The sequence below is a fragment of the Condylostylus longicornis genome, unplaced genomic scaffold (genome assembly GCF_029603195.1).
Source record: "Condylostylus longicornis isolate FDR11 unplaced genomic scaffold, ASM2960319v2 ptg000028l, whole genome shotgun sequence".
NCBI classification, from domain to species: domain Eukaryota; kingdom Metazoa; phylum Arthropoda; class Insecta; order Diptera; family Dolichopodidae; genus Condylostylus; species Condylostylus longicornis.
The window spans coordinates 293,850-420,704 of record NW_026577997.1 but is presented as its reverse complement, the minus strand read 5'-3'; the positions used below and the strand labels follow the sequence as shown (position 1 = coordinate 420,704).

Below are 126,855 nucleotides of genomic sequence, written 5' to 3'. Positions count from 1 at the left end.
AATAGAACAAAAGTATCCTATTATAATGCTAAATGAATTGCAAACTTTTAGTCAATTCAAAATATAATAATAAAAATAATTATAACACAAATATTATGTAATAATTGTACAAAAATTTATTATAGGTAATATAGGCATAAATCATATTAAATGAAAAAATACTATTATTACGTAACTACGCTATTGCTTAGGTAATTAAAATACTAAAAAAAAATATATAAAATTAGAAAAAAAATACAAGTAGGAACATTTGAGTTTTTGGATAAATTTTAAAACACTAATTGATGATTTTAAGTAAAGTCGTAACAAAAAATAAAAGTTTTCATTAAATCCCTCTCAATCATCATAACTCCAATTATCTACCACAATTAATAATTTTTTTCGGTTATTTTAACATGATTTAGAAAAAACGTGTTCAATTTCAAAATAAAAATAATAATTATTTCCTTATAAAGATCACATTAAACAGATACAATAGAGAAATTGATTATCCTTTTTGTAATTTTGTTTTCTTTTTTTTTGTTTTTGTTATATTGTTTGTTTTGTATTCTATATACTCATTAAATTTCCGGTAATAAGTATTATAAAGTGCCCAGCAGAGAATAAGGAAATTAATAATTTTAATAAAATTAATATGAAAATTGCATGCATAAAAGTAATTCTTCCCTGCTTTTTATTGTGTACCATATACATACATTAAAAAAAAGCAGAAAAAAAGACAACAAAACATAGTTTATTCTACAAATTATTTTCTTCTTTTACCCTCTCTAACTAACTAATGACTAAAGTTGTTAGTAAGTCGACATTGAAACCCCTTTTTCCCATTTATTGCTCGTTTATTTCAAATGCTCACTCATACCTTTTCACTGTTTTAGTAACACACACACCATAATGATTTCAATTTTATTAAAATTTTTTCAAGCTGCTTTTCATTTTTTACTATTATTATTATAAACGTATAATAAAAATAATAAAAATTAACTTCAATATGAACTTAAAATAAAAGCTAAGAATTAAATTTTGAATGAACGCTTAATGATTTGTGGTTTTGCTATATTTTTATTAAATTTCAATGTAATATTTTACTGAAATTTCAATTTAAAAATTGATTTCTGATTAAGAAATGATTTCTCGATGATATAAAAAACCATTATTTTTTTTTTAAATATAACATATATGTAAGTGCATAGAATTTCTGAAACGAAAATATTTTAAAAAGGAACTGTTACCTATATCACATCAAAATTTATTCTTCAATTCTTAATATTTATTTTTACTACCCCCTTATTCTTATATAACATACTGAACTTAATAATACTGAAAATATTTTATTAATACATATAAAATAGATTTTACAAATTCAATTAATTACTTGTAATGTATTTGCAAATCGCAATATTCTGCACAATTAACTGATTGTCATTAAATTTATTATCATAAGTGCAAAATGATGTCACAAGAGGCTAGGTATGTATATAGTAAATTATGAAATAAATAACTTACTTCGTTATATAACAATTGAAAAAAAAATAAAAAAACTTAGTTACCGTAAAAATATACGCACTTTCCTTATATTTTCTTAAATTATTTACAAAATCGTTTATATTTCATACAAACTCATAAACATATATACATACGTCGTACTGCTGTTTAGATTTTAATATTAACTATGAAACATTTCTCGCAAAAAATATTTAAACCACTAAATTCAATATTGATTTCTTTTCCTCTTCAACCTCTTATCATTTTCCTTAAAAATGTTAATTTTACTGTTATTCTTTTTATACTTTTTTCTGTTTTTATTTTCCGTTTTCTTTACTCCTTTTTCTGTTATTAAACTCTCCTTATCTAAACTTAATTGAAAATTCTTAATTTTTTTTTTCTATGCACCTACACTTAAACATTCATAGAAATACAAAATATATATATACATATATATGTTTATATATATTTTGGGTGTAAGTGTAAAAGTAATTCTATTAGAAAATATTATTTGTTGATTAGGATATATCCAGATAAAGTGACATGTATAAATATCTAAATGTTTTCAAGGATAATATAAAATACGTTTATAAAAACGAAAGGGAGACGTTGTACGTTGGTGCCGAGGGCCACCAAAATAGAAATTTTGTGTGTAATGTGTGTAAAACAAATCCAAATTATTAAAAAGTTTTTCAATAAAATTTGTAAAATTAATTTAATAAATTTTAATTGAGAAAATATAATTATTTAGAGATTTAGGAAATATCAGATTATTGTAATAAATATAACAGTAATAAAGCAGGAACTATAATTGAATTTGATAGATGTAATTTTCAATTATATACATAAATAAATGTTTTATATTATCTTAAGGCGATCAAAATCAAACATTATTATAAGATTTTATTTAATATTAGATTTGAATGGTTTCCATTTTTATTCCATCAAATAAAACTCGCAGACTTCTACCCATTCTTTGAAAAAAATCTTCAAATTTCAATCAAATCAAACGAATTTCAATCATTTGATGGTGAATAGTATTTAATAACATGGTGCTACTTCATAAAATGTTTTGTAAATGTTCCATATCCCTATTTTAACTACTTATATAAATATTTAGAAAAAAAAATAATATACATATATGCATGTATATGTAGTTGTGATTGACTCGATTTTCATGACAGAAAAATATCCTTTTGAATATTTATATCATTTTTACTTTGTTTATAATCATAATTTTCCAATTCTATAAATATGTACATAAATATATACATATTTATCCATTAAATATACTATAAAGTAAAAAAAAAGAGTAAATTTTGTAAGAATATAAAAAAAAAAATATGAAAAAATAGAATAATACCCTAAATATTAATATGGGTATTCAAAAGGACGAAAAATATTTATGTATATTAGTTGGCAATTAGTTTTATATATATATACACATATGTGTGTATATATTGTGTATATATGTACATTCTAAGGTATTTGATAATCATTTTATGGTAAAATAGAAATTTATTTTAGAGGAAAATGTTATTTTCTCCTTTTTTTTTTTTAAATATCATTATTATTTCATTTTTTATAGTTAGAATAATAAATTTTTTTTGTTATATCATGGTTTCAGTATTCTTGTTGTGTGTAAATGCATGTATGTATATAGTTTTATATGTATATGGATTATTAGAGTATATAAAAATGTTAAATGTGTGATAATCTTTTTTGGGTTTAGAATTTTATTTTTTCCCTTGTTGTTTTTGTTTTCTTGTTAATAGATTTACAGGGAAATTAAAATTGATTTAAGGATTAAGGGAGGGAAAAGAAGTATATTATAAATATTAACTTATGCTTGAAATAAAACTTTAAAATTGATGGATATAAAATTAATATAAAGTTATGTATACTTGAGCATAATTGGAATTTGTAGAATAACAAACGTTAATCAAGTAGAAGAAGGCAATGATTGCTTAGCAAAAACGTTTAATTAAGTACGGCAGTTCAACAAAACAGTAGTTTTCAAGTATCTGAATTGAAAATGTGTTAAGTGAATCAAAATATCAACAATATTATCTAATATTTTTAATACAAACATTTAAAATGTCCTTTATTTAATCGATTATTGTAAAACTACCGCTAATTACTAACAATAATTGAGTTATAAAATATTTTTATTATTTTATTGCAACTTTTAATTTTATTATATATTTGTACTTTTAATGTGGCAAGGAGATCACTCAATTAAAATGGACCTGCATTAAAAAAATGTTCATTAAAAAGATATACATTTTAGAAGTGAGAGAATTGAATGAAAATAGAGGCTAGAAAGCAAAAATAGAAAGACTGGAAGAAAAAACGTGAAAACTAATCGTTGTTTAATGTTGTATTCGTTTTTGTTCATTTCAGGTAGAGTAAGGCAATATTAATTGTAGGTTATTTTTTCAAATTGCTATTAAATTTAAATTTAAAGACCAAAAATGATTCTTTTTTTAAATCGCTTAATATATGTACTTTCCAGTTTCGATACATCGAAACATCGATATTTTAGTTCAAATATTAGCAGAACGGACCCCTTCAAGTATTAAATTTTTTCTTATCTCATGTATTTAACAAATATACAATTTCGATGAATCTCTATGTTATATTATGTCCAGCCTATTAATGAAGAAAAATTGTCACTTTACTCGCAAAGTAAAGATAACAATTACTTTCATTTTGAAAATCATCTCTTTTCTAATTTGAAAGTTAAAAAAATGCTAAAAAATAATTTACTAATACAATACTTATTTTCCAATGAACGCTTTAACACACCAACCACTATGAGAACGATATAAACAATATTATATAATCATTTAAACGGGGAAAAAGACAAGATATTTAGGTTGAATCCTTCAAACAAGCAAAAACAAAAAAAAACGACAAATAAAAAAAAGGACAAAATATAATAAAAAAAAGTAAAATTCATTTTGTAAAGTAGTTTTCACTTTGTTTTTTTTCAATATTAAAGTCTACTGAAAATACATATTCTTATATACATATGTAGATAAATATTGCATACATATTAAGATATTGCACCGTATAATTTATATACAAAAATATAAGATATAAATGTGATACATAGATGTGTATAGATTAGAAGAACGTCAAGTAAAGAGAATGGCTATTAAAGAGAAAGCAATGTTTAAGAGGTAAGGAGAATCGAATGGATATAGCGAGCTAATGGAAGCAAAAAGAGAGAGTTCGGGTAGTCGGTAAGAAACGTTTTGTTGTTCTATTTTGCTGTTTTTTTTGTCTTTTTGATCTTTTTATTTACTTTTTTTTTCCTTTGGGTTTGGTGTTTATTTTTTTGTGTTTTTTTTATTGTTATTATTATTATGTTATGGTAAAAGGGAATGAGAGTTTTTAGATATTTTGGCTCCCTTGTTATTTATTTTGAAGGATATGCTTTTTTTTTGTTTTTATTTGTAGGAGAATTTAGTAACGATTTTGTGTTTCTTATAATAAAAATATATAACAATATATATATTGTATGCATACATAAGTATGTACATAGAGGTTTGTAATACAATATGTAATAATGAACCGAAATGAACAGTAAAAACAAAAAAAAAATTATATTTTGTTGCTGCTGAAATTTTGAAATGAACGCCTGGTATTTCGGAACACAATCAAAGGAAATTTTTATTACATTATTTTGTATACATATATACATAGTTCGTTATTTATTTTTTCTTTTTATTTTATTTATATTTTCATAAAATATTTACGGTGTCCTTTAATTTTAGTTGTTGCTTTTTCTCGGCCAAAAAAAATTTTTATTTTTTTTGTTGTTTAGCAATTTTTTTGCTTTTGAGTTTATTGTTATACAGCAAATACATACATATATGTAATACTTTGTCAAGTTATATAATTTTCCAAGCACAATACATACATGCATACATACCTACGATATATGATACGAGTATATGAGTATCATATATGTTTATATAGTTGTATACGAATACTAAGATTTTAATATGTATAGAGGTTTAGGATATTTAAGGTTATTACTTATTCTATAAAAGAATGCACATATAATAATAGGATAAACGTTATACTCTTAAAATATATCGTTTTTATAACATTCAAGTCAGTTATACAGTTCCCATATATGTAATATGGATGGTTAAAATATAAAGACCAAGATGTAAAATACCTACATATGTATGTATATTTAGAGGTAATTCATTGGCAATAACAATAAGCATTTTTTTCGATTTTGAAAAGTTACTATTTTTGCAAAACATTTAAAGTGAGTTTTTCAATAATGTTTGGAACATTAAACGATCTTGTTATATATTAATTACATATAAGGTGGGTGCATTACATTAAATTAGTAGGAAATATGTAAATTGTTCTTATTCTTTGACAATGTTTACATTATTTCATTATGCAATTTTTATATAATCATTAACATTCTAGTAATAGGTAAAATAAAAAAATATGCAATTATTTAAGTAAAATCAAAATGCCTTATAATTTAAGTACGAAAGCTACTTTTCATGAAATAGATTCCACGGAACATCTCTGATATAATCGCAGCACTTCAAGTGTTATTATTTTACTAATATTTTCAATTTAATATAGGATTCAATAAAGCTAAGATATGGTACTACCATAATTCTCAAGTAAAAGGTGACACAAAAAAATTTACAAATAATTTATTGAAACATATAACCGCAAAATTCACATACATACATATAACAAGTATGAATATTAAAATAAAATCAACAAAAGTTTAGAAGTTTTACAATAATTTAAAAAAAAAAGAAAAAAACAGCACCTGCGTAAAATATTCACATACACTTATACATAAAGAATAATAATATATATATATACATTTGCAGACTTTTATGGATCCTAATATTATCCATAAAACACAATGATTTCGAAGAATCAAAATAATAAATTTATTTTTTATAATGTTCGCATAATCAAAATCATTCTCAATATAACGAATATTACATATACGTCTTAAAATGTGCCATAAAAAAAAACATATTCGAAAACCTTGTTATGAAAGAATTAAATTTTTACTTTGAACATAAGGACAAACATACGTATATATGTATATATCTCGTACTACATAATATGTATGTACGTTAAAGTGTAATTTTGTATATTTGAATTAAAGTTATACGAACACCTTATAATTGTTACGTTCAATAATAAAAAGAACAATATTTTTGTTACTCTTTTCTCACATAATTTATATTCCTTAAATATTATACCATTAATACATTAAAATCCCGTTTTATGTATAAACTTATAAATATATTTATGTAGGCATTTATAATAAGTATTAATCGAAATAATTAGAGAGTGAAATTAAAATAAAGATATAAATTAAGAATTTTAAGGGCAATCATAGAATCAAAATATTTCACCACAAAAAAAAATTTAAGACATTTTAGTAATTCGAAAATAATATTTCCAGAGGGGGAATGTTTACAAACAAATAGAATAATTCCAAAAAAATCTGACTTTTAGAGAAGCAAAGAGAAGAATGTTCTACTCACTTCACAGAGTAAGAAACTGATATATGTATATGCATTATTATTTTTGCTTCAAAAATTAATTAAAAATATTCAACACTCACAAATAAAATCCAATCAAATTCATAATTTAGAACTTATGTATATCATAATAAATGATAATTTTTCATTTCACAATATTTGTAATTAAAATTAACATTTTACAAAATATTGTTATTAATGTACTTATGTATATGCTCAGTCAAAGGTAAACACAGGTGTACCGAACAAAATTTGTATATTGATAATTCTATTCACACTCTTAAATACATGCATATGTACATATATTTGCCAAATTTAATAGAGTATTGTGAAAATAAGGGTATTTTTTATTATTTTAAATAGAATTTTCACTTAATTTTTCCCTCTTTTTCAGAAAGTTTTAACATTCAAAAACCACGTTTTTTTTTATTTGCATTGTACTTCAACTATTAAGAGATTAAAATTTTATTAAATCAAATAATTGAAGTGATCATATATGAATGTTTATATAATAAACAAATTTAATATAATTAATAAATACATGTGTGCACATATAATAAAATATTTACAAGTGGTAACATAAATAAATTTAAATAAGGGTAATTTTTTTTTACAAATACAAACAAATACAATTTATAGTGTGGGGTGTCATAAGTTATTAAACTCCTAAAATGAAAACAATAAATTTCAATTTTCGTAATTATATGTATGAATTCATATATACCCTTCTTGCATTTATGTATATCAGAATTTGGTTGAAAACCTCAGCCCGATGCCATAGTTAAATGAAAATTAAAAACAATTTATTTAAAACTTCTTGCATTTTTCGCATGAGAAAATGAGGGGTATATAATGGTAGTTAAAACATAACAGTAGGACTTAAGTCATAATTATGCTTCCGAAGTATCTAAAAAGAAATTTTTAGGTTTATACTATCTAATATTTTTCACTTTTAGTGTTTTATAACCTATTGATAATTGATATTATTTTACCGACCATTCACTCTTCATTCATTCTTTTAAACTACATACTTAAAACCTTTCCCAAATTTATTCATCTAAATATCTTAACCATTATATAAGAAATGAAATCCCAAGAATAAACACAAAAAAAATTAACCACTTTCAAAGGAGCTCTTTATTTATTTTTCCTGTCAATTATGTAAACATTTTGTACATGTAATAATTTAATTGACCCTTGTGTATATTACATTATATACACATACATACATATACCTACAGTGAGAGTATTACCTGTATACATACTATGAATTCGTGAATGTGTGTTTGCATTTCATTCAAAGTTCTTGTATTAATTTTGATTTACTTTTCACTTTACATAAACTTTTACTTTCTTTTTTTCACTTACAATATAATTCATTATCGAAATATTTACCGTTATACAAATCAAAATGTAAGTTAAACGTCGTTCTTTTTTTAAGTTCTATACTTAATGTTTGTCGGTTTAGTTTCTCTTTCTTTTCTGTGTACTTTACCTTGATTAACTGTTCAATTAATTTTTGTTATTTTTTCCTCCTCTTATTACTTTTGTTAATTCTTCTTTAGTGTTGTTGGTTATTCACTTCTTCACTTCAATTTTTTTCTTATTATGTATTAACATATCGATTTCTTATAAAAATTTTTTCGCTTCTTCTTCTGGGAGATTTTCTCCTTTTGTGTGTTGTTATTTTCTCTTGGTTTCTTTTTTCTCAGATTTTAACTTTTATTATTTTCTTTGAAATTTTTTTTTGTGTTGCTTCTTTCTTTTTCGATCATACACCATCATTATTTTATTAAGTATTATATATAGGACAGTGAAATAATTTTTAAATGAACTTTACAATGGTACCTATAGGATTCTATGGTCAGTTTTATCAAAAATAAAATTAATTGTATTATCTTTTATAGAAAGCAATTTAGATACAAGTGTAGAAAATCTCACAATCAAAATTTTCCAATGACACAAACACAGAAGGTAGTACTCTAACAGAAATGCAATTTTTAGTTTTGTAACTCCTTGATGTTTATTTTTTCCCTAGGTCATTGCGAATAAAATAATTTAAATTTCCTTGAATTTTTCTATTTAAAATCTTATCGTATAGGCATCAGTTGAAAATAACATGATTCTTGGTAACATGAAAACTTTAACAAAATTAGTTAAATAATCCTGAATTTCACTACATTTTCAAATGAAAAAAACTAACAAAAAATAAAAAAACATATTCAAAGATTTTCCTTCTCCATAGTTATTTTCTAATCTTTTCTTTCCTTTCATTTGTTATTTTTCTTGTGATTTCTTAAACACACATTAAAAATGTATAACACAAATATATAAATGTAGTATTCATACATCTACCTATTTATTATATAATATCTATTATATTATAGATTTATGTACCCAGTTTCTTCATAAAAACCTTCTTATGGTAAGAGAAAACACAACAAAAGAAACAGAAAAATTTTCGAAAAACTTTTTAGAATAATTTTCTTCCCTCGCATTCAATATAATTTTTTTCCTTTATTCATAATTATACATATATCATGTATATAATTTTGTGTAGTTAAATATATTATATATTATATACATTAAAATATATACCTAATCTTATATATGTAGCACATTTAATATAAAAAAGATGTCAATTATTTGTCCTTATAAGGTGCTCGAACTCTTAAATAGAGCAAATTTACGAAGTCAACTTCCCTCTTCTCTGTTATCCTTACAAAATAAAATAATATTAATAATATATATATATCCATAGGTATAAGGTAATAAATATAATATAATATGTTGATATATGTGTGTTTGAATATTGCTAAATGGATTGATATACATATGAATACATAATATGTGTATATATGCAGAATTATATTACAACATAAAGAAGTTTTATTAAAAAAAAAATCTTGTAAAAAATGAAAAAAAAAAGAAAATTTTGTTTTTCAGTTCACAAAATGAAAAAAGAAAATATTTGCGAATTGTACCAGAGAAAAAGACTATGTAGAAAATAAAATAAAATTGTAACAATATAAAAAATAAATGGAACACAAGTCTAACGCAAAAGAAGATTTATTGTAAATTTTCTATTTTCATAATAAAAAAGAAAAAATTTTTGTAAAAATTTTATTGATAATAAGATTTTTTATGTTTTTTCTCTGTTTTTTTTTACTCTTTGTAGGGGGAAGTTTTAAGGCGTCAATGAAAATCAGAGATCTTACTACCTTAAGGAAACCTTAAAAAGAATATATTTTATAGACTATAGAGTATAAAAAGAGAAACAATCATTTTATCAATTAGTAATAATCAACAAATATTTTACTATTTTAACTATCATCTTTGAAAAAAAATGTATATATCCTTTCTTGTAAAATAATCTTGGAATTCTTGTAGATATAAATTGTACATATAAATTGTATTCTCTTCACAAAAAACACAACTGTTTGAAATTGAACTACTATATTTTCTATAAAACTTAACAAAAGTTATTAAATATCAAATTACTTCAGAATTATTCTTGGAGTTTACAATGAAATTCTACTTTAAACTGAGACTAGCTGCGCTTAAGAATTATTAAGCGTTATTGTCGTTTAAAATATTTTTTTTTTAATTATTATACTAAACAATTAACAAAATTTTTTAGTACTAAAATATAAATATGAAGGTATAATTGAATAAAAGAATAATTTAATGTATTTATTTCATTCTCTATAATACATACATTTTGCTAACTTTCTTAAATCTTACTTAATAAACAAATAGAATCAATATACAATGTATACTAAAATATATTGAGAGAAATTATGCTTAAAGTGGCGAACAAAATGCTATAAATAACATAGAATTCTCATATTTATTCTTTCTTTAAGTTACAATGAGTTTTGTGTTATCATATCGGGTGTACTATTTTATTTCATATAAAATATTCAATTTTTTGCCTGTTAATACGAATCACTATATTGTTATAAGCTTTGCCACATATAATAAAAACAATTTGTAATTAACCAAATAATATACTAAGATAGTAAGTAATTATCAAGGATAAATATTTTCTATCCTTACAAAATACTTGCATATGTTTAGCAAAAATTGTAAAATTTTATGGAAAAATTAGCTGTTCGAATCGATTTTTAAAAATATTCTTGTGGATACTATTTGATATTCGATTTGACACCATTCTTATATATACATCTAAAAGGAATCATGAAAAATTTAATTTTTACATTTTTTATATTAAAAAAAAAACAAATAATACTTACAAAAGTACCCACTTGAAATAATCTATTATAAAGTAAAATAAAAAATATTTATTATATAAAAAAGGAATCAATAATATAAATTGAAAGCAGCAATAAAAACAATATCAATAAGTGATAAAAACATATTCATACTTATAATATATACGTATTTATGAATGTATAATATATCAAACATATTTGCATACCTTTTGCAATTTTATATATGCATAATGGTGTCATAAATATTCAATTCTTACTTCCCTTATTGTTATAATAACCATCATCATAATCATCTTCATCGTCTTCATCATAATCAATATCTTACTTTAAACATATTTCATACTCTTAAGAAAATAACATAAAAAGAGTAATGATAAAAAAATCATAACAATCGATAAAAATCTTATATTCGTATGTGTCGTATAATATAATAATATGTGGCATGTGCTTCCTTTTTTCTTATATAATGTTAAAACTTTACATATGTATGCATATACATATGGACATAATTGTATAACATTTTCGTAGATACACAGTACACCTTTTATAATTTTCTTGTATACCTTTTGTCTCTAAAGACTTCTGTAATATTTTATATGTATGTATGTATATATATTGATTTTTGCAATTTTTTTTGCTTTTTCTTATTTTTTGAATACCAACATATATATATATATATATATATATATGTTAATATATATATATATATATATGTTAATATATATATATATATATATAAGCATATATAACGTACGTCTATGAGCATTTTGTTTAAATGCAACCAATATGCAGCAAATTTTTAAATATGTATCTTCAAAAATAATGTTATATCGGAAGCTCATATAAAAGTTTTTTTTATACATATTTTGCTTATATAATTGAAAATACATACGTGAAAAATATTATTTATATTTCTAAATTTCTGAATAAATCATTAAAAACCGTTGACTACATTTTATTTATTCTCTTAGTTTCTTTTTTATTTAGATTTATTTTAAAGAGAAATTGTTAGGCTTTTACAATCAGAAAATATTGTTCACGCCGACGAGAATACCTTATTTGGAATACCAAAATCTTTCACACTTAAGTAATCCTTAATATACGATTCAGCTTATAATTACTAACTTCTTGAGTAAATTGTATATTCATACATGCATATGTGGATATAAGTAAGTAAAGCTGCAGTTCCTGCAAAACTAAATTACTATAATATGTTTTATTTTTAATTTAACAATTCACGATTATAATGTACTATTTTAAGAGATAAACCCTGTTTTAAGAGTTTCGTTTAAATATGAAATAAGAATGTTGAAAATTTTAATCATAGCTCTCACATAATTACGGTAACCTTAACCACTATAATTTTTTTCTGTATTTTTTTTGTTTGATTTTTGATTCTTTATTCCTTGCTCTTTTCTTATTTTTATTCTTCTTTATTTTATTTTTTTCTCTGTTTGTTTTGCTTTTGTTAAAAATATTTCCGGTCGTTTAGGATTTCGTTTTTGTGAAATCTGTCCTCAATATTTTTTTTTACATTCTTTACTTAATATTTTTTACTTTTTATATACAGATATCATTCTAATCTAATACAAAAAGCCCCTCTCTTTTACAATCATAATTTTTATTGTGTGCATTAATATTGTATGTGTGTGTATGGATCATAAAACGTATCTACTAAAATGTATGTATATTCATGCATTCATATGGAATGATGTATATCTTACTCAGTATATTTTATTGATTTACATGAAAATGAAAAGGATACAATATTTGCTTTTCTCTATATAAGTTTTTCGGGTATTGGATAAAGTTTTTTTATATGAAACATGTGTGTATGTACATATAATATATAATATAATATGTATTTATATTATAGATGTTGCATAGAATTGATTTGAAACATTTTTTCATAAAAGAGTTTTAGATTAGGATAATGTTTACTTGCTCATGATAAAATGATTTTATTTTTCAATTTTTACCTGTAGTTTTTATTTTATTTGAATTTTACATATCTATCTACTTACATATATGTATGTATATACAAATTTTATTCTTTTATGGAAAAAGTTTTTTTCTTGGTCGGAATGCAGCGTATACTGATGGTTTCATAATTTTTTTAAATACGCTATAGATAAAATGTCAAGAATAGTTATTAAATTAATTTAGAAACACGATTATAATTATGGATGTATGTAGATATGAACGTAGGTAAATATGTAGTTATATTGCTTGGGGGTTTTAGGGGAGGGAAAGAACCAGCACATTGAACGCCAATGATGGATGATTTCTGTTGTTAAACCAGAACAACATCGGAACGGCGAAATCAATGGTACAGTGTTTTGCATATAACCAACGGTAAAAAGGAATTTACGCTATTTTACCGCCGGTGGTTAAATTCGCAGTGATAATTTCGCTTGATTTTGGACAGTCCCATTTAAATGTGTGTATTCTATATGAATTCTCACAATTCGCCGCTGAAAATCGCTCTTGGTTTAAATCAATTTTCTAGCTAAATTATTAACTATTTTTTTTAATGAATTTTTAAAAATTTAAAAAAGACTAACAGCCTAATCGTGTATTCCGTTTTTTATTTTACGTGTTCTTCACTTTCAAATCAGAGTTATCCGCTTTTCTTATGGATATCTCATTATTTCAAGCAAAGTAAATAAATTTTTTACACGTTTTAGACAGAGACGAGATCCACTAAAAAAAATAATTCCTCTCACTCGAAAATGATATTATACAGATTACTCACTTTTTTCTCACTTGGCGAGTAAAATAGCATGATACACCATCAGATCCTAAAATTCAGTAAAAAACATACTAAATTAAAATTAATTTTAAAAAATATTACATAATGCCAAAAATATTTAATCCTTTTTGCTGTTTTTTTTAGCTATAACAGAAAAATTTTAAATATATTTAGAATTCAGGCCACTTGAATATAATAAAACTTCCTTGGAAACTTCCCTGGAATTTTGCGGCAATCTTGCATATAACTTTGAAATCACCTTTTAATAAGAATCATAATATTATAATAGCCATGATAAAAGAAAGAAGGAGAGAGAGAAAAATCTTATAAAAAATTTCTCTAACATCGCAAAATAAAAATTGTAAATAAAAAATAGAAGTGAAAATTGTCTTAAATCTTCGTTTGTTTCTTTTTTTATTTCACAAGTTATTAAGGATTCAACAAAAACAAATTTTTATAAAGAGAGAAAAAAAACATTTCATGGCTGACTCAAGAAAAGGGAAATGTTAAATTAAAGAAAACAAATTGACTTACAAAAAAAACGAATAAAGATATTTTATGTAAAAAAAACGTCGTTGTTGCTTAGATCTGTGAAAAAACTAAAGGTGATGTGTATCGCATGTCAACCATAAGTAATGCAAAAATGTACACAAAATAATATGTTATCCTTGTACTTATGTCCTTTCTTTATTTTTCTATTTTATTTCATAAATTATGTTTTCTCTTTTACTCTCTTTGAAAAAAAAAACTTGCTTCGGTTTATCAAAGAAATTCATATTGTTTTAGCGAATTACAAAATTTTGCAATTCATTTATATTATACATATCAAGAAAATTTTACAAATAACTTTAAATTTTAATACGCCAAGCAGAAATGTAATGTCAATTTTCCACCTCATTTACCTATTTTAGTTTAAAACCGAATTTAGATCATCCTTCACCTTTGATGAGATTAATTCATTTAATTAAACGTCAAAAGAAGCGTGGGTATCTCATACAGTTGATAGAGTTAAATTTCCTTCATATCTTTTATTTTCTTATTTAGCAAGAATAATATGAAAAGTTGAGAAATTTTGATATTTAATATTCCTTATATTTTAGGTCTTTATTTCGAGTCACGTAACCAGAAAAAAAAGGAGGTTAAACACAAAAACATAATGTAAAATTATAATAGAGCACATAAATACATAGTCAGATGGAAACAGGGAGGAACATACACGACGAGCAGCAGAAGCAAACACGGTTCGTATTTTATTTTATATTTCGGCAATTATTTTATTGAGAGGAGATAGTCATATCCCCCGTTTCTGAAAACGAATGAAATTGATCTGTCGAAAATTGTATATTAATTATTTTATTTCAATTATTAATAATTATAATAATAATAAAAAAAAAATAATTTCCGTGAATACATTAAATGTTTTAAAATCTAAGCAATATCATAGTGCATGTAAATATGTTGCTAGACATACATATGTATATTCATAAATAAAAATATTATGGCTCTTCAAATAATGTAACTATAATATTTTTGTTTAGAAAATGCATAACTCTTGAGTTTTTGTTTAGAAACTCATAACTATAAGAGCAAAATATTGAGGCATAATAAATTCTATACATATAATTTTGTAATACTATATTTGTATATTACACGTATATACTTTAAAAAAGAGTAGTCGACATACCCTCTTAGACATTTTTTAATATACGAGTATATGTTGTTTGTGTAGTAGCTAGATAAATTTTTATAAAATAAAAAATTAAAGAAGAGAAAAAGTCGGAAAAAGCAATGTATGTAATTATATAGATTATAGATACTTGTTATGTTGAGATGTTGACACAAAAAGAAGAAAATAAGAAATATTAATCTTAAAATGGCATTTTTTAGCCTAACGCCACAAATAACATTCAAAATGTGTGAATAACATACAAAATTAAATAAATTAATTTTGTATGTAATTAATTTTGTACAAACTAATAAACGAATTTCGATAGATCAATTTGATCTGTTTTCAATATCGACTGACCTTAATACAATTTACTATAAAATCATTTTTAATTGAGTATTTTAACCCATTTTTTCGTAATTAAATTAAATAGCAATCTAATAATATTATTTTAAAATTCATTTTGAATATATGCAATATAATATAATTAATATACAAAATGTCAGTATAGAGTATAATTTAGGATTCGAACTAGAATAATTTACGCAAATTATATTATGTACATACGTATTGTGGTCTCTTCAATACGTATTTCAATGAAATAGCTTCATCCTATTATATTTTGTTTCTAATAATTCTAATAATTTTTTAATCCTTTAAAATTTACACTAACTAAGTATGAAACAAACAAAATAAAATGTTAAGTAGACCAGTCCAAAACTTTTTTTTTTATTAAACACATACAAACTGGACATACATTGAATGCTTTCGATTTTAGAGTCTGGAATTTTCAGCAAAAAAAAAGTCAGGCCCTAAAACATAAAAATAAATTTTTACGTCAAAGTAAATACATATACATTTTTTTATTTAATATTTTAATAATTTATAAAAGCATAAACACAGACTCTACTATTATAACCCTCATATAGTACATATACAAACATACAATACAAACCAAAAAGAAAAAAAAGGAAAAGACAAAAGTTAGATTCATTGACCGTCAGCCTTAAAATAATTCTCCGTCCTCTTTTTTTCTTTATTTTACTTTTTATTTCATTCCTTTGTACATTGTTTTTTGCTCGAAAACACAGTTAACAATGTCTAGAGAGCCATAGAGAAGAGGTCATTGTCATATAGGTATTTACTTAATATGGTTGATTCACCAAATCAACATCGTTTTTCTACAAAAAAAAAAATATTCGAATTTTTCACATATTATTATAATCTGTTATACGATATTAAGAACAAAAAGAGACAGAAAAACAAATTTATAAAAAAAGGGCTGGAATTTTGTTGGACATCGATTTGAGAATGAGGTAACAAAAAGAAAAATTAAAAAAGCAACAAATTCAAGTTAAAGAAAGAGGGAATTGAGAAATTAAAATTTATTCATTTTTTCTTTACCTGAATCCTGCCATACTCTTTTGTAAAACTGATAAATAATAATTTTCTTAAAGAGCAAATTATTGATGGAGGCAGTTAATTTGAAACATTGAAATTTTCATGAAGAAAACTAATTAATTTTTTCCAGTGAAAAAGTTTCAAAGAGTTTAGATTTGCAAATACGGTCAATACGGGTAAAAACAAGAATATAAAATTCGTCGTTAGGCACCTTTATTAGAAGGTAACTATTGTCTGTACAAATCTCAAAATTATTACAAAATGAAATAGAAAATTATAATTTGCCACAATTTAATTTCAGATAATTACAATTATAATAATCCACGATGCTATATCAGAAAATTAAGAAAAGAAGTGAGTAAATAATTAGGATGGTGCACATCCTCTTTAAAAATCCAACTACAAAAAATATCGAAAATAATTTTGCGTGAATTACAATTTTTTTTCGTTAATTTGTTATTCTTCTTTATTTTCTCCTGTTTCTATATTATTTTTCTATTCCTTTTCGATCTATTCCTTTCTTCTTTTAAATTAGCCATTACAATTTACATCGTACTACACAAAATTTCACACATACAAGCACACGTTCACACAAATATTTTATTTTCTTCGTATTTGTCCGTATATTTGGTACATCAATATCAATTTAATTTTTTTCGAAAAAAAAAAAACAATATTTCTTTTATCCTGTGTTGAACTTTTATGTATTTTACGTTTTATCAAAAAACAAAATAATAAAATTGAAAGCCTACAATAACAATAAAAATAAAAAAAAACAGTTAAAAAAACTGAACGACTGAAATGAGAAAAAAAAGGAGTCTCAAGTCTCGACTTTTAACTATCGTACAATAAACCCGAACCGACCAAAACCATGTTACCATGATGAGGTTATTAATATTTTTTCTACTCTTCTTTTTTTTTCTCATTTTCTTCTATTTTTGTTCGCTTTTCTTTTGCCGTCTTTTAATTTTTTTTTTGTAAATTAGTAGCTCTCTGTACTTTTACAAACTTACGTAATCATATAGGTACCTACATACTTACGTCCTTTCGTACATAACACTATTATTAAATATGTAGAATGAAACACACAATAAATGAGCGAATAGTACGTACATACACTAACATAATATTAAATTGAGGGTTATAATGTGATGGGATGATACTGTGCTGTGTTGTATGAAAATATTTTTTATTACCTAATATGCATGAAAGTACAAATAAAATATGCACGTTCTACCACCATTAATATGTGGGTATATTAGTTTATGTACAAAAATTTATAAAATTATGTCTATTCAGGCGTAAAAATTCTATACATGTGTATATTGTTGTATATATAAGTGTGTGTATGAACATAAAGAACAAGGATAAAAAAAAATTCGTAAAAAAGGAAAGGATAGGTGGAACATTGTTTCCTTTGAATAAGATTATTGACCGAAAATGCTGTATAAATTTATGTATGCACTTAACAGCTTACAATTTACTCTGATTTTTACTCGCGAAATATATAATTGATTCCAAAACGAATTCGTTTACTTAATTAAAACGTACATTATGCGATCGCAATTACGATACGTTCTTCTTTTGGGATGTCGAATACTTACACAACTTCATATAGTCATAATTCTATCGTAATCTACAGTTTAACAAGATTTATTCAAAAATTTTATACATACTATGGATATATTATTGTACGCCTTTATATGTAACTACTTTAATTAATTTTTAAAAATATACCAGTTTGGCATTAAAATGACATTCTAAAAAAATTTCAAATTAACCTTTTTCTATACAAGTTTATCTCATTAACCTCATTTAGAAAAAAGAAAAAGCAAAGGTATTCATTACTTAATCGCGTACACAAATAAAAACAAACACGAATAAGAAAAAACAAACAAAAGAGAAAAAAAGAGAAACATCTTTTTCAATTGTATGCCCTGGATATATGTATGTATGTACATATTTCTGAAAAAAATTTAGAGCAAATTCTATTAAGGATAAGAATTATATCCCATCATTGAAAATTCAAAAGAATAAAGTTCTCATTCAAATAATAAAAGTAGTAAAGTTTTCTTTAAACGATTAATTAATAAAAATATGCTTGGAATTAATTTAAAACATGAGAGTATTGAATATTCTAAATTTTAAAAAATTTGATATAAAACCAACAAAAATAGTATACATATCTATGTAGAACGGGTGTTTATTTTGAAAGTGACCTCAGTCTATTTCAATTAAGAATGAAATATTGCTCCGTTAGGATTTAGAGTAACCAAAAATAAGGTTAACTGTTTCCTATCCAACAATATAAGTTTGAATTCCAACTATGTACCTGTACCTTGCCATTGCTTTGAATAAAAAAGTTTTAAAAAGTAATGGACTTGGGTCTCTTGCAAAATAAACCATCCATATGCACTTGTATGAAAAAGGTACATATGAATTGTAACTCTTCACCTTGGCTAATTATACACACTTAGTCTCGTCGCCGTTTTTCTTTTTTGTATAACTTCCAAATCGATTTTGCTTTATCTAAAATAAAAAAAATTAGTTATCAAATATAAAATGTGTTATAAAGTGTTGATAAAATAAATGTCAAGCAAAAGGCAATTTATTTTTGCTTTTTCAATTTTTAAATTCAAATTTATATTGTTACAAAATACCTTGCTTTACAAAATACCATGCCTAAAAATTAATTTTTTTTGACATGAATTCTGAAACAAAGAATAAACAAAAAAACATAAACATTAAGCAAGAATTATCGCATTTGTACATACGCACCATATACATACGAGTACATTACATTATAATAAAACACATATTACACCATATACATACATACATTATAATGAAATTTTTATGAATTTGCCGACTTCAACTAGTGAAGAGCACAGAATGTCAACAAAAAACGGCGATAAAATATATTGGTGTGCGTATCCTTTGTGTAAATTTTTTTTTTGTTTTCTAAATAGATTTAAATGTGTGAGTAACAAAATATTTAAGGTAATCTCATTTTCTGCATATTTAGATTATGTGTGTGTGTATTTATGTATGTGTGCCTAAGTTCATCCTAATAAAAATTTTCTATCGCACTGAATTTTCTCTCTTGATAAAAAACAGAGTTCAAAAGACGAATAAATGATTTTTATCGCAGTTATTTTTTTCGATGCGTATAAATATAAATATATGTATAGCAGTGCAAAAGAATTACAATAGCATTGCTAAATGATTTTTTTCTTGGTTTCAATTTCGTTTATTTTATCTACAAAAAATCATGATAAGCCTATTGTATACATCATCATCGGCAAAGTTTAATGTCCATTTTATGTCCAAAGTAAAGAAGATGTTTGAAAAAAAAACTAACAGTATTGTAAGATATTCCAAAAAATGTTAAGGTAAACAAATTTGGATAAGTCTTAACCATTAATCAACGAGTTGGTAGCATATTTTACATTCCGCTTTTTCTTTTGTAATTACTCCCTTATACTATTTTATACTCAATTTAAAAGTGAACAGGACTCACATTATTCAAATTCATCCTATATAGTAGAAGTTGTTAACAATATGGCGATTTATGTTAGTATTTTGATATTTAAATACTTTTTAAAAACTGTTTAAGGTCATTTTTCAGAAACCCCTGTTCAGTAACATGGAACAACTTTTCATGGATATCTCAATTTTATTTATTTTTGCCTCTATTATGTTCGAAAAGTTAAAATTTATATACGTGAGAAGAATTTTATAGGGATAATTTTAATATACATTTCAAAAGTAAAATATTGAATACATTCTTGAATATTGTACATAAGTATATTGTCCTTTTTATTATATAAAAATGTGAATGTTCTTAGATATCCTTGGAAAGATTTTTAAGAAACAAATAAGATTTTGTTTCATTACTTTATTTACTTTTTTTGTTTTTTTTTTTCGTCTGTCTTTTGTCTGGCTTTTTTAGTACTTAACATCAAAATTTTTAGGGCCTTACATCAGTAATTTTTCGAAATAACTTCATAACATTGGTTAACTAACAATTTATTTAGAAGTTAGCGATTTGTTTGGATTCATATTTTCTGTAATTCGTCCAAATTCATTGTCTCGAGAGAAGGCCACGGGACAATTAAAAAATGGAATAAGCAAAATATTGAACATAACATTGAAAAAATTAAGAAAATTCCAGGAACACATGAACACTTTAGCTAAATGCACAATTTTTTCGTATTTAATATTGGTTAATATAACTCGATTAATTTCAGTCACAAACGTTCGTTACAACGTCGAAAATTTTTGTTGGATGAATTTTTTTACTAAACATTTTTTTGTTCAAAAACTACTTTGAAAGTTTTTCATGTCAAAATTTCAAAGCGGAGATAGTTCAACATTAAATTAACGTTAATCAATAAATGCATTAAAAAATATAGTTACTTTTTCTGTCAACTGTTAAAGTTTATGTTAATTGTAGAAAGTATAACATTAAATTTTATATTTTTTTTAATTTTAGCTAATAAAACTTTATCATAGTTCATGGTCGTCTCTCTCTAAGTGACCTAATTTTCTGCTAATCCTTCAGTAATTTTCTTTTGTTTCATTATACGAGTATGATGTAGAACAGTTTCATGATTTGCTGTATTTTTAATTTGCTTTAAAAATATGTACTTAATCATAAACATAAGATATAAAGACAATAAATGTAACTATATAGAAAAATTTCTTGCAATTAATCAAGTGAAGAATAGTTAAAAAGATAAAATTGTTATTCAAAGAAATAGCGAAAAAAATATGTAACTATATTAAATATAAACAAAAGTGCTCATGAACAGATCCAAAATTTTAAAAAGTTTGTGACCTTTTATTGAACATATTTTTACGGCAGGTAAAAGTAGAAAAAGAAAACACATAAAACTAATCAATTGTTAAACTCAACCAAACTTTAAAAGTATATAACGCTTCATATACACCTATACTGAATCCAAAGAAAAAGGATATCGAAAATTGCACACAAAAGAGGATACAAGGAAAATTACGGTGTCTTTTTCTTTATCGTATTTGTATTTATACTTATTTAAAATTTGATTATTAGTAAATTATTTCTGTTATACCAATGTAACTTTACAAGCAACATTTATTTACTCAATAGACAATTGTGTTTTATTTTTTTCGATTTTTCATTAATATTTGATAACTCAAATAAAATTACGTGCCACTAAACATATGATTAAATCATTTTTTTTTAAAGAGACGTGATAAATAAAACGCAGCTTTATTTTACAATATGCATAATGAAGGAAAGTTGATTAAAGTGTTAGTAAATCAGTGAAAAATTTAAAATATGTTAAAAACTTTTTATTTTTTTTAAGATTGTTTTGTAATCTATTTATTTTGTAGTGCTGGAACTGAAGTTATTAAAATTACTTATACATACTTCACTGTTACTCTCTCATAATTTCAAAATTGTAGAAGTCGAACTATACGGTCTTTTATATAAATTTGTCAAATTCAAAATGGAATTTTATTTTAAAAACGAAAAGAGTGCAAATCAAGAGAAAGGCCATTCCATCATAAAAGCAAAAAAAAAAATCTTAATATTCAGAAAATTATATTTTGTAACCTTGATGCAAAACTTTGAAAACGAAAAGGCTATTAACCTGAATTCATAACTGTTTTGTTAACACCTGGTTTTACCATCCCATATTGTGAATTAAATTTTTTTTCTTTCTTTTTTGTGTTTGGTTTATTTTTTCATTTTTTTTCTTCCTTTTTTTTATAAATTGTGTTTTGTTGTTCTTTTAGTAATTTTGTACTTTTAAAAAAAATGATTAACAGCAGAAGAAAAACGAAAAAAAGGAAAACAGTTCAGCAATAGAATGACTACATAATAGTTAATCGTGGTATGATGTTGTGAAGAATGATTTTAAATTCGGATGTGGAGACGACATAGAAGTATTGATATGTAAATAAAACAAAGAAAAACAAAAAAACGGCGACTTTACTCATCATCGTCGGGTCGGCAAAGCCAGCGGTGTATAATCGACATGAAGAAGAGACGTCTACTCGTATATGAATGATGTCATGTAAATTCAAAAGGTAAAAAGGCGTCTCGGTCGCACTAGAATTATTATTATGTTAAATTTAAGTTTTTTTTCTTCTTTTTCTAAATTATCCTACCTTATCTCAAATGTAATGTCGAATGAGAGAAATAAAAGGAGAGAAACAGAAAACAAAACCAAATAGCTGAATGAACCGAAAATTCTTGTAAAGTTTTGTTTTTTCTATTGAGCCAATGTGAATGTTTATTGGAAACTAATATTTTTGTTAGGGCTCTTTTTTTATGCATTCAAAGAAATATGTTAGTATGTATGTATAATAATTATTATTTATTGAAAGAAAAAAGGATTTATAGTTTAGTGGGCGATCAAATTTTCAAATTGCTGTGTTGTGATATAACAATAACAATGATAAAAAGGTTTCGATTTCGTGCGTTGAACCCTAGTACTCGTAAATGAATCTAAAAATTTGGAAAATATAAAAACAATAATATACTGAAATGAAAAATTAAAAAAACTTTGTTATTGATTAGTTTAAAACATCAAATATGTATGTCTACGAGAACGGAGAGTGTTTTGTAGTATTTAAGGTTCTATTAGACAAGTGTACTGTGCACCTAAAAATTCATATTTATATATGTATGTATGTATGTACTTATAAGTGAGCTAATTCTAAATTTTCAATTTTATTTGCTTAACTACTGTAATTATTAAAAGCATTTGAGCTATAATTCGGAAAATATTTAGAATTTATATAAAATTTACTTAAGTAATATTAAAAAATAATAAAACAAATCAGAAGGAAATCTAAGTGAAATGTAATAGGAAAGTGTAATTGCACAAATTTAGGTACTCATCGTCGCAAAAAAGTTGTGATTGAAACAGATTCAAAAAAATCAATGAAATGTGCGTTAAGTCAATCATAGATTTATTAAAAATAAGAAATATTTAATTCGAAAATCAAAAAAAGTGCCACTACTAAAACTAAACCACTTTCACATATACACATACACCTACGTACAACATGTACATATTCATTTATACATACATATATTAGTTTAACAAATTCCTTTCATTTATCTCCCCACCAATTCCCTTTTATGGCTATTCACAAATATGTCTTTATATCTGATTCTGTTTAAAGATGAAATATCATAACTACAAAAAAAGGTCAATCTACTGTATTATTTTTCAAAATTCATCTGTAAAACTCAGCAGGTCATCATAAAATAAATATTTTAAAAATTAAAAAGCAGTTCTCACATAAAAATGCACATGAATTAAAGAAATTTTCAAAATAAAATCCAAAATGCAATTGCATAAGTATTGAAAAATCAAAGCCAATTACACATTCCTTATACAATAACGAATTGTCGAAAAAAAACCTAATATTTTAGTTTGGTTAGTAGCAAAGAATACAGACAGCACCATACCCCAGTAATTTCAACATTCAAAAAATATTAATTCAAAACGAAACAACTGAAAGAAGAAGAGAAGGGAAATTTTTTTTATAAATTTCTTTTTGATTCAAAAAAAAAATATAATATGAAGAACCCATCAGATCATTCACATAATATTTCAAAGTTAATGAAGGGAACAAAAACAAATAATACACATTTACATGTTAACAATATCATTGTGCATATCTATATACATATGTACAATGTTATCTATATTTTTATAGGCTTTAAAGAAGTTAAAAGAATTTTTAAAGATTGAAAATGTTTTCAGTACCTGATCTACTTATTTATAATATTATGCATTTCATAAATAGAATAATGTTTTATTAGAAGATTATGGGGCTCAACTCACTTACTTTTCAGTACGAGTAGGTACCTTTTTCTGATTTTCGTATGCATTATATAGATTTAATGATTATAACAAAAATTCATTAGTTATAGTCATATCACATTATTTTATAATCCTATATTTAACAAACATAATAAAATATAACATAGGATTTTCAGCCAAGCAACAATAATAAATGAAATGGAATTTTTTTTTAATGGAAGGGAATTGACGAACAAATCAAATTTTTTTTGAATTTTATACACTGTGAAGTACGTTGAATTTGGTGCGACGTTGAGTATGGTAAAACATAAAATATAATATTGCTTTCAACAATTGCTATAACGCAAGTTTAAGTTTATTAAAAAAAGCATTGAAATAACACCTTGTTACCTCAATCAAATCCTTTTACATCGTGCGTTCTCTATATGATGATATTGGAAGATCTTAAGTTATATCGCAAAAGCCTTTTATATAAGAGCTACCGGTCGGTCCCGTAAGGAGATCTTTCTTCTTATTAGCAAAACCAGTTTGCATATATTAAATACAAGCAGTAGCCCTATGAAGTTTCTAGTTCTTTTCGTTCTCAAATTAGCGTTTCAACAATTTACAGCCAAAAAACCATTGCACCATAGAGAAGCAGACATTGTCAGATTTCTTAGGAATGTGATTCTGAGCGAAAATATATGAATTAAAAAACCTGAAAAGCGTAAGAAATAAATTACATTAAATGTTCTTTGATGAAGTTTAAAAATATTTGATATTTACTACTAAAGAAAATTTAATAATTTATGAAAATTAATTTGGGCTTTATTTTCTGATTATTCTACATTCTGATAACAATAATCATAAATCAATTTTTGTATATCCATTCGGCATTTTAACTTTTTAGCTGGTTGTAATTTTTTAATATGTGGTAAAAGACTATTAAAAAAGCATTTGTCCTCATCATCATTGTCGCACTCTCTAATTATTGTTCTTTCGTGGATATTCTTTGAATGCTCATTATATTTTTGTTCTTTAAGAAAATTAATTTTTTCGTATTCTAAGTCGATAATTTTCTCTCCAATTTCATACCATTTTCTCTTTTTATTACCTAATTTCTTCTCATTTGAATTTTTATAGTTATGATAATTATCATTACTGTCTTTGTTTTTATGATTTGATATATCTTTTACTTTGTTATTGACATTAGTTTGTATATTTGTCCCAATATTTGAATGGTCGTCTTCTTCATGAGAGTTAACAATAACCGGTTTAATATCTCCATCAATTTCATTATAAATATCATTTTCAGCTAATTCTCTTGTAAATTGCATTGTGTTGTTTGATATATTGGAGTCTAAATCATTATTACTACTATCAAATATTTCAGTTTGATTGAAATTCTGCAAAGAATTCCAATCATCATTAAATGAATGAAAATTTGATTGTGAATTTTTACTTAATGTTATAGCAGATTTTTTACCGACTTTATTCAAATCACTTCGTATATTAACATGATCTTTTAAAAAATTTAAGGTTTTAAAAAATGGCCAAGACGGCTCATATTCAAATTGTGCTTTGCTGTTGTTATCAACTGAATGTTCAGAGTTCAGTGATAAAAATTTTCTCAGTTCAAATCTATATGTGTCTCTCAATCCTTTCCATTTTCTTTTAATTTTATCTTCTGTAATTTTGCAAAATAAAATAAAATATTTTAATTTATTATTAAATTTATATTAAAATATTTTAATATATTTTATTAAAATAAATTTATAATAAATATTTAAATTATTATTTAAAAAAATATAATGAACATCTAGTTACTTAAATTTGTGCGAATAAATTAAAATTTTGTTAAAACAGGTATAGATTCCCATTTCTTTTTTCTGCTTTAACCTTTTTTTAATAGTTTCATTTACCAAAATTTAATTAAATTATACATGTATGTGTGTACTTACTAGGCTCATTTACTTCATCACATATTTCATCCCAACATTTTTCAGTTAAAACTCTATTATGATACTCTTTTGATGTACGATCCCATAACGGTGGTCTTGCACAAATTGCTTTGATTAATTGCTCTACTTCCATTATTGATATCATTTAAATTTAATTGAACTAACCTATATTATTTGTTTGTCTGTATGGATTATGAAAATTAGCAACAACACATAAAGCAAACGTAAATTAAATTGTTACAGTCCGATTTTTTCATTTAAAACGAAATCTTATATTGAACTGACTAGCAGCTAGCTAACTATTCTTATGTAAAGTATAGACAGTAGAGAAGAAATTTTTTTTGCTCTCATTTTACAACGTATTATTATTATTATACAAAAATTTATGTACATACATATATACATATGTATACATACTTAACATTATCGTAGCAAAAACACACGCTTTTATTTTTGTTCCTATTGCTTATCTTTCAAATTTATTTTTCTTATCTTTTGTCTTCACTCTTATTTCGAATATTATTATATAAATGATTCTGTATTAGTGAAAAGTAATTACACTTACAACAAACATTATTTTTGTGTATACATATTTTATTTTGAAGGTTTGTATGTATTTTGTATCACTATATATACATTGAAATTATAATACATGCGAATTACAAACACTTTTCAAGTCATATCGCATATTTTTTTCTCGTTTTTAATTTTATCTTGTCTTTTAGTATTTATATCTATAATTTATACACTTATTTTAAAAGTACATACATATTTTGACTTGTTTTTATTATAGTATAAACTTTAATTTCAAACTTTGTTAAGCTTTTACAAAATAATTTAGACAATTATTTTTAAGACAAGATTTTAATGGTATCCAATATCACATTAAAATATTAAGTCAATGAAATATGGATGAATGTATATAATGCAATATACAGCGAGATTGAATAATTATAATAAATTTTAAAACACAATACTAACCAAGAATTGTGTATATTACGTTCTCTTTAGAATATTACTTTTTTGTGATTTGACATTAGAATGTCAAGAAACACTGTGACATTTCAATCAAATTTTCAACATAAAATTCTGGTACTTTTTTAAAACACAACTTTTATGTCAATTAATATGTACAAATAAAAATATTATTTGCTCATATCATTGTGTGTACTGCTTTTAGTGATATACAGAAAACAATTTTTGTAATTAATTAAGTACACAAGCCAACTACTTTTTTTGAGTGGCGCTATTTCAAATTAAAAAACTTGTTGATCACAAGCTCCCCCAAGAAAGTAGTTCGTTGTTTAATTACTATAGTTGTCTTCTGTACCTAATTATTCTAATTAAATCATAATTTTAATAAAACGAAATTAATTTTTAAATCTTGCATAAACATTGTTATACAAATGGTGCAATAATTGATTTTAATATGAAAAAAAAATTAGCAAAAATTTGTTAAAAAATAAAAAAAATATATTATTTACATACACAGGTATGTATATAAAATAATGCCAATGCCTTATAATTTTTATTTCATGTCATGGAGTTAATGCTTAAGACTTAATACACACAAGTATTATGTCAACGTCATGTTAATATAGAGACGACTACATGATTATTGCACGTCGGCAATGACATGACATAAATATTTTTTTTTACAAAATATTGCCACCGTACTCTAGTAGACATATATTTTTCCTTGCAATGGAAAGTACATATGTATGTACATATATACATGCATATACATAGGTATAAGTTGTTTATTTATTTTTTATAACATTTGTTACTTTTATGTGAACAAAAAATAAATTTTCAAAAATAAGTATAATAAAAAAATGGAAGAGACGAAACACACTTCTTTAAAAGGATAAAATGTAAATTAAAATTCGAATACATATATAAAAAGTCACATGTATACATACATACAAACATACTCGACACTATAGAATAGAATTACGAAAAAAAAATCATAATAAAATAATTTTCTTTTTTCTTTTTTTGTTTTGAAAAATAAAAAAATCATGACCAGGACATTTAAATTTACATTCTTTACCATTTATTATTTTGTATGTTATATGGTTGGTTCCTTTTCTACAAAGAAACAATAAAAATATAAAAGTGAAATGCACATACTCACATGTATGTAACAAAGGTTACATACATGCAAACATACATTATGCTATTATATCAGCGTTTTGTTATGGGTGAAGATGCACATACATATGGGTAGCACATAAATTTCGAATTAAAAGAGAAAAAATCATGGAGGGAAAAAAAACATCAAAAAAACTTTTTTGTGTTATAATTTATTTCCCTTACTGTTATATTTTTCCCACTTTATTAAAAGTGTAAGGATATGGTATGTCCTTATTATTATTTTTTTTTCTTTTACTGTTTTAATCATCATTTTCTAATTTTATTTGTGCTTAGGAAGTTTGTTTTCTTTTGAATAACTTCTTTAATTGAATAGAAATGAAGTAAAGAGATTTTCATTTTTACCCGCATATCAATGATTTTACAAATCATTATTCTTTGATTTTAACAGTATTTAAGAAGAAGTATAAGTGAATGCTATTTAATTTTGGAAATAAAAAAATTCATATTTTTATTTAAGGTTTATGATGTAAGCAGCTGGATAAAGCTATACATATAACAGTTTCTCATGCCGTGCTTTTAAAAGGTTGTAAATAGAACGGTCTCTTTCGGTATGTAATAAAACATAACCTTAACTTTTTTGGTATAACAATTTTTTTTTATAAATCAAACTATTCCTATCTACCGGAAAAAATAACGCAACTGCAAAATTCATCTACGAATTTGTGCGGGATAGTGTAGTTGAGATAGTTTTGGCTTCTCATGAGTAGTTTGAACACAGAAATGGAACGCAAATTATGTAAAAATTTCGTATATTGAAAAAATAAAAGACCGGAAGTAAATGCAATGTAATGTATTTCATTCAGCGTTGTAAAACGTTTTAAAAATTTTAATTGCCGATTATAAAAGCGATTTTGAATCCTTCATGTGCTATAAAAATTTGTCACAAGCTATTATACTTCAATACTCCGCCATTAATATTTGTAATACAATGAGAAAGATAAAAACATACTTACATCTAATTTAATTTACAGTATACAAACGTTAGTATATATACATAGGTTAGTATATATATACATTTTAAGACTCTACAAGCATAAAGAGTTATCTAAAATTAAACATTCGAATTCTTCAATTCTAACATAATTGATAACATATATTTATGAAATTACAAAAAGAAAATACGTACATACATACATATATATATATATATACATGCATATTTCAGTTATAAATAGACCACTACATCCCTTTAGAAGTTTGCGGCAATTTGTCGTTTGGTCGAAAGCATTGCAAAAACATGATTTTTTACACTATCGTGGCTTAAAATTTGTTTGAAATTCCCTCAGAATAGCTTATCTAAATCATTTTTTTAACGCTTGCGAAACACTTACGTCTCTTCTAAAATCTAAAGGCCTTTTTTTATCCGATCGTTGAGTACTTGAACTATTTAATTCTCAAAAAATTTTTATGATCATGTAAGTATATTAACATGATCATAAAAATTTTTATTACTGTAAGTTAGACAAAAGTTCTGGTATTCAATTTAATGAAACGTTAGTGATTTTGCCAGCTTTCTCAGTTTTTAAATTACGAATTCTGAATAAGCACATTACTCGGTGCATACATTACGAAATTTCAATACAATTAACATAAGAAAGCATAACTTTTCAAAATTTTTATTACCGCAACCATCAACGTTCTGCATAAGTCAAAGTAAAGCCAAACTCATAAACACATATATTTAAAAAAAATTTTCTGAATTCTTAAAATAAAGTATGTTTTGTATCATGGTATACAAATATAATATGAGGTACACAATAATATTCCTACATACATACATATTGCATATACTTGGACCCGCAAGTATATTATAAATATAAATTTTATTAGAGGTGTACCCGAGCATATTCTACAACGATTTATGTTTTATATTGATTAAAGCATATAAAATGAGAATTTTTTGCTTTATCAACTCGGGGGAGTTTTTATGTTGGCTATTAGTCGATGAATGATGATTTTCTTCAAAATAGAGTGTGTATTTGTGTTTAAGCATATAATATTAAATAAAAAAATATAACCGTTATAATAATGACACGTGTTTTGCTTAATGAAGTATATTATCAAAGATTTAGAAGAAGAATAATAATTTAAACAGAAGCACATACATTTAAATATATTTATTTGCACTCGCATTGTTTGCTGAACATTTAAATATGTTTAATTTTCTTTACAAAAATATATATTGTGTGTACAATTTACTTATTGAATCGCAAAATTTCTTTTATATTATATACAAACTATTATTCAATAATTTTTGAGTGCAATACTTCAAATAAAATTCAAGGAATTTTTTATTTATTTAACATGAAATCCGACCATGCACACACTTACATATTTATTTTATTACTATAGTTCAACTAAATTTTTATACGAAATCCAATTACTTAAAGGTAATTAAACACAGTTTTGCACTTAAATGCATAATTGAATTTTTAGTTTAAAATTTATTAGCAATTGAATTTAATTATGCAATAAATATCTCTGTTTCCCTGTTTAACATGCAATTTAAAGGTGAGGATAATTAATAAGTTTTAACTTTTAATATCTGTTACTGTTAAAATCGCTTCAACCGTATCTTAGAATTAAAGAAATTGTTTTCAAAAATTTGTTCGTACACTATGTATTAAACGGGTTAAAAATCGCATTCAAAAGAAGTGTGGCTTAGTCAAACAATAAACAAACTTAAGAGGAAAATACCATTTCCACTGATGGCTCAAAAATTAACCTTCATTTTTTTTTTGCAGCGAACTGAGAGGCCTTTCAGGATGAATTCTAACATTATACAACATTAAAGTAGTAAGAAAAATTGTAAAATGTAGGGGATCGTTACTAAACAGACATAGAACGGAACGATTTGAATAACATTGATTATCCCAGTTTGAAATATTGAAGATATGAATTTTGTAGAACGGTAAAAAGAAAATTGCAAAAATAATAAAAGTACTCAAATCCTTATTTATCGGTATGTTTGTAAGTATGTACTAAAGTATGTACATATAACAAAAGTATAACTAAAATAAACAGACGAATAAATTTACGAATTTGTAACAAAAAAATGCAAAAACAAAGTGAAATCTTATTTAATAGGGCTGTTTTATATTGTTCCATGTGTTGAAAACTTTGCATTACTTCATCCTCTCATTCTCTCTTCTATAAAGTATTTCTCTCTCTCTCTCTCTCTCTTGTTGGGTTTATATAGGAAAGACGGTGTGAAATGAAATGTAAAAATTTCAACATTTCTAGACTAGTTTCAATTGACGTATAGACGTAATGTACGTGTATATGCATGCATGTATTTATGTACAAAAAAGAAACATTATTAACCTTTCATATGAAATGCACATTTACAACTCTGTAATGTAAAAAATTTATTAAGGATTCAAGGCAACATTCCTTTGTAAATGTTTTTCAAGTTTTCATTCGCACGTAAAATTTACCCTAAAATTTTTGTAAATTTTTGCTTTTCATTTTTAAAAGTGAAAACCTTAGTTTTTTTTAAGTCTCGAAAAACACAGATTTTCATTCTGCACATTTTCAGTTGTATATAGTTGATAAATTTCCAGTATAAAAAATAAGTGTAAAATTTCTTCACAATTCTAAGTGGATAGGAACAACAAGCAATATAAATTTTTTTGTTGCAAATAAGATAGATTTATACGTAATTAAATTTCTTGTTTTTAAAAAAATATAAAAATGGTAATTGAATTATTTTGCGAATAAAATTTAACTTTTTGTTATTGTAGATTAACATTATCAAAGAAATTCTCTTGCTACATCAAAGACTTCAGAGAAAATTTCCAGAAAAAATCCCAGCTAAATAACAAAATCAACGGACGGCAAATTGGAAATACCTCAAAATGATGAATATCAATTGAATTAAAATTTTATTCAAATAAATTAATAAAAGGAAAAAGAAGAACATTGAAAAGAAAACTACTTTCGTTTAAAAAATCTAGACTAATAGAACTAGGATAAAACATGATTGGTCAAAATATGCGATGCAAAAACAAGGATTTTAAATAAATTGAAATGTCAACATATTCCCGAAAACGCTCAAGATTAAGTGTTCATTTTCTCAAATTGGAGTATTTAGTGATTTCGTATAAAAATTGTTTTCGTTCTTAAACTTCATTTCGTGTACTTTTATTTCAAAAAATTTTATACTAATCACAAAAAAAGGATTGTAAATTCAACGGGTTTTTTCCCTTTTTTTATGAGTGTGTTTTAAAAAAGGACCACCCACAGTTTTATTTGTTAATTTTGCCTTTATATATACAATATTAGATTTCCGATTACTTGTAATATTAGTCAGAAATCTTGTAAAAAAATATGTACTATGTAGCTATATACATATGTATGTATAATAAAATGACGAAAAAGAAAAAGAGCAAAATAGCATAGTTGTCAAGATTAATAAAAAAATAAACAAGTAAAAAATTAATATTCTACAATTTTTAACATAATATTCATATTAAATTGCATTGTCAAGAGATAAAATTCTCATTTCGGTTCTTAAGGTGCTTTTTTTTCCAAGTGCAACATTTTTAATAATTTTAAGAATATTTTCCCCTCTTGTTATAGAAGATACAATAAAAATTTTATTTGCTTCTTGTTGATGAATTTATATTTTGAGTGGTAGAGCTGGAGGGTTCATAAGACAGGAAAAAAAAATACCAAAAAAATCAAACAAAGTTTTACTTTTTGCGTTGTAATTTAATCTTGTTAACATATTGGAATGCTTAAGTCAAAAGATTATGGAAAAAAATTGAAAATTTTTAAGCAAAAAATTAAATAATTTGTTCTTTTATGCCGAGATGAATTTTTAAATTGGTTGTAGAAATGCTTTTATTTGTGCCTCTTTTAATGACGGAAAATTTAGAAGCTAAATTGACACATGTTATGCCTGTAAATTCTTTTTGGAACTTAATTTTATTATGGTGGTACGAACTCTATATTCTTTTCTGAACACATACATATATGAATTTTCAATGAAAGTAATATTTTCTATATACAATTTCTAATTTTTGATTTAATAGGATTGTTATTTTATTAATTTCATTAGATTTTGTTAATTAATGTATGACTTTAATGCATAATTTCTGTACTAATTTAATCGCAATGTTTTCAAAATGTACAAGTATACATACATATATGCTTAAAGTACATATACCTAGGTTTTAAATGACTTATTTTCTTATTTGAAACCTATTCCAGTATAATTAGTCAAAAAAATTGATAAATAACGCAATTTTTATTATTACCATCCAACCGTTCTCGTTAATATTAAAAACTTTCGCATAAAAATACATATTTATCTAAATATGGATAAGAAAATAAAAAATTACTACCTGAAATCAGATAAAATAAAAAAAAGATAAAAATTAAAAAAAAAAGACCTTTTTTGTCCTAGCTAAAATTCTCTTAAAAAAAAATAAAAATAGGTCCGAAGAACCAAAAGACTAATTCAAATAAACGAGGATGAATCCAGCAAATTGTAATTCACGATCCATAAATCATAATCCAGAAGTAGAGAAAGTAACAAAAACAAAATAAATGAATATTATTTTCATTTTTCTTTTTTATTTTTTCACTCTCTCCTCATAAAAAGTAGCTTAAGATATGTATAAATGTATTAAAAAAATCCTTAAAATGAATAATGAATTTTTCTCCGAAAATTTTAATTTGTGTACAAAAACAATAAACGAATTTTGTACTTTCTAATATTGATTTTTAGTTGTATAGAATAATTTACATCACAAACATTATGGTTTATGAATAATATTAATTTAAAATTCTCTTCTTGTATAACCATTACATACTATGTATGATGCAAAATAAAATTTGAGTGAAATCATTTATAGTTTTATAGAAATATCTAGGTTATAGTGCTACACAGAAGACAATTTTTGTATCTACACAACAAGGTACTTTAAGTAGAGGGGCACAAGTTAGTCTTCAGTTTTTTAATTTAAAACAGCCCCACTCAAAGGAAGTAGTTCTATTGTAAGTTCTATGCACAATGGTGAAATGTAAACTAGCTATTTATAAAATTAAATTTCAATAAACAAACAACCAATTGATTATTTTATGACGAAAGATTTATTAATCAAATATGTTATAAATATAATAATCCTACGACAATCACTCTTATATATTAAATCGGTAAAAAAAAATGTCATTAAGATTTAGTTTCAGAGAAACAGCTATTATAAATAATACTTTTTATTTCAGCTATGTATCTAGCAAAAGAAGATTTTCTTAAAATAGTTTTGTAAAATTCTTTAAAGTTTTTACAGGAGTTAACATCATAAAGGAAATATAAATGCAAATATAAATATGTGATATAAATTCATATATATTTAAACAAATTTATGTGCATGTTTACATACTTACAAATAATATATTTTATGTTAAAAGCGTGTTAAAATAAAAGAAGTGTGCTTATTTGTAAAACTTAAGTTACAAAATTTATTAGTAAAATCGAAGTATTTTCTTGTCCTTACAACCACAACAATATAAAAAATTTAAAAAAAAAAGTAAAGGAAAATGTAAATGGGGATACCTATTATGAAAAGTTAGAGAAAATAATGATCCTTTTAACCTCTTTGTTACATTTTGGTACACACATAAATAGGAATTAATTTTAAAAATTTATTAATTATTTAAATTACTTGTTTAGTAATTGCGAAAAGTACAATGTTAAAGTTTTGTATGTATACACATATTTATATAAACGAATACAGAGATTTTTGCATACTTCCCACAGGCATCTGTACATTTAGTTTATGATACTTTCATGCACATACATATGTATATATGTATAGTAATGTAGATAAATACATAATTACGTATTTGTAACGAACGAAAAGGCGAACAAAATAACACCGTCTTTTACTCAATTTTATCGGTTTTCTTTCAATTTGTTTTTTTCTTTCCTTTTAATTTTTAATTGATCCCTTTAACTGATTTTAAGATAAAAAAAAATCAAAAAAATTCATAAAACTGTAATATAGCTATTTTAATCTAACTTTGTAATAAAAATTAAGTATTAGAATACTAAGATTTTTTTAACAAGAAAAAATCAACTTAGTTAATAAAATAACATACTATTGTCACCTTGTCAAAATTAGTCCGAAACACCTTGTCAAAATTAGTCCGAAACATTGATGGCAAAACAAAAATATTTTAGAGCTAAAATAATCGGTGGAAAAATTCCTATTCAAATTACTTGAGAGCAATCTTACTTTCTGACTTTCAATTGTGCTAACGCACAATTTGTTTAAATCTTCAAACAATGAGAAAGTGACATAATTTTAAGAGATACTTTTGTATTATATCTTTGACTTTGAAAATCAAATGTCAATTAAACCGGTCATGTGAGTAATTTACTTTTTGAGAAATTTTTAAACCCATTTTCAAACTACTGTTACAAACAAGAAATTAACAATTTGTTTCATACGCAATTTCGGTTGATTCCCTATCCTAATTGAACTTAATTCAAAAATACAATTCAGGTCCAACAACAATGTCAATGCTAAGTCTTTCGTTGTCATTTTTTCAAAATTTTTGTTGTCACTTTTGTATTACCGAACCTACATAAGTTAAACGATATAAAAAATTCAGAAAAGTGTCTTTTTTCAGGTGACAAATTAGTTAATAAGATCAATCTTGAAAATTTGGATAAATTCTCATAATTTGTTGTAACTAAGTGCATTTAAAAAAATAATGTTAGGTTTTTTGTTAAAAAGAAATACGAAAGAGAAAACGAACAAATCTTATCAAAGCATATCAAAGTATGTACATAATATTTATAAGTACATATGTAATTATGTATATACATACATAGATTTCTACATACGTATAGGTGTGAACTTCAAAAAAAAGATTTCAAAAACACTTTTGAGTATGGCAAAAAAAGATAGCAAACAACCTGATATGGACTTTGGGTAAAATTAAGTTCAACACACACTTATGTATATATATGCATATATCACACACATTCATATGGGGATAGTTATGAATTTTTATTTCCTACATACATGTGCATATTATTACCTAAAAGCACAAAGTCGTAGGTACATTCGAATATAAATACTTATGTTGGGTATAAATTTTGTGTATGTATAAATTTTGTATAGTTTGATAAATAATGATTAATACATATACATACATATGTGTGTATTACGAAATTTCAAAAAAATTACAATATATTTTTACAGGAAAAATAGTTATAATGTCATTTAAAAATTTAATTAAAATTTTATTAAATTTTATTCAAATTCGATAATATCGCGTTTTATGATTACAAAAGCAAAACTTTTTACATAATATGTATATGCATATGTAGGTACATTATACAAAATTTTTTTCATAATTCATAAAATATTTCATAATTTTTAAACCTAACAGCAAAAAACATTAATTTTGAGAACGAAAAAGAATAAGTGTGTGTGTGTATATAATAAGAAGAAAAAGAGAGTGTATATTATAAGAAATGAGATGAGAGTACCCAATTGAACAATACAAAATACAATAATCGTTAACGTCATCGACTTTATAAAAATGATAAGTTTTATTTTATTACCATAATATCAGATCAGCTGTTGAATTCAACATACACTATCGTATATTTCGGCTCTTGCAATAAAAAATTTTGTTGTATGTGTTTTGTTAAGTTTCACACATACATCACACAAGAAAAATAACACTTGTTTTTTGCTATTCTCGACCTTTTCATGCAACCAGAGATATAACAGATGTTATGAAGATTACATACGGCTACCGAAAATGATTAATGTATGTATAATAATATATGTATATAAGATGAGTGTAAATAATTTAGGTGTTGAAAAATTTAAGAAAACATTCTTGGATGTGTTCATCTCAACACATATAAACCACGTCGGGGATTTAAATAGGTGTAAAATGTTTAAATTTTCGCCACACTCATTAAAATCGCGACGACTAATTTTTAGAACTTATAAAACTGGTGGACACTAATGGAACAACATAACCAATAAAAATATCAAGAGCCTACTATTAAAAACAACAAAGAGCCTACTGTTATGAACAAAACTGAAAAATACAAAATTGATTAAAGTAATTTAAAATAACTGCTGATATATCATTTAATACAAAATTCAAAAAAATCTTTTTTGTTTTTGTTGGGATTATAATTAAGAAATAACAATTATAAATACAATAACAAATAATAAAAACTTATATTGTTGACACACCTTTCACTGTTAACAAAAAAAAAATATCAACTGTTATACATATTTCTTTTGAATTCCCATCGCCTAATTTTCTCACTTTCGTTATTTTTAAGTTCTTTATTGGTAATTGCTGTGAGAGTTGAGAGCACATACATATGTAGATAAATTCGTTTAATGGTGTATGTATTTTAAAATTGAATAATATCAAAACAATAGACAAATATTTTTTTTTGATAACAAAAATTCACGTTGTAACCGTATACCTTGCGTTTAATACTGTAATCCTAATCTCCCTTGTTTCTCTCTTATACTTAGTATAATAAAACTTACTTTTTAATTTTGACATACATATGTACATCTATGAAGTAAAAGATACATATGTAAATAAAGCACTTATCTTAATTTCAATATTGTATGAACTTTCTTTTCAAACTTTTGCTTAATTAATATATTGACAAAATAGCTATTTTTGGAATTATTGCATTTTTCTGAATAAATATCTAATTACACTCAAATAAATTGAAATTTCAATACACACATATAACATGTGCATTTAATTTTTGTGACTTGTTTTTTTTTTTCAAATAAAAAAAAATTTACAATAACCCTAAGATGACACAAGAATGGTGCACCCCTCATTCGCACATACTTATTGATATTTTACATAAAGCTCAATACTGAATAGGATACTGATACAATGTATTGGAATTACTTGAAGCACAAACGGTTGTATAAAAAAATTAAATTATGCTCTCATGTAAGCATTGTTGTTGTATTTTTTACACTTAGGTATAACAGAATTGATTAATTTTCTTTTGCTCTTTTTTTATTTATTATATTTCTCTTCAATATGCCTTAAAAATTAAACAGCTGGTCGAGTATTTATGCACTACAGCTACATCGTATAAATGCCTACGTAGAGAAGTAGACAGGCTAAGCAAGTTACATTTAATCAATATTTTCGTTGTTTACAATTTATTATCTTTTCTACTAGACCTTCACATGTAGTTTTTCTTAATTTTTGTTGGCAACATTGTTGTCAAATTTTATAATTTAGTTTTTTTTAGTAGTTCTTTTTGATATAACATGCATGTATAAAAAGTCATACAAAATCATACTCACGCACGCACACACTTAAGTTTACTACAAACATATGTATGTATTTATAAATGTTTGAGCAACTTAACACAGGTATAACAATTATGGATGTAGCTACTTTATAAATGCGTAAAATTATACAACCACCATCCAACCGTTTTTATTTATGTACGTACGAAAAAATTCATAGTAAAATATAATAATTGTGTACAATTGAATCGTAAATTATATCGTACCTTTGTCAACATTCTTTGTATAACAGTTTTAAACAAAGCACATACATATGTACATAAGTATATAAACAAATTAAAACCATTTTTATACACACATGCATGCATATACATATGGATAATAATATTTTCGTCAAAATTTTGGGTAATGTTGTGATTGTCATAAACTGGACAGTGACGTCATGATTTCACTTGCTCTGGAACTAAACTACGTACTCTGTATAAATGTGTATACATAAGTGTATATGTTTGTGCATAAATACTTATAATATTACATGTGTACATATGTATGTTTGCAGGCATACACAATTTCATTTGAAAAGCTATTGAATAGAAAAAATTTTACTAATTTCTCTTATATATACATACATACATTCATGCATACGTATGTAGGTATATAATATAATATATAAGTTTAACTTTTTTTAATACAAAACAAAACATAAATGATGTATAATGTAACATAAATCCAGTATAAAGTTATTTTTGTTCGTATATGAACATATGTACATACACAATTCATATGTACGTACTCATTTATGTATGTACATATATTGAATTTAAATGAGTTATTTAGCGAAGTCCAGTAAATTAATTTATAATAAATTTACACTTATTCCGTGTTTATAGTAAAAAAATAACAACGTTGTTGTAGCAATATGTTATACACATTTTTTGTGCATATGTGAATAAATATACATATATAATTATATTATGACAAATGTAAATATAATATAAATACAAACAATATGAACCTACATTATCTATGTACAACTCTCAAATATGAGTTTAAATTAATATATACATATACATGTACATGTTGGCACGCAAGTACATAAGTACGTATTCATGTTGATATTTTTACCGACCGCATTGCATACAATAAGGGAGGTATGTGATGGCAACAAATTTTGCATATCGGGTTGGTAGGGAAGCGTAAATAAGCTTCTTTTAGAGAGATGTCAGTCTGTCTGTCCGTTCTTGGAAAGATCAGAACTCGAAAACCCAAATAGAGGGCGAATTTACCTTTTTTACCATATCTATGAAACTAGTCGCTGGAATTTCTGGAAATTTGATACATACATATATGAATTCTAGTTTTTACCGAAAGTAACTGATGAGCTTTTCTTGCCGAGTAACAAAAAGCGAAACTCTACTAAGAGCCAAATTTCCATTTTTCTAAGTCATCTAAAAGCTTACTAACTTCCTTAAAATTGGCAAGAAGTGTTTAAAACGCATTTTATTAATCTTCTGTAGGACTTTTGCTAAACTAGACAATATACATTGCGACGGTAATGTGCTGATCTCATCAGATTTTTTTTTATTATTAGGTAGGTATCAAATCTATTTATAAATATTATCGATTTTTATTTTAAAAATCTGTACATATTGTAGGCACTTAAACAGTTTATATAGAAGAATATTTTAATATTTAAAATTTGCAAGAAAAATACATACATACATACAAATTTACATACACTATTTTATTGATGTTTTTAGAACCAAAAAGCACTTCACTCTTAAAATATATACATATGTATATCCATAAATTATACAAGTATATATAGCTAGTAGGCATATGGAATCGTAATAGGAAAATAATATTATTTATTTGATAACTTTTGTGACGTAATAAATTGAACTTATTTAGTAATAAGTGTGCGAAAATCATTAAATTAAGCACTTGAACATACTCACACATACACATATCGTATTCTAAGAAAAGATAGGTAAATAACAATTTTTTTTTATTGCTTAGTTCAATAGTATTTTTATTTAAATTCATTATGATAGTAACAACGTAAAAGCTTTGTTCTGTTATTAAAAGAAGAAGTAACATAAGTAACAAGCACATAGAAATTAATAAAAATTTAACAAAATTTGTCAAAAACAGCAGTAGGTAATGCAGTAGATTGTACTATTGAAATTTGAAGGCACATACATACATACATATGTACATTCATACACATGTTATAGGTACTAACAACGTTTTTAATATTTCTATATCAGTAAAAATTTAAAAATTTTAAATTTGTAAATTTTAAGTGACAAGTACATTATAGGTACATATGTACATACATACATCAGCGTAATGTTTTGCTTACAGTAAAGATAAAAAGGTTATCTAATCTTAGATAAACCATTACCCCTATAATGTATATAAAGATGTCTTATAGATACGTATGTACGTATATGAGTTGTAATCAATGCATGATATCAACGTAAAATTCGTATATATGTACATACATATATACATACATGTGTTTACATAAGTATATGCATATAAAAATAAAAACTTTATTATAGGTACCTTGATCTTCCTGTCATTTAGGAAATTGAAGTTAAGTACATATCTATGTATGTAAATTGTGTCGTAAATTGTTTTGAGATATGAAGTGAGATTATAAGCAAAGAGAAGTTAGCACGTTTTCATTATTCAATAGTTATTGAAAAGAGCAGGTTGCACGTTTTCGATAAATGCACTCTACTACAAAATTTCTTATTACCTTAAGGCGGTCGAATTAATTAATTTCATAATTAATTAATTTTATAATAAATTAATGTGTCTATATACATACATATGTATGTACATACTTTAATACATAATACACGTGTAGTACTAATTTCCAAACGCATATGATTTAATTTTTTTATCTTGACTGCTAGAAGCTTTTCACAAACATACATAAGATGTACATAGTATATGCAAAATGTAGCTTATAATATTTACAAAATAATTCTTACAATATGTACTACATATCATTGTTTAATAGATATGAATACAAATTTGCAAGAACCATGCATATACATAGGTACATATGTACATCATTAGACAATTAAAAAATAAATAAAAATTTAAAATGAATTTGTTATTTACATTCACATATCTTTAACATACATATGTACATACATATGTATATGAAAATATGTAGCACCTATAGTGTTAAAAATAAACAGACAAACACACAAGCAAATTTAGTTTTAAATTAATTCAACGTATTTAAATGAAATAATAATAATAATTAAAGTTCCTATAAAAAAATTGAATTTCCGATCACTTTGCCATTTTATTTTCTCTTTTTTTTTGTGTTTCTTTTCCGAATTAAATTATATTAAAAAAAAATTTAGAAAAGTTTCATCAAAAATACTTTTGTGTAGTTTTAATTCTAAAAATAAAATATTAAAAACGAAATTTTATTTTCTATAATCTAAAAATAAATAAAAATATTAAGAATTATTCATTAAAAAAAATAAAGTAATCGAAAATATAACAAGCAAAGCAGTTGTGAATCACTTTCCAAGTTTCTTTCAGTTGTTTTTGGTTCTCCTTTGTAATTTTCGAATCATAACAGAACTATTTGAAAAATTCATTGGAATTTCTTTTACGCTTTCTTGGTTTTCAGATTGTTATTCTTTTTCTATTTTATGTTTATTTTTGCAAATATAGAGAGTACATTCATACATATATAAGATAAGTATGTGTGCATATACATATATGCATTTATGTAGCAAAAAATATATCAATATATGCATACGTTATTTCCATTCATCACTGAATAAAATTTATACAAATATATATGTGTGTATGTTTGCAAATATGCATTGGACTATTAGAGAAAGAAATAAGTATATATTGGACTATTAGAAAAAAAAAACTAATTTCATCCTACTTTACCGAACCGATCAGTGAGGTGGGCGAATTATGTACACACATTTGCATAAATATGTATGTATTTACGTACAATATACATATTCATTTAAGCATAATATACACAATTACCTTTTAGCTAGAGTCTAGAACATTATCTCTACAATTTTGCGATTTCCGAAAATAAATGATAGAAAAGCTGATATTTTTTGCTGAATAAATTTTCTAAAAAATATTTCACAGAATAATTTAAATGTTAACATTTAAAAATTCATACATACACGTGTACTGTATGTATGTACCTACTTACATATTTAGCTGATAATATTCTGAAGGTTATAAGGCCATTGCTTGCTATAAATTCGTTATCAAAATTATGCTAAATTTTTGAGTTGAAAAATGAAAAAAAAAATAAATTGTCCAACATAAAAATAAAACTTATTATATATGTATATATACATATATATTTATGAATATATGTAAGAAAACAAACAAAAAGAAAAAAGAAACATAAATTTTCAAAGTACAAATTTCTTCTTCCATCAAACTTGCAAGTATCAACGGAAAACAGCCGCAAGTAAGTCGGCAAGTTCATCACACACCCAGTCTATAATTTAAACTTCCACAGTCACACTTTTTTTCATAATGTAACGAAAACACATGGGAAAAAATTATTAAACATAAATGCAAGTACATACATACATAATATGTAAGTACTTTTCGTAATAACTTTAAATTATCAAATATTATTTTTCAAGTTTTATTACTTTTTCCAGTTCCTGGCCGTAAGTTTGATTTTAAAAGTAATTCCTAAGGTAGTTTTAGTAAAAAACGTGCTAAGTGTGTCTTTTGAAGGTTATTTTAAATAATTTAATTGGGCTATTAGAATATTTATAAGGCGAATTTTAATTTGTTTATTGCAAATCAGCTAGGTAGGGGGTAAATTTGTTTTAGCAATGTGAAAATTTTATGGATGCCAATGCTGTACAAATAATTGTACACATGAAATTGTTTATTTATACAAAATAATAAAAGTTAAAATCCTCTTTAAAATGTGGCCAAAATCTATAAATTTTTATATTCGTATTATGTGATCATATTTTCGCATTTAAATTTTATTCAATTTTGACCTTCAATAATTTTTTTGCCTTGAAAGTTAATTTTATTTTGTATATAAACGTATGTACATACATATATACTTACCTATATGTATGCACACATCCATATACGAGAATACATTTATATGTATATATGTAAATACATACGATTTTTTATATTTTTAAAAACATAAGCGCATTCATTTTAAATTAATTTAAGTAAACTAATCAAAAATTGAAGAAATTTATAAAAAGACCAATTTTGTACATGTAACATATACACAGGTACATACATGTATAAAAATGGTTTCGTATGCACCTTAATTTTTGCAAGTGCATGCAAACATACATACATACATATGTATTTTTTCTTAATACGTATACATACTTATATTATATTAATGCTTCTTCCAAATATGGATAAGTTTGTATAAAAGTTCAGCAACGGCCCAATTAATGAGTCTAAACGCCTTTCTAAATGTATGTACATACATACATAATTATATTATAATATATGTACATATTGTGAAGTATGGGAATGGCCGATTACTCAATTCAACAATTTTTGTGTTCCTTTTACATGACCTTATTTATTGAATTGAAGGAGTTAATATTACTTATTATGATTATAAAAACATTAAAGTCATATACTTACGTAAATACATACATACATATAAGTTTGTACTAATGTCCGGATTAGCCGAATTCGCAGTTGTCTGGTGTAATTAAAATAAGAAATAGGGCTTACGTCCAATTTAAAGGAATTTTAAAGGTATGTATGGATTGACAAAATATATACATACATATGTAAGGGCCTTTCCCAGTAATGTCAAATGCATGCAACTGACGTTAGTCATGAATCCCAAGGCAACATGACGCTAGCGTCATAAATTCCAACATATGTTGCTAACGCAATTGATTGTCATTTTAGTTTTTTTTTCGCATGTTTTTAAAGGCTAATGCATAAGTGATTTGTTTGAAAATTGCTCAAATTACAGGTGATTGTCATTTGCTAAATCAAGCGATTGACATGATCGTCAAATCTTTGACATACTGGGAAAGGACCTAATTGTTTCGTGGAATAAACAACAAAATGTGTGGACCAAAAAATTCATAGTTTTAGATCCATATGTATGTATTTAAATTATGTATACTTAAATTATGAATACTTAATGATAATTTTATATTGAAGAGCAAAAAACTAAATAGCAGAAAAGTATCAGCCATAATTTGTAAATTCATATTCATACATACCAATATATGTACATACGTACACAAATATTTACATATAATATTTTTACTCATTTAACATAAATAAAACTTTTAGTCAAACAAAAAAAAAACAGCAAAAATATCAGAACCATAAATATAGGAAATAAAAAATATCCAATTTTCGTATTAAAAAAATTATATACACATTCGAACACACATACAATAGCTACTACATACAGAAAACCTGACTACTATGAATAAAGAAGCAACATTACTGAACAAAAGAGCAACAATTACAGTAAAACCATAGTAAACATGATTTTTTTATCTATTATGTATAAACATATCGCCACTGATGGATCCAAGTAAAGGAATTGGGCTACAATGTTCTTCACGCTTTTAAAAATTTATGTATTGATATGAATAGGATAATTAGAATATTTTAAATATATTGAAATATAGTTGAAATATAGTTTGGAAAAAATATTCGCTCTAATTTAATTCACTCTTATACGTTATAGAATCATTTTTTCGATTTTGAGTTCAATTTCGAATAGCCAGCTAGTCAGTCAACCAGTATTGTTAAATGAATTTCAATTTAGGTTTTCCTTTAGATAATTATTGAAGGACTCTCGTACAATTGCTACACAAAACACAACTATCAACTTACTTTTGTTATTATTTTGAGGTATAAAAACAAAAATTTGCGTTGCTTTAATGTTAAATGTTAAATAAACTTTTATTCCTTCTCTCTTTTAATTCTGTCTCACTTCTTTACTAATTACCGAAACAAAATTTTCTCTTCTTTTGTCATTCACGTTTGATATTATTTCTTAATGTTTAAGTGTGTAACGTAAATACATATGCCATGTTCATATAATAAAACATTGAAAAAATAAAAATCAATTTTTACCAACACTACGGTTTGAATGTAGCGTCAAAAAAAGTAATGGTGACATTTAGAGAAAATTAAACAAATAGTGGTCTGAAATTTATTCATTATCATAAATCAAAATCAGTAAACACAATGAGAAAAGAAAACTAGGACTTGTAACAAAAATACAAAAAAAATATTATTATTGAATAGGCACATATATGTATGTATGTACATTCTTGTATACTACCTATTTATTTATAAAAACAAATTTATAAAAACAAATATTTTAAGCATTGGTTGAAAATGTAAGCACAAAATGAAATTCTTGACCTGACAAAAATGTTGTTTTGTCGGTACGTTTGTGTTTTGATTTAAAACAGTCAGAACATATGTATGTATGTATGTACATATTCACCTACATATTTTCCTATTAACTTTTGATACCATAAAAATTTTGATGGATAAGAAAATATGATAAGCTAATAATTTTATTAAACTAAACGTTTGTAAGTATGAAGTATTTATGAAAGAACCTATGTGTGAACATTTGTATATCATTTTTCATATATGTATGGATGTACATATGTACATAATTATTAGAACCACGTTCTAGGCAGACTTATTTTTACATTTTGTTTATTTACATATGGTTTGTACATATGTATGTACATTTAACTAGCATTCCAAGCAAACCATATAAATATGTAATTCAATGCAGAAATAAACGGGCACTTTACGATACATATGTACATATGTATGCATTTGGTTTAAACACTATAAAGATATTATAAGTTGCTACTCTCAGTTTTAAAAACCATACCTAAAAGGAGAAAATATCAAAATTAATACTTCTTTTTATTAAAGTAACAATGGCGGTCCAAAACTAAAAATAAATTGAACTTTTATTTGATATCACAAATGAATGATCTATAAAAAATATATGTATGTATGTATCGACAGTTTTTTTGTTGAATAACTAAATATTGAAATAGAACAAATAATATTTTTTTTTACATTTCTTTTCATTTCAAAACAACAGATTTTGATATAAGAATGTAAAATATAATGTTTACGATACAAATGTATGTATATAAATGTATATGTAGAAATGCAATACAAAAATCACTGGGAAAAGCATTATAAAGCAATAAAAAGTCAACTTATATGCTTTTATCTATAAAATATAGAAAAATATTTTTTTCAACTGATTCATGTTAATGCAACCATGTGTGCTACCATATAGTGAGCAGATCTTACAAAATTATGATAAAAAAAAAACATTTTCTTTTTGCATACTGAAATAACTACATACATATGTGTTCATGTAACATGTATGTACTTATAATGTTGTATGTAATATTGTATCTATAAAAATGTGTCCCGATAAAAAGAAACTATGCAATCGTTGCAGGTACCTAACTAACTGTGAATATTCCTACTTAGATATTTTTATATGTATATTGTTTACAAAAACATATTAATGTATGTACTTCTTTTAAATTTCGTACGTGTTTCTTCTTTCTCCCTTGCGATCAAGCATCAGGTATGCTCATAGTATTCTCTTTATTACATTCATATGCCATATGTACGCTATAATAAATGTTGGACAACACTAGAGCTATATACTCTTCTAGTATTATTACGAGTACATTGTTGCCCTTCTTTATCTTTTTATATTTTTTAGTTTTATTTATGTTTGTAACTTTATACTTTATACTTATAAGCCTTTTTGCACTGCCTTACTCACTGGTACCTTCATCTATAGCGACACCATCATTATCATCATCATCAAAATTTAAAGTACTTATTCCCATAACCGTCTTAGTTGTCGTTGTTGTCATCGTCATCATCATTATCATTATATGTATTATCATCATGATCATTTTCTATTTGGTATATTAAACCGTAAAACTGTTCAAAAGATATAAATTGAGCATAAAATACTAAACCACAGTAGTGTAATCGCGTTGAATATTCCACAAGGTTTTCTCATATATAGAAATATTTTTCTCTCGAATTTTGGTATGATAAATGTAATTTTTTTTGTTGTTTTTGATTTCATGTTTTTTTTTTCACTTTCAATTCAGTTCTTATTCCATTCCATATTGAAATTATACATTTATACTGCTGTAAATTTGCTTTTATAAATGATCGGATGGATGCGGTGTGGTGAGGGTAGGTTCTAAGGAAAAGATATGGTTTAGCGGAAGAGTGAAAAAATTTACGAAATTTATATACAATAAAACAAAAAATAAAGCTAAGTACATATTTTTATAAAGAGCGAGAAAAAAGAAATAAAAAGATTTATAATATACAAATTTAAGATATACGACATTGGAGTAAAATATACAATAGAAGAGTGAGGAAGAATAATAAAAAATAAATAAACAAATTTTAAAGCATCTCTGAGAAAAAATAATTTGCTTTATTTTTTTTTTTGAGCATTTTTTTTTGTGTTTAATTTGTACAAAATACTCTATTTGTTTTTTATTATAAACTTTAATATGATGTCATTAAAAGTGATGACAAGAGTAAAAAACCTAAAATATCACATTTTGGTATATCATGTTTTATACTTAAATAAATTTAATTAATATAACAGTTTTATGTTATGAAAATTATAAAAATTTTGTAATTGTGAACTGATTTCTTAGTAAAAATTTACAAAAATTAGTAGAAAATAAACAAAATCAGTTTGTATAACAAAGTACAAAAAATAAAGTAAAATCACCTTGAGATCAGAGCCTTATTACACCAAGCACTTTTTAAATTTGTTTATAACTGCTTATGCCATAGTAATGTGTACCTATGTACTTCAGTTTTGAATTTATATTATAAAAATATTTTGGATAAGCTGCAATAACTCATTGTACTTACATATTTTGGAAAAATTTATAATATCAAAGAATACCAAATAAATTTAATGTTCATTAAAATATTCCCCAATGATTTGTAACCAGCTTCTACTCTTTTTTTTTATTCTTACAAACAAAATTTCTCCTATATTAAAATTAAAAGTTACAAAACACTTCCATACATACATATACATACATATATAAGTGTGAGAAATAAGCAAATAACCAAAAAAAAACAAAAGAGAAAACAGAACTTCATTTTTATTTTAATATTTATTTTTAATCTCTTTAACAACATTTTGCAATGCATTATGAGGAAAAAATAAAATTAATTACGTCTAGACATCGATGTAACTAATATTTAAAATTTTAAGGAAATAATATTTTTTCAAATTTTATATTTACAAAAAATATTTTTATTTTTGTATTAATTAATATAAAATACCAGTAAAGACAAAAGGAAGAGATTTCCAACTTAATTCTGTTGCTTATTTAAAACTCTTGATATACTAGTATTGAATAAAATAAAAAAAGTATTCTAATCACAATCGAACTTTTGAATTTTTGATAATTAAATCTAATAAATATTTTTGTGTTGAAAGGTTTTAGATATTTGCAACTTCTAATAGGCTAATTCCTTTGAAAATAGCTAATGAAAAAATTATGTATGAAATAGTCTTGTATGCAGTAGAACAGGGATAACCCAGCTTTTTATTTATAAAGAGTTCGCATAAAAACAATTAATGTGTGTTTATCTCAAACACGTACAAATGTACAGCTTTTGCAATTATACAAATATGTTTGCAGATGTAAAAATTCCAAATATTTACATACATATACATAAATATTTATGTAAATGTGCAAATTTTAATGAAATTTTCATTTTGTGGCCTTAGAAAAGGTTGCTTTTAAGAGAGTTTTACATTTACTCACATTGCATTTCTACGGGTAAATTTACATGCCAATTTATATATAAAAAAATTTGGGCTAAATTTTTGATTCCCTTCAGAATTTTTAAATTAAAATTTTTGATAGAACCTCGAGTCAAATATATGAAAAAGTGCTAAAATATTTAATCTTCAATTGAAATTTTTTCAGAATATTTGGTTAAAACAAAGCAATTTTTATAATATTGTCTTATTTAACACATAATATAAAATTTACTTCAAAATACTTCTTCATCTAATAATTTTATTTAGTATATTAATTTTCTAATTTAACAATTAGATCTTTAATTTATACATAAAGGCTATTGTATTATGCACAAACATATTCCTTCTTGTTTTACAAAGTAATACATACACATTTACTTAAACATATCCATACACAAAATAAATATACTTACATAATATATAATTTTTATTGCTGACACATGTACCTTTGGAAGTTAAATATTAAAAAAGGATTAAAAGTTAAAAATAAAACATTAAATATGATTTTTGTATTATTACTAATGTTCCACAATATTTTTCTTTTAACAATTTAATTTACATAAGTAAAGATATACTTAACATTGAAAAGTTAATACACGCATAATTTTGTCTGAAAAAAATTAAAAGAAATAAAAAAATGGAATTAAATTCTGAAAAGTATAGTTGAGTTTTATAGCTTTGTAATAACGGTACTATGAGTGGACATTCATACATACATATGTATATATTTTCATTGTTTTGACGCTTAGTTTTAATTTTTAAGGAAAATATTTTATTTAAATTTGAGAATTCAGAATACGTAGTTCGTTTTCGATGTTAAATAAAAATTAAAATGGATATTAATAAAAATGAAGATTTATTTACGGTACTTATTGAATATTAATACACTACAAACGCTGTATGAGCCATTCGGCAAAGTTAAAATTAAAAAAAAGTTGGAAAGTGAACACTAATCATTAAGCCAAAGCCCTCATAATTAAATTGAAAAAGGTATTTAAAAATATCTAGGTGTTTAGGTATTTTTCTTTAATAAACTTTTGTAAAATTATAAGAAAAATGAAAATATTTAACAAGTATCAAAAAATCTAACATTTGTTAAGAGTGCAGATTATCGCATCAGTGACCCTTACATTTTTGTACCTAAATTTTATGTTTTTATATTTCAATACTATTACCTTTGATTTGTATTTCTCATTCGCTACAATAAATTTTTATTCATTCAATTCATAATTCATTGAAGTAAAAATGAAAATTTTTTTATTAATGTACATACCTAAATATATACGAGTACATACATACATATATGGTACGTCGCTCCTTTTTATACAAATATATTATAAGTATTAATGATGCTCATACACTCATAAGCGTTGTAAAAAACAAAAAAATTATTTGAATTAATAAATTATCCTGTTGAAATTATTTGAAATTTGTGTGTACACGTTTTTATAAACGGAAATGTAATATTATAGAGTTGGAAAGTATTATTGGTATGGATCACAGTATGACGCCCAAAAACTGGGTAATTGCAATAAAAGTCGAATGTATTGTATTTAATTGTAGGAATAAAACAAAATTTAGATATTCATTAAATGAAAATTAGTGTATCGTATATATTTATAAAATAAACTACGTATAGGATGTGTAATGAATGTAATAGATGTAAAAGTAACTACATATAAAACTGAATAATGTAAGAGTAATTTAATAATTTAATAGTAATTTGTTTATAAATTGGAAGCATATCAAAAGACTTAACAAAATAAAATTTGTGAACATGTACATAATATGTATGTATATGTAAAAATTGCAATAAAATAAAAAAAAAATTGCAAAAAAATTAAATATTCATTGCCATATCTTTAAATATTTTCAAGATTTATAATTTGAATTTTTGTAAACGCGCCTTACATAGCTTTCATCTTATAAGTAATCGAGAATTGGTAAAAACTATCGAATAGGAATTTGAGAGTTAAGCTTTTAATCCTTTAATGAGTAAGAAGAAGTTTCATTGCTTTAATCCTTTAATGAGTAAGAAGTTTCATTGCTTTCAACATGTGATAGACTATTAAAATGGGCCCTCCAGTATGTTACGAACCATCTTCACATCTTTGCAGAATTTACAGAATATAAATGTTGATGTAAAAATTTAATTGCAACAATTAAACTTGGTAAATTTATTTTTGTATTTTTTAAATAACATTGTAATTTTAAAAATTTTGTTAAACTCTCTAGATGTAGTTTAACTTATTCTAATTGCTTTATTTAACTTACTGTAATTAATTTTTCCAAAATGTTAATGGTTTCCTGATCCGATTAACGGATTCCATCATATGTTCTTTTGATTATTTTAAAATACTCATATATCTTAGATAATTCACATTAATTTCATCAGTTATTCATATTTGAAACAATCTGAAATCAAAATAAGTTGGAACGCATAAAAATAGATACATGCCTTAAAAGTCGACATATGTTTGATTTCTGTGTGCAATATTGTAAGAATTTATTAATAACTATGTATATTACCCATTCAAACAGAGTCTTTATAGAAGAGTATAATCTTCTGCTTTTCAATTTAAAATGAAATAACAAAATGAGGTTATTTTTCTTTCCTCTTTGATTCCATGCAATAATTTGAAAATAGAAAATAACAATAAAAAGAAACAAAAAAGCAAAATTTTTTTACGACTTCATTTTGTAATATTCAGAAAGAAATGGAATAAGGTAATGGAAGGTAGTAAAATACCGTTCACAGGTTATTTTATAAACCGCGGTTAGAAAACTTTTTACATTCTTTTTTTAAATTTGTATTTTTGTTTTGCTAGTCCACACCACAGATTAAATCTAAATTTTAACATTAATAAATTCCGTTTTAATGTGCAAGTAAGAGATCTAAGTACTTACGTATAGTATTATTCGGGCCGAATGTGTAAATGACTAATTCTTTTGAGTATGATCAGCAAATGACACCCATTTCCAAATTACATGAAAGTCAGTTATTTATATTGAGGCACTTTCATTATTTTTTATTTTATTTTTTTAACTTTTTATGAATATTTCAGTAGATTCTAAAGGCTTTTTTCTGCATTACATAGAGTTTTTTCGTATGTTACCATAAATAACCTCGCCGTTAGCAGTATTATTAGTAAACAAACAAATTTAAAGCCACCAGCTTTACATTCTATGCTTTTTTATTTTTGTTTTTAGATATAGTTTTCCCTGTGATGATTTTATTTGTACTTCTGCTTGTAATTATTCCAGCTAATTGAATTTTGTTTGTATATTTGAAAATAAAAATTTCATCGGAATCCAATAATCGTTCGTTCCAATATCAGAATCCAATAATAAATATCGTTTGTTTGGTAGTAATAGAAAGAAGCCACATATACATTTTCTTTTTTTGAAAAGGAACGTTATTTATAGTTATTGATTGAACTACAATTAATCACAAAATGTTCTAGATCTTTATTGTCTCTTTAATTATAATGATCCCAACATGCTAACTTGTATTTTCGAGCTTTCTTTTAGCCCTTATGAAAGTTATAAGTAACAGCATTTTACTTGTAAGGACATTACTTCACGAGAAACGATTCCAGTCCAGTTGGTTCACTTTTAGAGCCCGCTTCTTCTTCGGAATTACTCCTTTTCCCTGTTTCCCATACAGCGGGATCACTTCATTTTCTTATATTTGATACAAAATAATGTCCTTTAATAATACCCTATGTCTCATACCCGTACGAAAGTATGTTCGAAGTGTATACTAAATTTGCCTTACCGTTTGTAACGCTAAGAAATAATGCTCTGAGATATAGATTCAAGTGTATGTTTTTGATCAGCGTCGAAATCTAAGTTGATTTAACTTTGCCTGTCTGTCCGTCCGTCCAGAAACTATATCTCGGAAACTACAAAAGCTGTGGTATTGAAATTTCATACAAACGAATATATTAGTACGGCTGATGTGTTTGATGAAATTTGTTAAAATTGCTTGGCTATTTTTGGTAGTTGCCATACAACTTCAATAGTAGTTTGGCACATACAGTATTTTGAAAAACACTGTACTGAAATTTTGCATAAATTAATATGGTAATACGGCAACTTAAAGTCGTAGTGTGTCCCATAGTCAGTTATGGCATATTTAGTCGCACATAGGATAACAAATTCGTACTGGTATCACAGAGTTAACAAAGTCAACTCTATTTTTTTTTCGTTTTCCTTTAGTTTTTCAGGATGTGATTTTCTCTGGCTTACTTTTTATTCTAACAAATCTCTTGGTTCTAATCTTTGGTAGACGGGAGGTTTTTGGATTTGTTATTTTATTTCGCTTGCATGTATGTAATTATCTTTAACTACTGCTTGCGTTTGTAAGGCCTTACTGTTGCAATACCTTCACCTAGAATTCCTCGGAAGCCGCTTAATTTATTGGTAAACATATCTTTTAAAAACAAATATTTACGAACAATGTCAAACTCCCGTACTCGTACATTACGTCAATTATAGTGCACCAAATTCGTGATCGTTAGTTTTGTGCATGAGTTGTTAGTGTCAAAATATTAATTCATCATTTGTCGTTTTTTTTACCATATTATGTAAAAACTTTACCATTCACAAGCTACTCATCTTTATTGTTTTGAACAAAACCAAAACCAGATATAATAAAAGTGTTTTCTCAAATTCCATTTACAAACCTGCAATAACAAAAATTAGTAAAAAGTCAAAATTTTTATTTATTTTAATTTAAATACCGTTTCTATATTGCTTTGTGGCAGTAACAAGAAAAAAAATAACATTTAAATTACTGTCGTCGATTGTGTAATCTCTTAGCTGTACACTAACCCAATATAATTGAAATAAAGAAGGTAAAGAAATAAAAACTAAGAAAAATTGTAAGAAAGAAACAGGAAAGAATAAAAGATACAGTTCCGTCAGGCAGGTATATAAATTTTTGATTGCATTGAAAATAAATAAAGTGTTATGCAGCATCTTTCAGAAAATAAACTCGTTACTGAAAATAAAGCAAAGCGGAAAAATTACATGATTTTTATAAGCTCAGAACAAAAAAAACCTACATAATAATGCACTTCAAAAAATTTTAATAGCTCAGCCCAGTCTTAGTGAAAACGAGGTCACCTCAGTGATGATGAACGAGTCCCAAATGTCTACGAACTCGTATAAATCAATTATCTGCTTCTTTGAAGAAAGCAGCAAGCCCAGTTAATACTCGTACATATGCTAATGAATTGTGTGTTCTGCAATGTATCAGAAGGAAACTAAGGAGAGCAGGATCTTAACTACGTCAGACAGTAGGGCTGTTATTGTAGCCTGATGTAGTGGGCCTGATGTTCTAATCTGATGTAGTGGGATCCAAACTGCTAAAGCAATGTGTTGATGCCCTTAACGTCGTGGTCATAACAAGGTAACTTGCAACGCTAAGTAAAAAGAAGACGAAACTGTGTGAGCACTTATTGTGTGAGTGCGAGGCGCTTGCTTGCCTGGTAAATAGTGCTAGAAGATGTGGAAGAAAATTCAACAATGAAATTAAAAATTTTTAAACTTCTTGTTTTCTTTTATTATTTATCAACTCTGATGAACTTTTGAGCTGAAAATTTTTACTTTCACCCGTGATGTTTTTTTTTGTTTTTTATTGTCTTTTTATTTGGATTCCAAAAGAATTGCTTTTTCTTTCGTTTTGGATTTTGTATCTTCTTTTTGTTTGTATTTATTTTGGTTAACTTCTATTGCTATTATTGCTATCTTTCAAATTGGTTATTTCTTTTGTTTTAAGTAGGGACGTAGGGACGTAGTTGCATTAAGTAGAGACGTATTTTTATCGGTTTTCTTTTTTATGTATGATTTTCTAAATTACATTTTCTTGTTTTGTTGCGTTGTATTTTTCGTTTTCTTAATAACTAAGACACGAAAAGCTTCGTAATTTGAAGTTATAAACTTTTTTGTGTAATTTTTGTTGTATTTTAAATTTCGACGTTGTTTTTTTTTATTTTTTCACCATTTCGTTGCTTCTATTCCAACAGGTAAGAAATTGTTTTTGAGAATATGAAATAATGCGTGACTTGGAATTGATTACGGTTTAATTCATTTACATTAAAACAAACAATACAAAAAAAACATTTATGTATATAAATACACGAAGAATAATCTTTAATGTAAATTGCCTTCACCCAAAGCGGATTTTACCATTAAACTAGGTTTTCGTTCAATCAATAGCGTCAACGTCCAAAGGGCGGTTGTGATCGAAATGTATTTGTTAAAATGTTTGTGTTACTTCTTATGGCTTGTGCGGTATAATGTTTTTATAGCTTCTTAATTAATATTTTGGAGGGGAGAAACGCACAATTTTGGCTTTTATTATTTTGGCTTCTTCAAAAAAACTATCTGAAGAATTTTCTGCGTTTTCACAAAGTTTCACAAAGCCAACGGTCAGCGGATCATAGCGACGTGTTCATTTAGATGTTTGATGAGGTTTCCAGTGTTTTTTTAAAAATATCGAAAATGTGTGATGAATGAACAGGCATATATGTATGTATGTATATCAGGCTGTAAATTTTAAAAAAGAAGAAAAATAGTTTTTGAGTAATTTTTCAATAAATAATAAAAAGTTTTTCTGAATTACATTAATCTAAAATTATGTGTATTATTAATGCATTTTATCAATATTTTTAAAAAACATGCTAGACAAAATTGAATTTACATAAACTATAAAGAACCAGTAGTTGCACTAACTTTCCTGCAACCGCAGTCGTCCCTACTAACCGTGAACATTTTCTATAGTGTAGGTGTAATTGAAAAACTGATTTATTGATATACATATTGCATATTTGATAGCTTTGCATAAATTCATTATGAATATTGTATTTCAAAAAAAAAATATTTAAAAATTCAAAAATTGTGTAAAAATTTAAATTTTTTTAATTGAAAAAGTGTTCAATAGCTTTAAAAATTAGCCAATTCAAAGGCAAGTGCACGGAAAAATAATAAAATATTTTTGCTTTAATTTTAATTTTTAACATCGATACGAGTACGAGTACCAAAAAAAATGCTCAACAAAAATTTAGTTTTCTCGTTCTTTTAGTTTTAAATAAAATAAGCATATTTTAATAATGGCGGCTCTTTTACCAATTAATAACTAATTTTGACAGCATTTATTTCTATTGGGCTATATGCATAAAAACGAAATAAAACAAAATCCCAAACAAACTAAGAATAACCATAAAATTCCAAAATAATTTGCAGTTTCGATAAATCAATCAGGTCTAAGACCTCCTACATCCTCCTCCGTTCTTCTGTTTTCTGTTTATTCTTTATAAGACTAAAGATTGTTAAACTCTCGGCTGAGAAGCATTTGTGTATATATGGATATATATATATATATTTATTTATATATATATGTATCCATATATATTTATTTATACACATCCACATACATATAAATAGATATAAAAACGAAAATAAGAAAAATAAATTAAAAAATTTAAAATTTTGTTATATATAAACATAATATTTAATAACTTAGCGCATCATCACAGGATAGATGCTCGCGAACACAGTAAGAATGTAAAAGAATAGTTAAAAAAAACGGATAAAAATTTTAAAATGTGAGCTTCAAAATGATTCTAATTCTTAAGAAATCAAAGGACAATACTCTCTGCTATATGACCTCAAGGCTAATAATTTAATGTTTTGTGTTGTTTTTATGCAGCATCCTCCCATATACTCCTCCATCTCTTACTCTCTTTATTTTTCTAATTCATAATTTTTTAACTAAATTTTTTATTCCAAAGAATAAAAAACCCAATTCCATTAAGAGTTATTTTAATTTAAGTTGATAAAGTGAAATATCAAAAATCAGTATAAGAGTAGGGCGATAATCATATTCACTGATAAAAAATTGCTAAAAAGATCTCCAAGTTCAAATACCTGAAACATTATGATAACGTAATGATTGTATTGTTGGCGTTAATATGAGGTTAAATAATGACGGCGGTTATAGAAAAGTAGCGTGAACCGATAATAGTTGCTATTAAATTGCTTAGTTAGTTTTTGATTGCTTCTATTTTATTGACTGCTAGAACTATTCTACTTATACTTTGTCTTCTATCAAAATTTATTTCAAAATATTTATACTTTTTTTGAACTTTATTTTAGATAGCGGTGAATTATTGTCCCAATCTGTAATCTACAATCTACAACATACATACATATGTATTTTTAATTTAAAGTATCACTTTTTTATGATTTGTGCTATCAAAATTTAATCAAATTTAATATTTGTAAAATGCTGTTGTACACATGTATGTGTTTAACATATTTAGATACTTACATAATATTTAAAAGTAGATTTAAAAATATAAATATTTTATTTTTAAACCTGTTAAAAAAATGTTGTTAGAAAAAGTACTCAAATCAATCTATATATTATTAACTTGTCGCATTGAAAATCAAACCCATTTATAGGAAAACATACGTATTCATATTTTTGCGCGTTGTTCTGTCTACCATAACTAATATATGCGAAGTTTTATGTTATATTCAGTTAAGCATTAAATCTTAACTCTTTATTGCATTTTAATTTATGTACAAAATTATTCAAATTAATATTAATATTACAAACGAAGAAGAAAATGATTATACCAAATTTTGACAAAATAAAAGTATATTTACACACAAATGGCGAGAACCAGATCACTTAAAAATTTAATATCACAAACATATTTCAAAATAGGCATAAACTATAAACTTACATATTGTGAATATTTTGTTAAAAATTAAGTTAAAAACTTGTCCTATACAACTTGTTTTCAAATATTAAATATAATTAAAAGGAAAACTAGAAGCAATTCACGTTGTACCTGTACGAACATACATATATGAACATATGTATGTATATACGTTTGCCTTTAGAAAATTCCAGTTACAACTAAACCTAATTAATAACTATTTACATACACAATGTAAATATGTATATACGAACATAAAATTAATAAATAAAATATTTTATAATGTATTTTACATGCTTTTGTAAAACAAAATAATATCAAATTTCTAAAAAATTTTTTACTCAATTCTCTTTTAAAGTTCATCAATGCGCGCCAAAATATTACGAAATTAGTTTTTCTTTTAATCTTTTGTTTTACATTATGGATATCTTTATTTGTAGGAAGACGCACAGCGCTAGTTTACAAAAACTTTACATTTAAAATTTCCTTAAAATAAGCTATTTCGCTATACTTAAGTAGTGTAAGTAGAGTGTGAATATCAAATTATTATAAAAAAGCGTTCAAACGTCTTAGCATATTATTTGTATATATGTTTGTGTACCATATGTACATACATATGTATGTATGTATATATGCAATAAGTAGAAATGGCCAAGTATATTCTTCAAAAATGTTATGCTGATGTTTAATTTAAATTTTAGAGAAAAGTAAGTAAATTCGAGTTTTATGTGCATTTATTGAAATTGTGCTTATAAATAAAAACAGCTGCTTTCAAAAAAATTTGTAAGATTTTAATTACTTAATTTGCTCAAATTCCTAAGTAAATACACGCATGTGTACGTATGTAAGGAGTAATAATATTGCAATGACCTACAATAACAACAATTATTGTTAATTGCAAATTTAATATATGTATGTGTGTACCTATATATTATTTAACATACATATATTACAAAGAACAAATAGAGAATGAAACTTAAAGGGATCATTTTAACAAATACTTACATACAAACATTCATATTTATTATTTAATATAAAAGTGTATGTATTTATTTTTGATTCTCCGGGCAAAATGAAATAGTTTTGAAATTCTAAACAAATTAGTGACAGAAAATGTCATCACACGCATGTTTATTTAAGGCATAGAAAGTTAAAAATTTATACATACATATATGAAATAAATAGACCATTGGAGATTTTGCCAAATTATTATGAAATTATTGCAAACTTTAAAGTATGTTCACATACATACATACATACATATGTACAAATATTTTTATTTTAAATTTTCACCCATGTTATTACCCCTACATTGTATATGCTATATATGTATGTATGTATGGATGTACATATCAATTTCCTTACTATTATCTCCTGTTTTACTTCACCCTACAAGACGTGTGTGCATGTACATATGTGTGTACGTAGTCTAAGAAAAAAATTAATAACAAATTTACATAGGTATAACCTGCTTTTAGTTTCTCTGTACGTTAAAACAATTTACCGTACCGTTTCTCATTTCTTTTCTATTCTCTTCTTCTCTGTTTTCCATTAACTCTATTTCACTCTTAGTTTTTTTTATAATAAAATTTTTTAACATAATTTTTACGTACATACATAGGTATATAAAATGTAGGTAATAATTTTTATGTTTAGAAACGAAAAAAAATCCACAACGAAAAAAATTTAACAGAAAAAAGCGAAAGTTTAAAACAATTTGAGTATACAAAGAAAAAAAAACAGTAATAAAACGTAAGAAATAAAATAACAAAAACAAAATGGTAAATTTATGCTTGAGGCGCGACAAAAAGTAGCAATAATACTACGGAAGCGCCTACATAACAAGTACATGTAGTATTAGTATACACAAACCGAAACCAAAAGAATAATTTAGATGCAAAAAAAAAGCTAGGCACATAACGTTGTTTTCTTAGCTTAATTCACCTGGCACTAATTGTTTTACGTCTATACTTGAGTTATATCAGACATTTTTTCTATTCTCTATGTTTTTGATATTTTATATTGATAATAAATGTAAGTAATTTAACAGTTACAAAAAGTCCAAAAAAAATTTTTAGTTATACAATTGATTAAATTTGTAAATAAAAATAAAAATTAATTTTGTGTGACACTTAGATCAACATTCTTGTTTTTTCAGTAAATCAATACTTGAGAATCTATTATATAAAAAGAGATCGCCTCTTTAACGTAAATGCTACTTACAAAAAATGTAATTCTCAAGGCAAAATTCTTATGCTTTCAATTATTTCACAGGTACACGGCCGTCTTGTAAAGCACATGTAACGATAGCTTGCCATTTACATTTGGAAAAATTCATCCAAATATTATATGTAATCGGGGAAGCAGCGGCTCGCATGTACATATGTATATAAGTATATGTATTTATGTCCAACTAGGAGTAATATGTTCACAAAAATTATACTCGTACATTTGTTTCAATTTTTCGTGGGTATTTTAACGAATTATAACTTTAAACTAATTTTTTTAATAAGTTCGAAACTTACTAAAATTTTCATCGATAAGTGCATCGTCTACAAATTCGGTTCAAATTTTATAATATACCATTATTTACACTGCAACTATGCATGTATGTATTTAAAATGCTATAAGTGCAAAAAACGAAAAATGTTGTAGAAATCTAAAAAAAAACATAAGCTTCAAGGTAAAATCCGGATTTAGATAAAGAAGAAGAAGAGAAGAAGAATCAAAAACAAAACCACAACGAAACAATGTCAAAAAGAAAAAAATCTGTTGAAATCACGTTTTAAATTAATGATTGATTGAAAATATATACGATAATATTTCATGGTATCCATTTTTGTATTTTTTCTAACATTTTTACTTACTTTATTAATTATATTTCTTTCAAAATATTTTGATAATTATTACTGAAGGGAAAAATATACAAATTTTGTATTCAATTAACATTAAACAAGGTGTAGCAAATTTTATGTCTTCATTTTCTTATTACGAGTTAATTAATTAGATATTTCTTTCTTAGAGACAGACGTGTTCAACCGAATGAATGTAGAAGAAAAGTTTTCGGAAAACATTAAGCACATCATGTACTTTTTATATATGTATATATGAAATTAAAAAATATTATAATTTAATATATTTTTAGATGATGAACCTGTAAACAGATTTCAACACTTAGGAATGAACAACAGAACGATTACATTTAAAATGGATACTTAAATCATTACATTCTATCTGTTTAACTCATCCCTAAGAAATTTCATACACTTGATAATTGTACATATAATATACAATAATTCTAATTTTTTAGAAGTACAAATATAGTTTAGATTAGGTTAAGTTGACGCAGCTCCCCCACAAAAAATAGTTTTAAAGAAAACTATACAATTCGGTTAGTCCTCAAATACCGCGGAAATGGTAATAATATCTTCAATAAAATTCTGATTTAACTTCAATCTTGGTTTCTCTTATTGCAAATTACATACAAATATATCTAAATATCTAATATATATCTAATATATATGTCTGCATTCATAAATTTTTTTCAATAGCAAAATACTGTTTAATAAATTTCGTTTTTCGTTTAAAATCCTTAGAAATTCCTTAAGGATCTGAAATTACAAATATTACCAACTTTCGATTATCTTCTTATTGCATTTTTCATTCCTTTCAAAAAACCAAACGTTATAAAACATTTTGATATACATTCAAAATATGTGCATACATATTTAAAACAAAGCCAAATGTTTTTTGTGTATATGTATATTAAAATGATTAAACTTTGATATGATGAAAATTTAAATTAAATCAATTTAAGGTTTAAAATAGAAAGAGAACGAGCTTAAGTTGAGTTAAACAAACCCTAACTGAGTAGCCATGATCACAAGAACGAATTCTAAAGTACAAACATACATACATAAACAATAATAACTGTTTTAGATTGGTTAAGCTCAGTGTTTCATAACCTTTTTAACGTACCGTACCCTTTCTATTGGGTTAAAATATGTTCTCGCACCACTTAATTCAATTTTACATGCATATGTACATTTGCTTATATTTTTCTATTCTCGTGTCTTATTTAAGTCAATTTAAATTATTGAAAAAAATATTAAATGCGATTAATACATGTACATTGTATGTACATTTGTACATATTTTTTTAGGTTTGTGTCTTATTATAGACGGTTGACGTTAGCTTTTATTGAAAATTTAAAAACGCTTCTCGCGCACCGGAAGTTGCCTTATCGTACTCCTCCAAGGGTACCCCGCACTTAAGCACAGGTATAGCTTAAACAGGTTTTAAACAAAAGAATGTTGAAAAATAGTTTGCATATATTGCGGAGTTAAATTTAATTTCTTTTCTTGGATATTGTCTTGAATTTGTATTATTAATCCCTTTACAATTATTTATTAAAATATCCCCTTTTTACATTGAACATCCGTTTTAATTTTTGTGGTATTTATTCTTGGCACTCACATATGTATCGTATTATTATTTTCATACATACTTGCAAATATAATAATTTATAAACATATGCAAAGCACATATGTATGTATATGTATATTTAACTTTAACTTGTTAGCTTGCTTATATTGTTCAATTATTACCAAAAATTTATGTACATAATGTAGCTTTGTAACGTACACTTTTCTTTTGCTATTTAAAAGAGCATAGTTAAAAAGTATAACAACAATAATCCTTAAAAGGCGAAAATTATTTTAATGATCGAGTGAATAAATGGATAAAAATATTATTTCACCCCTAGTTATTTATAGTAATACATATATGTATGTATGTATGCATACATAAGGTTAAGTTGTGTAACCGTCTCCATTAAGTTTTTCATCTTTTCAAAAAAAAAAAAAGATGATTATAAATTTTGAAGGGAAAAATAAATATAAATGAAGCGTGATAATATTCTATAAACATAAAATTGTAAAATATATCCATAAATTTAGGAAAATTTTTTGACAATAAAAGATAACCTAAATAAATTATATAATGATATATAAACAAACCGGTACAAGCATATAAGTTTGAACACACAAACGTGTTTATATAAACAAAGCCATGAAATAAGACTGTAATTTTGTGTATGTTACACGGTTGACAGAAATATAGGCCTGGACAATAAGAGAGAGTGCATCTCACAGCTGACGAATTTACACGTGTTCTTATGGGATCTATAGAATCCTCTTTTTAACATTATAAATCTCCCACAAGATCAACCTCTTTCAAATTTTTAATTAAAAAAAGTTAAAATTCAAACTTTTTCTACTTCACTTGAGTGCTTACATTCTTACAGTTTTGTGTTATTAAAACATTAAAATATTGATTTAGGAAAAACCTTCCAGCCTCTGTTCATTTTTTAAAGATTTCAATTATTGAAGTATTCATCTTTTTTCATTGGGCATTTTACTTTTTATATATGTAATAAGTTAATGGGTGCCAGTTAGATCAGCTTGAGAGCGGACGTCTGCTGTACGAAAATGACTGAAATTTTTCAATTTCATCTTTTTTCATATTATTTTTTTTTTCACTTTTTGCTCTCATTTTATTGTATTAACAATCTCTCTTTCATTTGTCATTTAACTGTTACATACTTATTAATATACATACTTATTTATAAAATGCATATACAACATATATTAACTAACGTAAACTAATTATACGTATATAAACATATAGGTACAAAACGTTAATTTATTTTCATAGTTTCAAGTTTAAAACAAAATTTAAATTGTGTTAAAAATAAGGGTGTTGAATGTGAACTATTTTTGTCAGAAATGTAAAGGAGAATTAAATGTTATAACGATTGCTTACATATTTTTTGTTTATTTAAAATTCATTGCGTTACCAATAGAACTATATACATACATACATGCATATGTACAGTATATGAAGAAACCTGACATAACAAATTCATGCAATTTGAGAAGGAAAAAAAGGGGAGCAGTTAATATTCATATTTAAATTGTTAAAAAGTTACTTTTTATTGAGGTGTTTGTGTAGTGACAGTATGTGAATAATTTTCAAAAATAATTGCTAATTTTTAATCTTAAAAGGGGATGTAAGCAAATAAAAATTAGTGTGCAATATTAGACCTAAAAGAATAAAAATAAAATGGTAGGTAAAAACAGTTTATGGTACTTTTTTTTTTACATAAAAGGCAATACTTTTCTGGAAATTGCATTTTTATTAAAATATGTTTACCATATATCTTTATGTACTTGCATACATACATACATAAGTACATTAAACTAGATTAAAAATAAAAGTTTTCATAATTTTGAAAATAAATAAGTACAAAATTAAAATTAAATTATAAACAAAAATAAGTAAATTACCAATTTTAAGGTCAAATTTCAGATTATAAGTTGAGTTCAAAATATGGAATTGTTGTTGTATTAATATGTACTACTTTCAAAATCTTCTCAACTTCTAAATAAGCTCGATAAAGTTAATCGCTTATTTATTACAGAATAGCATTTTTGCTGTTCTATAATATTTTATTTCACACAATATATGCATGTACACCCATATTTGTATAACTACAAATGTACAATATTCTTTTTTCCTCTGTGCATTTTATATTTGTAAGGCTTAAAAACGATATGTTTGTCTCAATTGTTACAAAGCACAAAATTTTGTTAAAAAAAGAATAATTTTATTGAAAAGAAATCGCAATACTTTTGAATTTGTTTTTCATTTTACATTGATCCTAATGTAATATGTATGTACATATATGTATACATAATATATAGACATATATATATATACATATATATATATGTAAGTATGTACAGTAAAAAAGGCCCTTATAATCAATTTTAACAATTTTTTCTTGACTTTTTCAAAAAGCTAGTTGAACTTTATTGCTTTTTTTATTTTTTTTTCTATTAAGGTACATTTGTATATATACGTACATACATGTGCACATTTGTTTTAACATTGTTTCGTTTCATATATTATTTCTGCTTACATAAGTATTTTATTGTAGATACAGGCTTATGCATTTCTACTTATATAATTTATTTACGTATTCAGATTTTTATTGACACGTAGCGTGTTGCTGTAGTTTTTTTTTTGTTCTCTATTTGCCAAAAGAAATATGTATGTATGTATATATGTAAGAAGTTGTGATACACATACCATTTCTTTCACACTTTCAGACTAGCTGGCATGTATGAAAATTTTCAAGTTATTCTTATTCGCCAAATGATTAAATATTTTAGTTAAAGTGTAAAAAATATATAAAACAAGTATGTATGTACAAGATACCTATGTACATAGGTAATATGGTATGTGCTTTTTAAATGTAGAAGCATCCGAATGATTTGGTATAAAAGGGGGAACGATGAAGTTATACACATATTACCTAGATATTATTGTACATACAACCAGATAAAGGAAGTGCAAATTGACTCAATCGTTATTGAGTTATGAACTGAAAGAGGTTTCAACTCAAATATTAAAACTATATGAGTATAATGAATCTTATCACATTTTCAATCTTAAATCAATTATCAGAAATATTTTATTTAATATTTTTCTAAAAGCAATTGTTATAATTTTGTTTTTAAACGAAAATTCTAAAAGGACATTAACATTTTATCTCACAACATCATTTAACGTTGTTGGTATGAAAATGATGAAAAAACCAAAAAAAAACAAGTTCACAACAAATTTGAAGATTCTTTTAATTCTTTTCTGCTTTTCTTTTTTTAATTTAGTTTTTCTATGAAAGATTAATTTTTCTTTTGTGAATTTCACATTAATCGAGCAATATAATACGGTATGAGTATAATGAATATTATAACATGTATATTCAATTATTTTTCTTATTCATATAATATGTACATAATATAGGTATATTATGTATGTACATAATATAGGGAAATAGGCCGTGAAAAGCAACAGCAAACAACACTACTGGAGAAAGAGCAAAATATGTTATAGAAAATATTTTTCTTGTGAGATTGTTAAACAAGAAAAAAAACTCAAGAATATAATACAAAATATAGAATATACGCAATATACATATACATATATGTATGTATTTATGTTTATATGAATTTATACAGTAAGAGTAACATGGGAATATGAACAAAAAAATCTTTTAATATTGTGATTGAAAAGGATAACGCTGTTTTACCGAAGCAAAGAACATTAAAGGATTTTTTTAATATTTTAAACTTTTAAAAGATACGAAAGCAAAGAATGCACCTAAAAATTCTGCTAGCCACAAAATTGGCTAAAAAAAGTGGAAAACAAAAGCAAAGTTCAGGTACATGCATATGTTCAAATTTCCATATATACATATTTCGATTATTCTGTATCCCAATATGGCATAATGAATAAGAAAATCACAATTCAATTTTATTAGCTATTGTTTAATTTATAAATACATTACATCAACATTATTAGCGAGTTGTTTATAAAATATTCTATATACCTCTTTATGTATGTATGTAATTCCACATATTAAACATATACTTAAGAAAACTTAAAAAGATTTATTTATATTTATACAGTTTTAAACGAAAAAATTACCTGCTACGTAATATAAAATATTTAAAAATATAATCCGGCCAGAAAACCGGTCAGTTCTACATCAATGTACGTACATACATACACAGGTATTCTTATGTTAAAATAATTTTTGTTTGCATACGAAAGAATACACAAGTAAAAAACCGTCTTTTTGAAAATCTGTATGTACATATATATATGTACATACATATATATTTGTCCCCATATAAACATGTTGTGTATAGTTATAGTATAATATATTTTTGTAACGAATGTAGTATTCAATCAACATAATATATTACATATGTACATAAGTATTTGCAAATACAAAATATTCATAAAGAGGTGTAGGTATACTTAAAGTGATTTTTGTGGAATTTCCTTTACATTTAAATTCGGTTTGTATATTTTGTTCGATCTTTTTGTTTTTTTTTACATATTGTGTATAATATTACTGTGTTTAGGAACGGTAGCCTAATAAAAATAAAAATGATATAATATTTATGGAAGAAGGTACAGAAAAAATTTTCGATATACATAAGTAAGTATTGTTTACTCGAATTTTTAAATTTTCAGTTAGCCATATACATACATATGTATGTAGGCACACGCTTATATACATTTGTAAAATAAAATATCACACATTTGCGAGCACAATGACATAAGTCAAAATGCAGAGTTGCAAACTTACTTTCATTACTATTATATTTTAATATAAGTATAAAACTTTTCAACAAAATAATACAGAAAATTTATTCATATTCTTGTAGAATAGTTGTATACTAACGTTTTTTAGCCTTCGATAGTAATTTACACCCGGTTAAAAATACTTTAAATCGCGGAAATCGAAGTTATATACTTGAGCTGCGTTGATATTCTTCGCAATGCATGATGTATGTACGTGCATCCACATACAGAACTAAGTAAATAATTTTAAGGCTGTTAATTACAAATATAGATAAGAAAATTAAAAATTCTTTTATACCTATGTATAATTATATGTATATTATTATCCTTTTATAATAATATCAAAATTTGCTATCTTACAAGCTGGCCAGAAAAGCATTTCAAATACATATGTATATGTATACATATGAATGTGCATAAATATGTATGTATGTTTATATGTATATATGTAATTATGTACTCCCATATGAATTAACTTTTTCTCTATAAAAACACTGTAAGGAGTAGCATGACAATGTTAGCTAAGTTTTGAATAAAAAATCGTTTGTGGTTTCTTGTGTGCAGTGAAATTTGGCATAAATTCCGAATCAGCTACGAGTTTTTGTCGAATTTTCATGAATCATGAAAAGAATGGATGTAACGTAAATATTGAACAATAAGAAATAAACAGCTGTATTTGTAACTAATTTCATAAAAGAGGTGGTTGTAGCACACTTAAGTACAAAATTCCAACATCTTACATATTTTAAAAACTAGTGCTATTGTTATCTTGGCACCATCAATAGAATGAATTCCTTCTTATATCAACTTTCGTTAATGTTGACAAATTAACTTAAGTTTTTCCATTTAATATTGTGATTTTTAAAGCTTCGTAATAATAAAACAAAATAAACCGGACTAATAGGAAATAAAACGGTCCTGCGATTGAATGTGATTAACACTTCAGTAACGTTTACGTAAATAACCGTTACACAATTTAGATAAAAAAATTTATGTTACATAACTACATATGTTTGTCAGTATGTTTGCATATTCGTTGAGTGGATGGTATAAATGAAAAATAATTTCTTTTTATTATCGTTTTTTTCTGTTCTTCTGTTATATCATATTATATTGTTTTTGTTATTGCTCACTTTCTTTATTTAAAGTAAAACAGTTGTACATACACATTCGTATGCATTTATGTATGTACATATGTATTTAACTTTTGTTTTTTTTTCGTTCAAAAAGAAATTTTTTTTATTCAAATATGTTTTCTATTTTTATATTTTTAATGTTCTTGAACTCTTAAAATATGTTTATAAAGTGTGTATATATGTATGTATATGTATTTAGGTATATATGTATGTACATAAATATGAATATTTATACATATGAACACATAATGAATAAATTTACTCTGTACTTTTAGGTATTATATTGTACTTACTTGTGTTATATAGGGAATATTATTTTATTGTTTACAATTTACATACATATATTATTGTATTTACATACACATGATAGACAATGTGACAGTACCCTCTGTTTGGTAACAGTAAAAATTTGTTATATGAACCGATTTGATTTTAAAATGTAATCAGAAGTTCTTGTTTTGTTGTGTGTGCTTTTCTTTGTCGTAAGTGCTTGATATTATAAAAATAATGAATTTTTTTAATTTATTTTACAAGTTTTCATCAATATAGTGCTACTTACATATGTACGTATGTTTACTTATGTGTGTTCATGCATATCTTGTGTTTTACTTTTGTTTTTTATTTTGGGCAGTGTTTAGATATTAAAAACATGCAACGTAAACAAAATCCGATTTATGTTTTTATGTATTTTCATGCATATTAAAATGCAAGTATGTAAGGTATGTATGCCCTACAAAACCTATTGTATCAATTTCGCTAAGTGATCTTTTTTTCCACTGGCGTCTTGAACACTTAGGCAAGCCCTTGCCGGCAGTCGTAGTGCAAACCGGAAAGCTCTATTCTGGATCAGGCTCGTCTGGATTTTGTACGGATTTTAGTTGACTCGTACCACAAACATGGCTGCTATAGGTATTTCTACTTCGCAATCCAACGGCGATAGACCAATTAATTATTTTCTTAAAACAAAATGTAAAAAATCTTGAGTTCTTATTTTCAATTGTCATAAATAAATACTTACTCACTTATTGTATTCAAACACACATATTTATATATAGTATATACCTACTCTATACATAACACAGGTATGGAAGAATGTACATCTACATCACGATGTATTCAACATTTTTTATATCAAACATTTTTACTTCTCCTTTTTTTAATATTACTTTTTTTTCGAATATTTAATTTTAAGTTTTGTTTTTGTTTTTATTTACAATTTTTAACCTCTCTAAATATTTTTTTCCCCTAAAATATATTTTTTCACCCTTATTTTATTTTAATATAAAAAAAAAATTGAAAATTGAGAAAATTAAAGGCAAAAATAAAAGTACCATAAGGGAAATTTTTTTTGTAACTTTTAAATTTTTCTATCAAGGTAAAATATTCTAAGAGAAATGAGAGAAATATTAAAATAAAAAAAGGAAAGCAAAACTTTCTTCACAATAGCTTTATAAATTTCCCACAGAAAGTAGAAAAACTTTTGCTAAGTACTAAAAATACATTTGTAAAAAAAAAAAAAAAACGAAAAATATATTTAAAAATTCAAAAACTCTTATTTTCTAAAAATGTTCTTCGAAATACTTTGTTTAATTCCCTTTTACACTATGATATCATTATAACGTTAAAACTATGAAACATAGTTGATATAGAATTTATGTACGTATATAATAGGTATATCTACGTTATGTTTAGTGCAGAATTACAAACTAAATAATTTTATGGATGTACATATATATATTTATACCACTGTACTGTAACACATATAGTTTTGTTTATATAGGAACATTTGAAAGGTATAATGAATAAAAATGAGTTTATCCTGTATAACTTACAAACGTCAAATAATTTTCCTTTATAAATTTCTTTTTTTCATTTTTTTTCATATTTGCACACATATGCATATAGATACATGCTACTTTCTTACAATATTGGATCTTTACCCCGCAACTTACAATACGTTTTTCTTTTCATAACATTTTGAATTATACTTACATATGCTTATTCTTATTTTGTTCAGTAAACACATACTTAGTTATATAAACTACATATATTATATAAAACAACATTCCCAAAACAGAAATACGAAAAATTGAGTAAATAAAAATAACACAAATATAAGAAAATGGATGTGCATATAAAAATAACTGCAATATACATAAGTATATACCGGCATATCCTTTTTTCTTTTTTATAAAAATGTTCTTATACATATGTATATATATTTTAAAATTATATCCTAATATAATTTTTGCAAATACGTACAAGCAACACACCCACCCATTGTTTAATATATATATATGTATATATATATATATATATATATATATATATATATATATATATATATATATATATATATATATATATATATATATATATATATATATATATATATGCGTGTGTGTGTATGTAGGTATCTTAATTTGATATGTATCCCTAAATTAATGCTTCTCATTTTACTCGATTTTCTTAAAATCTCTCCTACTTCCTTCATCGTAAACTTTGTGTTCTGATTTACATACTACTAATAAATATATTGTATTTTTGTAATATATGTACATACACACGTAATATTACAAAATATTTATATTCATTATTTTATTTTTATCGAATTTTAATATCTATTGTTATATCTATGAATATAATATACAGATATATTTTTTGTATTTATAAAATGTATGAATATATACCATTATATATATGCATATATAATGGTATATATCAATAATGGCTAATACTATTTTGTATGTGATAGCTATTATCCTTCCTTTATTAAATATTAAGCATAATAACTGAATCCACCCCAATAGATTTAACATAATTATAGTATTACATAATATTTACATGCCACCAAAAATTATTTGCACATTATTGTACGGATATATACATCGGCACGGCACATAGATATATATATATATATATGTATATTTATATATATGGACATAAATACATGTGTTGTGGCATATAAGCAAAAATTAAATGTACAAATAAAAAAAGGAAACTTCTTTGTACGCTTTTCTATGTTGACTGTAAAATTTCATGTTAAGTCAGTGAATATTCAAGAATCTTCAAAGAGAACGAAAATATTAAATAAAAAAATTTGTGTTTTGTGTGTACAGAACAAGATTACAGTACAGTAGAAGTGTCCATCTATTTAACATATATAGGTATGGTATGGTAACATTGTTTTAATTCTAAATATTTTAATTTAGTTGCTACAGAATTTAATTTTGAAAATCTTTTATACTACCAATTCTTAATTTAAAAGATTTTTACATTTTTGTCCATTTTTTTGTTATGCCTTTCAGAGCTTAGCATTTTTATTCACTTTTTTTGACTTTTAAGCCCTAAGTAATATAATCTTAAATAGTTATAAATAGGTAGTTATTAAATTATAATTAGACATTGTGATCCAGCTGACATTTTGTTTAGTAAGTTTTTCCTAAAATTGACAATTATTTTACTGATATTAAAATACTGATTATTTTACTGATTGAAGATGTTTTGATACTTACGTCATGTTATGTATGCCACAATATCTTCAAATAATAAAATTGAAGAGTATGCACATATATTTATTTTAACTTTATTCACATATTGACATATTCGTCTCCACAAAATTTTGATATTAATTATTATGAATTATCGTGAATCGCGATATAAAAGTCATTGTATGTATTACATTCGAAAATATGTAGTCTATTTTATGCGCATGACTTTCCCTTCTCTTATTGTTATAAAAAAATTCACAACCAAAATTGTCTCTCGTTGAATATTTCGTTGATAGTCTGAATTTTTTATAAATAATTTTTACATGTGTATGTACATAAATATTACATTATTTTCTCTAAATTTCATAATAAAATTTGTTTCAAGTTTTCATATTTATAACTTTCAACACATTTAAGCAACACTAATACTACTAGACAATAATACAAGGGTAGTTGAAAAATATGTACCACGGTACTAAATAATACATTTGTAAAATTTTTTTTAATCATCATTATCCATAATAACATGTTGGTGTGGTATAACGATATTCTATTTTATTTTATAAAGAATGTATATTGTAAGGACATTTTTCTACGAGTAATACGAGTATTGATATTATTCTGATAATATTTTTACTCCAATTCTATTTTGCTCATAAATGAAATTCAGGAGTATATTAAAGGCGAATATCAGCACACACACACACAACTCAAAAATAAAGTTTTAATGTAAGTAGGTAAGGTACTTGTATTCCATATCTTTTATTAAGGGATGAATATGAGAGAATACAAAATGATATTCTTCCTTTGTCTCTTTTTCCTTTAATACTGAAAGAAGGAAAAATATAAAAAAAATTCTTTTCAACAATTTCTTTGTAGAAAATATTGTAAATTTTTATACTAAAGGTACTATAATCTCTAAAAGTCATTCTTACTGAATGAGAAAATGCAATACTATTAAGTAATATATGAACATAAAACAATTTTTCTTGATAAAAGAGCCTATTTATGTAAGAACAGAGTAAATGATAATTATTCAATAAGTAATGTTATTATCAAACGTTGATAAAATCAAAATTATACCAATGAAGAAATAAAAGGAAATCGAAAATCATTAGTATTGAATGAAAAAGTCGAACTGAACATATTTTGGTGTAAATATTTGATATTTAATTGTAAATCTATTAAATTACTCTACTACAAGTTTCTTTATAATTACTTATTTAATATTTTATATTACGAGTATACATATATATGTATTAAATATCACATGAAATGGGAATGTGTGTATTGATTTTTAAAAATTTTCCGATCAATACAAGCATAATTACGTCCTATAAAAAAGAAATAGGCATTAATAGTCGAATTTAAGAAAAAAAATATAATAGGTTCTTAAACCTTGGAACTGTGACCTAATATCTAAAATTTCCAAATTAGGAAATATAACCAAAGTTTAGGAAAAATAACCAAAGAAAAAAAAATTAATAGGCCCAACTGTTTGTTACCTTAATCACACCATATTTTTAAGTCCTTAATTTGAAACCAAAATCATAAAATTCTAATAACAAATTTTATATGAGCAAAAAAAACAACAAAAATATTCCCGGAATAGAACACTGAATAAAAGATATAAAAAAGAACAAAATAATTGAAAAAAGAAAACAGAAAGAGAAAATTCGTTCCTTCTTTATTTTTCTTTTTATATTAAAAAGCATAGAAATTTTTACTTTTATTTATGTACATATCTCTTTTATCCTTAATTTATTATAAATTTTTTTTTTCTATTAAAATTTTCTCTTTATATTCTACTTTGCTCTCTTTTCATATCTCTCAATATCAAAACTACAAATAGAACGCAGTTAGACAAATGCAAGTATGTATAAATGTTTGTATACACATCTTTATGAACACATGTGTATGAATACTATGTTGTACTTTTTGTACAAAATATTTGTGTGTATAGAGTTTAAATTTCTCTTTTTCACCCATTTTCATGAGAATTGAAGTCATATGTCCTTAAACAGGATTTTAAGAACGAAACAACAACTGTAATAAAAAAATAAAGAAAAAATAAAATTACAAGAACAAGAATAAAATATTCTTATAGTCTTTCTTACCGCACCGCGCCAGCAATTGTAAGAGAAACATTTTTCATACCAACAAATTCTAAACTGGATAAAGAAAAAACAAAATACAAAAAATAAAGAATCTTAAAAGAAGAAAAGCTGAAGAAGAAATAGGTTTCTCTTTGTACATGTGTTGATGTGCACAATGTAATTTTTCCATGACCGCTCTCTTGGTGTTTCTGATTCTGATAATTTTTTGAACTCTACATATACATATGTATGTAATAATGTATAATATTGTTTTTAACTTATAGGTACAATTATATACTTATGTATGCATACACATAATATATGTATATTAAGTAACTCTTGTTGCTTTGTTGCTATTTTTTTGTTTGACTTTTTTTCTTGTATTTTTAGAGAAGATTCTATGATTTGAATTTTATATTTCCTTACACATTTTATTTTAATATTCTATACCTTTTTTTGCGTTGTTTTAAATCAGAGATCAAATGCTTTAAGGATATGAATTGAATATATTCAAATTTATTTGGATATTCATAACTATATAAACAGACACGTGAATACTAGCATATATGTATGCATATGTTCATTATGCAAATAATGATGCAAAGAAACAGTTGTCCAGAGAGGAAATGCAAACTCGTTTTGTAAATATAACGGGATTTAATCCAAAATAATATCCAAAATAATCCAAAAATAAAAGCTCAAGATTAGAGAAACCTCATATTTTTATTTTATACGTTATTTTGTGTATTAATATATTAATATTTTGTTCAAAAATTTTAAAATTCGAAAAAAATTAACAAAATTTGAAAACACGCTGTTCGCGTTACAATAATTGTTTTGCCTATCTATTCACATGCACGTGTGTATGTACATGTACATATTTATATGTATATAGTATTTATGTGTTGTTATGTGATAATATTTTGTATATTTGTAAATATTTTTGTGTTAATGGAAAAATAAACTTTTTTTAGTTCATTCTCGTTTTCGTTTTTTTGATTTTGTTATAAAAACTGAGGAGAAAAAATTTTTTATATTAATATTAAAAGAATCCTTGAAATAAAGGAATAAAAAACAAAAAAATTTTTACTTAATTTTTCCTTATTTTTTATTTTTCTTTTTCATTATTTTGTTGTAAAAAAGAGATTTTTTCATATTTTTTTTTTGTTTGACAAAGATGTAAAAAATTTTTAAAAGAAAAGAAAATATTTTCATTGTAAAATAAGAATACGTGTGAGTTTGTATGTTTGCCCGATTTGTTTGTTTGAGCGAATGTTTACTTCATATACATACTTACATACACAACAGTTTTTACTTTAATAAACGCTTTTGTTTTCTCTTTTGGACTAGACTGCAATTATTATAGGTTTGTATTTTTTTCTTCATATTGTTATTTTTGTTTTCCCCGCGTCGGGATGGAAGTAGTATAATTTTTTTTTTCAATAAAGGAGGTATGCATACACATGTATGTATATACATATTTATATATACAACAATTTCATAGGTAAATAGTAATTTTTTTTATTATTTTATTATCATAAATTCAATATACATATGTACATTTATAATATGTTTAATAATCATATATGTATTTCTTAAGTAGGTATTAGTATTTAATTATCAATTATAAAGCGGTATGTTGAATTTGTTTTTTTCTTTTTTTACATTCGTTGTGTCGAACAGTAAATTTCATTTACAAAAAATCATTTAAGTCATTTACAAAAATTTTTGGTGAGTAAAATATGTAGTGTCGCACTGCTTAAATGCATATCAAAATACAACCCTTTTCTTACAACTCAAAGGGGACATACTAAATTTAAATCATAATTTGTCCTTATAAATGTGTTACTGAGCAAGTTGCAATTAAGCATTATTATTTAAATATTATATAAAGAATTGAATATACTATGATTCTGATCTGAACTGAATATACTATACCAATAAATGAGTGTTATATGCGTGTTTTAATTAGGCGTATTCGATCGTACACAAAGAGAGAATTATGAAATTTGTTTAAATATTTTTATTTATTTTTTTATATACATTAAATAAGGGTATAATGTAATGATATCAAAATTGACATCATATTTTTAGCATTGAAATTGTCCTTAGAAATTCATGTATAAATTATTTCATATAAATTTTTCACACAATAACTATATCAAAAATAAAGTGTACCTATATGGAAGAAAGAAGAAAGTAAAGTATCGAAAATCTATTTTTTCAGAACTAAAAAGCACTTAGCAGAAAATTAAAACCTTGGACAACAAAGAAAGAAAATAAATGAATTTATATATAAAAATTTATGTAACTCAAGGACACACGTAAAAAATATGTCAAGTACATAAATATATTTTACGTGTGTTCTTAAAAAACCGAAAAATTAATTTAAAATATTCATTAATAATTCATTTAAAATATTCCAATATTTATTAGTCAAATTAGGACCAAATACAAGTTGGACATCAATTTCTACATAATTTTTTACCGTTCACAAGGAGGAATTCATTTTTAGTTAAATACGGTAAGTATGACTAGTTTTTCCAATTTTTTTAAATATTTTTTTTATTAAAAATCACAAAGAAACTTTTAAACAACTTTAAATATTTTTTTTTATTAAAAATCAAAAAGAAACTTTTAAACAACTTTAAAAAATTCTGTGTTCTAATATTTCCACTTAAAAAAGTAACTTAAAATCAAAATGAGCAATGGATACGAAAAGACAATAAAACAGAGAAAATAAAAAAGAAGAAGATCAACATAATAACATACCAGAAAAATTATTTCCTTGGCAAAATATTGTTTACAACACTTATCTGAAAACAAAATTAAAATATGCCCTACAATACCAAATATTCAACGATAAGTATTTTTACTTATCTTCATACATAACACATACATATACATTTACTTATCTTCATAACAAAGCTATTAGATATGTGTAAACTCTTAGCTGGTTACTAGCCTACTCTAATATTTGAGCTATTTTTTTAAAAATTTGAATACTCTTATTATTAAATAATAAATACAATTATTTAATTAAATATGAAATAAATATTTAAAAAATGTATACCCGGGTCTTCTACCTCATATATAAGTGGTACAGTGTTTCCTAGCAAATTAAACATTAAATTAAAGAAATTTCTAAACAGAAATTTGTAGATTCTTTTTTGTCCTAACTTTGCGTTTAAGAAATATGTATTACGTAATCCCAAACTTTTATACAAATATAACAAAAGTGCTACTTCCACAGTAGTTTTACTACATCACTGAAATTAAAATAGTCTAATAAAAATCTCAAATTTTATTTTATTTAAAAATCTCATACACTTAAAAAAGTAGCACCAAAACAGGAGAGATATAATAAGATATGTGAATAAAAAAAAGGAGAAAAGTAAAAGACGGACACCAAAATAAAAATTCGTTATTTGTAAATCCAATGTAATTTCAATCTAAATGCAAATTAATCAAAATTGCCTTCAATAAATAAAATATAATAAATAAAAGTAAAATGAATGGAATGATTACTCATTCCCATATTGTTAAAATAAAAAAACATGATGCACAAAAATATAAAACGAGAAATTGTTCAAAATAACGCTTTTAAAAGTAGAAATAAAAAAAGGACTCACAAAATTGATGTTAAATTTAAAATAACGAAATGGTGACGAATCAACAAAAGAAAAAGCAGTAAATGTGTAATATTGCGTGCAATAAGTTGTACATGCTTTTATTTTTTGTACATATGCCCATATATAAATAAATAAATATGTTTACATATATTTTAATATAAATGTCTTTAAATCATTTGAAAATTTTCTAAAATCTGTAATTGTGTTAATATTTGTAAAACACAGCTGATATATCGTACATGTTACTCAATATCACCCGAATTGCAAACAACAATATTATAAAAGAAAAATATGCTTTCGTTTTATTAACAGTTTCGTCTATAATTTTTTTACAAAATGTTCTAATTTTTAAAAAGTGGTTATTTTCTGATTCCTCTTAAATCATATACATACAATGTATGTAGATTGAATGTATTATTTTATTTGAATACAGATTATTTGTACCGCGTTATACGTAATTGCCGCTAATATAGGAATGTGTATAAGTACAAATATTTGCTTGTAAATACAACATTTGATTTAATAAAAACTTTTGCTAAGAATTTGGAAAGGAAAAAAATTTCCTTCGTGATCACATCATCACGTACTTTTAATATAATTTGAATAAAATTTAAAGCCCGTCTTGTAAAATCTTTCAATCAATCATCATTGTATATTTTTACCTCAAAACTACAGAAAATCTTAAGGTACATGGTTCATGTTGTCTTTGAGCTTCTCAGTACCGCAAAACTCTTTACGTTCTCCTTACAATCATAACAAGCTTAAATTTAATTTAAACTTTGTGTGTATGTCATGTATTCTTATCTATTCAGACTTTGAACTTTCGTATATTTTAATTTCATTTGAGTTTAAAGTATTTATTCATAAATAAAATACTTTAAATACTTTTAACAAATAAACAAAAATAAAAACAAGAAAAGGAAAACAATAACAAGCATATAAAATCGAGATATGGCGGCAATATCAAATAAAAAAGTATGTGAAGCATGCAAAACTATAATTTCAAAGGCCAGGTGAAACGAATTCAATGTGATGGAGGCTGCAAAGGACTATTTCACTTATCTTGTACAAGGCTCAGCTATGATGAGTATAAGTACTTCATCGATAATGACGTGGCTTTTTGGTTTTGTGAAAAATGCAAAAAGCAACGACAACAACGTCGTTCTATGCTGATGGATCTTTCAACACCTGCTACATCAAAGAATTTTTCGCATAATACATCAGCTAAGAGTACTTCAGGTGATAACCTTGTTGAAAAAGTAAGTGAGATCTTAAAACGCCTAGATGTGTTTGGAAACTATTTCAAAAATTTGGATGACAAGCTTAATAAAATCAATGAAGTGATAGACAACCTTATAGAAGAAAACATAAATCTGAAAACTGAAAAAATTAAACAAAAAAAACATAAAAATTCAATTGAAATTTGTGGTATAATTGACAGTGCTCAAAGTGATATCGAGGTAAGCAATAAAATTTTTAATAAATTGGGCTTAGAATTTAATAATGACAATATTGAGGACATTTATATTAATAAGAGTAAATATTCTAAACATTCTGGAAATACTAAAGCTATTGTTATAAGATTTAGAAATTACATTCTTCTTCTTCTTTGCTTTACAGCCCGGGGTGGGCCAATGCATCCTCCGAAATACGATGCCAATCGGACCTGTTGTGAGCAGCTCTGTTGTAATGAGCTACACCCATCCTAACCAGATCCTCTTCCACGGAGTCAAGCCATCTTTTTCTAGGACGTCCACGTTTTCTCTTTCCAACTGGATTACCTTTGAATATTTTTTTTACTACTGCGTCGTCTGACATCCTTATTACATGACCTAACCATTTGATTCTTTGAGCCTTCACGAATTTTATTATGTTGCAGTTTTGACTCAACGACTCAAGTTCATGATTATATCTTATGCGATATCTCCCATTTTCTTGTACTGGTCCATATATTTTCCTTAAAACTTTTCTTTCGAAGATTGCAAGTTGATTCACTTCTGACGCTTTCAGTGTCCAGACCTCACAACCGAAACTAAGAACGGGTCTTACTAAAGTTTTGTATAGTTTTAGTTTTACATTTCTTGATAAGAGACTGGACTTAAGCAGTTTGATATTTGAGTAGAATGCACGGTTTGCTGCGTGTATTCGTTCTTGTATTGCAACTTCTGTGTCCTTATATTTATCAAATTTTACTCCCAAATAGGTAAAACTGTCAACACATTCGAAACTATGATTTCCAATGATAAGTCTTTGACTTCTGCTTTCTGAGGTAGAGCTTGATTTTAATAAATATTTTGTTTTCTCTTCATTAATTGCTAGACCTATTTTTTCTGCCAATTTTTCCATTTTGATAAATGTTTGCTCCAATTCAAAGACATTTCTCGCCAGTATTACCACGTCGTCAGCATATGCACATATTTGTACCGATTTGTTTAGTATGGTACCTCCAGGGTTCACTTCCTTGATGACATAGTTTAAAACCAAGTTGAACACAGTTGTGGAAAGTGCATCACCTTGTTTCACACCAGATATAATTTCAAAGGTATCGGTTACCTTACCCTGTACTGTTACCTTAGCATTCGTGCCTCTTAGCGTCATGAGGACTAGGTTAACCAATTTCTTTGGCAAACCCTGCATTAAAAGAATGTTTTCAATTTTACTTCTATTAACACTGTCGAAGGCTTGCTTAAAATCTACGAACAGCCAGTGTAAATTTAATCTAAATTCATGGAATTTTTCAAATATTTGACTGAGAACAAAGCATTGATCGGTGGTCGATTTGCTTCTTCTGAAACCACACTGATAGTCAGCAATTATTTCTTCAGCATAAATTTGTACTCTTTCGTACAAAATATTTGTAAAAGTTTTGTACACCGTGCTAAGAAGAGAAATGCCGCGATAGTTTTCCTTTTTTATGGATTGGGACTATGATGCTTGACATCCATTCATCAGGAATAATTTCTTGCTCCCAAATCTTTCTCATGAGCAAAAGCACTTCTTGTATTAATGTATCTCCTCCATATTTAATCATTTCAGCAGTGATAGAATCTTCTCCACTTGATTTGCCATTTTTCAACTTTTTGATTGCATTTCTTGTTTCAATCAGTGTTACAGGTGTGACTAAATTATCAACTAGATGAAGTGGTTGTTCTTCTTCCGCTGGCGAGCCCGCGCCTTTGTTAAGAAGTTCCTTAAAAAATTCTCTCCATCTATCTAAAATTTTCTTTTCTTCAGTGATAACCTGACCTTGTTTATTTTTGCATATATTTAATCTGGGTTGAAAAGATTTTGTTTGCTGCTTTGCCAGTTGATACATTTCTCTGGGTTTTTGTTGCACGGATTTCTCTTCGATTAGTTTTATCTTGTCTTTCAGAAAAAGGGTTTTTTTTCTTTTCATAAATTTTTTTGCCACTTTACGTTTTTCTTTGTATTCATAATAGTTTTGGCGGGTAGAGCTATTCATGAATTTTTTCCAAGCTTCGTTTTTGCTGTTGTTTAATTCTCTGCATTGTTGTTGCAGCTTGTGTTATGGCTGATTTTATGTTCTCCCAATGAGATGATACATTCAACTCACTTTGCGGATCCAGCCGCAATTTTTGGGCGACACTCTCACCGTATCGCTTGGCAACAATTTCATTTTGGGCCAGTTTCTCAGAGTCCCATCTTACTTTTCTATATCCATTTGTGCTAGAAATTTTCGACAATCGCTGTCTGAGTTTTGCTGTAACCATATAATGATCCGAATCGCAATTTGCACCTCTATGACTTCTAACATCTACTATGGAAGTCGCATGCCTTTTGCTTACCAGCACGTGATCGATCTGATTTGCGCCTCTTTGCCCCGGCATTTTCCAAGTTTGCTTGTGGATCTGTTTATGTGGAAAAGATATACTGCTGATCCACATATTGTTACTTTGCGCAAAATTGCATACTCGGTTCCATTCTCATTTGTAACATCGTGAAGCGAAACCTAAAGTCACCTAAAACTATTATCATATCATGTCTGCTAATTTTTCTGTAGGCTTTATCTAGATCTTCGAAGAAAGAATCTTTATCTTCTTCTCCGCTATCCTCTGTTGGGCCATAGACATTTATTAATGACATGTTTTGAAATTTGCGTTTTAGTTTTAAATAGCTTATTCTTTCGTTTATTGGTTCGAAGGCAAGTACGCTTTCTCTAGTCTTTTTATCTACCCAAAAAGCTGTGCCATTGTAGCCACTCCTTTCTCCTCCAGAATAGAAAATTGAGTAATTTTTCTTCTTTAGCTCACCATAGTTTCGCCATCTAATCTCTTGTAGGGCAGCTATTTTAATCCTGTATTTAGTTAGCTCATCAGAAATTTCTGCGAGCTTTCCTGCTTTTAGCATTGTACGTATATTCCATGTCGTAATTCTAAAATCATTGAACTTGGTTCCGTTGCCCGGTGGTCACCACGTGGAGGTGTAATGAGCACTTGATGGCAGCTGTCACAGTTGCGGCGTTGGAAAGTTCCATAGAACAAACGGTCAACGCTTTCCCTGTCGCTTACTCATCCGACCACCACTTGGGTAAAAGATGGCAATATATTCATCAGAAAGGATGACAACTCAAAGGTTGTCAAAATAAACGATATAACTTACTTAATGACGTCATCTAATAGCCTAATTTATAATCTTGATTTGCCATTTTACCCAAATTACAATAAAATAAATTCCATAAACGAATTAAAATTTAGCCAAGATGACTCCCTTAAAATTATGTATATAAATATTAGAAGCTTAAGAAATAAAATTGACGAACTTCTGTATTTGCTTGATACAATTTCAAAACCGATACATATAATAGCACTTACCGAGACTTGGATAAATGATGAAGATATTGAATCAATAAACATTCCAAATTATAATAAAATATTTTCATGCAGAGCAAATAGAAAAGGTGGTGGAGCAGGTATATTTATGCACAAAACACTCAAGTTTATAACAATTGAAAACTACTGTGATAATTTTACAAGTTTATTAGAAATAAATATTAAATTAAATATGACAATTTTAAATTTTATCTTAATATATAGACCACCTTTTAAGAAGACTGACAAAATAAATGACTTTTTTAATAAATTAGAACAAAAATTAATTAATAAAAACAAAGAAAACACAATAATTATAGGCGATTTTAACTTTAATATACTTGACGAAAATGATTTTAATGTTTACCTGTACAAAAATATAATGAAAACAAATGGTTACTTGTTTTGTAACAAAAATATTACACGACCGAGTAGTAACACGTGTTTGGATCATATACTGACAAATAACTTAAATCAAAACATTTCTATAACTCAATTGAACTATAATTTCTCAGATCATCTGATGTTATTCATTGAGACAAATAATCTCACTCAAAGAATCCACTCAAATAATAAGAGAGGTTTGAAAAAGTAAATTATGATACACTCAGAAGAAATTTGTGTCGAAACGAAATTTTCAATTTAGAATATGAATTAACAGCAAATCAAAAATATGATCTCATAAAAACCGCAATTACAAATGCAAAAAACGAATCTACAACTACAATTAAGGTCGGTAATAAGAAAAACTTTTCAAAACCTTGGATCGACAAAGAAATTATCTCGGCTATTAAAATAAAAAATTATTGGTATTCAAAGTATGTTAACAGTGCAGGTAATATAGAAATTCTGACAAAATATAAATATTGACTTAATAAATTAACTCATTTAAAAAGAACAAAAAAACAAAATTATTATGAAAATAAATTTAAAAAATGCAAAAATGACCCTAAAATGACATGGAATAACATCAAAGACATAATATGCTTTAGAAAACTTAATACCAAAAAATTTTACAAGGAAAACGATTCCAATAATGACAAAATCGGAAAATTAAATGAATTCAACAACTATTATTGTAACATAGGTAAAAAATTAGCAAAAGTAATTCAACATGAGGTATTCTATTTAAAAATACAAGTAGCAAGTAAATTTTACTTTAATTTAATCAGTTTATCTGAAGTGCAAAATTGCATACTAAATTTAAAGCAAACTAAGTCAACAGGATATGACAATTTTCAAGTGAATATATTCAAAGAAACTCAGAAAGAAATCTCTCCATTCCTAACGTCACTTATAAACACTTCTTTTCAAAGTGGTACATTTCCAAACTGTCTTAAAATTAGTAAGGTTGTCCCCATATATAAGGATGATGACGAAAATAATAATACAAATTATAGACCGATATCACTTTCATCTATAACCTCAAAAATAATTGAAACTTTGGTCAATACTCAGCTATATAACTATTTAGAGAAGTATGATATAATAAGTAAAAGGCAATACGGCTTTAGAAAGAAATCTAGCACAACTTCTGCGTTATTTGATCTTATAACTCATATTGAAAGATAGCTGAACGCCAAAAAGAAAGTAGCCATAGTATTCTTCGATCTGGCAAAAGCTTTTGACTCAGTGGATCGAAATATTCTATTAAAAGTATTACGCAGTTTAGTAGTAACTGGAACCGAATTTAAGTGGTTTGTAAGCTACCTCGAAAACAGGAAACAATACACAGAAAACGGAAATCTACAAAGTAAAATTGAAGATATAGACTATGGTGTTGTTCAGGGGAGCTCTCTGGGGCCAACACTATTTCTCAATCAAATCAAATCGCCAACACTGTCCTTAATGGTAAAATATATATGTATGCTGATGATTTAGCTGTTGTATACGCTGACGACAATTATGACGATATGCAAAATAAAATTAACTGTGATAATAAAAAAATTCTTGAACTTATGAATCGCTACAAATTGACAATAAATACTGCTAAAACAAAGTACATGATATTTAACACAAATGACAACGAAAGGCTTAATATAAAATATAACAATAACGTCATTCAAAGGGTTAAAACCTATAAATATCTTGGTTTAAAAATTGACAATGAATTAAACTGGAACTATCACGTAGACGAACTCAGTAAAAAATGCAGGAAAATAGCTTTTATTTTTAAAAAAGTATCTTCAATCATACCTGACAATTTAAAAAGGCAAATTTACTATAGTATGTTTCATAGCGTTATAACTTATGGAATCATTATTTGGGGACCTGGGTCGAAAAAAACTTAGACAAAATAAGAGTATTGCAAAACAAAGCTATCAAAAATTTATATGAATTACCATTAAGAACATCATCTCACCAACTATATGAAAAGCTTAATCTGATTCATGTCAATCGTTAACTAAAACTGCTACAAATTGAATATATACACAATATTTTACAAAAACACATCTTAACAAACACTCACTTTACACAAGGAACCCAGATCCACAGCTATGCAACAAGAACTGCTACAAATTACAGAACAGACAAGGGTGGATCCAGTAAAATATATAATGCTGCTGTATCAGAATACAATAAAATTCCTACGTGGATGAAAACAATAAAAAATAAATCATTCAAATTTCATTTAAAATCGTACAACTAATAACTCATCTTGGTTAATAATGCAACTAACATCCGAGAATGCTTCCAAATAAATAGATAAATCAAATTTGTCCTCAGTCAATAAAACTAAATCTAAATTTTGTAATCCGTTAATTCTCTAATCAATTGAATGTTTCTTATTCTTTTTCTTATTATTTAATAACTATTTGAAACTTTTATAGAATTTTTCTTCTGTATTTACTACATGTATCTCTACAGAAAAACAAACATTTTGTAATACTGTAATTTATTTTTTTATTTTTTTTTTTTATCTTAATTGTTTTTTTTTCTTTTTTTTTTGCCATTTGTTCTTAATTTTAAATTTAACTTATTTATTATGTAATTTTATACAAAAATAATGGTATGTTATGTAATTAAAATTTGTACACTCTATACGAGCAGACCTTGGTCTTCAGAGAAATAAATAAATAAATAAATTTTAAGTACATACATATGTATGTACATAATAATAAAAATCCTATTTATTCAATTCATATATGAATCTGTTTATTCCAAAAGCGATTTTATAATAAGGAAAGAAGAGAAATTTGAAAAATTTATTATTCAATTTTATTTTCTCATTTGATATCCTCATTGGGATGCCGAATAAACCTACTTGTAAGTTTGTTTTTGTAAAGTTTATTATTAGAAAGAGAAACAAAATGTTGCTGCTTGAGACAAGGTGTATCGTAAGATGAAACTAAATAGCTGAAATACTCGGAAATAACCTGTTTGAACTTTAAAATACATACTTATGTAGTTTTCACTTATAACTGCTTAAAAGAAATCTAATTAAAATTTATATTTTATTGTAATTTTTTGTAAGTTTCTTTTTAATAATTTGGGATTTCTAGTCTTAAAAACTATATTTTTATTTATTGAAAAATATTTTATATGTGGTGTCAACAATATTGTATTTCTTCTCAATCTCTTACACACAAAAAATAAACGTATTCGTACATATGTATGTATGTGTGTATAAAAAAATTGCAGGTGGCAATGGAATGTATGTATGTATGCATGTGCTCTGCACTTGAGGTACATACATGATGTATATATGTAAATATATACACATACATTATTTTCGACGAATTCATCAAAATTAGTAATTTCAGCGAAATCACATTATTAGCGGAAACTACACGCCAATCTAACAGTATGGGTGTAGACTAATATTTTCATAGGAAACACTTATTATGCTCATTATATTAGATTTGTTTACCTATTTTATTCAACTCAATAGTTAATCATAACCTAGCAAAAAAACATATTAATCATTTACCACATAGCTTACTGAATTCAAAATTGAGAGTTGTTAAGGCAATATAATGTAAACAGTAGGAGATATACATATATGTATTATAGCAAGTTATTGAAAGAAATCGGAAGGACCTTCATGTAACTAAAAAGTAAACAAACAATGAATGAAAATCGTTTATTTTTCGTATAATGTTATTATTATAGAATTGAACCTATTATCCTTACATCAACAAACTTACGAATTCAAAAAAAAAAAAAAAAACAAAAATGAATAACAAAATTTCAACAGAATATCCTTCTTTTTCATTTTACATTTTCGATTCTCTATCTTTCTAACATCTTATATTTTTTTGTTTTTAAAAAATTTTTGTACACGGGTATTAAAAGCCAACAAGTATTTTATGAAAAGGCTAAGGCGTGTGCAATAATACGAATTCATATTAGATGTACATATGTATATACAATCAATTATATTACATACAATTTATGACACATACATGACACACAAAAATAGAAATATTGCGTATACCAAAATGTATGACAGCCTAAAACAAAAGGAAATATTTTTGTTTATATTATAAAAATTGTGCTTAAAGAGAAACAAATAATCTACTTGCTTTATATTCAAATACACAATCGTACAATATTTCTAGAATTGTACCACTTCGTAGTTACACTGCTACATAACTGTATTTATTTCTTTTCGGTTTGTATATGTACGTTTGTATGTTTGCATATGTTGAACTCTTTTTCTTTTTTCTCATTTTCTTTTGACTTTTATTCCTTTTCATTCCTCATTCTCTTTATACCTTTCAACTTTTTTGTCGATATGGTATCTTTGTAGCATAATGTGCACTTTATTTGAAATCCTTATGGCCGGAGAGTTCTACAATCAAAAATAGTTTAAAAATTTTGAATTTTTCAATTTTTTAAAATCTTACCGTTCCTATGCTTTCTTAGATTTGATTCAATTTTTACAGTATTATCCTTAAAATTATTAGAATTTCCAGTTCCATTTATAAAAATTAAAACGCAATTACTTGTTTAATTTCAAAGTCTCATTGTGATATTTAAAAAATAATTACAAACATATGTACATACTATATTAAATGCTTTCCAATTTTTTGTATTGTTAGAATACTTGTTTTTGATTTGAATTGTTGCAATTTTCTACAATATTAGCAACTAAATTATTATGTTTAAAGTTAATTGTTAACAATTAAAATTTTCTTTAACTTAAATACTTATACATACATACATACATATGTATGTAAGGATGCCTCTAAATATTTTACAGTTTTTAATTCACATTTTTTATTAAAAACGCAAAATTTGATTAACTTGGTTTATTGTAAAACTTTAGGACGTCAATGATTGTAAGAATCTTCATGTTTTACAGAGATTTCAATATTTTCCTTCGATTTCATTTTTCTATAATAAAACAGAAATATGTATTATGAATCATTAAATTTTATAACCGTTATAAAATTATGTACACATGCACATACATACATAATATACTTCCATGCACACCCATCTCCGTATGTACATAAATTAAAAACAAAAATCAATTGTCACCCATTTTCATTCGATTTACAAAATACAAAATTAGCAAGAACAAAATGTGAAAACAAACCATTCTTTAAAATTACAAAAAAAGGAAACAAATCTCTTTGTTCTAGATTTATTCTACTAAAAACATCCATACATACATGCATTACCATACAAATTTTTAAACCAGTTCTCGTTCCAGGCACTGTCATTATTATTATTTTGACAAAGAAAAGAAAACTGCAGTACATTATATTATATATGTATATGTATGATACAATGTATATACAAGGAAATATTATTGTGAATTGGTACGTATTTACATTTAAATATGCTGCATATTGCATATAAACATATACATAATGTATGTATGTATATCTGCTATAAATGACAACAATTTCTCATCTAGTATTCTCATATTCACTTTCATATCCAATATTTTTATTTCATGATATGAAAAAAAAATAAACAAACAAAAGTCTACAGAACAGAACAGGAAGAGAGAAGACCCACCGACCCTTCATTATTAAAAAAAAAAGCAAAACAAATAGGATAACAAAACAACAAAAATAATAAAATAAAAAGACACTTTTTAAACTCTTTTGTGTAATAAAATGAAATGAAAATCTCTTTCCAAAAAGTTTTATAATCAGAAACGTGCATAAGGTATAAAGGAATATATGAACATAAAATTCTTGGGTATACGCGCAAAGAAAAAATAGAGAATCACCGCGTAGAAAAACAAATTAACAGTTAAGATTATAAAACTATCCATAAGGATTTTTATAAGACCGACGGCAAATATACAATTTTCAAAAAAATTACAAAAATGCACAACAAATTACAGCATAAATAATATCACTTTACTATAGAAGAAAGCAATCAAAAAGAAAAAGAGGAAATATAATATAGCAGTAGGAACAACAACAGCAGTATTGAGACCATAAACAATTTATATAATGATTATAAAATGATATTGATAATCAACATTATCATGTGCAAACTGAATTGAAATACATACATATGGATGTGTATAAGTATAAATGTATAGTTGATAATCTAATTTTTCGTATTGTTGAAGATTGTTTGGGTACCTCTTACACATATATATTATGATGCTGATTGTGATACTGATATTGATTGAATATTTAAATTCGATTATGGTAGCACAAACATACACACACATACATATATTGTGACATTTATGCTAAACTTTTATTATGATTTCAATATTTCGTATTTAATCCCTGCCATACCATTTTAAATACCGGCATTGATAATGATGATAACGACTTGATACCGATAATAATTTTGATAATTATTTTTAAATATTTAAAATAATTATTATTAAATAACGATTATGGTGGCAATATTAATACTGCCTGTAGTGAAGAAAGTATGAAATGAAGACTTGTTATATAATATGCAAATCATGGACAAAAAAAAAAAATAACTTTAAGAGTTTTTCAAATAACTGATACAGTAATAATTATAACACAGATCATGCTTGCAGAAGGGCAGTAACCATTGTAATATTAAATTATAATGGTTACTGCCCAAAGTATATCTACTAACAAGTAGTTCGACTCTCCGTTTACATCACACTAATGCAATCACTCACCAATATTTGTATACAAAAAATTCCCTTAGTTAAAAGAGTTAAGCAGCATACCTTGTTATTTTCATTTTTATACACATAAGAATTTTTGGGAGAGGGAAAGAGTACGCAATAGATGTCAACCTGTTTTTTTTTATAATGTATTTTGAAAGGCGACACTTTATTATTTGCTCGTATATAAAGTATAGGGAAAAATATTAAGCATGTGCACATTCATACATGAAATTTCAAACTCTTTTGCTTTCATGAATTTTTTAGCTAACTTTAAAAAATGAAAAATAAATTTTGTTATTATCAAAACAAAAATAACAAAATTTTTACCTAACTTAATTTAATTTTATTTCAGTTCAATGTTTTTGATACACTCGTTTGTTTACAATATTTTGTTTCTTTCTTGCCTACACAACTCTTATTACCATCTATTTCTAAAAAAAAATGGAATATTTTAAGAATTTGGAAGCAAGATGCAAATGAAAACTAACGGAATGGAACGAGTCGAATTACTTATTAGTAGATATACTTTGGTTACCGCCCTTCTGCAATAAAAAAATAAAAAACAAAAGACAAAATTGCAAAATTTTTGACTAAACACTCTGCATAACCTTACAATTATACGGTCTTATTAAAAATTCCAACTTATGGATGTTTTATTGGTATTATTTGTTGACTTAAGTTAACACATTATTGGTACAGTATGATTACAATTTTGTTGTCATACATTTCGCGTATACATTTTCGAAGAGAAAGTCACTTTTATTAAAAAAGTTTTGAAGAACTCTTAATTCTAATAACTCAATGAATGAAATAAAAGACATCTCATATTAACGCTCAATTGTCATTTTTATTTATTATTAAGTTTCCCACAATTTTTTTTACAATTTAAATTTTATTATTTTGTACTCTATTTACTCTCCAATAAAAATTTATCATGTGTGTATATTTACATCAATATGTAGATATGTGTATGAATTTCAAAGCTGAAAATCTTTCTCTCAAGTGTAATTTGAATCGGAAAATATATACATATACATATGTATGTATGTACACATGTATGTGCGTCAATACAAAATATTTTTGTTCCATCTTGTTTTTCTTTTTTATTTGAAATTGAAATCATAAAAATTTAAGCAGATGCATAATTGTAATTGAGTGGGCTCTAATATGCAGTTAAATTGTTTAAAGTTATTATCACCCTCAAAGTTATTTAGAAAAAATTACGCAAGGCGTTCATAATATGTTTTTTATTTTCATTTATTAAAAATTTTATTTATTTAATAAAATAAATTAAATATTAAGGGATACGCAACTTGCAAATTATGTATGTATGTATGTCCCTATGTATGTATCACTATGTAGTATGTACATATAACAAATGTTTATTGTAATGAAAAATTGGCTTATAGACGCTACTGAAGTTTTTACCCTGAACATTGTATGGAAATATTTATTATTAGCTGTTAATTGCCTTTTAATAAGAATTCATGATACATACGCATGTACTATGTATGTACATATATGAATATATGTATGTAAATGCTTACATAAATTTTTTGCCACTTTTATATTCGAGTTTTGAGTTTCGAATGAAGTTTTTAAAATATGTAATTATGTATTAAAAGTTGAAATTTAATTTTTATCCTAGTAATTATACGTTAATTTTATATTAATTTTTTTTGTTTTATATTTATTAACACATATCAATATTTATTTACAATTCTGCCGCATACAAAAATTCAAAATTTTCTACAAAAAACCTCATTCATTCAAACATTTTAACATTTAATATATTCACAAAATTTTTAAATGAAAAAAAAATGAACCAAAACAAAATTTTTAAATTAAACAAACCAAACCAACAAAACATTTCAAAAAAATATGTATGTATGTAGTATATTTACAAAATATTACACATATACTACATTTACAAAATTGACGAAAGTAGAGAGATAGGCTGAAAGTGGATTGAATAAATGAAAATGAGAGAATTACAAAATAAAACATGATATACATACATACATTTGATTATGCATAAGGTTTACTACATTTGTAATGCATGCCTTTGGTTTTCACTTCTTTATTTTACTTCTATGCGGTAGTATTGCTTTGTCATCTAATGATTCCTTATTTTTAAGCCGATCTTAAAACATGAATATGTGCACGTACAATTTTCAAGAATAAATCTTAAATACATAAACAAAAGAGAGAAAAAAAATATTTGTGACCTCCTGCCAAGATTTCATACAGTAGATATGTTTGTTTATAAATGTGTATGTACATAAATATATTCAAATTATAAAATAACGTGGGGAGAATCATTTTATTTTATTTTATAAATTTGAATGCATGCTTTGTTAAAATTTTCAATCGTTAATAAAAGACGTTCTTTTCATCGAATCAGCTTCAAATAAATTTTCTTAAACTTGTAATGAATGACAATGATTATCGAATGTAATAGTTTCATAGCCCCGAATAGTCCTTAAAATATTTCTGCCAAAATTGAAATTTTCTGTGAAATGTGATCACATGGAGTTCCGTGGATACTATTTGCGATGCGGTGTGATTATATACATATGTATGTATATTTTTTTAAGGAAACTGACAAAAATGTATGTAATTCACTTTTTATTATCTTATATCACTTACATGTACAAACAGTGGCAACGTAAAATGGGGAAAAATTTTCTTTTTAATAAAACAATTTTTCTGAAGGGTATTCGATTTCAAAATTCGTAAAGAGATTTATTATTATTAAAATTATCATTAAACACGGATTATATTTTCATTTATGTGGTTTTTCCTTTTGTCGCATTCGTATGTGCATTGGTATTACGCTGAAAACAATTATTATCCTCCATTACAAAATTATGTTTTATTAGTTTTATTAAAACGAAATTAAACTGGCACTCTATATTTGTATACAAAACTAATAGAGATAAAGAGCCAAAAATATTTTTTTTGCTTGTTTTTAATACTTGCTATTTTCATTGTTTAATACAATGTATATAGAGAATATACTATGTACTTGTAAATTAAAAATTTAATCATAAATTTTAGAATATTTAGAAACTTAACCCTTTTTTATTATAAACCTTAACTTTTCTCTTTGTGTTCTTTTTCGAGAACTAAAGCGGGTTAAAGAGAGGATTTACAATTTTGGATCAAGTGTATTGCAGTAAAGTATAAAAAGCGTATTATGTACATATACGTACATTCATTTCTATATACATATATGTATATACATACATACAAATGGAATTGCATAAAAATTAAAATTTTGACAATATATGTAGCTTATTCGCTTGTGCACCAAAAATAAAAGCAAAATAAAAATCACAATGAATATAAGAATAATAATAACACAAAGCAAAAGCCAATATTGTTTCAATGAATGAGTTAAAGTTTTGTTATGTATTTATTTTTAATTTGGGTTATTAGGTCATTCATCATAGATGCTTGCACGTGGATGACATTGTTAGTCTATTAACAACATTGAAATATTTAAATATAATACACGTAATAATAATAATTATGTGTTTATCTGAAAATGTACTCCATTTTATACAACATTAACGAATCACAACAAATTCTGCTATTTTTAGATTTACATGCAAATATATGTACATATGCTTTCACATCGGTTTGAATTCTTGAAGACATTTCCAACAAATGTGGCTTTTAAAAAATAAATGACTACTGATATTAATTTTATATGTAATTTTATTAAATTTTGCTAGCACTTCAAAAAAATCATTTGTCGTCAATTTATATGACAAATTGAGAATAGATACAGAAAAAGTATTTTATTATCGGAATTATCAATTAAACAAGAGCTAACGCTAAATTTCCTTTAGCTCATTTGCTGGTCAAAAAGCAATAACAAAATCAAAAATTTCAATGTAAATACATACATATGTGCATATGTACGTACGTAATGTCATTTAATGTAAAAAGCCAATAACCTGACAAATTCATAAAATTTAATACTAAACAAAAAAAAACTTCAATGTCATATACTTATTTTTACCGAATTTATGGTTCCTCCCCCTTCTTGCTTTTTTCTTCACACACATATGTATTTCTGTCTCTATCTCTAACTCTTTAATTTTTGTCTTCATACATTTTATTCTTTTCTATATAATATGTACATATGATATCGCAAACAGCGTTACCATATTGGTTTCACAGAAAATCTGGAAAAAAAAATTGGCATAAAATCTGATAACAAAAAAAAAACAGCTTTAGTATTTAATACCAAAAAATTATTTTGTTGGTTTATTACGTATTTTTAAAATAAAACTTGATTTTTTTAACCATTTTTTTCTTCATTTTTCACATTTCAAAACGGAATTTATGTACATAATAAAATCAACCTTTACTTTACAAACAATATCACAATCAGTATTAGGTTTATGAAGAATACAGTTGCTGTCTATCTGAATTCACAATAAATTGTCCAATTACTATCGAACTTCAGTGTCACCTAGGTGCCAGTAAATTTACAATAAACTTTTTTACGTATTAATTTTTGAAATGCTGAATTACCGTTTGAGTAATAATAACTCACAAACAAGAAATATAAAGTGATTTGTGAAAAATTTGGCAAAGTTAAAAAAATCTGGGATTTTGGATAAGAAATTTGGTCATTTGGCCGACCTTCGAAAAATCTGAAAAACCAGGTAAATTTGGCAATCTGAGAATGCTGATGGTAACGCAACCTTTAGGATATATTTTTTCATACATAACAAATTACGAACATACATATAAATATTAACGTAAGTTTTGTGAGTGTGTACGTACAAAATTATCTACTTGGCCATAGCACCTGAAAATCAATTGCGTATTGTGAGAAACTAAACCAACTAAAGAGTAAAATAAAAGACAAAATATTATTTTAAGCAAAAAACAATAACGTTAAGTAATGCTTTAACATTAATGTTTAATGTGTTCTAGTTTTTTAATGGTGCAACTGCATTAGTGATTTCAAAAAATGTGCATTATATTTATAGTTGCTTTCACTAAGTGTTTACTTGTGTTCTATCATTAAAAAGAAGTAAGTACAAATTTCGATGATACTGTGTCAATTCGCTTTCATACGAATATGTGTAAACAATACGATGTTCCTCATTATATTATTATATGTACATACATACTTATGTAAATAAGATTGTGTGTAATCATTTACACTTGCCTTAAACTGTTTACGATTGAGTTTTTTTGAGGTTGCTCGCTGCTTTTGTGGTGCCAGTCTTCAATATTCTGAGGAAATTTTTAAAAGATTATTTTGGTAAAATTAAAAAAAAATTCGTAAAATTATGAATACCTTTTAATCCTTAATTTACATTATACATGATAACATATACATATGTACATATTTATTTATACATGAATTAATTGATTCTTGAACTTTTTTTAACCGGAGATTTTAAACTACATATACATACATACTTACATACTTATATAAACGTTACAGTAATCAATTTAAACACAATTATACACAAAATGCTAAACAGAAAGTTAGATAATTTCTTTAAAGTTGGTTTGTTTAATCATTTTTAATTTATATACATACACAAACAAACATACGTACGTATGAATGTATTTTATCCATAAACTCCTATAATGCACTATATATGTACATACATATATACTCCTATATATAAAAAAGTCTGTGATTTTAATATTCATACATTTTTTTTTTATTTTTTTAACACATTCGATTACAAGTTCATTACCGGTCGTTCAGTGGTGTGTTGATAACATGATTTGATTGTATTGTTTGATTTTTTTTTCGTATTTTATCATGTTTATACATATAAGCCCATTTCATTCTCCCAAAATTAAAACTCGAAAAACATTCTTTTAAATTTTAATTTGTTCTGAAACAAATGTACATACATACTTATTTAATATTAACTTAATAAATAATTTTTAATAAATATATATGTATGTATGTATGTGTGTGTATATTATTTTTTTACATTTATGTAACACTGCAATATCCACACAACATGTAATAGTTGACAGCGTGTAACTTTTTAAAAGAGGCAATATACACATGCATACGTTATATACTTACATATTCACATCACATACTGTGTATAGCTAGATTATTAATAAATTTTTAGCTTCCTGACTAATCAAATTCCTGTGATATTCAAAAACTAACAAATAAATTCATATGTATTACATGTTATTTATACATATTGATATCTTTTATATTTATATGCATGTATGTATGTAAAAATAAAATTAATGTAAGGCTGTTTTAATAACGTGTAAAGAAACCTACGACTTGAAAAATTTTTGGTTCTTTAAGGGTCGAGCACTAAAATCTAAGCAACATAAGTAAACTAAAATACTAAATTATATGCCTCAGAAAATTTTCAGTTGCTTTGTAATATGAAGTTTCCATGCTATTAGCATGATACATACATATGTTGAATATTATACAATTTGTTTATACAAACTAACCCAACTCTACTTTATCGCTGCAGATTTTCATTTTTTTACATTTTTAAATAGAGTTCAGCCCCCTTTTCAACCACTTTTCTCTATTATAAAACTTGTAATAATTTTCATTCATATTAAAAATATATAACATATGTATATGTACTTATGTATGTATGAACATCCATACATAAATTCCATATAAATAGAAGAAAAAATTTCCAGCGAAACAGTAAGCTTTAATTTTTTAATAATCAAATTTCAAGGTTAGTGACAAAATTATTGATAATATTCGATTAAACTTTTTTTAACACATTCATACACAACATAACATACGATTTTACATAGATAACTCAATACATAATTACATAAAGTTATAATACTTCTGTATATTATTTATATATATACATACATAGTGATACATTTTGTTAGCATTTCAAATTTTTATGGTACCTACTGTTGTTTTAATTTTATAATAAAGCATACATATCTACGCACATTCTATGCATATATATGTACGTATTTGACTCAAATTGTATGGTTCATTTTTTAAGGAAAGTTCAATTATCTTTTGAAGGATATGAGATGTACGATCAAATAAAATGGAATATGTATGCATATGTATGCATACGTTGTATGTTGTTATCAACAATTACGTATGTACGCATGCAATATACATTTAACACGCAACCATATACATAGTATATACTTGTTATGTTTATTTCATTTAAGTACATTTATCGTCAAACTACATGATATTTCATCTTAATACTGATCAACATTCTGGTAAGGTTCATTTAAATGATATAAATTTGTTATATGTTATAATATTATATTGTATAATATTGTATATTAATTTCTACACAACTTATTTATATACATACGTACGCATATAGACATAACAGAAATTACGTTTAGTTTTTATTTAGTCAAATTCAGATTGTTATTACGTATTTTAATTATACTAATGTACTTACACCTGAATATTAAACAATATAATAATCTATACTGTATATACCCCTTCCACCTACTTCTGTAAAACTACATACTGCTATATGAAATCTAATCGATTTTCAGCGGCATGTTATTAAACATGTTATGTTAAGAAATATAATGCGCGTTTAATAATATTATTCCACAATATGCATACATATTTGTACACGGGTATAGATATGTATGCCAATAGATACATACTACATACATGCATATATCAATTGCTATAGGTGTACAGCTAAAGATTTGACTTACTGATAGCATTAAAAATTCATAAATGAGAAGAAAAATTAAAATCCTTTTCCGGCTATTTAAATGAAATTGCATTTCCAATTATGTATGTACATACATACATATATATTAAAAAATTAGTGTAGATATGTCCACAAACTAAATGTCCATTTACGTAAATTATTTAATTTACTCGAAAGTTTGAAATATAGAAATAAAACACAAAATTACGTATGTATATGTTTATGTGTTTAAGTTTAACATTCCCTTACTATACCTATTCATTCGCAAAAAAAATAAGTATGTACATATTATATGCCTACATATTGTATACTTTTTTAAGTTTTTATTGTACAAAAATGAATTAATGAATAAAATTATATACATATATGTACACAAGTATACTAATTATACATACATATACTGACAAGTATACTTCGAAATTTAATTCCAGAAAACAAAATAAAAGCAAAACAAAATATAGTGGCGCGTGTATTGTTTCTTTAGTGGAAAAACTTACAAGTTTTTATCGCAATCTTGTCAATAACCTAATATGTGTTTTTTTTTCAACTTAAAAATTTTATAAACTATATAATAATAGAACAACGATATAGATTTAACCCTATAGCGGGTAATATAACAAAGATCAGGTCCGGACAATACTAGTTTTACTCTCATTTTCTAATGAACTTCGGAAGTTTTGTTTTAAGTTAAATTCTTTTTATAACTATTTACCTACAAAAGATGATTAAATTTTAATCATCTGATAATTTGTAAAAAATCTCTTTTGCTCTCTGAAAGTCCGAGACCTAATTTTTGTAATGTCATTAGTATTCAAAAAAGTAAATAATTTTTATTTCATTGAGTACAATAAAAATTATATACATACGCTCCCACGGAAGATACCAATTTGATCCAAAAATATACATATCTGTACAAATGTATGAACTTTCATTGTCATCCTCCTTATAAATATTCTCCAACACTCGGAATTATTTTCGAAATTTCTCTTAATTTTATTTTAATCAATGTTTTTACGTGTGGAAATTGCTGTCCAAGAATAATTTATTTAAAATTTATAAATTAAATATTTTTATACTACTGAATTAAATATGCAAAATATAAAATTAGTTACTTATATGAATGTTTTTGCCCGTATACATTTACATATATAATGAATGTAATAAAATAAGAATTTCGTAAGTCAAAGCAAAAATATCTGCCCTCTATTAGGCATCTAACCACATAATGAAATGTATATATGCTGAAAATGACATGTACTAACAGTTTTTATAATGTACACATACTCATTCTTACATATAAATTCATACATATCTATTTCTTTCATGGACTGTTCATTAGACTTGATACATACATAAGAACATATTAAGTTTGTATATATTTTTTTACAATTCATTCTGCTTGAGAAAGTACTTATGCTCATATGTACAAACATATGTAGATATATACACACAGATATTATGTATCTCTATCTATTGAGAAAAGTACAAACATTAACACAAAAATAATTAAAAGTCTGAAAAATGAAAAAAAAATAGAAAACTGTTCATGGAAAATTCTATGAATATGTGTATGTATATAATATGAACGTAACTATTTATTCAAACGGTAAAAAATAAAAATCGAATAAGAAATTTAAAATTTTCCAAAATAACATGAGGTACTTTTTTGAAGACTTTAAAATCATAATGTATGAATGTGCAAATGTACATACATATTATGTATTTATTTACATGATGTATGAAGATAAACTTAACATAAAACTCACATAATAACGGAGTTTGGTATGAGAAGCAAAATAAAAAATTAGTTAAAAAAATTATAATCATATGAAATGTACAAACCACAAGTGTGGTACACATGCATGTATGTACGTATTGTGTGCACGTACATATGTACACATCTTACAAGTTTATTACATACATATGTATATGTATGTATGCCATTTTAATAAACAATATTGGAAACTACCTCAATGTTTTAAAAGAAAAATTAAAATAAATGTTTTAAATTTCAATTCCATTTGTTTAAAGATATATTTTTACTTACATGATTACATATACATATATACGTTCACACGCATATACTTACGTATGTATGTACATAATTTACATTCGTTATACTCAAAATTTAACCTGAGTTCCTAATGAGAGAATAACTCAAAAATTTTAAAATTAAACTCTAGAAGTTAAGTTATTTTAATAAATTTTTATTGTTGTTTTCCATATTCAAACCTGTTATTTCTCACTAATCAATGAAAAAAGAGAACATAATATGTATGTATGTTTGTGTATACGTGTTTACACAAAATTACCTATTACAAAACTGAACATATGTACGCATATTGCAGCCATTCATAGCATCTGTAATATTAAAATTGCTTCATGATATACATATAAGTATAAGCACCACATCTGAAATAGGTATTTAATTTTAGCTTTTTTCAGAATAAATTTACTTTTTGCAAGCTATAACGTACATACCTATCTATGTATATGCATACAAATTTATTTCAATATTCCATATTCAAAGTTTTTATTTTTGCAAAATGAAACAAAACTGACTCCATGAATTTAAATTTTTAAATTCTCTTTTTCTCTTTAAGTTTTATGTAAAAAAAAGTATGAGTTTAAGTATGATTAAAAAAGCACTTTTAATAAAAAAGAATGTCTTTAATTAACGCAATGACTTGTGATAAAAGAGTGAAATAGTGAAAATACCAAAATTACTTTTAAGAAGCTATGAAAGCGAAAATTATGTATGCAAACTACAAAGTGAAATGTGAACAAAAGCTAACTAAGTATGAATAAAGAATTATGGTGGATCTTATAACTAGTACTGATTACTTTTTAGTTAATACGTAATACGGTCAAAACAGCATACATTCGTATTTTCTCTGTTTATTTTCAACTTATATGCCATGCAAATATAAATCATAAATGTTATATTTTTAAATAGAAATAATTATTAATTAATAATTACAAATCAAGTGTATCTCCTCTCACAGGAGATACTCTTCCCATTTTTTCCATCTCTAAAACTTTTCTGTTTTTCATATATTTTCCTTTTGAGATATTTTTTATATATATGTACATATATGTACATATTGTATATATAAATACCAAAGTATATCTATTAATAAGTAATTCGACTCGTTCCATTCCGTTAGTTTTCGTTTGCATCTTGCTTCCAAATTCTTAAAATATTCCATTTTTTTGTAGAAGTAGATGGTAATAAGAGTTGTGTAGGCAAGAAAGAAACAAAATATTGTAAACAAACGAGTGTATCAAAAACATTGAACTGAAATAAAATTAAATTAAGTTAGGTAAAAATTTTGTTATTTTTGTTTTGATAATAACAAAATTTATTTTTCATTTTTTAAAGTTAGGTAAAAAATTCATGAAAGCAAAAGAGTTTGAAATTTCATGTATGAATGTACACATGCATGTACCTGGTACAGTAGATACACAGTATCAGGTGAAAAAAAGGTGTATGCACACTGATTATTTTATGAAATATAGTTATTACCGATTCATTTAAAAGAACAAAGCTCTCCACATCTCTTGGCAACAAATGAAATTTTCGTGTCGGCTTTTTTGCCTCACACACAATACGACATCCCAAACACTTCAAATAATGTTTACTCATTATTATAAAAAAAAATTTTTTTTTTCACAACTACTTAAAATTTTTTTTAATATTGTACGTCTTTTTAAAATTTATTTTTATTATTTTTCATATAAATTATAATAGTTTTTTTTAAATACTTTTTTTCCGCTTCGCTTTTATAATATGAATACACCTTTTTTGCCACCTTGTACTGGAATGAATTACAGAAATTATTGTGTCGCTTTTAAAATTCTTAATATTTTTCCCTATACTTTATATACGAGCAAATAATAAAGTGTCGCCTTTCAAAATACATTATAAAAAAAACAGGTTAACATCTATTGCGTACTCTTTCCCTCTCCCAAAAATTCTTATGTGTATAAAAATGAAAATAACAAGGTATGCTGCTTAACTCTTTTAACTAAGGGAATTTTTTGTATACAAATATTGGTGAGTGATTGCATTAGTGTGATGTAAACGGAGAGTCGAACTACTTGTTAGTAGATATACTTTGATAAATACTAGCATTGTACTTTAATAAAATACATACATACATATTTAATAATTTAACAAAACAAAAACATCGCACTTATTCAATTGTGCAACTTAACATATACATAGTTAACTAAATTATAGGAATTTTTATTTTTGATCAAAGTGTTAAATTCGAATTTAAAATGAAAACAAATATTAATTGTCAATCAGTCAATATTTGTAACTGTCAAAAGAAGAATGTTTATATTTTTACTACAAGATAGGAACATGATATAGACTATTTTTTCTCAAAATTGGAATTCAAAATAAGAATTATAAGTTTATAAAAGAAAATGATAAAAAATAAAATGTGAATGAAAAGTTTTCTTTAAATTTCTCTCGAGATTTTAAGATTCGCTCAAAATGGGAAATTTCTCATGATTTCTCAGGAAACACTGGTTTATATTCACTACTTTGTGATTTGCGAGAGAACAGAGTTAAAATAAATAGCATTTATTTTATAAAGATTATCATTTTTCAGATAGCTTTTAGATTAATTTTTGAAAATAAACTTTTCTCTTCTTAATATTATATATATGTATATATATAATACATATGTATATATATATACATATATATATATGTACGTATTCAACATAAATATACATATGAATATTCGCAAAAAGGGCAATATGCAATTCGTACATAATGTATATATGCATTTGATATTTCTCTTTTTAAGTGAAAAAACTTAAAAAACAACCTCATTTTATACCTTACTTGTTGCTTACATGTGCTAAAAAATTATTCACACATAGATTTATGATTCACATAAAAATAACAGAGAGAAATTATGTATATTTTTCACGCGCAAAGTATAAAATTTACTATAATTATTAAACTTGAGCCCAATTGAAACAAAATGATTGTTGTTATTGATAGCAAAACGAGAAACATTTTTTGTTCTTTTCAAGTAATGACATTGAAAAAGTAAAAAAAAGCAACAATAAAAAATTTTTATAAAAAGAAAAAAAAAATTAAAAAAAGTATGAAAAAAAAATATTTGGTAATTTGTTAATTTTTATTCAACTCAATTAAAAATCTACCTACAAAACTTTGAAAAAAAAAAATGAAATAATATGAAAATTTATTATTTCAAATTATTGAACGTTCTTTAACATAATATAGAAAAATTAAGCAACATTTTTAGATACAAATCGTACATAGAATCCACTGCCCCCCATATTACCCTACAATCCAATATTGTATTGATTGCATTCAGCTGAAAAACTAAAAAAACTCTTAACGAATCATTTTTCCTCTTCTTCTTCCACTTCTTCTCCTTCCTTCTTTAACTAATATTTTTCACAAAAACCTGTTGAAAAATAAAAAAAAAAATAAAATTAATTTACCCGAGCCACAAGGTCGTCTCGTGTATAAATCCATACACTTATGTACATACGTACATACATAAAATATGTATATGTAAACTTAAAAGTTTAAAGTAAAACTCGATGCAAACACAAAACTAATGTAAATAAGCAGATCATCGCTTTCAACTCCGCGTATTTATACATTACTATTACTATAAACTACATTGCATGTTATTTTAAAAAATAAATTGACCATATCAGTAATTACTTTCTTGATACATTTACATCGTTTGGAGCACGATGTAAATATCGCGGCCTCCCGAATTAAGGGGAAGAGGGTTTGGAAAAAAACACTAAAGCAAACGAGACCTCTCGATTTAGCTTAAAGTGCTGTAATAGCACTTCCGTGCTTTGCTTTACGGAATGTAGACACAAAAACACAATAGAGCAAAACTAATGGTTAGTCAGTTTGTCTAGCTTTGGAAGCTTTTGATCATCCATATGCGTTTTAGGTTGGGTTAAAGTCCCCCACAATCGATAGGTCTGACGGCAGTATCTGCCTTTCTTTTTTCCTTCGATGATTTTTAACATCTGTATTAAAAAAAAAAAACTTAATCTGGAAAAAGAAAACAAATTTTTTTTATTTTCACAGTACTCATTTCATATTCATTTACTTCTTCCACGATTATGCAGGCGACGATTCTTTCCTATAATATAACATACTCCAAAATTTTGAAAATTTTTGAAAATTTGGCTCCATGATACACCCCATCATTATTGCGGCCATTATACAAAAACAATTAATTAAAAATAGGAGTAAAAACGTTTCAGTCGTTCTTAATATACATGCCCATGACAATCTGATTATAAAATGAAAACATCAGCAAAATATTTGTGACTCTTTCTTACCAAATTTCATGGAGTTAGTTTTTTAAATATTTAAATTTCTATTTTGAAATGTATGTATATTTGAAATTAGCTTTTAAGATAGTAGATCAGCTACCCGAATCTGTCAAAATCTTTCACAGAAACTTCTGGAACGTAATTCAGCTGTAAGTAGACGCCTGACTGCCAAATTTTATGCACCTATGCAAATAATATTTTTATATTGTATAGCAACATAACTAACAACTGAACCCATTTTTCGAATGAGTTTAAATTATAATAGCAGCTATCCATGGAAGAAAAGAAGCATTTTCTGAAATATTGTTGGTGTTTGCTCTTTTCATTTTTGAGTCATCTTGCGAAAGGGCAGACGAACTGGCAGATATTTGCGCTGAGAAAAAATAAATATAGTTGTTTACAAAATTGCTATATATGTACATACAATACATACATATACTATGAATAAATAAAAAAAATAAAAATTAAATATAAATAAATGTAAAACATGTTATCCTTCATTAAGGGCATAATCAGTCAGGCAAAAGTTAAATATGTATAAAAGAAAAAATGAAAGCTAAAAATCATTTACCCTTATTTCAGTATTTTGATGAAAATGAAGCGAAAACTTCATATCCATTCATGCTCTTTTAGGGACTCTTAGAGTTTATTACAAAAACTACTAAGATAAGAAGGTTCTTGGTTCTAGTTTCTTATATTGTAACGTTAAATGTGTATAAATTTTGCATAAATATATATGTATACATATTTTTTTCCTATACCATAAAACATTTCACTCATTTTTACCCTTATTGTTATGAGACAAACATTCTCACATATTCACATGGAAAGAATTAATTTTTTATTTCTCTTCCTTTTCTTTTTGTGATCTCTTTTATTCGATTTTGTTTTTGATATTTTTATTTATTGTATTTATTTTTTTATACTTGAAATTTTGCCTTCGCATATGTACATATGTATGGTTGAATGTGGTTATAAAAAGTACTAACAAAAAAATTAAGAAAATTAAAATAACAGAATTTTACAATCAGCAAGCTAATTATGGCAATAAAAATTTGAATTGTTTTCTAAATATGTTGGCAGGTATGTTTATGCATGCACATATGTATGTACACACAGATGTACGCAAAAAATTTCTAAATTCATCACTTTTTTATATCGGTAAATTTAAATACATACATATGTCGGTAATATTGTTCACTTTTTCATTAAACGGGTACATTTAACAAAATATTAAGAATTTTTTTTAATTTTTTTTTTTCATAGAAATAATTAAGGACAAAAGAGTCCATTGGATTGCAATTGCATTTTGTTTTCATTTTAAAAATCCTTGTACATATGTACATACATCACCATTGGTGCAGTACTTGTGGCACCGGTCCTTTAACCAAAGGGTCTCGGGTTCAAACCACGGTCAGGTCACTCTAAATATTATAGTTAATATAATGCTTAATATACATACTCATAAAATAAATAAAAAATTGGTATACAAAGCAACTGTCATATATTCATAATATTCGAATATTCGATATATTAAAAACCCGAGAAATAAAGAAAAACAAATAATAAATGTTAATAACTTTAAATGTTTGATATAAGAACCACCTCCTAGTTTAAAGCTCCTTGACGCAATGAAATCGGGGCATAACTATCTCTGATGTCATGTACTAGCCCTATGCTAATTCTGGGAGTGAAAAAAAATGTACATACGTAAATAGTTCTTTATAATTTAAATATTCATTTTAATTCTAGTTCAGTTCGCATATACTTACATACTTTTTAAAATGATAGTAAATGGGAATTCATATCTTTTAAAAAACAGCAAAATTTAAGGACCTAAATTATACACCCAACACTTTTTTTACACGGTAGATACGTTCCAACGAAAACCGTGTAAAAACAGACATGCTACTCATATTAAAATTGAGGATGTGTTCCACGATTTTGAAAACCCGTGCAAGATCAAAAAAAGAGTTTTCGGTTGACCTAAAAACCGTGCAAAAAAGTATAATAACCAAAAACCAACAACTATTATAAAAAAAACACATGCATATTTAATGTACAATATTAATATTAAAAACAAAATACAGTTCAGGCATATTATGATTAATAAAGTATAAAATATGTAAGTAATACGCAATAATATTTCCTTTTTGTTGTAAGTAAATCCAAACAGAAATTATATTGGCACTAAAACTTATAAAAAACAAATATTGTTTTCTTCGACACACTTTTAAATACAATTATGTTTACATTCTTAATTATAACGCAATTTTGAAAAATAAAGTGCGCCTAAAAAAATTCTGGGAATTTCCCCAGTTATATTTTTTTTTGTAACTGGGTATACAAAAATTTTTTTGAACATCGTGTTAGAATAAATAATTCGTGTAAAAAAATATATTTTTTGCTTTTTGTGAATCGTGTTATTTCAAAATCGTGTAAAAAAAAACCGTGTAAAAAGAGAGTTGGGTGTATTATCCAAATTTCTGCAATTTTGGTTTCTTTTTATTTTTGCTTTTTGCAAGGCAAGGGGTATTAAAAAACTAAGTAAAATATAGAACAGTATCTTATAGTCCACATTATAAAAAATAGCTATAACCAATTTTGTAAAAAAATATGAGAAAAAAAAACAATAAATTTACCATGAATTCCGTAAGAAGGATAATACGGCGGGATTATTTTCACCATGGTATTATATAAAAAAACTTGTGTGTGTAAAAAGGAACGTAAAATAAGTAACCAAAAATATAGACGAATAGCGAATTAAAGCAAAAATATAAAGCAATAAACACAGTAAAAATTAAAGCCACAAAAATGGGAATCGTAATCGTAAATGAAAAAAAAGATTAAACAACTAGAAACATGAATAAAAGACAATAAAGAACTGTAAAAAAACAAGATTGTATGGTAAATCAAAATGAAGCAAACAAAAAAACGACAAGCTACAGAAGAAAAACTGGTATTGAAAACTTGACTGTTTTGATTGAAAATAAAAAAAATAACGCTTTATACCTAGATCTCATATTCGTTGTTATATTTGTTCTTTTTGGTTGAATTGGAGCCGTCGGAGGATATGATGTATAAAAAAGTACTTTGATACATGTTTATACTTAACGTATATGTACGCTTTTCATTTCAAAGTATATAAGTGTACATAGTTACACATGTGTATAGTTTAGGAAAAAAAATTAATAAATAACAAAATAAAAATTATTATGTAGGCTTGATGACTCCGAATTATTTCGTATAATTTTCATGTTTTTTTTTATTTTTTTGCTATATTTTCTCATTTCACTCTAAGAAAACAAAAATTTTATATTCTTGTGAACAAAAACTGCAACATAACACGAAGAAAACTTTGCGACATTATTAGAACTGCATATGCATTTGCGAGAAGAACTCCCTTAAATCTTTCTCCCAGAGCTCGGAACGGACTAATAACCAATTAATAGAGAAAGAGAGCCTCATTTATTCTAGGAAGTATTCAATACTTTTTAGGAAAATATTGAAAATTGGAATAAAACGACAAATTATGTACTTACCTTTATATACATACATATGTAAGTAAGTAAGCACTTTTTTTTTTTGAAAATTAACAATCGGTTTGCACGGCCGCTTTGTAAATGGCCTATTTTTCTTCATTCTTTATCCAAATTTTTACTTATTACTACCTTATTTGTCATAATTTTTTTTTACTTGGATATTGCTTTACTTGCACAGGTATATATTTATTTATTATAACTGACGCTGATATTATTGTATTTGTATCATTTATGTATGTAAATATATTCATATAATTGTGTAGTTTAACTTCTTATGCTCATTAATATGTGTAGATATATCCCTGAAATTATGTCCACTACATGGTGATTTGATTATGTTATTAAGTATTGGCTCCTTTAAATATTATCATGTAACTTTTTATTCAGAAGTATAGAATACCTCTTATAATATTAAATCAATTAGTAGAATTCACTTTATAAATTACATTATAAGAATTAACAATTTTGCACTAATTAACTTATATTATTTATATTATTTAGTATTAAAATTTATGTTAAATTAAAATTAAATGTTATACATAAATATAAAATATTATGCCGGTAAATATTATACCTAGTAGCACTTCACACTATTTTATTGTTGCACTAATAATGGGAGAGTGTTGCTTTTATATAATAAGAATTGAGCGTTGGTAGCAGTATTTGTAGGGATGCGACGAGAATATGATTTTAAGGAAAACGTTATTATTTTTTTAGTTATAATAATGACCGCTACGTGTGAATTTATATCTCACTTATCGTTTGCCAACTAATTTGCTTAAAATGTGTATTTTTATTTTGGTTTAAATATTTTGAATTAGGTATTAAATATAACTTCCTTTAAATATATAATGCATATGCGTAGTACATAATATCAAGCACATGTAAATAATATCCAACAAATGTAAAAATTAGTAAATTTTAAAACCTTTGTAAAGTATTTGTCACTTATGTACATACATATATCCAAATTAGGAAATCTCCAATTAAATTCGATTTCAAAATTTTATACATTTTAACTTTATATTATTTAAAAGTAAATTTAAAAAACCATGACAATAATTAAATATAATGTTCCTAATTATAATCTTGAAATATGCTGAAATCTGTTATGATTTTGTAATGAAAATATATGATGTGGAAACATTTTTTAAAGAAATTTTTAGTTTTTCCTTAATTTTCTGAAAGAAAAAGTAAATACTTATTATATTTATTATAATAAATAATAAAGATGTTCAAAGAAATTAAGACAACATCAACCAAAAATCATACATTAATTTTTTTAATTTTTATGAGTATTTGTTGGTTTTGTTTATAGACATTTAAATTTCTTTTTTATTGTTTGTAATTGTTTTGGGGGACCACCCAAAATATATATTAGGCATATTTTTCTTGTTCTCTGGCGTTTTATTACTCGTGTATTCTTGGTGTTTCGGTTTTTCTTTTTTATTCTTTATGTTTTTTTATTATAATTATGTATATGTAAGTATTTAAATTTAGTTAGTAGTTCATATTTAGTTAATAGTTCATATTATATAAAGTGTTTAATATAAAATATTTAAAACATTGTCCACTTGAACCATAGTTTAAATATGTCATTCAATTATTTATTTATTATACATAAGTATATGTACATACATATTTCAAACTTAATTAATTTCTCATTGAGAAATTTTTTAATATTAATTTGAAAATTTTGGAGGACTTCTTTAAATTTTTGTTTTCCGAGAAAAAGGATAAGCCTGTTACCCAAAATGTAGGTATGTACATGCATGTAGACGTGCAACATTGACACTTTTATGTCAATGTGCAATAGCTGTCTTCTTTATGAATATTTTTGTATACTTATATATGTATATATATATGCACTTATAAATAGGTAAATTATGCTTTTATTTCCAGAAGTTTACCGGGGTTTTTGTAAAAATATTTTTATTTTTTCTTGGCTTTTATTTTTTACCAAAGTGGTATAAACATACATATAAAATTTTTTTTAGTACATTATGCACATACATAATATGTATGTACGTTGCATCCAATATGTGTGTTTATGCACAATTCCATTTAGAATATTGAAAAAATTTCTTTTTTTACAATTATATTTGCAAGTGAAATTGTGAAAATACCATGAAATCAATAATCTAAATAAAAGAAATGTAGTAGCTTATAATGAATAAATTATAATAACGATAATCATAATATAATATGTTAATGTAACAAGGCTTACATATATTTCCTGCAATATTGAATGGAACATACAATAAACTTTGAAGCTTGGAAAACACGGGCGCGTACACTAAGGCAGGTTCAACAATTTTTGAATTTCAAAATATTAACTTCAGACAAAGAGCGTTTTCTTTTAACACAATCTTATCCCCAGCATTTCCGTCCTCCTTTCTATACACATATGTAATATATAACAGTAAATCAAGTTAGCAGTGCAAAGTTATTTATAAGTCGAAAGTTAATTCGGTATGTGGGAAAAAAACTTTTTTTTTGGTACATAATTTTGAAACATGTGCCTTATCTGTATACACACTATGCATGTCTAAGTACACATCATAATTTCGAATTGAATGTTATTTTATTTTTTGTATTCATTTAAAAAATTTTTAAGTTGTACTTACATATGTATAGCTTAATTCGGCGTCTATTGATACGGTTTCACTTCCATATGAGTCAGAGCCAAAGGCTATCCTTGTTTTTGATAATATTTGATCAATGTCTTGCTCATTCCTTAATCGCCTGGAACGATGCTGTCCAGGTAGTTAAATTGGGACCAGTCGTGAATGGAGGAGCGTATTATTCATTGCATTCAATCTTAGACATTAAATTTTGTTTGTGTTTGAAGGCCGACTACCGCAACCTGCCTTTATAGAATGTATATTTTTGTTTGCCTATCCTCATATATATGGTATCTATAGTCTGCACATTCAATAAGAGCGCTTAGCTGGCCGTCGTGTAAAGCATAAACGTAGAATTCGTACTGTCGTAATGGTCTTTTAAAAATGTATGTAAATATTGAACATATAATAAGAATTTGTATATTCATGAAGAGTAGGCAATAATTCAGTTTTTTTTTCTTTTCTTCTCTAAATGTCCACGTCTCTAAATCTCTTTTTTAGTATATAACATTGCTCAACATTCAATGATAAACTCAATAATTTATTAAAGTCAAGAGAATGCAAGAGCTCTATCGTTGAATGAGAATATAGCTTTATTCACAGTCAACGGGATTTGTACGTTTATCGAAGAGTTTTTAGTTCAGGTATGTACAAGACGTGAGACGTCGTAAAGAGTAAAGCGAATCTTCTCTGAGAAATGAAATGTTTAACTACATATGTACATACATACATATATGTATGTACGTTTGCCAATAATTGTACTTATAGACAATTATTTTTTGTTTTGGAGTATCTATAACAAAAAACTAAATTAAAAATTATTCAACACATAATATTTATTAGGAGTATGTATTTAATTATATATAATAAAATAATAAAAAGAAATTTGATTGATAACATTCGAAATAGTCTACTAATATTATTACAATAAAAGGGATTTCAAAAGAAAAATTTATTATAGAGCTTTACGATTTTCTGATGAAACAAGAATTATTATATTACAAAAAATTTAAGAAACAATCCAAATATTTAGTTTTGTTTTTTTTGTTAACGCAGAAAAAATATTTTCAAATCTGGTAAAATTCATTGTAAAATTATATTTTTGCAGTTTTTATAACTTACCAAAAAATATACTAAAAAATTTTATAACAAAGAAACAAAAACAATTTATTTAACAATGCAAACTATTTGTTTGCCAGGCCATGGTCAGAACTGTATACCAGATAGAAGTTGAATAGCTCAAAATATACGAGTATTACTCACTAACACATTTCGTCTTTCGCGTACGACATTGTATACATCATATTCCATAAGGTTTTCAAGTTTCAATACAACGGAACACCTGAAAATATTAATACAATTTTAATACAATATTTGATGTACATAATATATACGTATAAAACTTTTCTTGGTAGAACAAAAATACGAACTTGGACATTAAGAGACACAGAGAGTTTGTAAAAATTACTAAGTTTGCCTTTATATAAAACTTTTGGGTAATTTTTACAATATATCAAGGTACATAATATATATAAAACTTTACTTGTCATAACAAAAAATACAAACTTGGACATTAAGTGACGCAGAGAGTTTGTGAAGTCTACTAAGTTCGCCTTTATATATTTTTGGGTTATTTTTTAATTCTGTTTCATACGGCTATTCCATGTAAAATATATGTACATGTTACTCTCCCAAAAATATGTATATATGAATGTAACATATGTAAGTTAAAACAAGAATCTCATTAATTTGAATTAAGCAAAAAAAGTTAAAAAAGATATCGATAGTTTTTAATAAAATCTGTTGATCTAAGTTTTTAGTAAAATATATTTAATTAAATAAGTAATATTTTTCGAAATATCTGCAAATTATAGATCTTATACATACCTGGCCTAATACAGGTTTTTCTAGAAGAAAAGGTATCCGTCCTACCGACAGATTTGAAAATAGTAAAAGAATTAGCTGAAAATTGCCTTTTCTGATTTGAGTACATAATAATGCATACTCGTATAATAATATTTAACAGATATTATGTTATAATAACAGAATATAATTTGCTTTGATTCCGTTCTGTTTATGAAAGATATTTTGAGATATAATTTTACTTATTTTAGAATATCTCTTTTTTTTAATATTAATTTCTCTCATTTTAAAAAACTTTATATGATATAAGAGAATCGAAATGAGATTCTCTGAGTATTGTAAAAAATGTAGGTATAACAATATTTTTTTAGAATTTCGTAGTTTTCTTTTATAGAAAATAATAAAGAGGTATGCAGTTAAAAAAGTCGGTACTCAATAAATGTACTTGTATATACATATGTATGAATCCACTATATAATTTGATTTTATTGTTGCTTTTATTTTAGCAATGCTTTGCACTGCATTAGTATTAAGTATAAAAGATAATTTTCTTTTTTATTTTTTCGATTGAATAATAATAAAATAAAAACTAGTCGGTTAAATACAACCGAACAATGTTGGTCGTGAAAAGGAAAAACGTAAGAAAATTTTGAATCAGTTCATTTTGAACGTGAGAACGGTGTGGACGTATTTTTTCCGTTAATTTATATATGTACTAGCAAGTACTTTTTTTTATGTTAAAAAAATTAATCATAAAGAAAGAGAAGAAACACATATATTATCTTTCCAACTTTTCATACCTTGACATATTTAATAAAAAAGTAATTTTTCTTTATATGAGTTATTAAATTTTATGGATGAATATACAAAATGAAAAAAAAAATTATAAATTGAATTAAAAAAAAAATTACATATTTTGATTTTAATAAAATTGTGAATTACCAGTTAATATCAAGTTTTTTTTTAATTAATTACTAATTATTAAAAACAATCATTGGTTGTTAATCTATTTTAAATAAAAGTTCAATTTTAGTAGTTACTTGTAGTTAATTAAAAAAAAGCAGTCAGCAAAAGAAAATTAATTATAATTGTGTTTAAAAAATTTTTTTTTTAAATTTTCTATACATAAAATTGAAGAAATTCAATTTAAAAAAAAAATTTGAGTGGGTAGGTACCTACTTATCTAATTATCTAATCAACATATTCAAGTGCAAAAATTCGCAAGAAAATTAATTCAAAATTAATATTTTGAAAAAGTTTTACAAATTCTCTAAGAATCATTATACTATCTACCAAAATTATATAAATAAAAAATAAATAATAGGAAAAATTTTAAAATTAAAATAAAGGATTAAAATTTGAGAATAAGAAAATATTACTGATGACAACAAAAAAGGTCTACCTACCTGCACTGGTATACCTAACTTTATTTGTAAAGTATTTTAATAGGCTTCGAAAAATAATAGATTTGAAATTTAAAAACTTTTAAAGGCGAATATTAAAGGAAGTATATATTATGTCCCTAGGAACTGAAATCGAAACAACTAGTTGGATTAAAGTCAATCAAAATTAATGGAATTCTAAAATTAGCAACACTTTAAAAATATCAATATGTTTTTTTAAGTAACCATCTTGAAATTCATAGAACTTTTAATATTTAAATTAATTAACTAATTTTCTAGTAGGTATTTATATAGGCTATGCAGGTACAATAAAATTCAAATTAAAAAGTGAGCAAAAAATAATCAATTTTTATATATATGTATATATATATGATTTAAATTAAAATTACTTCCTTACTTAATATGGATAATATAAATTTTATAACGTAAATACCTTTTTAAAATGAATGTTTCGCTTATATATAGCATATATGTATATATTTGTTTTCAATAACGCGTGACAAAAATAAGAAATTTCATATTTAATTATGCATAATTACCTATGTACCTACATATCTAAACTCTTAGTACATAAATTTTCCACCTTTAAATTCCATTTTCTCCTTTATTTGATATTTTATGTATATATTTTAAATGTAGTTATTTAAAAATTATGAAAAAATGAAAATATTTATGAAAAAATTATGTTTAACGAAGTGAATTTTTTATTTCATTTTATTATATATTTTATTTTCTAAAAAAATTCAATGAAAGTCAATATTTTAGTTATGATTAATCTACAATTTTAAAAATAAGGAAAAGACAAATTTTACAAATTTTTATTGTTTTTCTTTTTTTTTTTTTGTTATTCAATTATTTTGCTCATTACAATATTTAATCGTCACCTATTAGTTACTACAAGAGCGCAAATTTATGACGTTTTTGTATTTTTTTTTCTTATTTTTCATTTCACTGAAATTTTATTACTTTTTTTCGTCATAAATAATACAAAGGAAACGCTATAAATATTATAGAGTTACTACTACTAATATACAATTAAAAGAGAAACCCATATAATATTATAATATACATATGTATATAAAAAAATATAAATAAGTATAATATATTGTATATAAGCTACATATGAATAAAAAAATGCTAATTTTCCTCGACGACTGTGTGAGTGTATAAAAACGATTCCATATCCAACATATTAACAAACATGCATACATGTCGTATTAAAAAAATGTAACAATAATAAAATATACACAGATACTTACATATAATGTATATACAAAACAAATATATAGTTACAGTGGGAAGTTTACAAATGCGATATTCATATTTGGTAGAAGTTAATACACATTCATTTTTTTACATTTGTATATCAATTTTCACGCACAAAAAAAAAATTTATTAGTGAAAAAATAAAATAAAAAAACGCAATTTTTAATAAGGTGACACTACGTACAATAAAAGATCTACAAATAAAATAAAATTAACTTAATTTTATAATAACCTTGACAAACTGATTAAGAGAAAAGATAGTTTTGTTGACAAAGGAGAGATATTGATAAAAAGAAGTAAAATTTATGAATTTTTTTTATTAACATGAAAATATTAAGCTGAACCTTTTAAAAAAAGACTTTAGTAATTTATGCATGCACAAATATATGTATACGTACGTAAGTAAGAGCACTCGTAAATAAAAGGTCCAAAATTTTTCTTAAAACATGGCTAAGTAAATCAGTGTAAAAAACGTTTTTATCTTAAATAGATCGCGCATGCATTTCTGAGCGATTATGTGTTTTGTATGCACATAATATTTTGAGTCGATTCAATATTTTATAGAAAACTATACAATAGTTTTAGTATTATAGTTTTAAGCTATACAAAATACAGAAAATAGATATTAAGAGTTCAGAGAGCACCGAGGTAGATATTTATATACATAGGTAGAGAAATAGATAGATGTACATATACTTCTATCTACATATCTACATTGTAATGTATTGCGTATTTTGTATTAAATTTACAAGTTATGTATCACGCAATTATTTTATACCTATTAATTTTATTTACAAAAATTATTACATCTTTGTAATTTTTGCTAATTTACTCTTTCTTTTTACATATTTGCCACTATTGTCAAATATATTATTACAAATATTTTAACATATGTATATAAAATATATGGGCAATATCTGTAGTCCATATAATGTAGAAATATAGCGCTAATATTAGGAATACCTAACTGTAAAGATATACAATTTTAATATTTTACATATGTGTATAAATACACTTAGGTATACATAATGGATACTTCCGCCGATTTACATCGTTCAATGTGTTGAAACCTTATACTATATTTCACACCTTTTTTCCACTTAAGTTCAGGAAAGAAAAAAAGAGTTCATAGGGAGAAAAAGTTATATATGAATGAATATTTGAAACTTATAAATATAAACTTCAAATAGCACTCAAAAATTATTGTAAGTAAAAATGTTTACAAATGTATCCATATAGCTATACATACAATTATTATGATTGATAAAATGATTATCAATTTAAAATTAAAAAATAATTTAAATATTTGCATGGTATGCTATATTTCAAAAACGTAAATTTATACATGCATGTGTAATAATGTTTGTAATTTCCACAATATTTGAGTATTTTTATGCACATTATGTATTTTACTTTAACAAAACGTGTCACAAATTTACAATACCAAATCTACTTTTTAAGAGAAAAATATGAAAATGTTATAAAAAAAACAGAGTAAATCTGTATAATCGAGAATTAAAATGTATACATATACATTTATAAATAAGCTTAGATATGCTTTTTTTTTTATTTATTTTCATCTAGTTTTGGTATAATTTCGTCTAAAAGTAAAATATAGTCTACAAAGTAAAATTAAACCGAATTAAACTCCTCATTAAAATAAAATTTTAAATACTCTCAACTATTCTCTCTTATTTTATTTTTAAAGGAAAGGTACTCATTTAGATAATATATAGTAATGCAATTATTCGGAACTGTTTAAATTTTCTACGTTTACGTTTACATTATCATTTAAGTTGAAAATACGTAAATGCTTACTATGTATCTACAATATATATGTATACTTCATATACATGTAATAGAAAAAATATATATACATATTCTAAAAAACATTCCTTTGTTAAGAAAAGTTTTTTGTTTTTTATAACTTTTTCTTTTTGTACTTTCATAAGCGTTTCTTCAAAATGTGCCCTTTAATACTAAAAATTGCATGACATAATATATTCAGTATGCATAATGTAACTGAGTATAAATAATTATAACAGGCGTTTATTATTATTCAATTGAATAGTGTTAAATAAAAAATGTATGTTTATCGATAAATGTGTTGTTTATAAGCAGACAAAAAATCATTGACTTATTAAATTTAAATATTATACTTAAATATAAATATTTCATTATATCTATATATACAAATAATATTTACCTATACGCAGTTTATTTTTTACATTGAGTACATGTAGTGTAACATGAAATACATATTCTATATAAATACATATTATTTATTTTTCGGGTTTTCGCTTTTCTTTCTTGATGAATAAATTCAAATGGATAATTTGTTTTAGATATATAAATAAAAACTCATGTAAATCGTCAAAAATGTATATTAATGAGACTCGAAATAATATAGTATGTAAGTATAAAAGAATATTTTGCGTTTTTGGTAGGTAGGTATATATGTAAGTAAGTAGGTACCTATCTAATTTGTGTAATCAATCATCTATATAGTACGTACATCTTATATTTCCCACGTCATTTTGGTATACATAAATAGGTACTTTTATGTACATATATTTAACAGTATATTATAATAGTAATGCCAATAATTAAATAAGGTGGCGTTAAATTAATTTTCATACCAATTTATATTAAAAAAAATTTGATTTTACAAAAAAAAAAAGTAATTAATAATCTAATAAAAGTATTTTATTTTTTTTTTAATTTTAGTTTTGAATTTTTGAAGAAAAACTATAATTAAATCCATTAAACACGTTATTAAAATAAAAACCAAATATAATAATCATGTGAGTGATTTTAAATTAAAAATATATATATGTTTATAGTGATTAACTTAAAAATTAAGTTCATTGAGTGTTATTTTAACAGAATAAAAAGACAAAAAAAATTTTAAGCTTACATATATATATAAACATTTAGTGGATTTCATATAGCTTATTGATAATTGGTTTGCAGAAATGAAAATTAAATTAAACTTAAGTAGTAATATGCTTACCAACTTATTATCAAGTAATTAATAAAAACTTAAAAAAAACGTACGTATCAAACATAAACATACTTTCCTAAAAAAATTGTAAATTTTATAAAAGCAAAAAAGAAAATTTGAATATTAATCATTTAAAATTTAATATTTGAAAAATAAACAATTATTTTAAGTTATATTCAAATATGACTTTACCAACAACATATCCAATTAATGGTACAGATGATGATTCTGATATGTTTGGACCACCGCGATCATCTCCGCCAATAGGCTATCATCATCATCGTTCAAAAGTACCTATGATATCGCCAAAATTAAGGCAAAGGGAAGAACGAAAACGTATATTACAACTGTGTGCACATAAATTAGAACGTATTAAAGATTCTGAAGCGAATTTAAGGCGGAGTGTTTGCATCAATAATACGTACTCACGTTTAACAGATGAATTAAGGCGTGAAAAACAAAGCCGTTATTTGGCTAATTTACCAAAGTAAGTAAATATTTTTTTATAAACTTATTTAAGTAGATAGGCACCATTGCTACTCATTTATGTGTATCTAGAAGGTTAATTTTAAAATTTTTAAGTACTTTTCATTTCTTTTTTAAACTTTTTGAATAAACATTTCAAAAATAAATCGTAAACACATACACATGTGATTAATGTAGCTTATCATCATCAAAATCCATAACTCAAAAGTCTGCAATCTGAACACATAATTACTAAACCCATTTCATTTTTGACTGTTTAACTACAATCAAATTTAATTCTTATAACTATCCGAGTACCTAATTATTTTTAAAATAGTTGAGTGCTTAATGTAAATTGAAAAATTTCAACTAGCAATGTAATTAAATTTATAAAAAATTAAAACAAAAACTTAGGAGCAGTAACATTGTCAAGTTAAAAATCTTACGTATAGCAATGAATATTACGTATGATATCAAATAAAAAAAATGTAACACATTGGCAGGAACATAATAGAATTATATTTTTATTCTTACATATGTATACGTATGTATGCATAAATTCTCTATAAGTGATACACCAAATTGATTTTTGTTTAAAAATTTTTGTTATTGGAATTTAGGTAATACAAATTAATTAAAAACGCACATTATGTGAAAATGATTATACAGATATAATGTATGTATGTACGTACACTAAGTTCTCGAGATGAGATGTTTTTGGGTTCCAGAATTTTATGTCGTAACTTGAATTGTCGCTTAAGGAGAAAAAAAAATGTATGAAAACAAAAAGTGAATTAGACAAACTATTTTATATTATAATTCACCTTTTTTTTTTAAAGGAACAAAGTTTAAAATAAAAACAAGAAAAAATAAAGTTGACCGTGTCAACTCTGTGATACCCGTACAAATTTGTTATCCTATGTGCGAATAAATATGCCATAGCCGACTATTGGACAGACTATAACTTTAAGTTGCCGTATTACCATATTAGTTTATGCAAAATTTCAGTGCTGTGTTTTCAATATTTTCTAAGATATGGCTAAACTACTGTTGAAGTTGTATGGCTGCTACCACAACGAATCAAAAAATACCAAAAAGAGCTAAGCAATTTATCAAACACATTGGACTTTTTAATATATTCGTTTGTGTAAAATTTTAGTATCACAGCTTCTATAGTTTCTGAGATATAGCCCAATAACTTTTGAAGTTGTATGGCAGCTACCAGAAGGAGCCAAGAAATTTCAATAAGTTTTATGTAACAACACATCGGCCCTACTTATATATTTACTTGTGCGAAATTTCAATATTACAGCTTTTACAGCTTCTGAGATATAGCCAAATAGCTTTTGAAGTTGTATGGCAGCTACCAGAAGGAGCCAAGAAATTTCAATAAGTTTTATGTAACAACACATCGGCCCTACTTATATATTTACTTGTGCGAAATTTCAATATTACAGCTTTTACAGCTTCTGAGATATAGCCAAATAGCTTTTGAAGTTGTATGGCAGCTACCAGAAGGAGCCAAGAAATTTCAATAAGTTTTATGTAACAACACATCGGCCCTACTTATATATTTACTTGTGCGAAATTTCAATATTACAGCTTTTACAGCTTCTGAGATATAGCCAAATAGCTTTTGAAGTTGTATGGCAGCTACCAGAAGGAGCCAAGAAATTTCAATAAGTTTTATGTAACAACACATCGGCCCTACTTATATATTTACTTGTGCGAAATTTCAATATTACAGCTTTTACAGCTTCTGAGATATAGCCAAATAGCTTTTGAAGTTGTATGGCAGCAACCAGAAGGAGCCAAGCAATTTCAACGATTTTTATCAAACACATTGACCCTACTAATATAATTCACTTATACGATATTTCAACATCACAACTTTCATAGTTTCTAAGATATAGTCAGATAAATTTCGAAGTTGTATGGCAGCTACCCGAACCAGTATCCCGATCATGTTAAATTTAAACAGGGTTCTGGCACTTACTACAATAAATCATTTTTACAAACACATTGGCCCTACTAATATAATTTACTTATACGATATTTCAACATCACAACTTTCATAGTTTCTAAGATATAGTCAAATAAATTTCGAAGTTGTATGGCAGCTATCCGAACCAGTATCCCGATCATTTAAATTTAAATAAGGTTCTGGCTATCATTACAATAAATCATTGCTTATAAAATTTTTCATTAGTAATTTAATTTTCATCTTAATTATTTCCAAATTAAAGAAAAAGTGTTTTATGAAATAAAAATTTAAACTTTTTAGTGGACTAAAAAAATATTTTAATGCTAAATTCTTGGTGGCTTATATATAAAAAATAGTTTATTTAGATTAAAAAGATAAAAAAAAAGTAATTGCTCACTAAGTAGCTTGTATTTTGATCAACTAGCTTGTACTTTGATTTTCGCAAAAATACGTATCCAAGTAGGTAATTTTCTTATGAATTTTTAAATTGAATACATTATTATTTTACTTGATTTGAAAATTTACTATTACTCTTTACCAAAAGCTTTTCTGTGCTTTTTTACCTATAAAACTAAATTTAGAGTAAAGTATGTTTCAGTTTTTTTATGTAAATATAGAAAATTTACTCACATTTTATAAAATATCAATATATTTTTATATGTATAAAATACATGTGAATACAGTATTCATATAAAACCAAACCAAGAAACTCTAGGGAACATGTTTGTAAACTTATTAACGTGGTATGGCATGGTTTACAGACACAACAAAGTGAAAAATAGCGTAAAAAGTAAACAACTTTGCGCAGTGAGTGAAAGTTTTGTAATTTTTTGCGTCTGTTTTGAACTCTTGTAAATCAAGGCATTAAATGTAAAAAAACAAAACTTATATTTTTATGTTTTGCCAAATAATTATTTTTTAAATGATTATTTATACACACACGCACATATTTTATATGTAAGTTTTATATGTAGGTTTTATTCGAATCGTATTGTGTATAAGATATAAGCGTGTACTTTTTTTTATCAATGGTTCTCTTTATTTCTACGTAATAATGTAAATATTAAATATGTATTCAAAAAATATGTTAACTCAAGTATTCATGCGTTCTCATATTATTTCAACAAACCAATTTTGGAAATCGTTTTGAAATTTTATAGAAATAATTCTAATAGTCTTAAAGTTTGACACTTTAAATTAAAATATTGTTTGTCGTAATTCATTTTAATATCAAAATAATTTTGTAAATTTTTATTTACATAATTAAAATAATTTGCTATATTTTACGATTATTTAAAGAAATTTCTATACTTAGCTCCTTATTTCAGTGTTCAGTAGGTATTTCTAATTAACTTAACCTTAGAATAAAAAAATAGTTTAAGTAATAAGCAATTTTTAAACCGAAATATATTTAATAAATTGGTGTGCATGTGAAAAATGTACTTATGCATGAAAATTATACATCTAAAGTATTAGTTATTTGATACGAAAATTTTCTAGGTGATGGGATATTATTGAAAGGAATTTTGTTTGTTAGTATAGAATTTCGAATATTTTACAAAAATTAATTGGAATTAATTTTATTCAGAAAATTACAAAATTTTTGAATAACAACTCAAGGGATGCAACTAACAGAATATGGGCAACAGAAATTTATTTAGTATATAAATAATTCAGGTAGATAATAAGTAGTCTTTCAAATAAAGGCAAAATAGCAGGAAAAAATATTAGAGAAATAAGCAGATTAACAAACCCTGGAAATGTTCAAAATATGGGCAAAAAAATTAAAAAATGAAAATACAGAGTTTAAAATGGATGTAAAAAATTTTTTACAGACAACCCATCTATTTGATGGAAATTGAAAAAAAAAATCGGTTTCAATACCTTATTTACACATTCAAATCTATGTCACAATAAGCCTGCCGTAAAAATTTCTATTGCACTAAGAATCAAAACACTAATAAACTATATATGTTGTAAATGCACTTATAATTAATGAAATAATATTTATACATTAATATAAAGATGAAGTTATATTAATATAAAGAATTACTTTTTGTTTTCTTCCTTTTCAGATCAGAAACAAAACCTGAAGCAGCTCATAATAGTACATTTAATTCATATAAATGTTCCAGCAATTTACCTAGCACAAATAATAATAATCAAATAAACAGTAATCATAGTTGTAGTGCTAATAACAATTATAATAGTAACAATTTACAGCATCAAAATGACCCCATGGAAATGTATCCAAGCTCAACTATACAAAATTATCATAATTTACATTATCAACAACAACAATATCATCAATCTTCTATAAGCAACCAGACGTCAACAACATGTATTACAACATCAGTCCATTCGGCAGCAAAGCCAACAATTCCATGCATTAACGCTAACAATAATATCATTAGTAACTTTAATAGCAATAAAAGTGTGAATTGTAATAATAGTAGTAACGACAATAGTGATGATGGAAATATTCTTATTAATAACAAGAATATTGATAACAGTACGAGTAATCGTGAAAGTAATGGAGAAAATATTGATAATACCAACACTAACATTAGCAGCAATAATAACAACAAAATAAATGAAAATAGTGCAGATTGCAGAGATATTGTGAATAATAGTGATAAGAATATCAGTAATACCGTCAATGACAATAACAAATGCATTGAAAACAAAAATTATAGTAACATTCATTCAATAAGTCATACGGATAGTAAAACTGAAGATTTTAAAATATTATCAACTTCATTACCGTCATGTCAATTTTATTCTAATAATAATTCAATTGCAAAAGCTTCATCACCGTCAGCAGTTCTATCAACACCTAATGATTGTGCGTTAATATCATCGTACAGTCAAACATCGACAATTTCGACCCCAACGACCGCATTTACATGCAATAGTAGTACAACAATAACGAATGCGAAAGAAAATTCAACATCAATGATTTTACCAATATGTTCAAAATTATTAGCACCTTCGTCGTCAATATCAACATCACTACCACAAGCAGCAACATCAATACTTGAAACATCATCAACAACTCGTAATAATAACGGTAATGTTAACAATAATAACAATAATAAATTTCTTTCATCATGCCAAAGCACAAACAGTGTAGATACTGACTTAGAAATATTGGATCGTGAATTGAGTGCTATTGATGCAACGATGCCATTAACTGATCCGGAAATAACACAAGGAGTCGAGCATTTAGAAAAAGCTGTATCGTCAAGAAAACGTTTACGAAGTGAAGATGATAATGATCGCTTTGTTCGAGAAGCTTTATCACATTTTTATTTACCAACAACAGTAACTACTACAGCACAAAAATTGATTTCAACAGTTATTGATGATTGTCCTTTAGATTTGAAAAGGCCAAAACTGTCATTGTCATCAACATCGACATTATCGCCACCATCTATATCATCAATATATGGTTTTGGTGCAATTGGAAATGCAAATATTAGTAGCATTACTGGTAATTGTTTTAATTATGGAATTGGTATTGGCCTTGGTTTTAATGTGTGCAACAGCATCGTTTCAAATTCATATGCAATTGGTTGTTGTAGTCAAGTTGTTGCATCATCAATAATGTCAGCAGCTGCCGCCACAACAAATGGATCAATAATATCATCAAATAATTTTAATAACAACAGCAATAATATTAATACTAATAATAACTTAATAACAAATGATTTAGATTTAGAATTAGCGTTAGATTTAAATTCACCAAATCAAAAAGAATTTGAAGTTATTATGGATGCATTGCGTTTAGGTACACCAAGCCCAACACCAAGTTGTGGAAGTGATTCATGTGGTCAAGCCGCAATGATGAGTGAAACTGGTAGTTGCAATCCAAATGGAATATTTAATAACCTAGTTGTAACATCATTGGAAACATAAATATTCTAATCATTATAAACGTCATACTTGTTTTTAAAATTTACTTACAAATGAATTTAAAAATAGATTTTCAAAAATTTGTACATAAGTATATTTACATAAAAAGTAATTTATTAATCCTATATAGTATTTAAGAGTAAAACAAATAATTGAAAAAGAAATTCGAATTAAAAGCACTGTAAAATTGTAAAAAAGAAAGAAATTAAAAAGCATTAAAATAAAATATTTTATTTTATATTTATACTTTCTTTATTTTTAAATAGATAATATTTTGCGTCCAAAAACTAACTATGAAATTGATTTTTGTAATTAATATACTTTTATAAACAAAAGATTTAAATTAAAATATGTTTGTTTTTATCTACTTTTCCTTGCAAATTAACTCATATCTTTAATATTAGAAAAATTTCAACTGAAATCACTAAAAAAAACTACAAAAGAGAACAAATAAATAAATTAATTAAATTATTATAAAAAAACAAAAAATAGTTAATCTTTATCTTGTACTTATGTAGGTTTTTTAACTTTTTTTTTTATTTGCAACTTATAGCCGTTAATAAATTATTAAATTCATAAAAATTTGAGTAGCTAAATTGTACTTTTTGTAATTATATTTTTATTATATTAAGCTTTTTTCTATACAAGAAACTTGTATGTTGCGCATATTTTGTTTTTATCTAAATTTTGTTTTATTTTTGCTAAGCTATTTTAAATAACAGATTAAATAAAGTAATATTAACAAATCTTTCAATTTCAATATAGATTCACGGTTATAAAGCATTTTTTTTTTGCTTATGATTTGTATTTGAATTACTTTTTTAAGAATTAAATATTGAAGTCAAAAGCATGAGTTCATGCGCAGCAAAAATTAATCGTTATATTTTAAGTTCTGATAAGAATAATTATTTATAACATTATTTTAAAGAAAAAACAAACATCATAGAACAATGTTGTTGTTTGAAATAATGGAGATGTACTATTCATATGTAATGTCTGGCAAGCAAACGTAGTTAAGTGCATATTAAGGTTAAATGAATACGTCATATATGTTCATATATATATAATAATTATTATTTAACGATTATATAAAAACAGCTTAAAATCTCAATTTAGTTTTATTTATTTCATTTTATTTTCCACATTAATTCATTCAATTTATTAAAGTCCACTTAACAAAAAAAATTTCAAAATGATCTTAAAAAATAAATAAAACCAAAAGAAAATATGTGAATGAAATTAAAACTGAAAATTCCTAAAACAAAACTCGCTTTCAATATCGATACTGCATGTTAGTTTGTATTACTCAAAAAATAATAATACTTTCAAGCATTCTAAATTTCATAATGGTAATACAGTTTTATGGAAAATAAAGACGAAATGAAAAGTCATTTGTTTTTAAACAAATTTACACTATTCTTGTTCTTAGATTTTATAAAAGTCAAACAAATTATGCATTAATTTCTAGATAAACGATTTTCATTAAATTAAAAACAAAAAACAATTTGCGTGCAACCAATATAGTGAAAAAATTTTTCACCATAAGTAGAGTTGTTATAAAGTTACATATCTCTGTTAGAAAATATTAACTTTTAACAATTTTGCAAGAGTGATCAAAAACACCATTCTATTTTCTTTTTAAATACATACATATGTATGTACAATAATATTCTATTATTCAATATTATGTCGGACTTAAATTGTATGACGTATTTCATTATTATTATTTAATTAATTTAGTTTTTTTTTAACATTTAGTTTGATTTCTCTCTCAAATAACCGTTTATTATTTATACTTAGTTATATGTAATATATCATTTCATTTTAAATTTTAACAATGCAGTTGAAATTTGTATAAGGAAATATATCAAAGAAATATATAATACATAATGATAAAACACAACCTAAATTATTTCAAAATATTGAAAAATATGTAAAATATAAAACCTATAAAAAAGAAATACAAAAAAAAATTTAAAAACCAACCAATCTGTGATAATAATAATAAGAGACATTCATTTAAACCATTACACATATTAAAAAATAAAAAAAAATAAATTATATTTCATGTAGTGAAATTTTCCAAGAGTAAACAAAAATCGTTTTCGTAATTTGCAAAATGTAATGTATTATCTTTAATTTAAAAGAAATTAATGAAAACATAAAAATTAAAATTCAAATTAAACAATCATTCAGAAGTTTTAGACCTTTTTTTTTGAAATTTTGCAATTAGTATTATATTTAAATTATTTTATTAGATTGTGTATATTATGCAAAATAAATATATCTGTACAAAACTTTACAAAAAAATTAATTTAAAATTAAATATTGATATTTTTTTCA

General features: G+C 25.0%; 2 protein-coding genes across 4 annotated transcripts; one reads left to right on the top strand and one right to left on the bottom strand.

Annotated features, from left to right (window-relative positions):
• Positions 1–25,735: 25,735 nt before the first annotated feature.
• On the bottom strand, positions 25,736–27,122 carry LOC129607770 (putative uncharacterized protein DDB_G0282499). The gene is made up of 2 exons (XM_055518943.1): positions 26,858–27,122; positions 25,736–26,583 (listed from the first exon to the last, which is right to left on the bottom strand). Exons 1-2 carry the CDS (start codon positions 27,000–27,002, stop codon positions 25,736–25,738), a joined length of 993 nt encoding a protein of 330 aa, XP_055374918.1. The 5' UTR covers positions 27,003–27,122.
• A 37,798-nt stretch (positions 27,123–64,920) lies between these two features.
• LOC129607649 (putative uncharacterized protein DDB_G0282133) lies at positions 64,921–124,891 on the top strand. Of its 3 annotated transcripts, none has more exons than XM_055518787.1 (3): positions 64,921–65,040; positions 117,872–118,635; positions 122,673–124,891. In XM_055518787.1, exons 2-3 carry the CDS (start codon positions 118,331–118,333, stop codon positions 124,513–124,515), a joined length of 2,148 nt encoding a protein of 715 aa, XP_055374762.1. In that variant the 5' UTR covers positions 64,921–65,040; positions 117,872–118,330; the 3' UTR covers positions 124,516–124,891. The 3 variants fall into 3 exon arrangements, with proteins under 3 accessions (XP_055374762.1, XP_055374761.1, XP_055374763.1); XM_055518786.1 differs by lacking the exon at positions 64,921–65,040 and adding an exon at positions 113,088–113,296; XM_055518788.1 differs by lacking the exon at positions 64,921–65,040 and adding an exon at positions 116,249–116,349.
• The last annotated feature ends 1,964 nt before the right edge of the window (positions 124,892–126,855 follow it).

Excerpts from the sequence above, each read along its gene's own strand:
- LOC129607770 (XM_055518943.1), bottom strand. The coding sequence starts at position 27,002 with ATGATATCAATAATGGAAGTAGAGCAATTAATCAAAGCAATTTGTGCA. Across the intron at positions 26,584-26,857 it reads TGATGAAGTAAATGAGCCTA|AAGATAAAATTAAAAGAAAA; the intron begins GTAAGTACACAC and ends GCAAAATTACAG.
- LOC129607649 (XM_055518787.1), top strand. The coding sequence starts at position 118,331 with ATGACTTTACCAACAACATATCCAATTAATGGTACAGATGATGATTCT. Across the intron at positions 118,636-122,672 it reads TATTTGGCTAATTTACCAAA|ATCAGAAACAAAACCTGAAG; the intron begins GTAAGTAAATAT and ends CTTCCTTTTCAG.